General features: G+C 37.4%; 3 protein-coding genes across 5 annotated transcripts; 1 reads left to right on the forward strand and 2 right to left on the reverse strand.

Moving 5' to 3' along the window:
* Window positions 1–12,028: 12,028 nt before the first annotated feature.
* On the forward strand, window positions 12,029–16,399 carry LIMD2 (LIM domain containing 2). Of its 2 annotated transcripts, none has more exons than XM_031965895.1 (5): window positions 12,029–12,047; window positions 14,252–14,337; window positions 14,611–14,655; window positions 14,791–14,930; window positions 15,060–16,399. In XM_031965895.1, exons 2-5 carry the CDS (start codon window positions 14,296–14,298, stop codon window positions 15,217–15,219), a joined length of 387 nt encoding a protein of 128 aa, XP_031821755.1. In that variant the 5' UTR covers window positions 12,029–12,047; window positions 14,252–14,295; the 3' UTR covers window positions 15,220–16,399. The 2 variants fall into 2 exon arrangements, with proteins under 2 accessions (XP_031821755.1, XP_031821754.1); XM_031965894.1 differs by lacking the exon at window positions 12,029–12,047 and adding an exon at window positions 12,914–12,999.
* A 2,135-nt stretch (window positions 16,400–18,534) lies between these two features.
* MAP3K3 (mitogen-activated protein kinase kinase kinase 3) lies at window positions 18,535–107,555 on the reverse strand. Of its 2 annotated transcripts, XM_031965892.1 has the most exons (17): window positions 107,220–107,555; window positions 86,477–86,598; window positions 84,634–84,726; window positions 74,609–74,649; window positions 70,792–70,891; window positions 67,135–67,248; window positions 55,871–55,991; window positions 44,152–44,285; window positions 39,181–39,254; window positions 29,376–29,443; window positions 28,739–28,831; window positions 27,830–28,021; window positions 26,573–26,721; window positions 25,131–25,262; window positions 22,632–22,761; window positions 22,292–22,469; window positions 18,535–21,428 (listed from the first exon to the last, which is right to left on the reverse strand). In XM_031965892.1, exons 1-17 carry the CDS (start codon window positions 107,221–107,223, stop codon window positions 21,200–21,202), a joined length of 1,974 nt encoding a protein of 657 aa, XP_031821752.1. In that variant the 5' UTR covers window positions 107,224–107,555; the 3' UTR covers window positions 18,535–21,199. The 2 variants fall into 2 exon arrangements, with proteins under 2 accessions (XP_031821752.1, XP_031821753.1); XM_031965893.1 differs by lacking the exon at window positions 84,634–84,726.
* A 6,851-nt stretch (window positions 107,556–114,406) lies between these two features.
* On the reverse strand, window positions 114,407–125,825 carry LOC100933582 (translational activator of cytochrome c oxidase 1). The gene is made up of 5 exons (XM_003768490.4): window positions 125,513–125,825; window positions 122,822–122,928; window positions 121,429–121,556; window positions 120,641–120,818; window positions 114,407–117,633 (listed from the first exon to the last, which is right to left on the reverse strand). The coding sequence occupies exons 1-5, from the start codon at window positions 125,823–125,825 to the stop codon at window positions 117,433–117,435; spliced, it is 927 nt and encodes a 308-aa protein (XP_003768538.3). The 3' UTR covers window positions 114,407–117,432.
* Window positions 125,826–130,429: the final 4,604 nt, after the last annotated feature.

Here is a 130,429-nt window from a genome sequence, read left to right on the forward strand (position 1 = left end):
TTAGAAGACTGTGGTGATTGCAAGTGGGGGACTGGAGGAGGAAAAATGAGCAATGAGGCAAGCTCCCAGAGGGAATAAAATTAAGAGCCCTTCTTGTGATCAGGGCCAGTCCACTCCTGTTACATTAACCTTGGGTAATGAGAGCATCTATTGCATCCTCTTGGCAAAGAGAACATCTACTTCATTCTCTGGAGACTGCAAAAAAGGAGAGAACTGAAGGCTTTGATGTTGGAAGAGAATTGAAGGAGCTCGCAGAAGTCTAATTCTCTTAGTAAGGGACCATTTGCTGAAAGAGATTAGAGGTGGTTTGTAGGACTTGTGGAGGAGGTTTGAAAGAATTGCTGCAGGACATATTGTAGTCACTTGGAGAATTAAAAGCTTGTCATACAATAAACATGGATTTGTAATGGACCCAAACTGCACCATTTCATGTTTGCCTCTAAATATTCCTTTTAGAGGAATCAGAGGAGGATTATAGTGGCCCAAAGGTCAATACAGGTACAATACAAAACAGAATAGCTGCAGACCCATTTTGGAATGATATTCGTCTACTCTCCATGGGAATGGCTGAGAAGGGTGGGTAGAAAGACAAATTGAGCGTTTGTAGACTGGTATTTTCTAAGAGACATAATTGTAAATACTGAAATTCCCAAGGTTATTAGGGGCAGGACTTGGGATGAAGAAATCTGAGCCAGCTATTGGACTCGAGTGGAGCAAAAGGATGTTAACTAGGGAAGATGGATGAGTGATGCAAACTTCACAGAGGAGATAAGTGAATGATGATAGCAGATGAAGGCTTCTGGGGGACAGCAGAGAACAAGGGTGGCTGTAGAAGCATGGGAGAAGCAACCACCATTGTAGTGGAGCGACAAGAGGGAAAATGTCTTCCCAAGAAATCCATGAGCACTAAAAGAACGTGGGAGAGGAAGAATCCATTACCAGCAGCAGTTTTAAAGAGAATAGTGGAAATAGGACTTGGGGAGAGATTGGCTGGAGCTGAGTATGAATGACATCTTGGGAAGAAGTAGCAAAGAAAGCAGGTTTTAATCTGGGGGAGTTAGAAATCGATATGACAGATCCTCTGGGAAAGGAACTTGAAATACCCAGCTCTGAACACTTAGTATGTGAAATCATTCCCCCTCCCTAGGCTTGTTTCCTCATGATAAAATGCAGTAAATGTATTTGATGATTACTAAGGTCCCCGCAGATTAAAAATTAGGATGCTGTAAAATAGAGGTAAAGAGATGCTGTAATATAGAGAGATCAAGATATGAAAACAATTAGGATACAAGAAATATTGAAGTGAAAATAAAGGAGCTGCCCTCATTAATCTCTAGGAGAAATATGAGTAGGAAAGATCATATTGCAGGATAAGGTTGGCATAGTGAAGAAGGTGGTACCTGAGTAAGGTCTTAAAAGAAGTGAAAAGCCTTTAAGAGATGGAGATTGGGGAGAGTCAGTTCAACATACGGAGTAGAGCAAAGCAGGAAGAGGAGGAAGTGGGGAGGGATCCAGTTTCACTGGAGTGTAAAATTAGAATGGAAGTAGCTCAGGGAGCCTAGAAAAGTTAGCCCCAGGATTTTGTAGGTCCCAAATGGCAGAATGAGGAATGTATACTTGATTAGGTGACCACTGGAGAGCCACTGAAGATTTTTTTTAATATAAAAGTAATGTGATAGCAAAATGATTAGGGAGTATGTTGAGGATAAATAAGTTAAAAATGTAGAGGAGAATAAAGAAAAGACAAGAAACCAATTACAAAGCTATTCATAGTCTAGGCAAGAAGAAATGAAAATTTGAACTTAGGTGATTGATGGGGAAGTTGAGAGAAACAAACGAATTCAAGAGAGATGGTAGACAAAGATTTTGATGAAAGGTGAGGAATGGAACATTATCAAAGTTATGGTTATAAGTCTGAATATCTGGCAAGAATAAGGTGGCAGAATGTATTTGCAGCCAGGAAGACCAGAGTTCAAATCCTACCTCAGTCGCTTAACACCTTTTCTCAATTTCTTCATCTGTAAAATGATACTAACAACAGTAACTAATGGAGCTCTTATGAGGAATCATATAGGAAAATATACGTAGAATGCTTTGAAAACTTTCATTATCAAAAAAGAAGATGATGAATTTAGTTTTCAACAACATAAGTTTGGGAACATGATATCTAGATATGTGCAGTAAGCAATTGGAAATACAAGACTGAAGCTCTGGGGACATATTAGGAGTATAGAAATAGAGTGGGGATTCAAAGCAATCCCAATAGACTTTGGATAGAAAATGCCATCTGCATCCAGAAAATGAAATAAAAGAGACTGAATGTAAATCAATACTTGCTATGTTGACTTCTTTTTTCTTTTTTTTTTTATTTCTCCCATGGTTTTTCTTGCTCTAATTTTTCTCTCCCAACATGATTCATAAAGCAATGTGTGTTAAAAATAAATTAAAATAAAATATTTTATTGAGATAACTAAAAAAATAGAGTGAAGAGTCATCTGACTATAGGCTATATTTAGACTCCAATGGAGTGGGAGCAGAAACACAAGAGAAGGGAAAAGAGTGCAGACCAAATCTTGTTGAAAATGAATTTTTAAAAGGTGAAAGCAGGAGTCAGAAGTCAGAGAAGAACAATGCTGTAGGAGTCCAGATAGGAAGATTCCAAGAAAGATGAAGTGGACCAGTTATATGCCATAGAACAGTGTAGAAGGAGAAGGGCTGAAAAAACTGGATTTATCCAATGAGGCCCTGTCCCATTTTTATAACTGTATTCACAGAGCCTAGCACAGAATCTGGTAGACTCTAGGTGCTTAATAAATTATTTGTTTTGGGTTTTTTTTTTCATAGCTTTGTTGTCTGAAGAGATGTTGTGTCATACATTTCAACTTCCTGGCTTTACAGATGAAGAGGTTGAGGCAAACAGAAGTTGTGATTTGGCCAAGGTCTTAATAAATTCTTTATAATTAATTGAGTGGAATTATGGGAACAAGAGGCAGAAAGCTTAAAAGATTCATTTCTGTAGTTTGGCATTGAAGAAGAAAATTTCCAAAGGAGTTGGCAAGATTAAATAAAAGTTTGCCTCTGTGTATGTGTGTTTTAAGATAGAGGAAACCTAAGCATATTTCTAGTAAAGCAGTGGTTCTTAACCTTTTTTTTATCTCAAGAACGGCTTTGAAAATCTGATGAAGTCTTCTTAGAATAATGTTTTCATGTAATGGAAAGAAAAACTAAATTTTTAATCTTTTATATGATTGCATGTATATGAAGGAAAGGAAAGGAAAGTAGTAGAGAATTTGGAAATCAAAATTTTTTTTAAAAATGAATGTTAAAAATTGTCTTTACATGTGATTGGGGGAAAATAAAATATTTTTTAAAAAACTAAACTTTATAGCTTAGTGAAAATAAAAATATTTTTCTAATCATCTGAGTTCTTGGACCCTCTGAAATGTGTCTATGGACCTCAAATGAAGAACCCCTTTACTCAAAAAACTAATAAAGAAGGAGAGATTGAAGATGCAGAGAAGAAAAGATAATTCAGGAAGCAAGGCATAGAAAAGACAGGAAAGAATTAACATCAATCATACAAGTGGAACCTTCATTCAGGAGGAGGATGATCAGTTCCTTCCTAGGAGGAAAGAATACAAGTAACTATTTATAGTTTTAAAAGAGTCAAGGCAAGTTGAGGCAGAAGGCACCTCAGATTTTCTCAGAAAATCTGCCAAAAATAAGGAATGGAATTGAGGCTTTTAAGAAGGAAAAATAAAATGTGAAGCAACTGCTATAGAGAAAAGTATAGAGGAGTCATAAAAGGTAAACAATTACCATGCATTGGTAAGGGCCCAGTTGAATGTAAGCAATTTGTTGTCATTTCCATTAATAGCATCAGCTAATTACTCAGCAGCCAGAAAAGATGAGAGGAACTTGAACCCAAGTAAACAAGGGATTCAAGGATGCGGAAAAAAAACAAACAATATTGGAATAACTAATCATAAGGTTTAATGCTTACACAAAGAACTAAGGCCAAGATGGAGTTGGATGAATGGGAAAAGATGAGGGACCCAAATTAAAGAATCAGAATGGGAGAGAAGTAGAAGAACTTGTGGTCCAAGAAGAGAATTTGAGTTTTCAGAATTTTGGAATTAGAACAATGTATAAAATGATTATGATAACCAACATTTACATAGTGCTAATATTATATGTTATTGTTTTTAGTCATTATTTAACTTTCTATGACCCCATCTGGGATTTTCTTAGTAAAAATATTGGAGGAATTTGCCATTTCCTTCTCTAGTTTATCTTACAGATTAGAAAACTGAGGCAGAGTGAAGTGACTATCCAGGCTCACATATAGTAAGTGACTAAGGTTGGATTTGAATTCAAGTCTCCCTGATTCCAAGCCCAGCACTCTATCCACTGTGCCTTATATTTTGTACTATAAATCATATAGGAAATATCTAAGGTAGGACTCAAATTCAGATCTTGACTAAAGAATGCTTACAACACTTAGCTGCTTTTTAAAAGAAGGTCATAAGCGTTCTAGTGCGAGAAATTGCAGAGATGGGGATTTTCACAGAATTTCAAAGACAAGGGAAGTCTCATGTCTGAACAGGAATCTCTCCTACAAACATCCCCAACAACTGCTCATTCAGCTTCCACGTGAAGACTTTCAATGATAAGGAACCTGCTTCTTCCACTGGCACCATATTTCACTCTAAAATTGCTCTAACTTGCTATATTTTCTTTATGCTGAAGCTGAAATTTGTCTCTGGAACTTCTCATTGCTTTTAATTTATACGTTCTGAGTTTAAGAAAAAAATAAATCTAATCTTTTTTTCTTTAAGACAGCCTTTCAAATACTTGGGCTGTTATTATGCTGTCTTCCCATGCACTACTCTACCACTGAATTTCCTTTTCTCCAGTCTAAATATTCTCAGTTTCTTTTTTTCTGTCATTTTAAGATTTACAAAAATGCTTTTTGACATGATTTCTAGTCCCCCCCAGTTGTTTTGCTCTGGATGTGCTACATCTTGTTAATGTCCATATAAAATTTGATGACAAGAACTGCACACATCCCTCCAGCCACAGGGCACACTGTACAATGGGATTATCACCTGCTTGGTTTGTCTATTAATGTAATTTAAGATTGCCTTCCAAGTCACACTTGTAACTCATTGATTTTTCAGACCATTAAAACCTCCAAGTCTTTTTCACATGTATTTTTGCTTAGGCATATCTCCTATCTTCAGTATCTGTGCCATCTACATTTTGAAGTTCAGTACATTTACCACTCTTAAATTTCCTCATTTTTAGAATATTTGAGTCTTTTGGATTGCAATTCTATTGTTAAACATGTTAGCCATCCTGCACAGACACAGTGTCATCTATCAGAAAGTTCAAAATAAACATTAAAAGGGTCATGAAGATGGATTCTGCCAAAACCAACTAGGAAAACTATAATTAGATCATGGCTGGGACAATATCAGCAAAAGCAAGAGAGGTTGTTGAGCAATATTAACAGATCTTAAGGTTCCAGAATTGAGTGTCCCTTTGGAGTAAGGAATGTACTTTTTATTGTTGACAGATAATTTCATTCTAAGTGACCCTATTAAGGGTTTTCTTGACAGATACTGGAGTAGTTTTCCATTTCTTTCTCCAGCTCCTTTTTTAGATGAGAGAACTGAAGTAAAGTGACTTGTCCAGGATCACACAGCTAGTAAGTGTCTGAGGCTGGGTTTGCACTTACAAAGAAGAATCTTCCTAACTCCAAATTGGCACTCTATCCACTGCATATATATACACACCCAATGAATATCAAACCTGAAACCTCTACTGAGAATGGGGAAGCAGGTATGGGTTCTAAAATCAATTATATCATTTCAAAAGGTGCACCTGTAGAAATTTAATTCCATACTCCTACTGGACTCAGTGCTATCATACATGCTTTCAAGACCTGCTTCTATTTATTTGCCCTGTAACTTGAGCAAAAAGGCCAGCCTAGCTAGACCACAGAATGCGATGCTCTCTCTCATTATTGCCACTCCTCTTCCTTATGGCCTTAGAAAGAAGTAAACTCACTACTATCACGGTATGAAGAGCAATTTGACTCTTCCGGTCAGAATACACTCCCATCAGATATTCTTTTTCTAACTTCTGAACTGCTATGGAAACTAGTGTTTGGGCTAGTTGGTAGAAAGGGCCCTCCCAGGGTTTCCTTTAAAGACCATATCAAATAAGTAGGTAAGTAGGTATTTGGTATAATCTGATGGAATTAAGTTTCTAGACAATTGCGTCTTATAACAAGGCTAGGAAGTTAGTTTGGTCATCAAAACCATTTGGTACTGGCTAAGAAATAGAATAGTCAATCAGTGGAATAGGTTAGATTCACAGAACAAAACAGTTAATGACTATATAGCAATAAACCTAATGGCCCCAGCTTTTGGTTTAAGAATTCACTATTTGACAAAAACTGCTGGGAAAATTGTAAACTAGTATGGTAGAAACTATACATTGACCCATACCTAACATTGTATGCTAAGATAAGATCAAAATAGGTTCATCATTTAGATATAAAGAATGATATTATATCATTAGAAGAACATAGGAAAGTTTACCTCTGACCTGTGGAGGAAGAAGGAATTTGTGAACAAAGAAGAACTAGAGATCATTATTGATCACAAAATAGATAATTTTTGATTATTTTAAAATTATTTGATTATATTATTAATCTTATTATATTAAATTGATTATATTAAAATGTTAAAAAGTTTTTGTACAAACAAAACTAATTCAATCAAGATTAGAAGGGAAGCAAACCAGGAAAACATCTTTACATTTAAGGGTTCTGATAAAGGCCTTATTTTTAAAATATAAAGTATTGACTCACATTTATAAGAATTCAAGCCATTCTCCAATTGATAAATGGTCAAAAGATATGAACAATTTTCAGATGAAGAAATTGAAACTTCCTAATCATATGAAAATATGTTCTAAATCATTATTGATCAGAGAAATGCAAATTAAGACAACTCTGCACTACAAACCTCTCAGATTGGCTAGGATGACAGGAGAAGATAATGACGAATGTTGGAGAGGTTGTAGGAAAACTGGGACATTTCTGATGGAATTGTGAATGGATCCAGCCATTCTGGAGAGCAATTTGGAACTATGCTCATAAAGTTATCAAACTGTGCATACCCTTTGATCCAGCAGTGTTTCTACTGGGATTATATTCCAAAGAGATCTTTTTTTTTTTTTTTTTTTTTAATTTAATAGCCTTTAATTTACAGGATATATATACATGGGTAACTTTACAGCATTAACAATTGCCAAACCTCTTGTTCCAATTTTTCACCTCTTACCCCCCCCCGCCTCCCCTAAATGGCAGGATGACCAGTAGATGTTAAATATATTAAAATATAACTTAGATACACACTAAGTATACATGACCACAACATTATTTTGCTGTACAAAAAGAATCAGACTCTGAATTATTGTACAATTAGCTTGTGAAGGAAATCAAAGATGCAGGTGTGCATAAATATAAGGATTGGGAATTCAATGTAATGGTTTTTAGTCATCTCCCAGAGTTCTTTTTCTGGGCATAGCTAGTTCAGTTCATTACTGCTCCATTAGAAATGATTTGGTTGATCTCGTTGCTGAGGATGGCCTGATCCATCAGAACTGGTCATCATCTAGTATTGTTGTTGAAGTATATAATGATCTCCTGGTCCTGCTCATTTCACTTAGCATCAGTTCGTGTAAGTCTCTCCAGGCCTTTCTGAAATCATCCTGTTGGTCATTTCTTACAGAACAGTAATATTCCATAATTTTCATATACCACAATTTATTCAGCCATTCTCCAACTGATGGACATCCAAAGAGATCTTAAAGAAGGGAAAGGGACCCACATGTGCAACAATGTTTGTGGCAGCCCTGTTTGTAGTGGCCAGAAACTGGAAACTGAGTGGATGCCCATCAGTTGGAGAATGGCTGAATAAATTATGGTTTATGAATGTTATGGAATACTATTGTTCTGTAAGAAACAATCAGCAGAATGATTTCAGAAAGGCTTGGAGCGACTTACATGAACTGATGCTAAGTGAAATGAGCAGAATCAGATCATTGTACACAGCAACAAGAAGACTATAGAATGATCAATTCTGATGGACGTGCCTCTCTTCAACAATGAGATGATTCAAACCAGTTCCACTTATTTGATCATGAAAAGAGTCATCTACATCCAGAGAAAGGACTGTGGGGACTGAATGTGGACCACAACATAGCATTTTCACTCTCTATGTTGTTACTTGCTTGCATTTTGTTTTCTTTCTCAGATTTTTTTTCTTTCTTTCTAGATCCGATTCTTGTGCAGCAAGATAACCGCATAAATATGTATACATATATTAGATTTAACATATATTTTAACATATTTAACATGTATTGGACTACCTGCCATCTAGAGGATGGGATGGAGGGAAGGAGAGGAAAAGTTGGAATAGAAGGTTTTGCAAGGGTCAATGTTGAAAAATTACCTATGCATATGCTTTGTAAATAAAAAACTTTAAATAAATTTTTAAAAAGAAAGGTTGGGAAGCACTTAAAAAAAAAAAAGCCAAATAGAAATAGAAGCCCACAGATAATAATGAGTGATTGGAGTTTATTAATTAAGGGAATGATATGGTCATACTTGTAATTCAAAAATATCATTTAGACTAATTGCATGGAGGATGAATTGGAGAGGGAAGACAACGCAGGCTCTTGTAATCATCCAATAATTAGGGCTTGGTGACATGGTGACTATGTGAATAGAGAAGAGGCAGTTTAAAGACAGAGTTATAGAAATGGCAAGACTAGGCAACTGAAGGATACCGGAACAGAAGGAGTGGAGAGAAATGGGTAATGTCAAGATTGTAAGGCTGAAAGAATGATATTGCCCTTAAGAGAAAAAGGGAAGTCCCAAAATGACATGGGTTTTAGAGCAAAAATAATGAGTTCTGTTTTGGCTAGTCAACCCTTAAGATGCCTATGGGACATTCAATTTAAAGCTTTTTTTTCCCCCCGAGGCCATGGGAGTTGAGTTGCCCAGAGTCCCACAGCCAAGTATTAGGTATCTGAAGCCATATTTGAACTCGGGTCCTCCTGATTCCAGGGCCATGTGTTCTATCTGCTGTGCTGTGTCTAGCTGCCCCAAATTTAAAACTTTTGACAAACTGTTGGAAATGGGCAATAGATTCTCAGGAGAGAGACCTGAGCTGAATATATAGGTATGAGAATCATTTGCATATAGAATTTAATTAAATCTTTAAGTGCTGATGAAACCGCCAAGTGAAAGAGGGTAGAGAGAGGCCTATGACAGAGTCTTGGAATAGGCAGGAAAAAGAACAATCAAGAGCATTAAAACATGTTAAGAAAAGACCAGGTCATGTATATTTATTGTGTATCTAATTTATATTTTAATATATTTAACATCTACTGGTCATCCTGCCATCTGGGGGAGACAGTTGGGCGGAAAGAGGGGAAAAATTGGAACAAGAGGTTTGGCAATTGTTAGTGCTGTAAAGTTACCCGTACATATAACCTGTAAATAAAAGGCTATTAAAAAAAAAAAAAAAAGAATTAACTGGAAAAAAAAAAAAGAAAAGACCAGGTTTGCAAATCATTAATAACTTTTAAAAAATGCAACAAAACAAACATTTCTGTAACACGATAGAATAAAAATCTACACACAAATAAAATAAATATAGATACAAATAATACAAATAGATTAATATAATAAAATACAAATACATATATACCATGTATAATTTGCTGTCCCCTCTAAATATACAACAAAGGTATCTTGTAAATTTCTTTTTTCCTCTTTCTTCTTCCTCCTCCCCCACCCTAAAGATGGTTACCATTAGACCAAACAAATATATATGTAAAATTATTCTATACATACATCTAGTTATCAGTTTTTTCTCCAGGTGAAGATAGCATCTTTTAACATATATTCTTGGTTTTCAATTTGTGAATTTATAATAATCAATATTTTGATTTTTTAACTTAAAATCATTCTTAAATAACATTGCTATTACTGTATACAATGTTCTTTTGGTTCTGCTCACTTCACTCTTCATCATTTTGTGCAAGTCTTTTCAGCCTTTTTAAGATTATTGATTGAAGTCATTTCTTATAGCACAATAGTATTCCATTACAATTTAATCTCAGTTGAATACTGAAGTTTGGAATCTAGAATGCAGAATTGAAAAAAAGAATGAAAGGAAGGAAGTAGAGGCAACAAATATAGATTCCACCCACCCCCCCACCTCCGGAATTTTATATGAAAGAGAGCATGGTAAGGTCTAGTGAAGGTTTTTTAAGGATGTAGGGAAACTTGGGCATGTTTGTGGACAACAGAAAATGAATCAATAGACTAAATAATGGGGAATGATTAAGGAGACTAGCTGCTAGAAAAGACTGGAGGGTTTTGGATCAAGCCACATGTTAGAAGGGTTAGCCTTGGTAAGAAGTGCCACTTCATTATCAGAGACTGGAGGGAAGAAGAAGAGAGTTGAGCATTTTGTCAAGGTGTTTCCAGATGTAGAGAAGGAAGTGGAAGTTCACTTCTGTGGCTTCCATTTTCTCAGGTAAAACAGAGAAAGGGAGAGGGTTAAAACATCATTATGGTGAGTGGGATAGATAATGAAATAGAAAGGAGTAATAGAGTTTTCTTGATGCAGTAAGGGCCCAGTTAAGGTTAGAGAAAATAAACTTTTGCTATATACAGTTGATTCTGTTGACTGATTTTTTCCAGCTTTGTTGAGCAGCAGTGGTGTGGGAGGATGAAGAAAAGGATTGGAATAGCAACTGCTGCTAGAAATGGAATAAGATTAATTGACTTCCACCAAGGATGTAAATATTTCCAGAAACAACAGGAGAGGCTTTGCTGGTATATGAAATGAACATCAATACAGGTAAGGGTGGGGAGCACCTCAGCTTGCCATATTCTGAGGAATTCACTGAATGTCAAAGACTTTCACAGCACTGACACTGATTATGCTGATAGTGAGAAACTATAGAACCAACATGAAAGCTAGCAGAGCTCAGAGGCATGAATCTTTTTTTTTTTTTTTTGATGAATATCTCCTCCCCCCCAACTTATTATTTATTTTTAACGAAATTTTTAAATTTTGAATTCCAAATTCTCTAGCCCTTCTCCCGCCCATTTAGAAGGCAAGCAATATATCAATTATAAATATGAAATGATACAAATACATATTTCTGTATTAACTATGCAAAAAAAAAAACAAGAAAAGGAATGTGAAAAAATTATACTTTGATTTTCATCAGTTCTCTCTCTGGAGGTGGATAGCATTTTCTGAATTGCCTTGGATCATCATATTGAGCTAAGTCTCTCATAGTTAAACATCATCACAATATTGCTGTACAATGATGTCCTGGTTCTGCTCATTTCACTCTGCCACAATTCATATGTCTTCCCTTTTTTTCTGAAGCTCAACAGTATTCCATCCCCATCGCATGCCCCAGTTGATGGGCATTTTCTCCATATCCAGTTCTTTGCCATCACAAAAGGATCTGCCGTAAATATTTTTGGACATATTGGTCATTTTCCTTTCTTTTTAGGGGGTGGGATTACTGGGCCAAAGAGTATGCCCAGTTTTATAATTCCAAATTATTCTCCAGAATGGTTGACAATGCATTGATTTCCCTTCTTTCCGGTGAATGTCTTGCTGTGAGCACTGCATCTAACGTCATGTCACTTGCATTGGTATTTTGCTTCGTTTTCTTGATTTTTTGCTTGTTTTATGTGTTAAAATAAGGGATGGTTTTTTGAGAGGGGGAAGGGATTAGTTGGGGTGATGTAGAAAGTTATCGATAATTAAAAACAGACAAACGTGTCCTTGCTACCTTACCTAACACTGCATCGGCCCTCCCTCCGCCTCCAAGAATGTAGAATAAGAGCAGAAACCCGAGGCTAGCGGAGGGAATTGATTGGCCGGGGCAGTTTCGGGCAGCCCACGGAGGGGTCGCGGTCGCCCCAGATCTTGGTAAGGAAATAAGGCACTTTGAGAAGGACAGCGGTTCGCCCCCAGCCGCCTGCTCGGGCGCAGCGAAGGCGAGGACGTGGGCTGAGCAGCCTGGGAGCCCCGAGGTCCCAGCGTCCCCGCCCAGCCCGGACAGCGGAGCAGGGGGTCCTGGGGAACCTCGCCCTCAGGGGCCACGGGCAGTCAGAGACAACTGAGGCCGAGAATGAACCCGGGAAGTCTGATTGGGGGGTGGGGGGAGACAAGCGTGCTGGCTCCTACACTCACGGGCGGCCCTCTCCGGGGGAGTCGGGGGGGGGGGCAGGACCCTTTCCCCCCGTGCCCCTGATTCCTGTCCTGGCGCCCCCTGCTCCCTCTCTTCCTCCCCCTCCTCTCCCGCGCGCCCAGAACCGGACTGAGGATGGAGACGGGGCCCGAGCAGGCCCGGGGGAGGGCGAGGGGACATCGGGCCGGAGCCGAAGCGCCCGAGGCCGGACTGAGGTGGGGGGAGCCGGCGCTGAAGCCGAGCGCGAGGTTAGGGGGCCTCGCTGGGCCGTTAGAGGCTGGGGCGCGGAGCGGAACGAGGTTGAGACGGGGAGCCAGGCGTGGTCGGAAAGGAGGCAGCCCGGAGGGCAGGCGCGGGGCGCGGGGGGCGCCCGACAGGGTCCGAGGCTTTGGCGCCAACCTCCGGGTTTGGGGGCAGACAAAGGCGGGGGTCTGAGGGAGGGAGAGCGGGCGAGCAGACAAAGCGGGGCGGGGAGCCGGGTTGGGGGGACCCGGAGGCGGCTCCGGGGCCGCGCGGAGCCAATGGGCGGGCGGGGGGCGGGGGCCCGGCTGGGGGCAGCGCCAGGATAAGGCAGCGACGGCCCAGGCGGAGGCGGCTCGGGCTCCAGAGGCGTCGGCGGCTGAGGCCACCTCCCGCCCCCAGAAGCAGACTCGCTGCACCTGGCCCCGGTGGCGGCCCGGCCCGGCCTGGGTGAGACCCGCGGGGCGGCAGGACGGGGTGGGAGGGGTCTGACTCCGGGACCCCGAGGGGCCACGGGGGAGGGGTGGGGGAGGCGGAGTTCTGGATGCGGGGCAAGAGGAGGGGCCCATCTTGGGACCCCCGGGAGCCGCGAGACCGGGCTGGGAGAGTGTAGGTCTGCCGTCCTTCGGGGGCCGCGGAGTGGGGAGGGGGCTCATCTTCGGAGGCTGGGGGCGGGGATGGCAGCTGGACGGCTGAAGCGAAGGCTGAGTCCCGGACCTCTTGGGGTCCCGCGGGGTTTTGAGTCGGGACTCAGCTCGGATGCCCCTAGGAGGGTCTCAGGGATGGGTTAGGGGACTCAGTCTGGGACTCCCGGGGGGGGGGTCGGGATCCTCTCCATGGGCTGGGGTCTGACTTCAGGGACAGCAGGAGGGCGCCCTGGGGGGTCGCGATTCCCGCTGGGCTGGGCTGAGGCGCGTGGTAGGTTCGGCGGCCCCGGGCCCAGGGGCGAGGTGGGGGAGCCCCCGGGTGGGCCAGTTTGCTGAACACTTCCCGGGGCTGGAAGGCAGCCGGCCGGCCGCAAGGCTAAGATCGTGGCCGGGCGTGGAGGCATGAGAACGTCCTCTGTGGGGTGCGCGTGGGGAGGGGGGTACGGGACGAGGGGGACTGAGCTGTCCAGGAGCTGGGCCCTGAGGAAGGAAGCCGGGGAGCCCGGGGAGGGGAAGGACCGTAGTCTTGGTGCCTGCCTCTTATCCCTGTTAGATTGACAGCGCCGCGGGGTCATCCCTGGGACACTGGCTTCTCCCTGTGTTCGAAGCATCCCTTCTGCACTCCCGGCCCCGCGTCCACCTCAGCTCTGGGTCCCTCTCGTAGGGTCCCTCTTTACTGTGGCACTTCCGAGCCAGGCCGGCACCCCCAGCCCTGATCTGCCTCAGGCTCCTTACTCCGTCCCACCACCTCTCCCAACGAGCTTTTCATTTTCACCCCCCCCCATCCCCCCCATGTTTCACTGATGGGTGGCCTGAGCGAAGAGGGTGGTGAGGGTGGGAGGCGGAAGTGGTAGGACCTAAAGCAACAGGAAATGACTTAGGGAAAGTCCCAACCACAGCCCCCCACCTCTCTGATTATGCCTCTGTTGTAAACAACCCTCTCTCCCTTACCGAACCACCCTTCCACCCCCTAAGTGCAAGATGGGGTAGGAGGGGAGCCGGAGCTGGAGCAGGGTGCGGGCCTGGATCCCCTCCTGACTAACTTCCCCTTGCAGAGTGCTCCGGGCTGCACTCCCCCATCCCCATCCTTGCCTTCATCATGTTCCAGGATGCTGGAGCAACCCAGGCCACCACCTCTCATGTAGGTAACAGCATCATCATCCCCACTGCTACCAAGCTTTCCCCCTCAGGGTGGAGGGAAGGGGATTGGGGCTGTTGGTAGAGGCCCCTGTGTCCAGACCCAGGGATGGTGGGATTGACAAGTTGGGTTTGCCCCTTGAAATGTAAAGTAAAAATCGGGAACCGGCTGGATGGGGAAAGCAGAGGGAACGGTGCTGAAGACCTTAGACTGGATGAGGGCTTGGATGCCAAGAGCAGCGGGACCAGCCCCAGTTAATTTCCCTTGTATCCCCAGGAAGCCAAGAGCAGCCCTAGCGGCAGCACGGTGCAGCGCTCCAAGGTGAGGACTGAGGTGGCGGGTTCTAGCTGGGGATGGAGGTGTGGGGTGAGGATGGGCCCGTGTGCGATGCTGTGGGGAGGGGGAAGTGGGCCTTTTTCAGGGGCTGATACTGTGCCCACTCCCCCCACCTCCCAGTCGTTCAGCCTTCGGGCACAGGTGAAGGAAACTTGTGCAGCCTGCCAAAAAACGGTGTACCCCATGGAGCGTCTGGTGGCTGACAAGCTGATCTTCCACAACTCGTGCTTCTGCTGCAAGCACTGCCATGCCAAGCTTAGGTGAGGGCCCCTGCCAGAGTCCCCCCTCCACTGGCTGCTTCTCCCTTTTCCGGGGTGACGGGTGGCTGAAGGTAAGAGTGGGCGCCTTGTGCCTCCCCACTCACTCCCTGGCTCACTCCTGTTTTGCAGTTTGGGCAGCTACGCAGCTCTTCATGGAGAGTTTTACTGCAAACCCCACTTTCAGCAGCTGTTTAAGAGTAAAGGCAACTACGACGAGGGCTTTGGCCGCAAGCAGCACAAGGAGCTCTGGGCCCACAAGGAAGTGGCCAATGGTACCAAGACAGCCTGAGGCCCTCCGGATGCCTTCTGCCTACCCCTGTTCCCAGGGGCTTTTGGGGTGGGGTGGGGAGGAGCTTGGGAAAGATTGAATTGGGGGGGAGGGGGGACATACTTGGGGCTGCTCTGACTGGTCCAGTGATGACAGGGGCTGACTTGCTGTCTTTTGCCTGCGTAGGGGGATGGGGGTGCAGTGCTATCCCTCTTTATCTCAGGGGGCACTTCATTCCCACTGGGGCCCTCCAGTTTGATTTCCTACCCTCTTCCCTCAGTAGGCCTCAGAAAAGCAGGCCCCAGGGAAGGACTTCCTCCCTATCTTGGTGCCTTCTCTCCAGCTGGGAGTCAGCTTACCCCACCAACTCCTCCTGGGTCCCAGGCTTCCCACTGCCAAGGAGGGCCCCGGGCCCCCTCTCCCTTCCCATCTACCTCTGTCCACATCCTGGTTCTGATTTACACCTAAAAACACCTGGGAGAAAGGAGAGGCTGGGGCGCCATCTATTGACTAATAAAGCACAGTGATGCTGCCTGGGAGGGGTAAGGTGAGGGTCCAGGCACGTTCCTAAAGGTACAGACCTTGGCCGTAAACCAGGGAGAGCCTGGAAACATTACTTGCCACCCTAGAATCAGGGAAGAGGAACTAAAAACAACCCTTGCTAGGTTGTGAACTACAGAGACTGGTTGTGGGACCAAAATAGCCAGTTCCCTTTGCCCCTTCTGCTCCCCTCCCCCCATTGTGCCCATCTTGACTGTTGTGATCCTATTTTAAACATGTACCCAAGAGTCTATCATTGTGTCTGTGTGATTGGCCCTGAAGTATGGGAGCTGAGAGTGACCAAAGGGCTGGGACCGGACTGAGGAAAACTAGGAGAGGTCTCTGGGTGCAGACTTAGCACACCCCCAGCTCCTTTTAAAGGATGACCAGGAAGGGTTAAAACCTGGACCAAATGGGGACATTTCCCCCATCCCTTTACCCCACTCCCACACCAGGCCGTGCCCTTTCCTCCCAAGGACCATCAAACCCAAAATGATCTTTTAAATGAGGCTCTTAATCTTTTTGTGTGTCATGGACCTCTTTGCCAGTCTGGTAAAACCTGTGGATCCCTTTCTCAGAATAATGTTTTTTAAATATTTGAAGGAAAAGCTAAATCTCAGAGATTAGTGAAAATAAAGGTGCAACTTTTTTCCCATCTCAAGTTCACATTCCACCTGAAATTTTATGTTTGGGAACCCTTTGGGGTTTGTACAGACCCTCCTGGGAAAAAGATCCCTGTTTTGAATGGTGTCATTTATTGAAGTTACTCTAGAATTACGCAAGGAATTCTTCTGTCTTCCCATGTCTACTTCTGTGCCACACACTAGCTGTGTAGAGGGATGTGTGAGTGCCTGTGGCTACACTGGATAGAAGGGCCTGAGACCAGCGTGAAGACTCTCATTCCCGTTCCCACCTCCACTTGCGGTCAAGCACATGACCACAGACCCAAACAAGTATATGTTATGGTCAAAGTTTGCATTGTCTGTGCGCCCCCCTCAGAAGAGAAAGATGAGAAGACAAATTAAGCATGTGCTATTGCCCTCTGAGGGCCGCTAGTCCGACTGAAAACTAAACGGGAATCTTTCAGCCCAGCACCGCTGACGTGGTCGTCCACCTTTAGCTTTAAGGAGGGAGAGTGCGCCCGCACTCCCCTTCAAGGGCACCAAATCTACTTGTGTGACGTCATACTGGGAACCAGAGATACAAAGACAAAAGACAAAAATATCCTCGGCCTCGTCACCACAGGCTTCTCCTTATACAGAAAGACTTCCATATGTTGACCCTTTAAAAGAATGATCCCATTCCTCATGCCTTTTCTGGTCGGTCACTGGCTCCAGGGCTTGGAGCATTCTGGCTGGGTTCCAGTTTGTCATTGTCCTCCCAAAAGTGTGCCCAGAATAGAACATACTCCTGCTCCAGATGTGACCAAAGGCCAGAATCGGGTGGGACCAGACTCATCTCCACAGACACAATGCCTCAATATCAGCACCTACTGCTTCCTTTTGCTCCTATCTCTCTCCCTTTTACTCTCATCTTCAAAGTTAGTTGTAGATACTGAAAGAAAAAAAATAAGGCTATAAGGTTCTTCACGCTTTTACTTTCTGTCCTTGGGGCTCTTAGCTTCAGCCTAAAAAGGAAAAGCCACGGGCTACTTTTCTTGCCAGAGTAGTGATCCTAGTCTGATGTGAAGTCACTTACTCCCATCCCCTCCCCCAGTAACTGCAGGGGGTAAAGATGAAAGCCCATCTCTGTCCACCAGAGCAATGGCTCTAGGAGCTGCCCCAGCAGATCAAGGCCACATGGTTCCTCTAACAAGGGGTCCAAGGCAGGAAGTACGGAGGGGCAGCTTGGGTAACAGCAAAAGTAAATAAGGAAGGGGGTGGGAGAGAAGGGCAGCTGGATTCCCCGGGGGCGGGATATGGGCAGGAAGTCTGGGGTTTTTCCTGTCTTGGACCCTGTTGCCCAAACTCCTGATTGTAGAACTAAAATTGAGGGACTCTTGGTCACTACAGGGTGGGGATTCAAAGGAGGGGTGGGGGTGGAGAAGGCCTGGGGGAGGAAGATGTCATCACTTTATACAAGTTTCCTAGACATGGAACAGACATGGCTCCAAGCTTGCCCTGAATGCAAGGGATCATCAGGCAGTGAGTGGGAGATGCCTAAGTGTGAGGGAAACCCAGAAGGAACAAACATTGAAGTGCATTCAATGCCTCTGAAGTGGACCATAATTTGAGGTCCCTTGGAAATGGAAGAAGTCATCTTTGGACTGAAGTAACCAAGGATCTCTGGCTACATTTTGCATTTTCAGCAGGGAGCCAGGACAGACACGCTGGTCAGAGCTGCCCATTCTGGGCTTAGAGACTGCTGAGAATTAGCTAGAAGGAGCCTTCGAAAGAAATGGCCCCTGAAGATCAGGTTGGTACTCTCCCCCTGATAACTAAGCCCTTGCTCCCCTGAAAAAGGACACCATTATACTATATATACTTACTATATAACTTCATAAAAATGACCAAATGTGATTAGGAGGGTAGTCCAAGGTCCCCATTCCCAGCCCTCATGCTCCAGCTCATATTCTGTGTGACCTTGGTACTTTTTCCATAGTTCTGGTGGGGGTGGGAGGGAAGGATGTGCAGAAGCATGGAAACCTGGGACGATGGCTAATTGTGAAGAAACCCGCACGTCACTGTACACAACTACCATACCCCATCCCAAATAGTGTCCCTGTTGCCCCTGGCCGAGACTCTGAGCTTGCCATATCTGCTAGCCTTCCCACAAAGCAGAGGAGTAGGAGCCGGCTTGTATAAATGATCCTTTTATTGTAAGTAACGCGCTACACTGGCCTGGCTTTGCACTGCAAGCCCTCAGTCGGGATATAGTCAAAATAAACTATGGCTGCAAGTTCTTCTGCACAATCCACATTCAGACACTTGGCTCCTCCTCTAATGTGTGCACAAGAAGGTGACCAAGAACCAGCCTCAGTCCTGGGCCTCTACTGGCAGCCCAGAGCAGGAAGGCTCTATTAAATGATGAGAAAACGGTGGCACCCGGCAATGAAGCCACCCAGCCCTTTGGCAGAGCCCATAGTGGCCAGGGCTAAGGGGCAGAGGGCACCTGATACTCCTAGGGCTCAGGACAGTCCTATGTCCCCACAGTTTTTCTTCTGGATAATTTAATAAAAAATAATAAATTAAGCAATAGCTCAATCCTGAGGCTGTTGGGCTAGCATATCCACAGTTTTTGGCACAAAAATCAAGTGTTGTGTTGTTTTTTGGGGGGGAGGGGGAGGAGGAGAGTTTCAGGGTTTTGTTTAAATTTTTTTTTTTAAGTTTTCTGTCAGGTAGTTACTGTGGGGTTGGTATGTAACCCCAGAGAGAGTCTGAACCTGGAATATGCAGAATCGTCTCACCAATGCCAGTGCCTGAGTTCTGTTTCCTCCCAAGGAGTGTTTGGATAAAGGGCTAGAGCTATGTTGGGAAGGCTTCTTTTTTGAGGGAGGAGAGGAGAGGAAGGATTCATTGCAGGAATGCCCCTCAAGTGAGAGGCTCTTTATGGAACAGAGGCTGAGAGGGAAAAGCCAAGCTACCACAAAGTAGCTCTGGTCAGGATGAAGGTCCCCAGTCCAAGCCTGGGGTGGGGACAGAGCCGAGGGGTAGAAACGGTGATGATGTTGGTAAGAGGGAGGCATCATCTATCTTACCAGCCCCAGAGGTTGGGACAGGAGTCCCAGCGGGCAGAAAGGGAAGGAAACAGAGAGAGAGGCCCAAGCCCCATAGGCACCATTTGGCACAAACCACCAGCAAATTTCTCTGCAAAACCAGCTGCTTTCGTTTTCTCTTCTCTCCCTTGAGGCAACAGTCACCTGTAACAGTCTAGAATTGCTATATATAAAAACCATCAAATATGATCTGAGATATAAATTAACAAGTACAAGGCCTCACATTACATGATGTGAAAAGGCTAAAAAGAGCGATAGAAACTACATTCATAAAAGTGCATCTTCAACATACAACGAAGGCTTTGGATTGTTATGGTGCCTGTGGGGAGACAGGCATGGCTGGGCACTGAGCCGCCGACCGCTAACACCCTGTCTGTCTCCGGAGATGAGCCCCTGTAACCTGGCATTTTTCCCTTTCCATTCAATGACAAATTCTAAGGAACATGAGTGTTGGAGAGGGGCTTTAGCATTAGGCACATTTTGGGGGGAAGAAGGGACAAAGCCCAGGCTGAGGTATTTACAGCTGACAAGCTGCTCAGAGATATCATTCCTCCCAACCCATTCCTGCTCTTGTCCCTCAAGGCCAGGGAAGAAAGCAAAGGGCCAAGGATCACTTCATAGAAATGCTGGGGCCCTCCGCTGGCGCCGTGGCTCTGAGCACAGATGGCAGCAGCACCTGGGCCCTGCTGTGCCCCAGGCCAGTGTGGCGCTTTCCCAGCAGAGCCACTAACCCATTTTGTCCTGCAATTTCGTTTTTCCTTGATTTGCGGAAGAGCTCTTCTCTCAGGAGCCTCAGAAAGCAAGTTATCATGGCTCTACTGAGCTACCCCTGGCTCCCGAGTGGAAAAAGAAGCATATGGGGCGGCCGCTGCTCTCTGAGAAGGGCTGGAGCCCAGCGGCCTGGCACTTCTGGCTCCTGCCTGGGCCCAACTTACCCAACTAGCCCTGGGGGAGGGGAGAAGAGGCACCAACCCAGAAAGAGGGAGCAACCTAGAGAGAGGACCCCAGCCGGCCTTGTGAAACAGGGACAATTGCATTGACAAAGACTGTGCCATCTCTCCAACACTCCCTCCCCTCCAGCAGCAACTTCTCTCAGATCCTGCAGGGAGGGGGTGGGAAGGTGCGCGTCTCGGGGCAGGGCAAGCAGCCCCTCTCCCTGAATAAGGCAGCAGAGCATTTTGTCCATCTTTGGTAACGAGGTGGGATTGGCAAACCTGGCCCGGAATCTTCCCCGGGGACAGGGGCAGCACCAGCCTCCACCCCCGCTCTGGAGGAACAGCGGACTCTGCCCCAAGCGAGCCCTGGCAGGCTCAGGTGTCTCCAGACACTGGGAGAGGAAACAAAGTAACACTTTGAATAAAAATAACACTATTCACATCCTTCCAAGCCAGTGTGTCCTCAGCACCAACGTGAGCCCCGGTGCCCAACACAGAGCGAGGGAATGCAGCTCAAAGGGAGGGTGCGGGGGAAGGGAAGAGACCCGAGGAGCTCTGAAGGCCAGAGCAATCCAGATATCCGTGGCCCTCTCTAAGCCCAGGCTCCCTCCAATCTGATGGGCATGGGGCTGCCCACCCTTCTCTGGCTCTGCAGCTACCCAGGAAGAAGGGAGTGACAGACGGACAGAGGGAAGGACGGCCTGAGCTCTGGGGCAGGCAGACCTGGGAGGGAGAAGCAGCAGCCTCCCTAAGTGCCTCCCGGGAGCCTCCCCTGGGGAGCCGAGGTCCAACATCAGTGTGGTGCAAGAGCTCAGTACACGAGCTGTGCAAAGTGGTGTGTGAGCAGTTCCTCGGCCGAAGGCCTCTGGCGGGCCTCCACAAAGATGCGCCGCAGGAAGTCCCGGCCGTGCTCAGAGATGTGGGAGGGCAGCTGGGGGTTGGTGGGCTGTGTGGCAATTTTGAAGATGGCAGCCATGGCCTCGTATTCTGCCCATGGAGGCTTCTCCGTCAGCATCTCTACCACAGTGCAGCCCAAGCTCCTGGGAAAAAGAAGGCGTTGTGTCAGTGGCAAGGAGAGGCGCCGCTGTGCCTTTCTCAGGACACGCGGCAGTGACTCTGGGGCCGCCTCCAACAGGCCCAGGAGGGGTGAGCTAACGGGAGGGGTCTGAGAGCGGGAAGTGGTGCTGATGCTGGAAAAGACAAACTGTCAGACCTCAACTCCACATATACTCTCTATGGCTGATCTTGGAGGAAAGAGGAGAAAAGATGTCAAATCAGGGAATTTCTAAGAAGTTTGAGAAAATTTCCCAGTCAAAGAATAACTTCATGCATCTTGCTAGTCTCTTCAGAGAATAAACATTAATTCCAAGTAGAGCAAATGGAAACCACCTGGGAAAATCTCAGAGAAAGAAGCTAGAGGTCTATAATTGTTTAGACTGTTAGCTCATCTGCGTTGACCTTATCTCTTTAAGAAATTCAGGTATGTTTTCCACAGCCTAGGTTCTTCACGATTAACAAAGGGGTCACTTTTTTGAGGGAAACAGACAGACATCCCATTGGGCTGGAGTCCTGCTGACTTGGGTCCAGCCTCCTCCTCTCTACCAGAGATGGGAATCTCTCCCTTGCTACAGTCCTATAGGATCAGGAAGATGCACAAAAGCTGCCTGATCCAAGAGAACTAAATGAATCCAGGGCAGTGAGGTCCTTAACCGCTGTGACCTTTCCTAGGGCTGAAGGTTGTGGGAGTGAAGTGGCTTAGTGCCCTCCTGTTTTCGTTTCAAACAAAAAGTTTGCCTTTGTGTGGGCCTCATCTGAGATTAGAAGGGGAAGCAGGTGTCTACCTCCCCTCAGTCCAACCTAGTGGTTCTTCATAGAACTGAAAGAACCCATTCTCACTACTTACCACACGTCTGCTTTCCTTCCATAGCCTTCTCCACTTATCACCTCTGGGCTCATCCAGTATGGGGTGCCTGTGACGGAACGAATCCCTGTCCCTGACATACAGATGGTCTGCAATCGTTTGCTGGCCCCAAAATCCCCAAGCTTCACATTCCCAGCAGAATCACGGAGGATGTTGGCTCCTGGTATACAAGAAGGCAGTTACTGCAGTCCTAGAGTTGGAGATGCCCTTCTCCTTTATCCAACCCTAGCACAAGCCGAGGATTTCTTCTTATGGGAAGGGAGGGCCCAGGCCTGGGATACCCCAAAAAGGCAGCCAACCTCTGCCCCTCCCACTTTCTCACCTTTGATGTCTCGATGCACAATCATATTGCTGTGCAGGTAGGAGACGCCTTCGAGGATCTGCCGTGTGTATTTACGGGTCACACTCTCAGTTAGAGCACCATATGCCTTCAGCTGGTCTTTCACTGAGCCCTGCCAGCCACCAAGGAGAAGATCAGAGAAAGTGGACCCAGGGCATCACTGCCTCCAGTTATGAAGAAGGGAGTCAGGGATGAAGGCAAACCTGCCAGGGTCCAGCCAATAGGCAAAGACACCCATCCTTGTGGAAAAAGACCCCTGGGATGGGAGGAGAGGGAAGGGAAATTTGCACCTAGTAATTCTTCCTTTCCTCCACACACTAGGGCTATGGAAATTTAGTCTTTGGGAGCTTAAAGAAGCTAGCTGAAGTCAGCCCAAAACTGTACCTATCACTACTTCTGAGAGACAAACCAAAACTAACCAAACATTCTGGTTTCCAAATATAGAACCCGCAAGACCATAATGACTTAATTGACATACCCTAACAATGCTGCCGGAGATGGTATCCAATACAATCATCCACCAGGATGTTAGGCCACCTCTCAAGACCAGAAGCAGAGATCTTCCCACCTCAAAAGGCCCTTTCCTGCTCCCCTTCTCTTACCTGGTCACCACATTCCTGACCCAAATGTGTCCAGCTGTTCTTCCTAGATGCCTATCCCACTTTATTCTCCCTCTCCATTGTACCATCTGGAATCATTTTCCTATTGTTAACAAATGATCTCTTGTATTAGACCAGTTGCTCTCATGACCCTTCCTTCTCCTTGACAAACATAAACCTTTTTATTTCAAAAGCAGTAATATACCTGCCTAGCTAATCTCTTCAGTATGGAATGTTCCATCTCTCACATCCCTCAATAGATCAAGCCCAGGAAAGGAACAGTTATATTCTGTGTACCTCACTGCCACTTCCAGACCTTCTTCCTCAGAACTATTTTTTACATAGTCACCTTTGAGATTTACTCCAAATGGAGTAACATCCTATAGGAGTATCGATCCTATGTTGATTCTGGTGACTGCTGGTCACTTCTCCTCCCTTTCTTAAGTAATTCAGCACATAGTTCACAATCTCACTTTCCACAACATCTTCTTCATTTGTCCTTGGAGACTTCAATTTACATGATGTCTGTCCTCTCTCTACAAAGCTTTTCAATTCTGGTGTTCCTGAAGAAACCTTTACTTGATACATCTTTCTAAATTCAATTTTCTTAGATCTCCTTTGTGAATCTCGCAGCTTTTGACACCTTTGAACTAAACTCAAGGGATAACAAAGTTCAGATTCCTACTCATCTGGTGAATTCTTTTCTTTCTTTTTTGTAGGATCATCTTCCATGTCTTGATCCTTAATTGTGGATGTATCACACAGCTCTTTCCTGGGTATTTTCTTGAATTTCTATACTCTTTCTTGGTAAGCAGGTTAGTTCCCACTGATTTAAACTATCATCGTTATGCAGGTTAACATAGTTAACCTTCATCTTTCTCTTGAACTTTAGCCTCATCTCCAATCACTAGCTAGACACCTCAATTTAGATGTCTCACATTTCAAACTCAATAAAACTAAAATAGACTTCATTATGTATATTTCCTCCTAAAATCATCTATTCTTATAATTTCTAAATATCTACCAGATACCACTATTTTATCAGTCACATAGCTTCATAAGCTACAAGTTGCTTGTGACTCTTCAATCTCACTTACTGTTAACTCAATTGTCAAATTTTAAAAGAATCTCAGAATGTGAAAAGTTGTAAGGGACCTCAGCAACCCTTCCAGGCCATACAGAAAAGAATGTTTACCACTCATGCCTGACAGTGGTTATTCAGCTAATTCTTGAAGAACTCCAAACTGAGAGAACCCACCAACTACTGAGATAGTCCACTTAATTTCTGCATAGTTTTTCCTGGTCTTAAGTCTAAGTTTACATCTTTGCAACTTCTACCCATTATTTCCAATTCTATCTTCTGGAGCCAAATAGAAAAAAGTCTAATCTGTCTTCTGATTCAAATATTCCTTTAATGACATCTTTTTAATTTCAACTCAACATTTTTGTTTCCATACCCCACTCTACTCCCATCACTACTGCCTCTGCTCAAGTCCTCGTCCTGTCTTGACTTTCCTATTGCAATGGCCTACTGAATGTGCTCCCTGTATCTAGTCCTTTCCTTGTCTGATTCATTGACCACAAAGTTGCCATAAGAAGTCACTGGATTTATTTTGTATATATCTCATATTTACTTATCTGTAAACATGCAGTTTCTTCCAGCATGATGTATGCACTGAGAGGGCCGAAAGAGTCTCATTTCTGTCTCTCAGTGCCCAGCATAGCACCTGGCCCACTGGAGGCACTAAATAAATGCATGCTGTTTAATCTGCTTCTTTGCCCCTACCAACCCCATGGTCCCGTCTTCATTCCCACTTCAAATTATGGCCCATCTTTTCTTCCCCTTTAAGCTAAGTGCCCAGCTGTGCCCCACCTAGCATACCCCTGGCATGTACTCCATAAAGATGGTCAGGGTCTTCTCAGAGCGATCACGGAGACAGCCGTAGTACTGCACGATGCGATCATGCTGCAAATTCTTCAACAACTGGATTTCACACTCAAGGGCACTTACCTCCTAGGGGATGAGAGAAGGAAGTCCTGTTTTCCCTACATATCCTGACTGTCTAGTCTTCCAGTTATCACCATGGGCCTATCAGAACGTGGGAAGCTTTACTTGTAAGACCTCTCTATCTCTTGCCCTGCCAATTGGACTTTAGATCCATCCAGGGTTCTAATTAGCTATTTAACCCTATTTTTAGAAAAGTGAAAAAATCTTTTCTCTGGTCTGGACTAAACTTAGTATGGCTTTCTATAGGGTAGAATATGAAATAATTTCAATGTGGATTGGCCACTGTCTAAAACCAAGCGGTTTCTTTGGATTTTCTTCCCCTGTCTCTTCTTCATTTAATTAATGCACCTTCCATTAGGAGTCAAACTATATCTCTTCTCTTCTTAGATCTCAATTTCTTCAAAATGTGTGAATTAATTTAATTAATTAAATTAATCAAAATCGAGGGTAGAAAAGGGTAATGGGAATTTTAGGGGGAGAAAAATTTCTGTTTTTTTTTTTTAAGGAAATTTTCTCCCCCTAAAGTTCCCATTACCCTTTTCTACTCTCGATTTTTATTAATGACAAATGAGTTTCTTAAGAGAGAAAAAGATGGGAGATTCCTGGATTTCTTGATAATATGGAAACAGCTTATGGAGGGCAATCTGTAAGGTGAGCCTCTAGGTTAGCTTGAGTATCTTTTGCCTGGGAATAAGAAGACTTTAGAAGGCACAGGGAGCTACTACATCTAGCTAGAGACAGCAATCTTAAGCCTCCTTTCAAGAATAGATTTGTTTTCTTTTTCTTTTTTGTACACTTTGAATTTTAAACCTAAAAAGGAGAGCATTTCCAGATACATAGAATTACTAACAGAGGACTGTATAAGAAATCATGAATCTCAACTTTATACTACTTGTTTTTTTTCAAAGTAAACTCCATACATTATTTTCAAAACTGTTCTGCTTCTCTGTGCTTTCATTTGAATTCCCTTCTGTTCTCTTCTGTATTAATACCAAATTTCAAACTAGATTTCCCTTTGGAATTGGAGTGTATGATCCCTAGAATTCAAGCCTGAATTCTCTGCTTAGGGTTCTGTGGGAATTTTCTGTCTGGCACTATTTGCCACTTTCCCTTTTGGGTTTCCTGTGTCCATCATCAATGGACAGATTTCTTCTAGTATGTGTACTGGTGACATTCTTCAAGCTTTTCCACCCTCATTCTCATCCCAGAGCAGCTACTATAGCAGGGAGAGATTTGATTATTTTATCTTGAGAAAAGCAAAGGTGACAAATAAGACCAGCATGATCTGTGAGGAAAGCATGGGGAATCCTAATTACCTTGCTTGTTTCAGGACTGTCTGGATCAAATTGAACCTGCTTAGAAGCAAGCTCTCGACCAGTATCCACATCATAGCACAGGTAGACTCGGCCAAAGGCACCCTGACCCAGGAGTTTCCCCCGACGCCAATTTATGGGAGCACTTGGAGCTATTGGAAAGAAAAAATAAAGAGGCTGTTATTAAATGCCACATCTTGAACAGCTGAAAAATCTAAGTTCTGGGGGATTTCTTGAACTTTGGCTTCTTACCAGTTCAACAATGCAACATCTAGCTATTCAACAGAAGCTCATATCCTATTTTTGCTTTACTTTGTTGAGTAAAGGGTTGACTAAGGTCAAGGTAAAAGTGCTGTGTTGTAAAAATCAACTATTTTTATTTAGAAAGTTCTTCCATATTTTAACAGTGTTCATTTTCACCTCGATACACATATGGCAGCAGTAAAAAAGAGTTTCATAGATGAAAAATCTAAGGTCCAATGAGGTCAGGTAACTTATCAGAGGATTCCGCATTGCAACAAACATCCCCTTCTTTAACATCTTATTCTCCATCTCCAGCCTCTGTGCAATGACACAAATCATCTTCCATGTTGGGAATGCACATCTTCCTCATCCTTACTTCTCAGAATCACCGGTCTGTCAAACTTCTCTATAACCTTCTTTGTAGCATTTCCTAAACCCAGACAATTGGGAGTAACCTCTTCTACTTTCATTTTCTTGTATTGTTTTTTCATGGACATACTATATATCCTTCCCAATGGAATGTAAAATTCTTGAAGGTAAAGTTTCACTTTTCTTTTTGTATTCTTTAGCAACTAGCACAAGGCTGAATAGCACAAGTGCTTAGTATGTGCTTAGTAATGTTTACTACCTTGAAATGAATGATGGAGGAAGGTCTAAACTTGGATTCACTGAGGCCTTACAACCCAAAGTTTTCCACTAGAGTATGCTGGGTCAGATATACCAGTTCAATGCTGAGTCTAAGAGCATCTCAAAACAGTCCTATGTTGATGTTTATATAGATTTTGGAAATCATCTGAGAAAGGGCATTAATTTATATTCTATAGAATAAATTATATTCTATAATAAAAAATTATAATATTTATATTATATAGCCCTATATGGGCTTTCTCTAAAAAATATGGACATTAGCCTTTGAGGGGTGACTCATGGGCTCTGAGTGCTTGCTGATAGCTCTCCTCAATATCTTTTTTTTTTTCTTCCCCAGGAAAGTCCTTTCTGTCAAATGCAGAGCCTTACACTTAGTAGGCACGTTCCTCTCCTGCACAGTGAGAGCATTTTCGCTGTCTGCATTCCACAGACGCCCTCGAGGGTCCAGGTATTGCACTGCCAGTCCCAAGTTCTCTCCATTTGTGCTCAGGGAACGACTGGAGGGGACCAATGTGAACAGATTCCCTTGATGACGCCTTATTCGGGGAAATGTTCTCCGGCCTACAATGATTTGGGAAAAGAGGACAGAGAAAATAGGATTACTCATCAATAAAGTTTGCTGTTCAAACACTGGCAAGCATCCAAGACTTTGGGTGGGATGAAATGGAATGATAAAACCACCTATATTTAGTTGCTTTCACCACCTGCCTAGCTCATCCTAGAGTAGCTACTGTCTAATTTATTTGGAAATATATAGACTAAAAGCAGAAAAAAAAAAAATGAAGCAGGGAATTATTTATGGGACATGAGAGCCACAACCTGACCTGCAGAAGAGCTAGGAGACAACATAAAAGGACCAGCATACAGTTCTCCAAGTCTCCTAGGCAGTAGTCCTGCTCCCAAAGAACTTAAGTTAAACATTAAAGACTTAAGAGTTTCTGAACAGTTTATGGTGATAGATAAGGTCAACATGGAGTTCAGGAGCAGGTACTTTGAAGATAGTTTCTACTGTCTCTAAAAAAATAGGATTGAAAAGCAATTCTTTTTTTTCTCTGTTCCCAGTTTATGGCATCTAGGACACACCTCTTTAGTGAAAAGGGAACACATGGGACTCTGGGTGAAGCTATATAGGGACAGGACAATTTAATCCTTTTAGACAAAACCATGGCAATAGATGATAACTCTATAAGAAACTGAATCACAGACTTCTCTTGCTCTTCTTAGTTACTCATACAGGAAGAAGCACATGATAACCAGCAGAAGGAGGGTCATGCTTACCATCATTATAGTCCTTGTGATGAACAGAGACATGGTAACGACGGGGATATGTACCACCTTTTACCCCTTTGTCATAGAGCTGAGTGTCACGATCTGAAAGAGATATAGAGCGTAATGGGTAGGTGGCCAACAGCCTTACTTTTACAATCTGGCTTTAACCTATCTCTTGAAAATGATTTCATCTTATTCCCCTATTATGATTTAGTCTAATGGAGCACTTGCTATAACTTATATAACATTATGTCTTCTGTTTCCTGTCTTTGTATAGGCTGCCCTCTATTTCTGAAATGTTCTCTTCACTTTCTGCTTCTTAGACACCCTAGCTCCTTTCAAAGCTTGGCTCAAGTGCTATTTTCCTATATTGGACCTTCTCTCATTCCCCTAGTTGTTATCTCCACTTATTTTATATTTATACATATTGTTTCTTCTAATGGAATGTAGTCAGCTTCTTGAAGTAAGAATAATTTCATTTTTGTCTGGCTCACAGTAGGTTATTTAATAAATGCATGTTGAATTGAATTGCTCTGGATTACCTCAGAGATGCTCAGTTTTGCAAAGGGCAAAGCTGCTACCATCTCTTCCCGATAGGCACCAAATCTCTGACAAGACTGGTCACCTTTGATCTGAAGCAACTCACCTGAATATTCTTGTCTGTTATCTGGGAAACTCTGGGCTCTAGACATCCGAGATTTCCGAAAGGAGGGACTAGTGAAAAAAAGCAAATGCATGAACAAATAAAGAAATGTACAAATACACCTTTCAAGAAATATCTTAAGGAGTCCAAAAAAGGCAGAGAATGACCACTTGGCAGTAAAGCTCTCTTCTGCCTTGGCAGATGAAGATGATCTTCTATTTTTCAGCAGTTTGAAGCAGTAAAGGCTTGGTGTTCGCTTACATCCAATCCTTTCTTTCCCTTAGAGTGATGCCTAAATGCAACAATACATTTTTAAGAAACCACCTGATTCCAAAATGGTAGCTGAGATGAGAACTGTACAACCCAGCCCTCCAACCTTCAAACAAGGAGAAAATCTCAGGGAATCCCAGACAATATTTCGCTAGGATCTCTCTTTTAAACTTCTGCTTATTAGATAATAAGGGGAGAATCCAAGAGATGTAGACAAATTCCTTGCTTCAAATAATCGTGGTCTCAAGTGTCTATGCAAAAAATGCACACAGTATATGTACAACAAGATAATGAGATCCATAATAACTATAATGGAAATAAAGTCAACTGTGAGAAACAACAAACTATCTCTGAGTAAAAAAGACATTCTTTCTGCTACAATAATAGGACATAGGGCTGTATGCATTTATCAGTACATGATCACAATCTTGTAGGAGGGATTACCAGATAGGTTTGTTTAGAGACCTATCAATATCAATGTATTTAATAAAATTGTTTATTAACAAAATATATCAATACATTCAAAAAATTAATGCAAGGTAAACTAGAGATCTTAATGTAAGGAAGGAAATTTGACATAATGAGTATTGCTGAGACTTGGTGGGACAAAATTCACAAATGCAATGTAGCTGTGGAAAGATTTACTTTATTCAAGAGGAAAAGGATAAGTAAAAGGATGTGCTGGAATTTGAGGGAAGAGAGGTATTCTATATAAAAAAGATCATGGGCTTCTTTAGGTCTTAGTGTTTACCTGGATTTTCTTCAAGTGAAGGAAAGTGAAACAAGTGAAGAAGTGAACAACAGCTAACAAAGAGGAAAGAATGGTGGAAAACATTTGGCTGAAAGTCAAGAAAGCCAAAAACATTAGTGATATTTTCTCAATGGAGGATATTAGAAGACATGTAGTCAAGTCAAAAAGGTGAAATGGCTGAGGAGTTTAAGAAACAGATCACAAGCCTCAAATAGGGAAGCACGAACTATGGCAATGATAGGATACTTTAATTATTCAAAGATTTTTGGAATTCATTCTCTAACAAAAGCAGAAGAGATTATAATTTTTTTTACTTGTCATAATAATAGTTTCACTCTTCAAAAAGTAGAGGAACCACAAAAAGGAAATTCTGTTCCAAACCTGATTCTTACCAAAATTGATCCCTAGGGAGAAATGATGAGCCCTCGGAGAGGAAGTGACCACTTTGAATTAGATTTGTGATAAAGGAGAGGAAACTAGAGCATAGTATGGCTTGTACTCTACTTCTGAAGAGTAAGTTTCAAAGAATTTAGAGAAAGGATAGGTAAAATTTCATGACCTAAAAATTTTAAAAGGGAAGTTAAGCCAGGTGGGATGTAAAGCTGCTATGAATTAAATTCTGAAAACAAAAGTAAAGTACTTTTAATAAAAAACAAGGGAAATTTGGAGCATTTTTTTTTCAAATAATTATTGATAGCTTAAACTTTTTTTTTCTGAACTGTTCATATCTTGCTCACCTTTTACCTATTGGGAAATAACTAAAAAAAAAAACATTTTTACTAATATAGTTTGTTTGCATATCCTACTCCCACCATTCCTTATAATAAAAATTTTACAAAGAAAAAAAAATTCTGCAAAATGATCAAAACATTGGAAATCTGACTTAAAATAAGTCTTACAATTACAGATCTTGCACCTCTTCCACAACTCTGCAAAGGAATTGAAGGAAGTATTTTTTCAAAAAAAATTTTTTTAAAGGGAGGAGGGCTAAGCTTATTCTTTACAGTTTTGCAACATTTATTTTTGATTGTTTCATGGTTGCTGTTCTTTCTATTTCTACAACTATGGTCATTGCATATATCTTGTGCATATATTTTGCACACAGTTAGATAAACTGTCTTTCCATGCTTTTCTGCAATCAAATTTGTCATTTACACAGTAACATTACATTATATTCATGTGCCAGAATTTGTTCCGACATTTACCCCTAAATAGGCATCTACTACTTAGTGCCTAACTTGGAGTATATATCTAACAGTGGAATCTTTGGGTCAAAGGATATGAATATTTTAGCCAATTTATTTACATAATTCCAATCTGCTTTCCAAAATGTTTGCACTAACTTATAACTTCATCAACAACACATTAATGGGGCCAGTCCTTCCATAATTTCTTCAATGTTGACTAAGCCCTTCTTTTTATCACCTTTGCCAATTTGCTGAGAACAAGGTTGGAAACCTCAGGGTAGTTTTGATGTGCACTTCTCTTATTAATGATTTGAAGCATTCTTTAATTCAGTATATAACAGAAGGCAATTCTTTTGAGAACTATCTTTTTAAAAAATATTTTTTAACCATTTATCTATTAAGGGAATGATTTTGGGTCTTCCAATTTTCTCTTAGTTGATAATGTATCTTAGATATCAAGTCCTTATATGAAAAATATGATGGAAAGATAATTTTGACTGTTTCCCTTATTTATTCTGATTATGCATAAGTTTTTAATTTCATGCAACAAGTATTATCTATTTTATTTTTGTAATTAACTTCTTTCTTTCATTAAGAACTAATCTCCTCTTCCCTCTGTTAATTATTTCCTGTATATAACAACTTCCTTTATATATATTGGTTTGCATGTTGTTTTCCCCATTAAATTATAAGCTCCTTTAAGGTAAGAAAAAAAAAAAAACCCTAATCTCCTACTTACAGCTGAAAAAAGCTATATGATCTGCTTCTCTTCTAATTTTTTAATGACATGATCCTTAGGGTTCTCTAATGATTCAGGCCAGTTCCAATGGTCTTGTGATGAAGAGAGCCATCTGTATCCAGAGAAAGGACTGTGGGAACTGAGTGTGGATCTCACATAGCACTTTCACTCTTTTTGTTGTTGTTTGCTTGCATTTTGTTTTCCTTCTCATCTTTTACCTTTTTGATCTGATTTTTCTTGTGCAGCATGATATTTGTGGAAATATGTACAGAAGAATTACACATGTTTAACATATACTGGATTACTTACCATCTAGGGGAGGAAGTGAAAGGAAGGGAGGTAAAAATTTTGGAACACAAGATTTTGTAAGGGTGAATGCTGAAAATTATCCATGTATATATTTTGAAAATAAAAAGCTTATTTTTTTTTTTTTAAAAGAAGCTTATCTAAGCTTAATTTCTGCCAGATTGATTTCCAGTTTTCCCATCAAAGAGAGAGTTCTGCCTGCGTTCTGAATCCAGAGATAACTATGGAGACTGAATGTGGATCAATTATGTGCATGGGTAATTTTACAGCATTGACAATTGCCAAACCTTTTGTTCCAATTTTTCCCCTCCTTCTCCCCCCCCCCCCCCCCCCCCGCCCCGGTCTGATTTTTCTTGCACAACATGACAAATATGGATATATGTTTAAAAGAATCATACATATTTAACCTATATCAGATTGCTTGTTATCTTGGGAAGGGAGAAAATAAGGAAAAAAATTCGGAACACAAAATCTTAAAAAAATAAATGTTGAAAACAAAATCAATGTTAGACAACTATCTTTACATGTATTTAGAAAAATCAAATATTATTGAAAATTAAAAATAAACAGAAAGAAGTGTTTAAGTTTTATCCTGTTTCAGCCTAATAAATACCATTTCTATTTTAAAAAAAGGGAGTTCTTTATTATGAAATTTATGTTTTCAAGTTTATCAAACAATAGGTTATAGAATCATTTCTGATTCTCCCTTATGTAGTCTATCTTATTGATCTACTTTTATTTTTAAACCAAGACTAAACGGTTTTGATGATGGCTGCTTAATAATTATATAGTTTGAGATATGGAAGTGCTTCAGTCTTGTTTTCATCATTTTCCTTGATTTCTAGACCTTTTGTTCCTCCAAATGAATTACAGTCAATCCTCAATTTTGATGGGGGTAATGTTCTTAGAAAACAGAACAAAAGTAAAAAACGTGAATGTTGATACATTTAACCTACAAGAAATAACGAAGTTAGATTCTCAGGACTACGAAAACTTTCATTTTTCACTAAAGATTGCTGAAAATACACTTCTGCAAATAATTTTATTTAAAAAAAGATATTAATTCTGATAATGTGCATTTTTTCAATCCATAAAATGCAGTGCACAAAATAAAATTGGCAATATGCAAAATATTTTTTCTCCTTAGTAATTTCCTATAATCCTGTGACCCTTTTGTACTAACATCTCAATTAAAAAAACACCAATTTTGCCAACTAGGGGAGGAGATGGGGGAAGGGAGGAGAACTGGCACACAAGGTTTTGCAAGGGTTAATGGTGAAAAATTATCCATGCATATGTTTTGAAAATAAAAAAGCTTTAATTAAAAAAAAACAAAAACATATATTGGATTACTTGCCATCTAGGGGAGGGAGTGAGGAGAAGCAGGGGAAAATTTGCAACACAAGGTTTTGCAGGGGCCAATGTTGAAAAATTATCCACATATGTTTTGAAAATAAAAAGCTTTTAAAAAAACACCTCCACCAATTGTAGACAATATTTGCTTTTTCTAACATATGAAATCTGTAGCATATAAATACTATACAAAAAATACAATTCTTACAACTAAAATATTTTTTATTTGAATCTTACCTTCCACTATATCAGATGGCAGTGTGAGGATGTAGTATTTTATATAACAAATCATCATCAATTACCATCAAACTTACAGCCAATAGTGATTACAAACATTCTGACAGGAAGTTTATTTAACACTTTTATTTTCTCACTAAGATTCCTTACTGACTTTGCACTCTTGGGCTTACAATCCAAAGGACCTGAATTTTGCTTGGGAGGCAAAATTCCAACACATCTCCTCAGTTTTAAAGATAAAAAAATTAAAATATGCAACGAATGCATGGGAACCTCTTCACTTTACAAAAGGAGGGTAAACATCTAACAATAGCAGTGAAACATCTAATAGGATACCAGTTATTGCATAAACTTGGCATACATAATACCTCTCATTTTTTTCTCCACTGTGCACACCTGCAAACAACACAAGTGAAAATAAGGGTACTAATAAAATCATATGAATGTTTGTTGTTGCTAAAGTGAAACGTATGAATGTTGAGAATTGACTGAATTATTAATTCATCTTGCTCATTAAAGTAACCATTTGGTAGTTTGGTATAGCATTAAAACTACAAATTAACTTTGATAGTATTGTCATTTTTATTACACTGACACGACCCAGCTTCAAGAGCTGAATATTATTTCAGCTATTTAAATTGTTTATTATTTCTTTAACAAGCATTTTATAATTAAATGTATGGATATTAGCTTCATTTTGGTACACTGACTCCCAAATATTTTATGCATTTTGTAGTTATCTGAATGGGATTTGCTTTTCCATTATTGCCTCTTAGATTATGTAACAACTAAGAAATTCTGTATATTTTGATGAGTTTATTTTATAGCTTGCAATTTTGCTGAAGCTACTATCTCAATTAGTTTCTTTGCATCAAGTCAACAGTAAATAGGATAGTTTTGTTTCTTCTTTCATTAACTTGAAGCCTTTCTTTCTCTGTTACTATTGTTATTTCAACCATTTATAAAACTATATATACTTGGGAAAGGTAGTATTTTTCCTGTAATTTCTAGGAAATTTTCTAGTGTATCCCAGTGCACGTGCTACTTTCTTTGGGTTGTAGATAAGATACTTTTTATTATATTAGAAAAGGATCCCTCTATAGGTCTTTGATTTGTGGGCGTTTTTTTAAAAAAGCACAAATCACTGTTTTATGAAGTTTTTTTGTTCCTATGGAGATAATTATATTTAGGGATATTTTTGTTTTTAATGGCACTTGTTCTTAAAAATTTGTTCTAATTGTATTTATATCTTAGATATTGTGCTTTTTGCAGATAAATCTGCTAAGATTTTTTCCCTCAGTTAACATTTTCTTTTATAATTCTAACTACATTGCTTTTATACACACAAAAACATTTCAATTTTATAACATAAATAATTTTATTTCCTGTGATCTTCTTTCTTCCTAGTTTGAGCAAGTACATTTTCTCAATCCATAGCTATAAGTATCTTTCTGTTTCTTTAAAATGGCACAATCTTCTATATCTACATTATATTTGAAGCTTATTGTAGCATATTTTATAAAATGTTAATATAATCATTTTCTCAGACTGCTTTTCAGTGTTCCTAAATTATGAGCCTTTATCCCAATAATTACTATCAATGGGTTTATCAATCACTCTGGTACTATATACAACTAGTTTCAGATCTAATGTACATAAATCAATTCCAATGATCACTTTTTCTATTTTTCTTTTAGTACCAAATAATTTTGATGAGTACTTTTTTATACTATTGTTAGCTCTTGTGTTCTTTCCACTTTTTTTCATGATTTCTTCCTTTAAATTCTTGCCTTTTGTTCTTTCTGATAAATATTGTTATACTTTTGCCTAGTTTGAGAAAATAATCCTTTGGTAGTTTAAAACATTAGCCTGAAACTATATGTGTAAATTAGTTAACATTACAATTTTTATTAGCATAGCCCAACCTGAAATAATGAACTTTTCTTTAATTACTTAAGTCTTTATTTCTGTAAAGACTGTATTCGTAAAATTCCTTTGTGGTAAAGGTATTCTTTTTTTGATAAAGCTTATTCCTTCTCAAGTTGTTCTTTGTTTAAAAAAAATTATGGTGAGTTTTGTTGATAATATACAAAAAATTGATTTTTTTTGGTGGTTTTACTGTAAATTGTGAATTAATTTTAGATGAATGTTCAAGGTTCTTTAAGTAAAGTTTTCTAAGTAAGGCATTCTCTAAGTAAAGACACTGAAATCTTCTGTATCTATAAAATCCAATAATTTTGTTTTTTCTTTATCTATCTAATATCTTTTTTCCCTCAATTTCTCTGGCTATGGATTATTGACTCAAAACTAACCTAATAAAGTACAAGGAAGTTCATCACCAGAAATTTGGTTACCAAGGAATAGTTTTGTTTTGTTTTGGCCATAGCTAAGATAATATTTTAAAAGCAAATTCTCTTGAAATACTATAGTAAACCTTTTACTACAAAATCCCAGAAAAATTCACTCCCCTGAAGGTAGGGGAAAAGGAAAGAATAGAATAGACAAGTAAGTGAAGAAAAAATGTACAGGGATGGTACCTGGAGGATTTAACCATCAAAAAAAAAAAAAAAAAAAAAAAAAAAAAAAAAGAACCAGAAGTTGAGTAGCTTGTGCCAAGAAAAGTAAGAAAATGAGCTTACAGTCTTCTAGAGTTAGATTACAAGTCTGACTAAAATAGTTAACTTTAAAAAGGCCCATATTTTGCTGATGAGTAAGTCAGTAATATTATTTCTTTAACTTAATACAAGAATCTTTTCTCTCTCTCATCAAGTCTTTCCTCACCTAAAGTATAAGAACCCACATATTATTCATAGACAGAAAGGAAAGCTAGAAATTTTTTTCCCTCATCAGAAAGCCTTGGATTAAAATGTAACTTTTTACTTTGAAGACCATCACTATGGTCTAGAGCTAGATCTGGCTCCTTTATTGTTCAGAGAGCAGACTCTGCTCGGGCTCTCCATCAACAGGACAAGGGGTGGTAACAGAGGTTATTGTTGTCAGAGGCTAATTAGGAAAAAACACTATTTTTAGTGACAAGTTTCTTTCTTTCTTTTTTTATTAAAGCTTTTTATTTTTCAAAACATATGCATGAACAATTCTTTAACATTAGCCCTTGTAAAACGTTGCGTTCCAATTACCCCCCCTTGCCCCATGCCTTCCCCTAGATGGCAGGTAGTCCAATACATGTTAAACATGGTAAAATATATGTTAAATCCAATATATGTATACATATTTACACAATTATCATGCTGCACAAGAGAAAAAGAGAAGCAAAATAAAATGCAAGCAAACAACAACAAAAAGAGTGAAAATGCTATGTCATAAACCACACTTAGTTCCCACAGTCTTCTCTCTGGGTGTAGATGGCTCTCTTGATCATAGGATCATTAGAACTGGCCTCAATCATCTCATTGTTGAAGAGGGCCACATCCATCAGACTTGATCATTGTATAGTCCTGTTGCTATGTACAATGATCTTATGGTTCTGCTCATTTCACTTAGCATCAGTTCATGTAAGTCTCCCCAGGCCTTTCTGAAATCATCCTGCTGGTCATTTCTTACAGAACAATAATATTCCATAACATTCATATCCCATAATTTCTTCAGCCATTCATCCACTCAGTTTCCAGTTTCCTGTCCCTATAAAAAGGGCTGTCACAAACATTTTTGTACATGTGAGTCCCTTTCTCTCCTTTAAGATCTCTATGGAATATAATCCCAGTAAAAACACTGCTGGATCAAAGGGTATACACAGTTTGATAACTTTATGAGCATAGTTCCAAATTGCTCTCCAGAATGATTGGATGCATTCACAATTCCATCAATAATGCATCAGTGTCCCAGCTTTCCCACATCCCCTCCAATATTTGCCATTATCTTCTCCTGTTATCTTGGCCAATTTGACAGGTGTGTAGTGGTATCTCAGAGTTGTCTTAATTTTCACTTCTCTGATCAATAGTGATTTAGAGCACCTTTTCATATGATTAGAAATTTCTTCATCTGAAAATTGTCTGTTCATATCCTTTGACCATTTATCAATTGGAGAATGGCTTGAATTCTTATAAATTTGAGTCAATTCTCTATATATTGTAGAAATGAGGCCTTTATCAGAACCTTTAAATGTAAAAATGTTTTCACAATTTATTGCTTCCTTTCTAATCTTGTCTGCATTAGTTTTGTTGGTACAAAACCTTTTTAACTTAATATAATCAAAATTATCTATTTTGTGATCAATGATGATCTCCAGTTCTTCTTTGGTCACAAATTCCTTCCTCCTCCACAGGGCTGAGGTAAACTATCCTATGTTCTTCTAAGTTATTTATAATCTTGTTCTTTATATCTAGATCATGAAACATTTGAACCTTAATTTAGTATATGATGTTAGGTGTGGGTCAATGACCACTTTCTGCCATACTAGTTTCCAATTTTCCCAGCAATTTTTGTCAAATAGTGAGTTCTTATCCCAAAAGCTGGGGCCTTTGGGTTTGTCAAACACTAGATTGCTATAGTTATTGACTATTTTGTCCTGTGAACCTAATCTATTCCACTGATCGACTACTCTATTGCTTAGCCAGTAGCAAATGGTTTTGATGACCACTGCTTTATAATAGTTTTAGATCTGGTACAGCTAGGCCACCTTCATTTGTATTTTTTTTTTTCATTAATTTCCTTGAAATTCTTGACTTTTTGTTCTTCCAGATGAATTTTTTGTTATTTTTTCTAGGTCAGTAAAATAGTTTCTTGGGAGTTTCATTGGTATAGCATTAAATAAATGGATTAGTTTAGATAGTATTGTAGTAATAAGTTTCTTCTCCAGAAAAGTGAAGTTTGTCCCCACATAGGCAGTTCCTTTTGAGAGAACCTTGGCTAAAGCAAACAGAACTGAGGAGGACTAGTTAACTAATCTTCACTCTACTGGTATAAAAACAAAACCAAAACCCTACTGTGGCTGGTCATACTACTTACCTATCTGCTGATCTGTCCAAGGATTGACAACTTCCTGACACGGAGTTCTCAGCACTGCTTAGGGGATCCAGCATCTGTAAAGAAACACCATGTAGTAGCCTGGCAGATGGAAGGCCTTCATAATCTGCCCCTTTCTATCTTTCTCATCTATTTTACTCAGCTCTATTCACTTTGATGTAGTGATACTTCCATCGTCCTCACTCCAAGCATTTTCACTGGCTGTGCACCCCTTGCTTGGAATGCTCCTCCCCTCTCCCTCTGCTTCTTAGCTTCCCTGGCTTCTTTCATGTCCCAGCAAAAATCCTACCATGTTCAAGTAGGCTTTCCCAATCTCCTTAATGCTAGTGCCTTCTGCTTCTGACAGATGGTTTTTTGGTTGTTTCCCCCATCAGACTGGAGGCTTCTTGAAAATCCCCCCCTTTTTTTTTCTGTATTTCCAGTGCTTAACATAATACTTGGCACATTGTAGGCATTTAATAAAGGTTTGTTGACTATATTTACACAATATTAGCTGTCTCTACTTTTCTTATGGTGAAGGAAGAGATATTTTTAATCATTTCTTGGACAAAAAAGTTTGTATGCAAAATGCTGTGATGGTAGAAATGGCAAGATTTGGGAAATGTGGAATGAGGGAGAGTAAGTAGTTCAAGAAAATACTGAGACCTATATGCCAAGAGTATAAGAATCCAAAACATTAAACAGATGGTGATGCCTACAATATAAATAGGGAAGTCTTGAAGAGACGAAAGTTTAGGAAGGTAATAAGTTATTTTAGATACACTGAATTTAAGATGTCTTCAGGATGCAGTGTCTCCATTGGATCTGTATCACAAAAAAGGGAAAGGACCCATGTGTGCAAAAATGTTTGTGACAGCCTTTTTTATAGTGGCAAGGAACTGGAAACTGAGTGGATGGAGAATGGTTGAATAAGTTAGATATATGAATGCTATGGAATATTATTGTTCAATAAGAAATGATTAGCAGGATGATTTTAGAGATCAGGAGAGACTTATATGAACTGATGATAAATGAAATGAGTAGGCAACAAGATTATGTGATGATCAATTCTGATGGATGTGGCTCTTTTCAACAATGAGGTAATTCAAGGCAATTCTAATAGACTTGGGATAGAAAGAGCCATCCACATCCACAAAGAGAACTATGTGGACTAAATATGAATCAAAGCATAGTATGTTCACATTTTGTTGCTGCTGTTTGTTATTTTTTTCTTATTTTTTTTCCTTTTTGATCTGATTTTTTTGTGTGTGCAGAAGGATGAATATAGAAATATGTTTAGAAGAATTGCATGTTTAACCTATATCAGATTGCTTGCTGTTTTGAGAGAGGAAAAAAAAAATTGGAACTCAAGATTTTATAAAGGTGAATGCTGAAAATCATCTTTGTATGTATTTGGAAAAATAAAACACTTTCTGGAAAAAAAATGTCTTCAGGATATCCAATTTGAAATCTCCAAAAGGCAACTGGTAATTTAGAACTAAAGCTCAGTGGAGCTATGTAGTAGTTCAGGCACCAAAATGTAATGTTCTCTGTTTGGGTTTCCTGGAGGTCTCTGGGAGCAGCCTTTCTTTCAGTTCATTAATCACCACACAAGTAGCCAGGGGTTAAAGTCCAAATCCTTTACTATCTCTTTCCAAGTTTTGTCTCCTTTCCTGGGGCCCTGTTAGCTTTCTTAGGGGCCCATCTCTCTCCTTGCTTCTAAGAGCTTGAGTTCCCGCCTGTCTTCTCTGCCCTCTGAATTTCTCCAAATTAATCCTGGCTGAGGCTCCTAGTTTATATGCTTTACACTGAGTATAAACCAATCATTATATCACTAGGAAACCATTATTTGTGGTAGGATTAAATCAATGCTAAACTAGATTTAACCATTGTCTCCTCAGTTCCATTTAGTACCTTGTTTCAAGTTCTGGCCCATAACACTGCTAGAACTAGCTAAATCTGGGGTCATTTGTATAGAAATGATAGTTAAACCATGGGAATTGATGAGGCTACAAGAGAGGAAGTGTGTGTGTGTGTGTATAAAAATATCTTGGAGAAAAGTGTCAGTAGTGTCTAATGTAGCAGATAAAGATTGAAAAAGATTAAGACTGAGAAAAGACCATCAGATATGGCACTTAAGAAATCACTGATAACTTTAGGGAGAGCATTTCATTTGAATGATGAGGTTAGAAGCCAGAATGCAGAATTAAACGAGTAAGAGGAGAGAAAGAAGAGATAGCAAGTACTGACAACTTTTTAAAATAATTTGGCTAAGAAAGGGTAAAAAATCGATTGAGAGGGTGGTAGGGTCTAGTGAAGGTTTTTAAAGATAAAGGAGACTTAGACATATTTGATAGTGAGGGGGAAGGAGTCATGTGATAGAGAGAAGTTGAGGATTCAAGAAATGGAGGGTGGGATGACTTGGGCATTCAATCTCTTGAAGATAGGAAGGGATGAAATTAAGCACACATGGGCTAGGTTTGGCAAAGAGAAGTGCTACTATTTTGTCAGAGACTGAGAGGGAAAGGAAAAGTGAGTAGGAATTAATCTCAAGAAATTTTGAGGGAAACTTAGGTTAAATGGCCTTCATTTTTTTTTTTTTTTAAGTAAAAAATCAAGATTCTCAACCGAGAGAATGGAAATTGGGGGGATAAAAAAACGTGGTCTTAAGTGGAAAAGAGGCAAACTGAAGTATATCTATAGTTTGATAAATTTTTCTTTTAACTATTCAGATGCTATAAATCTATATTAAATACTGATTGAATTTCATTATCCATGGTGACTGTAAGCATAATGCAATTTGTCTGCTATGTCTATTTTTAGTGTTTCTTTGCATGAAATCATGACTGCTATGTCTGGCTTTTAAAATTAATCTAAAAGATAAAATTATGCTCCAACTCTTCATTTTTATTATGTGAATCTTTTTGTTTGAAGTGTTTAAGATGCTTTCAAAAAATATCATTTAATTCTGCTTCCTAATCCACTCTACTATTCTCTTCTGTTTTTTCTAAGTTCATTCATTTAAGTTCACTATTACGTATCTTTCCTTCCATCACATACTCTTCCATTTTTCCTCTTTTCCCCCACCTAAACTTTTCTTTACCAAGAAGTGTGGAGAAAGAGAAGGAATGTGATCAATGCTAGTTATCTATAACTGAAGCTCCTTTTCCTTAAGTCCCTACTCTATAAATGCATGACTAAATTCTTTGACTAATGTTTTTCCTTAAAAGTTACTGAACTCGTCCTAGAGACTAAAGTGAAAACACACGAGTAATCAAAAGATCCTCTCTTAACATCAACATGTCTCCAAGATAAAGGTGGAAAAACTATGTCAAATTGCATCAATGATGCATTTTTGCTAAATACTTCTTATTCATTACTTTCTTACTTGGTGATTGAATCAACTCCTATTTGTAAATTTATTATCTCTAAAGTACTTCTCAGATATCTATATATTCAACCTGAGGTTCTCTCTTCAGTTCCACTGGACTGTCTAGACATTTTAAAGTGGATATTCAATAAACATCTTAACCTTAAAAATTGAACTCATTATCTGTTTCCCAAAATGCACCTCTCTTCCAAACAATTTTTAATGATGAGGGGGCCACCATCCTTCGGGTCAACTAGATCCACAACCTCATTGCTATCTTCCAAACCCTCACTCTTATTCATCTCACATATCTAATCAGTTGATAAAGCTTAATAGTAACTTCTTCATATTTGTTGCTTTTGATCTGCTCATGGTCACTAACCCCGTTCTGAGCTTCATTGCCGCTTGCCTAGATTTGCTATAGCAGTCTCTTCACTGATTTTCCTACAGCAAAATTCTTTCCATTCCAATCTATCTTCTAAAGAGTTGTCAAGGTGATTTTCTTAAAGTGCAAATCTGACCATGCCACTCGCCTCCTTAGCAAACTTCAGTGACTCCTCATTGTTTTTAGGATCCAATACAAGCTCCTCTGTTTATCTTTTAAAGCCCTTTACAATCTAGCCCCAATTTGTCAAAATTTTCAACCTCAAAGGAAATAATTATATGTTATATAGTTATATAAAATAATAATAATATGTATTAATCTCTTTCCTACCCAGGTTGAGCCAAACTAAACTTTTTATTTTTCTTAATACAGAACACTTCATCTTTCAGCTACACTTTTGCACTGGACATCCCTATGCCTGGAAATAAAATTTTGCTTGGCAACTAACTCTTAGAGTCTTTTGTTTCCCTCAAAACTCTGCTTAAGGGACATTTACATGAAGTCCCCAGCTATTTGTGCCTCACTCCAAAAATGTATCTTGTATTTCTTTTGCATATCTTTTATATATATCTCTGTGTGTGTGTGTGTGTGTGTGTGTGTATGCTTGTTATTTGCCCACTAGACTATAAGTCTCCTCTGATAGAATATAAGCTTCCTAAGAACAGAAACTTTCCTTTTTTATATTTGTACTCCAAGTAGGCTTTTATTAAATGCTTGATTAAAATTCTCTCATTCTGATTCCCCTTCAGTAAACAACTGATTATTATTATTTTTAAAACTTTATTTCTATGGCTAGAAATTAAGAATAGTATTTTGGAAAACCTTCCCAGGAAGAGCACATCATTCTTTAAATTAAGAAGTTGATTTTCTGATTTACAAATCAGTATATTGTGAACTTATTGTGGCTCAATCCCTTGGAGCCTTATTAGGCTTAATAGAGTGAAGAAAAAAAAAAAGATTATGAACCAGAAAAGTTGAGATTCAGAAAATGGATGAGGTAATATTATCAATATTGAGTAATCCCAAAAGGGCAATCTGAAACAATCTGCAAGCCCTACCTACCTTTATTAGAATCTTAAATCATTACTGTTTTATATCAGGCAACTTGATTTCAGATGATAATCTCCCCAAGTATTATTCAAATTCTAATCAGGCTCTACCCTTGGGTCAACATATAAGATTTTACATACTTATGTGGTTCCTACACCTTCATACTCACACATTGTTCACTAGTCTCTGGAATAAATTCTCCTTCACTGTTAATACTGGTGTAAGATCCCTGTCGTGCGATGCGCTGTTGACGTTCTGGCACATAACCTGGGGGAGGTGAGCTTCGGCCAGGGTTCTGGGAGCCTGTAGCACAAAAAGACAATTAAGTATCTTTGATAACAGTTTTTAATAAAAGTTCAGAGAAATGAGTAGCAGGAAAAGAACAAGTGTGTAGTGGGGCAAGTCCAGCGTTTCCAACCCCTGAACAAAGTTCATATATACTATAAGTTGCAAGAATTACAATGGCTCCATTAATTTAAAAAACTCCAGCACAAATCTCTAAAGTAGTCCCAGATTTCCTTATATTTCCATGGCTTCTCCCAATTATAACCTTTGGAATCTTAGCTCCAGAAGCAAATCAAGTCCTATCCTGAGAAAAACATGACTCAGTCAAAAAAGAGGCATAAAGAAGAGCTTAGATTAAGTCATATGTCAAAATAAACTCTAGTGAACAAATTCTAATTGATAAGCACATATAGATAGTATTTTCTAAAATTCCCAATCCAGAATAAAAACATTATAATTCACAATGAAGTAAGAAAATAAATAGCTTGAGGAAGGCTTTGAAATCACCAAATCCAACCACAGGTAAGGAAATCAAAACCCAAGAGGGGAACATTATTTGACCAAGGTCACTCAGATAGAAGCTGGGGTTGGAACAAAGGTCCAGAATTCTCTACCTACTCCTTATCACTTGAATTATTCAAATCCTTTGAGCACGACATGATTCTTCTTTTTAATAAATGGCTTTTTGGTTTCAAAATACATGCAAAGATATTTTCAACATTCACTCTTGCAAAACCTTGTGTTCCAATTTTTCTCCCTCCCTTCCCCCACCTCCTTGCCTAGATAGCAAGTAATCCAATATGTTAAACATGTGCAATTCTTCTAAACATATTTCCACATTTATTATGCTGCACAAGAGAAATCAGATCAAAAAGGAAAAAAAATTGATAAAGAAAACAAAAGGCAAGCAAACAATAACAAAAAAGGTGAAAAAATTATATTGTGATCCACACTTAATCCCTACAGTCCTCTCCTCTCTCTTCATCACCAGACCATTGGAACCAGCCTAAATCATCTCATTGCTGAAAAGAGCCATGTCCATCAGAATTGGTCATCATATAATCTTGTTGGTGTTTACAATGATCTCCTGGTTCTTCTCCTTTCACTTAGCATCAGTTCATGTAAGTTTCTTCAGGCTTCTCTGAAATCATCCTGCTGATCATTTCTTATAGAACAATAGTATTCCATTATAGTCATATACTTGTTCATGCTATTCTTCACTTTATTCAGCTTATTCAGCTATTCTCCAGTTTCCAGTTTTTGGCCACTATGAAAAGGGCTGCCACAAACATTCTTGCACATACAGGTCCCTTTCCCTCCTTTATGATCTCTTTGGGATACAAGCCCAGTAGTAACACCGCTGTGTCAAAGGGCATGCGCAGTTTGATGGCCCTATGGGCATAGTTCCAAATTGCTCTCCAGAATGGCATAACACCATTCTTAACCAGAATCATTTGGGAAGCTGACAATATTCTCTTCTCTTTTAGAAAGAGTCTAGAAAAAATGACCAGTTCAGGATTTTGAAAGTAATAGTGGAAATTCTGTTACAGTTTTCACTTATCAAGAAGAAGGTTTGGCTGTTTAACATGAAGGGGAATTCCTCTTCCCCTGATCCTATTGCTACTTATTTATTCCTTATCAAACCTCAGCTCTGGATTACTCCTCCCATCAGCCTCCTTTTGTCCTAAGCGGCTGCGGCTGAGTGGGGCCTGAAGAAGAATCACAGCCTTGCCTGCTGGTCTGACAAGTTTCATTAAAAAGTCATGTTAATCCAGTTTCAACCAGGCATGGGCTTCAGCAAAGGAGTATTATTATTCTGTGCTAATCAGTCCCCTATCTCACTCTCTTCTATTCCAAAGCTTCTTCCAGTGATCTAATAACTGCTAAGAATAATAGTCTTTTCTTAGTCCTCATCCTTCTTAATCAATCTGCTGCATGTGACTACCCTCACGTTTCTTCCCCAGGATACTTTTTCCTTTTTGGATTTTTATGACATTGATCTGTTCTGTATCTCCTGTCGCTAACTGTTTCTTCTCAAGTTTGGTTCAGCTTTGGGTCATCATTCATATCATGTCCATAATAAATGCCTGCTGATGTGATTTGACTTCTTTCTACCTTCTTATCTCTTACCTCTGTGATATGCCACATATCTTGCTTCTAGTCACACAGCCACCACTTGATCTAGTTTCTCATCACAAATTGCTTGGATTATTGGAACACTTCTAACTGATCTCCTGGACTCAAATTTCCCTTCTCTCCAGTAGTGATTTTCCATAAGCTCAGATCTGACCACAACTCCCTACTACTCAATCAACTCCAGTAGCTTTCTATCATCCCTAAGATAAAACATAAATTCCTTTGTTTAGCTTTTAAAGCCTATATAATCTGGCCCCAATCTGTTTTACAATCTCACTATACATTACTCCTCCATTAAAACTCCAAGGCCAACCTGGCCTTCTCTGTTCTTCACCAGACATTCCATCTCTCACCTCCATGTCTCTTCACCAGCCATGCTCTATGCCTAGAATGCACTTCCTCTGCCTCACAGAATCCCTCTTTTCTTTTATAATATAGCTCAAGAACTATCAGTCTACATAAAGCCTTTCTTGATACCCTCCGACTACTTTGAGAGCTCCCCTGCCTCCAAACTATCTTGTTTGCAAATATTATCTTTATATAAATTTTGTATCTACTTGTAGACGGATTTGTCTCCCCAGTTAGAATGCAAGCTCCCTAAGTGTAGCAATAGTTTCTTTCACTATGTTGTTAGCCCTTATACATAGCACAATACTCAGCATGTAATATTAAAAGCTCTTTATGAATACTTGTCGCTAACTGCTATAAGTTTGGTTTTGCTTTGGGTCATCATTCATATCATGTCCATAATAAAGGCTTGCTGATCTGAGTTCTTTCTACCATCATATCTCTTACCTCTGTGATACACCACATAATCTTGCTTCTATTTACACAGCCACCACTTGACTTCGATAAGGATAACAGATAAAGAACTGGAAGGCACTTAAGGAGTCCATCTAGTCTAATCCCTTCTTTTTACAGCAGAGGAAAGTAAAGTTCCACAAGTAAAGCTTGTGGTTATCCAGGCAGTGAGTGGCCAAGTAGGGACCTGAGCTCGGTTCTCCTGACACTAAGAAGAGCATTCCTTCTATGGTACTATCTTCTCTGGGTGCAAATTCAGGGCCATCATCCTTTCCTCTCCTGATTCACTTTGTGCTTGTTACTGGCAGAAGTACACTACTGACTCAGTTGCCAAATGAAGTGTTATTGACCAGGGCTTCTTAAACTTTCCTCACTTGTGACCTCTTTTCTTCTGAGAAATTTTTATGTGACACTGGGTATATAAAACATAGGATACAAATCAAACATTTACTGATAATAAATCACAATCTTGCGACCTCCATATTTAGTTATTTAGCTCCTATATGGGGTCATGACCCACAGTTCAAGAAGTTGGGCCATAAAAATCTTAGATTCTCAGGGAAGATTCTTCTGAGAGGCTTAACAACAAGGTGATTTGGAGCAGGATCTGTGCTGTGATGGACTGAAACAGACCACAGATACCTGACAAGACCCTTTAGATTATGGATAGATGGCAACTTGACAATTGGGCTTCTTCCCTGTGAGCTGGACAGTCTAGGTCCAATGAGAAATTTTGAGGCATATCCTCCCTTTGGAGAAAGCCAAGTCTCTTAATTTTTGATAGTAACAAGAGAGGTCCTCTGACACTAATACTAACACCTATGGAAAATATGAGACTGAAAGAGTCTGGAGAGCCTACAATTCCCTAGCTGGTTTTGCTTTCTAGGAGCTACAGAGGAGACTTCTGTTGAGATTTCTTGTTTGTTTTATTGTATCCAGCAGAGGCTTACCATTATGATTGATAAATATTAGCTGATCATTAGAATGTCCCTTTAACCTACACTATTCACTCTGCCCTATTTTCACCCTCTTCCTCACTAAGTTTCTGACAGCTTACACATTTTTAACTAATTCCTACTGTTTCTGAAGTGAAGATAAACATAAAACTGAAAAAACTTTGGAGTAATCTTGCCAGCTCTTAGTTTTTCCATTAACTTCCTCTGATAGACATTGGTTTAGGGAGACTTCCTTTTCCTGTCCACAGATGTTGGCCTGTGTACAATAACCCCTGGCCCGATGCCTATCAGATAGTAGCTGGCTCTTTGCAAGCCACAGCATGTATTGGAAAAAGTGAAAGTCCCTGACTGGAAATTAAAGCTCAAAAAGCCTTTTGACATTTTCTCCCAGGCTCTCCTGAGGTTGGTGTATGAACTCACATGAGCCAATCTCACTACCTGTGGATAACCTATTCCTTTCTCAAGGTCTAACTCTACTGCTACTTCTTATACGTTCCAAAATGATCTCGGGCATAATGACTCCTATTATCTGAATGCCTATGGCATTTTACAATCAATTAAATGATTTTATCCCCTATTGCCTTATATCGTAAATATTTATATACTTGGCCTTCCCTTCTCTACCAGACCATCTACTAAACCCTGCTTTGATGTCAAGGATAATGTCTTATACAAGTTTGTATTTTGCAGTGATTAGTAGAATGCTTTTACTGCTTCAACGGATCTGTTATTTCACTTCCTCTCATTGACACAGTCTGCAAATCACTTCCAAGTTCTTATTTTATGTATTCCTGATCCATATTTTCTCATGGATTCTCTAATGAGGACTTGACAGTATGCTGGGAATCTTCTGCTTGGTCATTTTACATTTAGTACATTTATATTTACATTTAAGTGCAATGTGTGAGCTGTCCATAAGTTACATTAAAGTGTTTTTTAAGAAATAAATTATTACATTGATTCTTTTCTTTCTTATATTACTAATCATTTTCCAATGATTTTTCTTTTCCTCATTCTAATAGAACTTTCCTTTACAACAAAGACGTATATCTAAGTAAAACAAGTAAATACTTAAGTGTAGAACACTGCTAGAAATATGTGTATCCCATTTATGTTCAGGATGTGTAATTTCATTGCCTTTTGGGTCATCCATAGTTTTTATTCTTCATTAAAAGCACTTCACAATTTCCTAAATGTAATCTAACCTGCTTTCCTCAATTCTGGGCCCTCCTTGTCCATCTGCAATGGCTGCCCTATATAGATATACTAACTCGAAAGACTGTTAATCCAACTTCTTATCAGTATGAACAATATGAATTCTTTGTCCATTTGTTTTTTCTGGAGTAGCTTTTAAGCCAAACTTTTGAACAGTTATAATCTTATCCAGGACATTCTATAATCTCCTGGGGTTTGATGCAACAAGCACAACATTATCTAAAAATAGGAACATCTAAAAGCCTTACATATCTCTATAAAATCTCCGAGTCTATATCAGACATTTGTTAAATGAAAATACTTTTGGCAAATGCACATCTCCTTGTCATATATCTTGCTTGGTATTAATAACTGAAAATTCATTGAACAGAGTTTCTTCTGTGGTTGCTTTATCAAAGAATCCTTAATGATTGTAATATATGCAGACATGTATTGTTGGAAAAAAGCCTTTAAGGAGGTCTTCTGCTCTCACAAGCATTTTTTTGAAATTAATAAGCAATAGTCTGAGCCTGTATTTTTTACACTTTTCAGTCAATTTTGTGAATGTGAACATATAGAACATTTCCTGCAAATGCTTCCATTTCTTTCTCATATTTTCAGCAAGGCTACCCATAAATCATCTACAATTCATTATCTTATAAAGATGAAAGAAGTAAATTTCCTCTTTTTGGAGTCCCTCTTTCCTATTCTTTTTATATCTTTTTCCTCACTAGCTTGCAAAATCATCCTTCAATGCTTCAGGAATGTATGTATTCAGCCAGATTTCTTGCTTGTATGTACTTGGTTTGATCTCAAAAACTCTTTCTGAGTTAGCCTTACATGTCATTTCCACTTCTTCAAGTGATATACTGAGCAAACATTGAGGTAAATGTTAAAATTGTAAATGTGTTGGTTCTACTACCATTAAAAATAAAAATCATTATAAAAAAGTTCTGCATTATTCAGTTATTTAATATTTCTTCCAATTTCCAAAGTGCTCCTTAAATGACTTGACAGCAGTTTTATGTTAAGTTTTTGAACCTTACATTTGACCTCTATTTTAGGATTATGTTTATGTCTTTCACTCTCCTCCTCCACAGTGTTTTGCAAATGAATTTACACCTTAGATTGGTATGCCCTTAATGACTACTTCTTTATATTTGACATGAAAATCAACTATTTGCTGGCTGAGTTAGTCTTTGGGATTTTTTTGGTTTCCTCTGAGATGTAACTGCTTTATCTATTACCTCCTTCAAGGGCCTTATCTCAAGACTACCTTTTCTCATCTCTGGATGGAAGTGGGATATTGTGATAAGTTAAGTAAGATTTCCTGGTCTTATATGGATTGAATTAAAAGATTTCTGAGGTCCCTTTAACTCTAAGATTATGAAAATCATTAAATTTCTGTAGAAAATAGTGAGAAAGTCAATATTAAAATGGAGAGATGTATGCTAAAAGGTAGTGGATTTGGCATTTGAATGATTAGATTTAATGAAGTTCAAGGTCAAGCCCTAGGATTCTATCATTGGCCTGGTTCTGTTTAACATGTTCATCAATGACTTAGATAAAAGCATACATGGGATTTTTATCAAATTTGCAGATAATGAACTCTGTAATTAGAACTAACATGTGAGATAGTAGAGTCAGGATCCTCAAAGAGCAATCCAGAACACTGAATTGAATTAATAAAGTTACATTTAATAAGGATATATGCAGATCTTATACTGGAGTTCAAAAATTTATTTCAACACAATAAACATTTATTAAATGCCTATTATGTGCAGATACTGTACTACTTGCAGGAATATAAATAGGGTAAAAAAAACCAGTCTCTACCTTCTAAAGAGTTTATAATCTAATGGGGAAAAACAATACAAGCAAGGCAGCTGAAAAGAAGGAAAGGCATGATATTCTATGGAGTCAATACCAAGTTAAGAATTCAACTTCAGAGGTATAAGATGAGGGAGAAAAGGCTAGACTACAGATTGTCTGAAAAAATAACTGGGGATTTTAGTAGACTGTAAACTCAATATGAGACTAGAGTATAAAAGTGGCAGTCAAAAAAAAATCTAATGTACTCTTAGGCTACTTAAGAAATGAATAGTGTCCAGGTCTAAAGAAGTGATATTCCCCATGTAAGATCATATGAACATGTTCAGTTCTAAGGAGCAATTTAGAAAGGTTATTGGACACTCTTCCAGTTTATCAGAAAAGGGTGAATAGGATGGTGAGATGTTTCAAAATTATGCATTCCCAGTTGAAATAATGGGATACTTAACCTGGAGAAGAGAACACTTCATAATTATTTTTCAAATATTTGAAGAACTGTCAGCTGGGGAAAAATATTAGACTTATACTACATAGTCCCAGAGACCAAAAGAAGGAGCAGAAAGTGGAAGTTGAAGATAGAAAGATGTAGGCTTGATATAAGGAGAAATTTCCTAACAATTAGAGTTCTCTAAAAGGAATGAACTGCCTCAGGAAATGATTGCCTTCTCCTCCCCCCTGCCTCACTTCAGTGAAGGTCTTCAAGGAAAGGCTGGATTTCATTTGTTGTAGATATTTATAGAAGAATCTTGTTCAGGTATAATGAGGTCAGGAAACCTCTGAGGTTTCTTCTATCTCTGAGACTGTGGACATGAAGCTAAAGTGAAGGATAAGAGCCTTAGGCCTGTAATTATATCCATGAAATGTGAACAAGATCTAGGAGGATATGGAGCTAGAGATTTATGGTAGAACACATATAAAAGTCACACAGGCTAAGAAGATATTTATAGAATGCAATATGTACTAACTGAGAGAGGACCCTCATTAAAGAGATCATGGATCTCTGTAAAAAACAAAACAAAACAGATAAAATTTCTTATTTCTTACAGTCAATAGTATATATATATATACACACACACACATTTATATATGTATATATAGAGATAGCTATATTCAATGTTTCTTATAAGTTTCAGGCTTCACCAAGTTTCCCTCTAATAATGGTATAGCAATGGTTTTAAGTTCTTGAAGACTGTGTCCGAGGAACATACGCTATGGCAAATTCTGCAAAGTTAGAAAGTCTTTGAACATATTCCTGGCATCATGATATGAAGGAATTCATCATCAAAATGATGGTCATTCCAACAGGATGATTTCAGAAAGGCCTGGAGAGACTTACACGAACTGATGCTGAGTGAAATGAGCAGGACCAGGAGATCATTATATACTTCAACAACAATACTATATGATGACCAGTTCTGATGGACCTAGCCATCCTCAGCAATGAGATCAATCAAATCATTTCCAATGGAGCAGTAATGAACTGAACCAGCTATGCCCAGAGAAAGAACTCTGGGAGATGACTAAAAACCATTACATTGAATTCCCAATCCCCATATTTATGCACACCTGCATTTTTTATTTCCTTCACAAGCTAATTGTACAATATTTCAGAGTCTGATTCTTTTTGTACAGCAAAATAACGGTTTGGTCATGTAAAAAAAAACCAAAAAAAAACCAAAATGATGGTCATTTAGTAATTGGTTTTTAACCATGTTAACTCATAAAACAAAGGAAAATTTTTAAATGGATCTTAATTCTGTATGGCTCCTTCTGCTTCCAGAGATAGATGAGTGGTAAAAACAGGGCAAAGAGTCCTCCCAAAAACAAGTTTTTTAGTTTTTATATATACTTACACACACATATTAATTTAACTATTGATGCTCAATACAAGAGCTCTAAGTACCAACAAACTGAATTGTCACTGGAAAAAGTGAACTATATCAATGCTGACATTCCCATGATAAATGAAACTAGAACTTAAAGAAATTGCACTTAAATTATTTTTTTTAAATTTTTTTCTTTTAAATTGCACTTAAATTAAAGGATGATTCATGGGTTCTCCTTGGAAATGCAAATAAAAGAATAAGAAGATTTGGTTTCATTGCATCTTCCAGAGGGAGTAAGAAATATTTCATGGCACACTTTGGTTCCTATCTCTGACATAATCTACCTGTGTGACTGGACAAATCACTGAACCTCTCAGTATTCTAGGCAATTCTCTAACACTATATGTTGCAGAAAAAGTGCCAACCTGAAACGTCAGAACAAATTTTCTCACCCAGAAATTTCTCATAACAATGAAAACACAGGATCAGTCTTAATCCCAATCATACTTTGGTTAGTAAACTTTACGGTGTTCATAATAAACATACGCAAAAAATATGAAGATAACTACATCTCATAAGTTAACATTTGATGCAGAAAATAAAAAGGTAGAGAATATTTTAAGAACTTGATAAGTGCTTCCAAACTAAGTCAATATATGCTCTAATACTCAGTGATTTCAATGCAAAGGTGGACACTGTAAGAATGATTAAATGCTTACATACATGCTTTCAGTCCAGCAACACTATCAGTGGTTGCCTAAAGTCAAAAAACTGCTAAATAAGTCAAAATTTAGTGATGTGTTTATTCTGCATGTCCCTCAAAGTAAGCCATTTTTAGACAAGTTCAAGCAGCTGACCCAGTGAGATATCCTCAAAACTTATCTCAATACTGCTTTACAGAAAGCAGTCAGGTTCCCCTGATGCTTTGGAAGAGTTGGAGGTTTCTTCTTCAGCCTAAACTATAGATTAAACTAATATCTGAGTCTAACTGAGTAATACTGACTAAAAGATTTGTTTTGTATAAATAACACCAGACACATTTAAAATTTTATTTTAAATAATTTTTTTTGTTATGGACTTGGCAAACATCAGCAAATAAATATTTCCATATACAAAAAAAGGAAGACTGCATATGAAACCATAAATCTACTATGCACAATTTTTTAAAAATTACATCTAGTTTAACATGGTAGTACTCCACCAATCTTTCTTGTCTCTCTCTCTGAAGCTTCTTTCTGCATATTTTTACATATTCTATTGACATTCTTTTCTTTCATATCATTTCCCCTAATTCTCATATTCACCTCTTTTGTAATAAACAAGTAGAATTAAATAAAACAAATTAGTATTATATTGATCACAGGTACTACTTTATTACTTCATAACATACTATAAGAAAAACTGTCATAAAGACAACTGAAACACATTATAGTTATAGGTTGGCCAGTAAACTCAACAGAAAGAAGGGTGAGGTTTCTTATACATATTACATCATCCCCAAATTAGATCTTGTTACTCAGACTCCAGGAATCTAGTCCAAAAGATAGTGAATTCTACAGAGTGATAAGTTTCAGTCTATTATTTTTTTCCACAGAGATGTTAGAAGCTTCTTTCCCTGTTGAGACCCAAATCTCTTAAGCTAACCAGTAATTGAACAATAGAAGAAAAAACAAAACAAAACAAAACCACACTATCAATATCTACATATCTCCTTCCCAAAGCACCCTGGTATCAAGATCTCTAAGAACTTCATCTATAAATATTTTTCTTGGGGGAGGAAAGACACTCAAAATTCCTAAGTAATATTTGGAACTGGAACTCATGTGTTCAAATTCCATTTCTTTCATGACAACTACCTACATCCTTTAAGATAAGGACTGTTGTGAAGAAGTGTAGCTGGTGAGACTGTTGAAGAAAGGAAGGGCAGGTTAGAGGCAAGCTAGCTGAATTCCCTCAACATTCTCTTCTAAACCAGGGCTTCTTAAACTTTTTTCACTCGCTACTCCTTTTTTGCCCAAGAAACTTTTATATGACCTTAAGTATACCGGCATAGAAAATAGGTACACAAATCAAATATTTACTGATGATAAATCATAATTTTGTGATCTTTGCATTCAGTTATGAAACCCTATATGGGGTTGCAAACCACAGTTTAAGAAGCTGGGCTCTACACAACTTTAAAATATCATTTCAAATCAAATTTTGGAGTGGCAGAGACAACAAGCGGTCAGGACGAGCCTAAGGAAACTTAGGAAGTGGTTATGATGTTTGTATCACAAGTGTGGAAGCCAGTTTGGTACCCTCCCTAAAGAGAGGCAACAGCTGCTACACTACCAACTTCAGGAGCTCACAGCCCAGAGACAAGATCTGACACCTGGTCAAAAAGAGATTACATGAGACCTTTTGTTGGCACCGATCGGCTTGTTGGCTGCAGGGAAAACGGGCCCTTACTGGGTAAAGACTAGAATGGAGACCAGGAGAGGAGTGACTACACCTCTCCCAGGATAATAACACCTGGGAAGAATTGCAGACCCCCCACAACTAGTTCTGACAACAAACATGAAAAAGCCTGAGCTTTGGGATGGTGCACCACCCTCAATCCCAACCCAAGGTGGACAGAGCCCAATTTTCACATAATGTTCAAAATCAAGAAATAGGATGGAAAAAGGGGCAAGAATGAAATTGTTGAAGAAAGGAAAAAAAATTGAGGGATAAACGGGGAGAAGAGAAAGCAAAAGAAATCAAGAGAGATGAAGCAAGGGGGAGGGGTAAGAAAAGCAGAGAAGGGGAATGCTGGGAACAAGTATCAATAAAGAGAGGAAAAACAGTATAATGAAGATGAACTGAAGGAGTTACTTACTGACAGAGAGATGCCTGCTTCTGGGCTCTGGCGGCTGATAGATGGAATTTACATCTCCCATAGACTGAGAAGCTTTGATCCGGACCTGCTTGGGTACTCCAAGATGCGGAGAGGAACTCGTCTGAAAGGATAAATGGAAAAGATTGAAATAGGATATTAAGGAATAGAAAATGCAAAGAGTCCTCTATCTAGAAATCATCTTCACCCAGACTATGGAAACCTATATTCTATAAAAACTAATCTTACATTTTCCCAAAAACCTTTTTTCCTCAGTCTTGGCAACTAATCTGCTGCTCAGTATAATCTAATGACCTCAATGGCATATAGTACATGATGTCCCATTTTAAAAGATGGAAATGTAGCCATAGAAACATAAGTCATATAATAGATTTGTAGAAAGAAAGAGATCTATAAATCCCTCTTTAATAAATACTGCATAGGGCCTGAAGAAAGGGGCAAAACTACTTCAAAACCTAAGTTATCTGCCAGGCACTGCAGAAAATAGGAACTAAATTTCTGAAGATCTATTGAAAATCATCTCCTCAGTCACTGTCATTCCTTAATAAACAGTGTTATGGGCCAGAACTCTGAACTTGAAATAAAGGATTCTTACAAGGTACTAAGTCAGTGGAATTGGTAGAGACAAGTTATCTAATTTAGCATGGTTCAGTATGATTGATTTAATCCTGCAAGGAGATGTTATAGGCCAGAACCTGAAACAAGGTACTAAGTGCAACTAAGGAGACAATGGTTTAATCCTAGCACTGATTTAATCCTAAACAAATAATGGTTTCCTAGTGATATAATGATTGGTTTGTACTCAATGTGTAGCATATAAGCTAGAAGCCTCAGCCAGGGAGATTCAGAGATTCAGAGACAAGTGGACACAAGGCTGGAGGACAAACCCTTGGACTTAGATAGATTCATCCCATCTCACACCACCTTGGTGGCAGGTTCTTCTCCTTCGCTTATCCACTGAAACCAAGACTCCGGAAGGCCTCCAGAAAAACTAGCCGAGCCCCAAGTGAAGGAGACAAGACTTTGAAAGAGATAATAAAAGATTTGGACTTTAACACTTGGCTGTACTTGTGGTGATTACTGAACTGAAAGGAAGGCTGCCTCCAGAGACCCCAAGAAAACCTCAACCAGAGAACATTACATTTTAAAGAGAACATTACAAACAGAAATGAAGGATCTTAGTTTTTCCATACTACCAGGATCCTACAAATACCTAATACATAATTAATTACTACCTTTGCACAACTGAACTTTTTTTAAATTTTTTTTTATTATAGTAACTTTTTATTGACAGAATCCATGCCAGGGTAATTTTTTTTACAACATTATCCCTTGCACTCACTTCTGTTCCGATATTTCCCTCCCACCCTCCACCCCCACCCCTAGATGGCAAGCAGTCCTATATATGTTGAATATGTCCTAGTATATCCTAGATACAATGTATGTGTGCAGATCCAAACAGTTTTCTTGTTGCACAGGGAGAATTGGATTCAGAAGGTAAAAATAACCTGGGAAGAAAAACAAAAATGCAAACAGTTTACATTCATTTCCCAGTGTTTTTTCTTTGGGTGTAGCTACTTCTGCCCATCATTGATCAATTGAAACTGAGTTAGATCTTCTCTTTTTCAAAGAAATCCACTTCCATCAGATTACATCTTCATATAGTATCGTTGTTGATGTATATAATGATCTCTTGGTTCTGCTCATTTCACTTAGCATCAGTTCATGTAATTCTCTCCAAGCTTCTCTGTATTCATTCTGCTGGTCATTTCTTACAGAACAATGATATTCCATAACATTCATATACCACAATTTACCCAACCATTCTCCAATTGATGGGCATCCATTCATTTTCCAGCTTCTAGCCACTACAAACAGGGCTGCCACAAACATTTTGGCACATATTGGTCCCTTTCCCTTCTTTAGTATCTCCTTGGGGTATAAGCCCAGTAGAAACACTGCTGGATCAAAGGGTATGCACAACAACTGAACATTTTCAAGAGAAAAAAAAACCCTGAAGATTAAGGATCCCTCAATTCTAGCTTCTTTGATTATTAAGATTACTAATTTAAATAGTTGAAAAAGTCTTCCAGAAAGATAGGCAGCTATAAGAATCTCAGGTGAGATTCTTATCTAAAAGATAGAGATAGCAAAATTCCTGAAATGAAGTGATTCAATCCTGAAACATTTACCTAACTCTGCCCCACTTTCTCTTTGTCAAAGTCCTTAACCCACTGAGCTCCTACCCAAACCCTGAACTCCAAAGAAGAAAACACTGGTCATGAGTTTAAAAAGATTCTGTTTGCATTCTGTGCTGTGCTCAATCTCCTTCTATGAATTCTGGTTAACTGTGTTTCCTTTAGCCTAGGCCTATAGTCCCCATATTCTAATCTAGCTTCCTGTATACGCTACATACAGCCCCAGCAAAGAAACTCCAGCTCTATCCTACACCTTAAGAGTCTGTTTTTATAAGACCCTTTTGGCTCAAGTCCACCTTGGATCTAGGACAGAGCTGTGGCAAAAGCAGAAGCAGAGACAGCCCTGTGTCTGAAGGCTGAGCAGTCACTGGGAGGAGAGTTCACTTTTATTTGAGCAAACTTGAGCTGCTCCTCTTGGGATACCTGCAGGCACACTCTTTGATGATGTCTGAGGACAAGAAGACTCCTATGCAGCCATCTTTGGACTATGACTTCTGAGGATTCTACCTTTCCTCAGATCTTCAAAGAAAAGGAAAGGATCACTGCATGTATGACAGTCAAGTCTTATAAACAATCAATGACCACTCACACTACTTCAATTAATTGAAACATTTTCAATTATAATCCTGGAAAGACTACCAAGTATCATTTGTGTCACATCTTGGACCTTACCATCTTTCCTGACTTTGGGACACTGTCTTCTGCTCTGCTACTGAACAATAAATGCTTCATTCATTCCTTGGCTTTGTCATCTGTGATGCCAATATACCCTAAGGACCATTAAGCCTTTTTTATATGTCCTTCAGTTAAAATTCCCTTAATGTATGTCTGCCCAAATTAGAATGCAAATTCTTTGACAGAGGCTTTTACTTTTTCTATTTGCAGCTCTTCTATACCTGGAACACAGTAAGTGCATAATAAATGCTTTTCCATTTCATTCTAAGAAGACTAGGGCAAAGATAATAGAACAAGCTATTTTAAATTGGAAATAAGAAACAACCTCAAGACTGACAAAAATTAAGGATTAATAAATTATCTGGGTCAAAGCTTTTAATTATTTCTCTTTCTTTTACATAAATAAATGGAAAAAATCATTACCTGACCAAAACAAATTCTGTATCCTGTACTTCTGGAAAAAGACTCAACTCACAGTTGAGCTTAGCTGCCAAGCAACCAGCTTGAGCCTCCCCAAGATGGATTTTATCACGTGCAAGGCTGTCTTGACAAACTGTACTGCTTTAACAGGAAGTCAATGCCAAGAGGAAGTAAGTACTCTTGCTAAAGCCTTCATGGTACAACAACTCAGCTCTGCCAAGAGCCAGAGAGGAAAAAACAGTCAGTGTGCTATACTGAGGAAGCAAGCAAGTATTGGGGGAGGGAAGGCATGCAGTCTCTAGTCAGAAATAGAACAGCATTGTAGTAAGCACTCAGAGAGGACTCAATTTATTAAGTATGTAGGAAAAGTAGTGGAGATTAATTTAAATACATTCTCTATGCTCAAGAACTTACAATCTAATAGGAAAGGATGGAAAACAAAATGTTTATAGTTAACATAAATAAAAGAATAGAAAAAAAGATTAATAATCAGTTAGATCAGGGATTGTGTTATCAATGTAGAGTATGTGACTGAATCAGTCAAAGCTTCCTGGAGGGAAGGTTTAAGATATGATTTAAAAAGAAAAAAAGATGATATGTGACAAATAGAAGGAATGAAGTTATTTTGTGCATTCAGGGAATAATGATCAAAAGCCTTGAAGCAAGAGTTCTAAGTCATTATTATGTAATGGATTCTTCTAGCAGTCTGGTGAAGTCTATGAATCTCTTCTCAGAATATTTGCTACCTACATCAATAAATTAAGGAAATGCTAAATTTTGATTAGAATCTAGTGAAAATAAAAATGTATTTTTTCCCCATCCAAGTTCAATCTATTCAATCTTAACCTGAGTGTCAGAATCCATTGCTCTGGGACAAAAGGAATGGTCAGATTGGGGAAACCAGGGAGCAAGAACTGGTGCTGAGTGTTGTTCCCCACTACCCAGTTTCTGGTCAGAGACCCAGGACAAACTGCAGAAGGGAACCTGTACTCAGGAAGCAATCTATCTCAGAAAATAAGAGAACCAGTAAGTTCAGAGGCAAACAATAGCAGTATGACTTCAACTCCAGAAACAGAACAATCTCACTTCCAGAAGCTAGCCCAATTCAAAGGCTGCAAGGGAATAACTTGGATTCTCAGACCAAAGTTCTATGCCTCAGATCCAGCAGAACTTCCCAGATGGCTGATATTAGTTCAGTACAGTAAGAATTTAACAGTTTACTACTAGTGAGACCCAAATCCAGGTCAGGAATTTGCAAAGCTCAAACCAGGGAGACAATGTAAGACTTCTCACTGGATCACATTACTCTGAGAGCACTAAAATCTTGTAGGTTCCCAGCCTGAGCTGTTCCTGATATGCTGAGATAATATAACATTCAATACCTTCAGAAAGTAGCAAAAGAACCAGTTCATACCTTTCCTCCAGAATGAAGCAGAGTCCAGCCCTAATATCTATTTCAAAATCAGGAAAAAGGCTGGAATAATGAACAAATAAAACAAAAATTTCACCATAAAAAAAGCTATTATGGTAACAGATGCTAAAGTGCAAAATCCGAAGAAGAAAATGATTATAAAACATTAACAATAAAGCTTCTAAAAAAAAATTACAATATGGACACAAATTTAACTAGAATTTCTAGAAGAGATCAAGATTTTTTAAAAAAGAATTCAAAATGTTCTTATCAATGAAATAAGAGTGCTACAGAGAAAAAATGGAAAACAACTATGGAAGAAGAAACTGGGAAAGAAATGAATAGTTTGGCACCAGAAATACATAACCTTACCTAAGCACCAATGATTAGAAAATATCTAAATATCTTTTGGGCTGTCTAAACACCATGACTAGAAAAAGGTCTACACATCATATTTCAAGAAATCTTAAAAGAAAACTACCCAGATCTCTTAGAACCAGAAGGCAAAGTGAAAACTGAAAGAATTCACTAGTCAACTTCTGAAAGAAAGCCTGAAAGAAAATTTCTAGCAATATTATAGCCAACATACAATTTTCAGGGGGAAAAAATGCTGCAAGCACCCACAGAGAAAGAATTCAAGTACTGAGAACCAGTCAGGAGCATAAACAACTTAGCATCCACCGCTTCAAAAAAAAAAAAAAAAAAAAAAGAATGAAGAGCTTACACTATGCTATTCTAAAAAGCTTATAGGCAAGAATAATGTATACGACCTATACCCAAGAATAATTTACCCAGAGGAAAAAATATAATTCTACAAGGGAAAAAAGGATTTTAATGGAACAGAAAACTTGCAAACATTCTTGTATAAAAATACTAAAACTTATGTAGAAATTCTGAAATTCAAACAGGAATTTAGAGAAACAAAAAGGTAAACATGAAACATCAATGATAAACTAAAGAAGGATAAACTACTTAATCCAAATATGAGAAAGAGAATAATATAATTCCTCTGGATCTTATCATTATCAGAAAATCATACAAAGAATCTAATTTGATAGGGAGTAGGAAGGTTTCTCTTATATCTTAATGATCTTAAGAGAAGAATGGAGAGAGAGGGGAAGGGGAATACATTGGGAAAAGAGAAAGCTAGGGAAAATTATCTCATATAAACTGGAGGCAAAAGTAGACGTTTATTCAAATAAGGAGGAAATTAGGAAGGAATGGTTAATATTTGACCGTCACTTTCATTTGAACTGTTCAAAAGATTGAAAACACATACACACATATGTGTGCGTGCAGTGGAGTCCAGAAAAACCTTTCAGTTTACAGGGAAATAGGAGGGAAAATGGAGGAAGTCACAGAGAAAGTAGGTTAAGGAGAAGGATTAGCTGTATTGGCTAAACAAATTTTAAAAATGTACAAAAATACGTACAATCCTTGTTGAGGTGAGAAAGAATGGAAAGCTGATGAAATGCCCTTAATTGGAGAATGGCTGAACAAGTTATGTTATGTAAATATTCTAGAATGTGTTCTAAGAAAGGATGGATTCAGAAAAAATTGGGAAATTTGTATGAACCGATGAAGAATAAAGCAAACAGAATTCAGAACAGAATTTCTTATTGCTTGTACTTCTACCTTTTGACAGATGAAATGATCACTAAGACAAGCCAAGAAAGAAATTATTAGTTCCTTCATTTTTGGCAGAATGAGAAAGCTGCAGCAAATGACTAGATAATGAAGATCCCATAATGACTATATCATGTGCCAGATTTCCCAAACTCTTCCTCTGTTTCCTCTTTTGGTCTAGGTAGTCTGTAGTATATTCCAAAGGGAGGGGAGGATCACTTCTCAGCCAAAATATTCTGCCATGTTTTCCTTTCACACTTCCCATCCCTTCCATTTTGTAAATTTCTCATTTGTGTATGCCTTCTTCATTTATAGTAGCAGTACTTCTTCCCACCCCCACTCACTGAAACACACAGATACACACTCACACCTATTCTATTTCTTTTATATCAGGCACATCCATCCAAAGCCATGGTTGAGGCATGAGTTCTATCCCACTATGTCTCATGGATAACCTCTGAGGTCAAATTTGTCTCTTTGTATTTAAACCTTTGGTTCTTGTTTATTTCTTAAACATTGGGCATTTGTGTAAAACAATGGACCCCATGGTTAGCACTACCAAAAAAAGAATTTTGGGGGGTAAGGGGAGAGATACTGTCTTCTGTGAATTTCTGTAAATTATCTTCTTTCTTCTCATCTCTAAAGTATTAAATTTGGGGAATATATATAGGCAGTTTTCTTATTCTCCCATCCTTTTTAGTTTAAATCCCTTTTGATTAGATTTTCAAGATACCTGGCAAAAGTATTCTTACTAGCTTATGCCAGGTACATTCCATATTTGGTGGGAAACCAGTCATCCCTACATTGCAAGCTATGATACAGAAATCCAAATCCTATTCTCAAGTACCACTTTCTCTGCCAGCACTTCACTTCCCAAATTAATTTTTCTTTCCTGCATCCCTTTCCTTTGATGAGGAACAGTGAGGAAACACAAGCTGTGCCCATATGGCCTTTAGTTTCTTGCCTAAGTTCTGATAATTGTTAGCAATAATTTTTAGGTTCCTTCTGTGTCATTTGTACCTATAGGAACAATCACAGGGGGTAGCTGTCATCTGTTTTTCTAAGTCTTAAGAGGTTCTTTGTTAGATTTTTTGGACACTCCTCCCAAGAAAACAATAGAGCTTTCTATTATTATTATCATCAAGTCAACAAATAGCTGCCTTCAGTACACTGAGCAAGGAAATCACCTGCTCCTGTTACTCTTCTATTCCTCTGAACCTTGCTAAATAATTTCTTGCCTACAAGTTTTTGTGGTTCTATCATGTCATTCTTTAGAGGAAAAGCAAATTTAATATATACAGCAAAGAAGGACTTAAGATTAATTATAAGTGGAGACTTAATATAAAGAAATGCCACAATGGGTTGGCCCAAGATCTCAGACTTGAGAAACAGGTATTGGCATCTGCAATAATGGGGAAATAGTAAAAGCTTAGTTTTAAAGTTTTAAAGGCTAGGAGATTAGCTTTGATCAAATTAATTTTAAGGCAGCACCAAGCTATCAGGCAATGAAAATCTTGAAGATAGTTAAGAGATCTGGGGAAAAGGAAAAAAACAGACACACAAAGATATATTTGAGTTTTGTGGATCCAGCTAACAGAAGCAGCCATTTGAATGGAGCCACTTTGTGAAGAAGCTAGTAGAAGTGAAAAATACCCCAAAAAGAGGCCACAACTAAGTTGAGAGGGGAGGAAAAGGGAACAAGTGATAGAAATTCCTAAAATTTAATCGGTAAGATAACATAATAACCAAGATTTGGCAAGGCAAAAGATGCCAGAGACAGAGAGGGACTCCAATACAGAAAGGATAATCAATCCCAGAAAATCTAAGAGAGAAACAGAGGTCTTGGGATCTGTCTATAAGTGAGTTACTTATAAGTGAGGAGGTAATTTGAATACCATGGTAAGGCCAGAAGCTAGACTGAAAAAAACTAAAGAGATAATTAGAAAAAAATTTGGAGCAAGGAAAGACAAAGCCCATCTAAAAAACCTGAATATGAATAGGGGAGGAATGATAGAGTAATAACTGACAGATCTATTTATATGTTTTTAAAGTAGGAAGCATACCATAGGAAGTGAAGAGATGAGGTAAAGATTATCAGTGAGTAGAAGAACAAGCCAAGCAGGTAAATAACAGGTGTCTTGAAGGAGGAAGCATCTATAATATTCCAAACTTTGGATAGAGTCACTACTGTATAATACCAGACTTATTTGTAATGGTGATGAAATTCCAAAAGCAAAATCTCATTACTAAGATTGATCTTAAAAGGCAAATTTGCAAGATAAAGAAACAGATTGTGTCCATTTTGTATATCTTACAAGGGCTGTGTTTTATATAGAAATCCTCTTTTAAATTTGTTACAATATTAAGATTCAATAATAATTAAGTAGAAAATACTGTCCACAATTGATGACTGAGAAAAATGACATGGAATGGTAAAATGACATGTCCATTTCCATCAGTGGTAGAATTGTTAATAATAACTAAATGGATTTGTTCATAGTTTAGTCCTCTGATCATTAGACTATCCTTACACTTCATCTTCTTTTACAAGGAAAAGGTATTTTGGATGAGGTATCTAGACGTTGCTCATAATTCATCAAATATTTCTTTAATATGTCTGTGTGACAAAGGAGAAGCAAAAAGAGGAGAATAAGGAAATACAAAGACATGATATCTGCCTTCAAAGAACTTGCAGTTCAATGTCAAAACATATATTTGGTAAAACAATCTGAGAACAACTAGTAAGCAACTTCTAAATATAAGGGCTGAGAAGGCATAGAATAAAGGAATAATCAGACAACAGTTAAGAGTTTGTCAGAATCACAGAAATTCTAAGTTGGAAGGAATCTCAGAAAGTATTTAATACTTGATTCAAAATTCCATCTACAATATCAATGATAAGTGACTATTTTTAACCCAGAAATAGCATCTCAAGAGAGTGGAATTCTGAGTGCTAGCACTTGAAGAAAGTAGACAGGAGAAGAGAGGACATTTCAGAAGTGGAAAGGCATAAGCAGCAGTGCAGAGCCAAGAACAAGCAGGAATTTGTAAAGAAACAAGTCTGGTTATATCAACAGCTTCATACTAAAAGATGAGGTTTAAGAGAGCCAGGAATGACAATAGCTGGAAGGCCTTGGAAGTTGGTCTGAGTTTAGATTTAGAGTGACAAGTAAAAAAGAAACCACTATTTGTTATTTCAGCAGGTAAATCACTTGGAAAAAGTAGTTTTCCAGAATTGTTTCCAGAAACAGAAAAGTTCATTTTCTATACTGAACACTTCCCAAGAATTTTCAGAAAATGATAAATGGATAATGCTAGTATACATTGTATACTTCAGCAATGTTAGAAAACACCCTCTTGAATTCAGACCACCTGTAGTCCTCTCTACCTTAATGCAAAATGACTTTGTACTAAATTCTTAGAGTAAGTTCTCCACTACTAAATGTTGCCCCAAATTTAGGGTGGAAGGGAAAGCATACAAATGAAGCTGCCCAACATCAGCTATCCACTACTTTCTGTCCCTTAAAAGCAAAAGAAAGAAATAAAGCCAAAAAGCCCTCCATAACAGGGCTTTAAAAAAAAAAAAAAGTCTGATAGAGCTACCAGTGATTAAAGAACATGTCTTAGATGGGATGCAGTTCAACAAAATGTGTGCTGCAACACAGACATTTAAGAAAAGGCATATTCCCTGGCTTCTGATTGCTAATACAAACTGTCTGCCATTAAGGAAGGCAGCAGCTGGATGAATTACAAGAGGTCATGCAGGTCTGTGGGCTTTTTTCCACTGAACAGAAGGGAGAGTTTCCTTCCTGCACATGCCCCAAGGGAAGGGTAGAGCTGCTGAAGAGCTGTGGGAGTTGGAGTTAAAGAACCTTCCAAATTCAAATTATAAACAACTTATGATGGATGCAAATAGCGTTACATCTTTCATATTGTTCAGAATCTTTCAAGTTGTCTTCAAACCTTACCAACAAGAGAGAGAACATTTTTTTCTCTTACTGTAAAGTTTATTCCTTCCTCTTACATGCTATCTAATCCCTTCTATCTCACTTGCCACTGCAACAAAAGAAAAACAACCAAAAATTTCCTGGAAAAAAAGTGCCCTTTGATTCTTTCACTCTGAACTCCATTTGTCATTTCATGCTGTCATGAATAGAAAGGGGACAAGAGAAACATGTAGGACAGCCAGGGGAGGAGGTATGTGTCTGTGGGGGGGAATGGTGTTAACAGTAAAGTCACTAAGCGCCTCCTTTCTCTTCTTTTCCTGTGCTGATTAAGAAATTCACCCAGATGCAAATAGTCTATATTTTCATTTTAGAACAAGTTGCAAAGTACACTGAAGGCTACCATTATCAGAAAAGGAAATTACAGCACTTACTAAAGTGTTACAAAAATAGATGTTTAACACACAATTCACCAATAAGTGAAAAACTATAAGAGCTCCCTGGAGCCAAGGAGGTTTCCTTAATCTACCAGTCAAAAGTTAGGTAATTAACATTCTGGCTTCTCATAGAAATCCAAAAGATTCCTAAGCAAATCCTGCAAACTAGATGAGTTCCCCCATTTAGAAATAAGAATTCATAATCCTACCCAGATAGATGGGCTGGGTTTTTTTTCATGTTCTTTCATTAGAAAAGTATCTAAGATTTGCACAATTCTTTCCCCCTTTCCTCCCCTCCCCCCCACCCTGTGAGACAATTGGGGTAAAGTGACTTGCCCAGGGTCACACAGCCAGGAAGTATTAAGTGTCTGAGATCAGATTTGAACTCAGGTCCTCCTGACTTCAGGGCTGGTGTTCTATCCACTATGCCACTTAGCTGCTCAGCACAGTTCTTTTAAGGAAATAGAGCAAGCCTTAGACTGGAATCAGTTTCTTCTCTTACTTGCTGGAACAGGACAGATTACCAGTTACTTACATGGTTTCTATCCTGGGACAGCAGCAATATTCTAAGGCTTTTCATACTCGAGCTTCTATCCAAAAGATCAATTGCTTTATCAAGATCATCTTGATTTTTCAGGAGGATGGAGAGCTGTAACATAAGATATACAAAAAGAAAATAATATAATTATATAAGTCCAAAAAGATGCTTCATATTTTGGTCTTGCAAAAATAAGTATAAATGCAATTCAATTTTAGAGATTGATTAGTCTTTAGACATCCCCAGGTTCTTAAATATCTAAAAGGGAGTCCCAAAAGCATTTGTCAAAGACTGTTTTCCTTTCAAATGCACCATTTAATCCAATACAAGCAGGATTATTTGTCCCAAAACTAGGACAGAATTTGGAAAATACTTAAATGTTTCAACAATTTTGCTAACAATATTAAAAGTATTAGAAAGGCAATGTGGTACCATGGGAAAAGCACTAGATTTAGAGTCAGAAGACTTAATTTCAAAACGTAGCTCCAATATATTGCTATGAACAGGAGCAGGAGCAAGACACTCGACCTCTGTGACTCTCAATTCCTCAGATATAAAACACGATTAATCTTACTTGTACTACCTACTTAAGGGGCTGTGAGGAAAGAGTTTTGTAAACATAAGGTGTCACACAAGTAACAGTTAAAAAGCAGGAAGGGATTGAGGAAAATAGAAATTACTATTCAAACTTGTATGTAAAGTCATACATTACAGCAAGATTAACTTCCTAAATTTAGGGAAAGAATTTTATGGAATATGAGTAATGGACTTTAAGGTTTTCAATCCCTTCTTTTGAGTTCCTTGAAAAAAATATACAACAGAAAAAAAATCATAACCCAAGTATTAAATTATATATACACACACACATATATAAATTAAATTATAAAAGCTTTGGTAGCATCTATAGAGGTAAGATCTTGCATATCCATTGCAAATTCTTCAGTTCCCAATCTATCAAGAAGAGACAAGAGAGGGATACACTCAGAAATAAGACAATTTGTACAGCAAAAACAAAACAAAACAAAACAAAAACTTGGTGCAGGGACACCAAATCAGGAGATTTTTACACTTCGGATTAGGGGGTTTAAAAACAGCACTGAAAGAAAAGAAGATGGTGAAAGGTGAAAGTGAAAACCATGGTCATTCTTATTCATTCATATAAATGGAGTGACAGGAGTCTCATCCGAATGACAATCTAAACACAGTTTATGTTTGGCTTCAGAATGTCTTCTTATACATAAATCTTAAGTACAAAAATAGCTGTTAATCTAAGAATTCACTTTGGCATCTGAAAAATATTACTAAGAAATGTAATTTTTTTTTTTTTTTTTTAGCATCCTCCAGAAATGTAATTCTTAATAGAAATTTTGTAAACAAAGGCTTTTAATCAGACATGTTTGGGCTGGGGGAAAAAAAATTTTCACCTTTTGGAATGCCTTTAAAACTAGCCCTCATTAATGGCATTAGTTGACTTTAGGTAAGAAAGATCAGGAGTCATGTAGCATTCTCTATTCCCTGGAGTCAGTGATGAATGATTGGGAAAGTTTTCTTTTCTTAGAGATCTTATGTGGAACATTCACTTTTTATGGTTCTCTGTATTTTTTCTCCTGATATATGCTTATCACTATATTACTACTCCCTTCCTTGACTGTTTCCCTCTAGTTTCATCTTTTTAACATGTAAAGATACAATCAGTTGCCTTATACCAAGAGTTACTCCAAAACTTTATACGTGATATATTTAACCAGGAAAAAAAAAGACCTAGTACTTATCTTAATGTTTTTGATGTTTTAAATATTCAACTGAAGTCTGCATTTCTCCCATATTGACTCAAATTCTGTTTGTTCAAATTAAATATTACTTCTCTTACTAATTTCACTATCAAGAAGGAGTCTATTCCAAAACAAATTTCATTATGTTTTTCAGATTTTCTATATTTCTTAATTTCAACCAGAAAACATAAAATTGACTAATCCTAATTTTCATGAATTACAAGACAATATATCCAATTTTTGATGATATAATATGAACAAGAAATATTTAGGCTTCAAATTTAAAACATTATCCCTTACTCCAGGTTTACAGCCCAAACTACACGAAAAGTGTCTAATATATTTCAAACAAAATAATGAATGAAGCTGTTATAACTTAAAACACCATATGTTCCTTGGGAACAAGCACAATTTCACTTTTTCTCTTTATATGCTAGATGGGATATAGTAATTGTTTAATAAATGCTTGATGGATAATGTGAAAAGATGTTTTATGATAGTGATAGGGAATAAATAGATTTTTCTGCCACAGGTCATTTGGCTATTTATAGCATCATTCACAGGCTATACAAAATTATTAGCTTAAAAGAACTTAAACAGTAGGAGGCTGCTGTTGCTTGTAGTTGCCTTGGCAGGATCAGAACAAATGATTTTGCTGATCTTATACAGCCCATGGCCAGACAGTCCCCATCCTTACTTTAAGAGGAACTATAAAGATTATCCTGACTCCCTGTTCAACTTTTGTAAGCTCTCTGCTCTATACTTCAGTACCTGATGAGATTTGTGATTTTCCTGGAGTGGGTTTTTCCTCCACCGATGCATAAAGCTTTATGACATAAAGAAGTGAGAACCGCTGATGGACAAATTATAAAAATACTATTTCCTAGAGTCAACTTGGTGAGGAGTGTCTCCATTCAGGGACTAGCTAGGTGAGTCCTCAGACAAGAGAAAGAATCTGCTACCAAACCCACATGTAAGTCTTTTCCATCTTGGGAGAATCATCCAAAGCTTGTACTCCACAAATATAGTATTTATATAGTGCCATATATAGTATATATAGTGCCACAGAGAAGAAGACTTTAGTGAAGTTTCCACTCTGTATTTGAAATAAATACTCCCCCCCCTCAATTTTGTCTTTTTTGGCATGCAGGCATCCAGAGATTCTGTACCACAGTAACCCCAAAACTATATGAATCACTTATTTAGTTAGGCAACCAACCAAAACAGAGCTGCCATTTTTCAAACTTAAAAGTTATAAGTAGCATAAGTCTCAAGAGAGACCTCCTTCCCCTTCTCCCCCTCCCTTGCCCCAAACCCTTAAAATTGAAAAGTAAACAAGGGAGAGTTTAAGAGGCTCAGGTCACAAAGCCAAGTAGGTTCTGATTTTTGGTAAAATCTTGAAATCAAAATTTGACATGAACTACAGTATAGAAAATTTACTTGTGGATAATCAAGAGCTCAAGTTCCACTGGGCACAGAAACTTGCATTACTGATTCTCTGATGAGGATTCTACCCAGCCAGCTGCCTTGACCCCAACACTGAGCCCACCTTTCCTCTTGGAAGCAGTGCACAAAGCTGGAAAGAATGGAGAATCCCCTCACACAGCTTAAAGGAGACTCAGAGGACCTTGATCACACCATGAGAGTCAGAACTACCCACTGTGAACAGGAAGGAGAGAAATGGAGATGCTTGTATTTTCTCCCCTAGAGGAAAGAGCAGAAATCAAGTTGCTGTGAGAGCTGTGAAGACGGATTCCAAAGAAGGAAAAATATAGATGTGAAAGGGAAAAACTAGAAAAAAGTCCTCATCTGAACAAAGAGGAAGAAGGAGATGGGTAGCTGTCCACATTTTAGACCCAAGTCTATCATTCTAGTCTCTTACCTCATTATTCATATAATGGAGAACTAGAGGTTGCCCAAATGCTGTCTTCACCTTCTGTTCCACATCTTCATATCTCACAGGGCGGCTAAATGGTATAATTCTGAAAAGCAGAAAAAGACCCAGTAAACTATGTTTTCGAGATACAAAGGAATAAATAATTATTTTTTTTCCTTTTTTCAACTTTCCCCCCTACTTTTCACAGATGTGTTCACCCATGCTTTAGGCTGATCAGTGATATACATGAGCATTATCACAGCTGAAAAGCTTATTGAATTATAATAAGAATCCAGTTTCTGGATTATCTACACCAATCACAAAGGGATTGGCCCAAATATGCCAATACCAAGTCTAAATACATCACTCACACATGTGAAGCTTAAAAAAGCTATGGCAGAAATACAATAGAAAATCTAGAAAGAGAACATATGGTAAAAAGCGGGAAAGACTGAGTATATGAATCAGCTCTATGACTCAAAGGGCCCTTTCTACTGTCCTTTTTTGTAGATGCCTGTGACTGTCACTTGAGTAATCTAGTGTTTAGACAAGAATACTGGGCTAGACTTCTAAGCAATACACATATCTTTAAAAACTTCCCTTTCAAGAGTAACTTTCTTTAATTTTTGCAGCTGACACTGCTAATGTGGGTCATTTGCAGCAAGTAATGTTATTCTTTGAAAAAATTTTTTATATCATTCTTATATCACTTTCATTTCAAAATTTATTCCTCTCCTATTGCCTATCTAGTGAGCCATCCCTTGTAACAAAGATTAAAAAAGAGGAAAAAAGCAGTTTAGCAATCATCATTTAATCAATACATCTGTGGTGCTTGAAAGTATGTAAAATATTCTACACATCTATAGTTTCCAGGAGGTATATTTTCTCAACTCTTCTTTAAGTCTGATTATTACAATTAAATCTGTTATTCTTAAGCTTCCTGTTAACCTCTACAAACACTCCTTCTGCCTCAGGAACAGCAACAGAAATATTCTTAAGCAGCAGTACTTCCTTCAATTTTTCTGGCAGACTGATATCACTATCAGACCTTTGGGAATTGTCCTTTAAGTTTATCATGTGGCTTAAAGTATTATTATTAATATTAGAGACTAAGTTTCCAATAAAGTTTACTTGAAGGTATATTTTCACATTCCGAGTTCATCTAACATCAAAGAAAAAGCCCTTAAGCAAATTGGGGATAGAGGAAGAAAATCACCACTTTTTTTCAGCCAATCTCAGATACAGATTGAGGCATATCAAAAAGAGCTCTAGAATGTATAATTAAAATAAGTGAAAGCTAGAAGATGATTACAACAATATAAACAGAAAGATTAACAATAAACAAATCAAATTGAATAGTGTGAAATTGTAATGTCCAAGACTGGTCCCAAAGAAGCAACATGAAAAGAATATGCCTCTCTCTTCTCTATAGAGATGTGGGATTGTAGGTGTGGAACATGACAGAAAATTTCATTTTTATGGATGGATTGGTTAGTTTTGCCCTATATCACTCTCTTATTTTAAAAAAAATTTGTATCATTACATTGAATTCCCAATCCCTATATTTATGCCCACCTGTATTTTTGATTTCCTTCACAAGCTAATTGTACAATATTTCAGAGTCTGATTCTTTTTGTTCAGAAAAATAACGGTTTGGTCATGTATACTTATTGTGTATCTAATTTATATTTTAATATATTTAACATCTACTGGTTATCCTGCCATCTGGGGGAGGGGGTAGGGGGTAAGAGGTGAAAAATTGGAACAAGAGGTTTGGCAATTGTCAATGCTGTAAAGTTACCCATACATATAACCTGTAAATAAAAGGCTATTAAATTAAAAAAAAAAAGGGGGGGGGAAATTTGTTATAATGAGGGGGAAGCAAAATAATATAGGAGATATAAAAAAGATATAATATCAAAAAATGTATTTTTAAAGTAAATCAATATATGAGATGAGTCATAAAGTAGTTTGAACTTGGTACTGGGTTACTTAAGCATTATATAAAGGCTTCAAATATATATACACTATTCACAAATACAGAAATGCCATTGCTCCTACAAACATCTCCATAAAAAGAGTATGTAGTTTTTAAAACTATGAACTAAATCTTTGCCATTCAGGACTTCCGAAATCCATTCCTGCCTGACCATCTTAAATATCTGTGGTTAGACCAGGCAGTTTCTTTGATACCAAAACATACATTCACTTTTTCAGTTCAAGTCTGCTCACTGTAACTGCATACCACTTTGGGAATGAGGAATTCAGGCAAACGTAACTGCATAATTAGACTCACATACAACTGAGCTTTTTATTCAATCTTTCTTCTGAAAAATCTCTTCTGTTCCAAGTTCTCTCAAACACTATTTTGGGACAGACATGTAAAAAGCAATAATGTTAGGGTGAGTTACTAACAAACAGCATTGAGACCAAATACTAGGGCTGAGTTCAGAACATAGTTAAGGGGGTTTGTTCTCTTTACAAATCTGAGAATAGCACTAAAACCCTAACATGGCATCAGGAAATGGTAGACTAGCAAAAAACAATGATGGTGCTTTTCTCAGGCATAGCCTAAATGGCTGCCATGTTTTCACTCTGTAATAGATGCTACAACACTAAGATCAGAGAGCAACCAAGTTTAAGTTAGTGATTGAGTTGCTTTTAAAATAAGTAAACAGAGCTTACAGTTCCATGTGTTTTTCACAAGAACTAACTGGTTCACCATCCTTATGGAGTCCCAGTCACTCAAAGCTGTTTCTCTTGATGGAAGGAAAAGAACTAAAAATGTTCCAGGAAGGTACAAGTCAGTCTTCAAAGTGGGCTGGAGATAGCTAGTAGGCAAAGAATCACCAATGACTATATTACACAGCTCAAGAATACACTAGCTCTGACAAGAGGAACTGATCTTTTATATCAAGAGAAATATTGTTCCAAGAGATTCCTTTAGCTGCTTCAAAGGTACAAAAAGCAAAGAGAAGGGGGAAAGGGAAAGAGTAAGATGAGTAGGAGGGAGACAGAAAAAAAGGGAGAAGGACAGTCAGAATGAGAGGGAAAAGAAAGATTAAAAAAATTGGGAGAGGGAGAGAGATGTGAAAAAAGAAAAACAGCAAACAGTACTAGGATCTGAGCTTTCTGGGACCTGTAAAACAACATTAGAAATATTTAGTTTCAGAAAATATCTTTCTGTTTCTTACCACTACAACCATTTCCTTATCTCATGATGCAGGATAACTGAAACAGAAGTGGTGGAGAAAAAGCATTTCCTAGTGCAGGTAAAAAAAAAGTTCACTTTATCCCATCTGCTCAAAAAATTGACAACTTTCACTAAAAAAGTCCTCATATATAGAAAAAAGGGAAAATCTTTCTGTCTTCTTGTCACATCTATGACGCCTCCCCTGACTGACAATTTTGGTGTATCAGAAAACTTTGGGAGTTTACAAGTTCATGCCTTGGAGTGAGCTAACTCTGAAGTAAATATTGTAAACAAAGCAAAAGCTTCCAAATCAGTAGTGGGAACAGCCCTGTCACATGGCAAAATCTTGCTGTCTCTTATCATCTCAGGCTCTCTCTATAACCATTACTTTCAACAAAAGAACAGTTCAGTCTTGGGTCCAGATTTCACCACAGCATAATGTAAGTAAAAATATAGCAATAAAAACCAGGTCAGGAATGGATGGTCTCCTGGGAAGACTGTTGTGTAGCCACTAGTATTCTGGGCCAGAGATCACTCATTGCAGGAAGACTCACTTCCCTGGGTATCGCCCAGGTAAAGCTAAGAGCTTTACCAACCCCTGTCTCATTACCAGTAAGGAGGGAGACTTACCGCCTTTCCCCACTGTGCTCAAACTTGATCCTTACGTCACTCTGCCAAGGAAAGGAGAAAGACAGGTTAGGGATGATCACTTTGGCTGGTGATTTTTCAAGTGCGAATTTGCTGGAATACACATACAGGCACATTCATTAGAAAAATCCCAGTCATTCCTTTAACACTGTTGGACAGGCCTACTTCAGACAAGTATTTTGGTTTTTCTGTCCATTCAGAGACATTTCATTCTCTTTTTTTATACTCTAAACTATCAGCTCTGAAGCTAACCTGAAGGGCTGTGACCCTGAAAGGTAAGACCCCTTGGAATGATGTGTCCTATCCACTGCTGTGTCCATGATGCTCCCAATCTACATTCATGGCAGGAATGTAGTAATGTACCCTGTGTTTTTCCAAATGATGATAGATAATTCCCTGCCATGTTATTTCCCAGTAAGAATAACTTCTTTGGTAGCACTTTCCATGCCCTTTCCTATGGAACCATAGCACTAGTTGCCAGTCTTCACCTGGGGTGAATAGCTAACATGGCTTCAAGAGGACACAACATGAGATCAGATCATGCTGCACACTTCTTCTCCTATTAACATTTTACCGTTGGTGAGATCTGGTTAAAATTAATATTAAAGATAGCCTTTATACTAAAATGATAAGCTATCATAGTTAGAAAGGACATTAGGAATTACCTAATATAAAGAACCCATTTTGCAGGTAAAAAAATCAGAGAGGTAAAACATACTTATATCATATGTCAAAATCCTAACTTCCAAGTCCTCAGTGTGGGACCACTCACATACTCTCTGTTTGGGTTAGGAATCAAAGGGCTTGAAAACCCTGCAGTTCAAATCCAGTCTCAAATACCCACAGTAGGAGTCGGGTCAAGTCATGGGGGTTACTGTGAGGAACATATAAGATAATATTTGTACAATACTTAGCTCAGTGCTTAATAAATATTTAATTCCTCCTTTCCAATTAAACAATTTCCAGAATTCAAGAGGTCATCTGTCACCTGCTTACATTTATAGCATTTGTCCCCTATGCCTAGGATATAATTTCATGCTCATCTTAAACTTTCAGAATCATCATCCTCCTTCAAAGATCAGCTCAGGGACCACCTCCATGACCCCTAACCCCCTCCATGAAAGTGTCCTCTCCCTTCTTAAATGTTTTTAGAACACCGTCTGTATCATTCCTTTTCTAATACTTATCTGCACACCTATGACTTTCATTTTTATCTCTAACTCCACTAAAAACAGTGCCTTATACATAATAGACATTAATTAAAATGATTTTAATTATTTTTATAAGAACAGAAAACACCACCAACAGTAACAGCATTATATATAATAAAAAATATCACAAATGGGAAACAAGCATCATAAGGGAATTTTAAGGTGATAAAAAGAAGATGAGATATATGGGAAAACAAAAGGAAAAGGAAAATTTAGATTAGGTTAGATTAAGTAGACCAGATAAAATAAGCAAGCAAGTATTTATTAGGCTCCTACTATATTCAATGTAAACACCAGAATGGAAAATATGTGGGAAAAAAAGAAGAGTAATAAGGTAAGCTTAGAGAGATGGTCTAGAAATCTAAGGAAATGGGAAGCAAGTAAAGTGTATGGCTGAATGTTAAAAAAAAAAAAAAAAAAAAAAAAAAAAAAAGAAAGAGTAGAGAGACAGTGTTGTTATAAGTAAGGGTTCCTTCCCCAGGAACTAGGAGGTGAGAATTCCCCTTCAAGGTACAGGAGAAGCCTGGAATTAGCTGACTGGAAAGCAATATCAGGAGAGATTAATACTTCCAAAAGAGCTAAGAGAAGACAGTAACTCTCTTAAATAAAGAAGTTTTCTTCTTTATGTTCCCTAGTATCATTCCTGCAGTATCACTCCTTATAGTAATGATAATACTTAATGTGAATGTCAACTTTAAAAGAGCTCTCTTTTCCCCTTCATGCACAAATATAAGTACTGTATCTCCTAGCAGCAGCAATTCAAGTGTGCAATAAGCAACTAAAACAATCAACAAACATTTATGAAGCAATTACCATCTTTCAAGGACTGTGCTAAGCACTGGGGACACAAAGCATAAAGAATAAAATAACCCCTACTCACAAGAAGCTTATTGTCTAAAAAAGGAAACAAGTACATACATATATCTATGATACATGCATACAGCACAAATATAAAGTAAATAAATACAAATATATGTAAGACAGTTAAATACAAGGTCCTCCTTGGGAAGAAGGGCACTAGCAGGTAGAGGACTAGACAAGGCTTCAAGTAGAAGACTGTGCTTAAGCTCAATCTTACATGAGGAAAAGGACTCAATGAGGCAGGGTTAAGAAAGAAGTGTCTTTCAGCTGGGAATGCAGACTAGCCAGCTGAAGCTTAGCTCATCTATTAATGTATAGAGAGCTTAAATGGGAGAAACTGAGAAAAAGGGGAAAATTTTAGAACTACCACTCTCGCTGGATGAGTTTATGGAAAAGTTGATGGAAGACTGTTCTTAAGTGAGATTGTGATAGAAACAGAGGCAGACTGATGAGGCCACAAACAGTCAGCTGGAGAACTTTGGGAACTCTGGAAGGGAAGGAAGCCAGCAGTAAGAGACTACATGTGAAATGGGAAAACAAGGTGTTATTATTAGGCTAACTATTCCATGTTGCCTCAGTAAGACAGAATGGGTGCCGTGAACATTCCTACTGTACACAAATACCAACTTCTGCTGCTGCTTCCTCCCTCTCCTGATGCATGGAGTCTGAGACAAATACTCAAATTTGTCATATTCTAGGTATTCTGAATGCCACTGATATGACTGTGTATCCTTTGAGCTCTACATCATGTTTTTCATTCTGTTACAACCTATAACCTAGGGAGCCTAGAATTTCATTTGGCTCCCATTTCTAGAATGGGATCAGTACATTTCAAATCTTTTCCAACAATTAAGGAAAATGAATGTGTTTCTGGGTGACTTCACAAGCTAAGCATTATTCTATATTACATTTGTAGAGAAAAGTTAAAATTCTTTATTGCTTAATGAGTCTAGCATTTCAAAGCTCATCCTACCTGATATTTATTAAGCCTACTTCTAGCAGCTCATATAGAGAAACTCCAGAACGCTAATCTCCTCCTTTCACTTTTTTGTTTTTCCCTATGCTTTTGTTTTCGTTATTCTCCCATCCAAAATTATCCACTGCCTCTTTTTTCTATTTATATAAATCCCATCAATCCTTCAAGGGCTGTTCCAGTCCTTAATGTCAGTCCTTCCTATGACTCCAGTCCAAGGAATTTCCTTCTTCCTAATCTGATTTCCCATAACATTCTTTATCTGTACCATACTACTTTGGCACAATCACATACAAACTTATGTTGTTGTTTAAATGCTACATATGTGTCTCATTTTGCCAGAAGAGTTCACAGATATTGAGACTACTTTTTACATTTATTTTCTATTCCTCATGGCACGTAGCATAGGTCTTAAGTATTATAAACAGAAAAACAAAAGTACCTGGCTAAATTGAACTGTCAGCCAATCAATAAACCTATGATCTTCCAGGCACTATGCCAATTGTTATGGATATGAAGAAAGTCAAAAGATAATTTCCACCATTAAGAAGCTTACAATATAATGGGGAGGAGACAACATGCAATTGGAAGGTGCTCAAGCCTACTAGGAGAGGAGAGATGTAGTATAACACTTTAGGTTCCTTACCCATTCAACCCCACTACTAATTTGATGAGAAAGAATATATAAATGAAACAATAGAACTGATATAATTTAAAAAAAATTTTTTTAAAGTGCTGGATTTAGAATAAGAGGACTTGGGTTCAAATATTAAAGTTTTTTATTTTCAAACCACATATATATATATAATTTTCAACATTTACCCTTGTAAAACTTTGTGTTCCAAATTTTTTCCCTCTCTTCCTTCCACCCCCTTAGATGACAAGTAATCCAATATATGTTAAACATGTACAATTCTTCTACACATATTTCTACATTTATCATGCTACACAGAAAAAATCAGATCAAAAAGAAAAAAAGGAGAAAGAAAAAATGCAAGCAAACAACAACAAAAAGAGTAAAATACTGGGTTGTGATCCACACTTAGTCTCCACAGTTTTCTCTCTGGGTGCAGATGGCTCCCTTCATCACCAGATCACTGGAACTGACCTGAATTATCTTATGGTTGAAAAGAGCCACGTCCATCAGAATTCATTATCATATAACTTTCTTGTTGCCTTGTACAATGATCTCCTGGTTCTATTCACTTTACTTAGCATCAATTCATGTAAGTCTCTCCAGGTCTCCCTGAAACCCTCCTGCTAATCGTTTCTTATAGAACAATAATATTTTATAACATTCATATACCACACTTATTCAGCTATTCTCCATGCACTCAGTGTCCAGTTTCTTGCCAATACAAAAAAGGTTGCTAGAAACATTTTTGCACATGTGGATCCCTCTCCCTCCTTTAAGATCTCTTTGGGATATAAGCCCAAGAGAAACACTGCTGGATCAAAGGGTATGCACAGTTTGATAGCCCTTTGGGCACAGTTCCAAATTGTCTTCCAGAATGGCTGGATCAGTTCATAACTACATCAACAATGCATTAGTGTCACAGTTTTCCCCTATCCCCTCCAATATTCATCACTGTCTTTTTCTGTCATTTTAGCCAATCTGAAAATTGTGTTATGGTACCTCAGAGTTGTCTTAATTTGCATTTCTTTGATCAATAGTGATTTAGAGCACCTTTTCATATGACTAAAAATGGTTTCAATTTCTTCATCTGAAAATTGTCTGTTCATATCATTTTGACCATTTATCAATCAGAGAATGGCTTGAATTCTTACAAATTTGAGTCTATATATTTTAGAAATATTTATCAGAACTGGATTCAAATTTTGACCCAATCACAATTATATATAACTTTAACCCAAATCTCAATTTCCTCAAAATTGAAGATTAGACTGGATTATCTGTAAAGTTTTTCTGATAATTAAATCATATAAAAAGTAACCAAGAATAATGCCAGGATAAAAGGACAATATGACTGTCTCAATTGAGAAAATAATTTGTACTAAGTCTAACTTCCACTAATGCCATGAAGCGCTATGGCATTTTTACCATACTTTCCAAATCTCAGTTGGGAAAATAGTTGGGGGGGGGGGGGGGGAACAACAGAAAGGACATGAGAAATACTGAATGGATCACTATTTACCATTCACAGGTTTTATGGGAGTCCTTTTATCAGTGATTTTCTTGGGACATATGCCATGAGGTAGACTCTCTGGGCCAAAAGATATAGATATTTTAGTAACTTTATTTGCAAAATTCCAAATCAAAAATATAGACTTTATAGCTATTTGTGATCTGAAAAACCTTAAATCCTCTTTCTTCTTCCTGGGAGCCACCACCTACTCTCACCCTCTTTCTGGTTCTATATCTTCCTATTATCTTTGGTCTCCCACAAAATTCTGGAGCCTTAGGTTAAAGGATAGTAAATTTTTGAGAAGGAAAATATATTTTTTAAAAAGAGCATTGAAAACTAAAATTTAATTTTAATATGTGCTCATTAGTGTCAATTAAATGCATAAATTACTGTCTCCTTCAATCAATCAATTTGTATGAGTTGGAGCGCATTTACTCTAATTAATACCTGAAAAAGTATGTTTCATACATTATCCCTCATGATCATCATTCACTGCTTCACTATCTCATGAAGCAGTCCATTCCACTTCTAGATTGCTCTAATTGTTCCAAAGTTTTTTCTCACATCAAAACCCAATCTGCTTTTATGACTTCTACCTATCCCTCTTAGCTCTTCCCTCTGGAGCCAAGCAGAACATGTTTACTTTCAAACCCTTGAAAGAGAGCTAGCTAGTCCCCCTGTTGGCAAATAGCTTAAGATGTGGTTTCTTCTGCTTTTGTCCTTATCCATACAAAAAGATAAAGGGCAAAGAGGATATAATAAACTGACAGTTGAGGAAAGATTTCTATCCTACTGGTATTTCTAGCAGTTAGGTTATTATCTTCAGAAGCTTCAAAGGTCAGATTCCTATTAGTCCTATAGGACATCACTCTACTATAGGCAAAGGATGTTTAACCCTTTCATCACTTTTTGTTTTTTAAAACTCTGCATATGCTTTTATTAGGAACTAAACTCAGGACTAGATTATCCCCTGGTTAATTGGCCGCCTTTGTAAATTTACCACATCTTAAAAATAAACCTGGAACTTGAATTTCTCTTAGTGAGAACGGGTATTGGTTTGGATTACTCCTCCCTATGTGCCTGCGAGAGGGCTCCCTCTAGTTAAAGAAAAGCAGAAAAGCCCTCTTTTTACCTTACCTAGTATTACTACTGGGTTTGCTAGGAATGCTTCTAAAATGTTGGATCAGCTCTCAGACATAATGGTCCTATTCAACAATACAATAAATATCAATGAGTAAATGCCCATATGTACTAAGGTAGAGGGTAGTGGATTTAACAACTAGATGGGGGAAAAATATATATATATATATATATATATATATCAGAACATGTCTAATCACGCAGTAAGAAAGAGACAAGATCTGTATAACAGAAATTGAATATTCCTCCTTTCCCCATTCAACAAATTTTTGAACAATTACCACATGCAAGGTACTACTAATGATGTCTTAATTGCCAAACCTAATATCCTTTTCTCAATCTTTGTCCTTGACCTCTCTGCAGCCTCTGACACTGGAGATCATCATCTTCTTGATATTTTTTTCTCCAGGTTTTAGGAAAATACTCTCTCCTACTTTTCTTCCTACCTGTTTCTTCTCGGTCTTCTTTGCTGGATCTTCATGTATGTTACACCCACTAAAAGTGGGGTTTCTACAGGACTCTGTTCTAGGCCCTCTTCTCTTTTCCTCCTACACTATTTCATTTCATGATCTCATCCCATGGATTCAATTATCATCTCTATGCTTTTGATTCTCAAATTAGCCCTAACCTTTTTGCTGTCAGTCTGACACCTGCAATTGCCTACTAGACATCACAAAACTCAATATGTAGAAAACAGAACTCATCTCCCCACCCCAAACCTTTCCCTTCTCCTTCCCCTATTACTGTTAAGGATACTACCATCTTTCTGGCCCCCTAAACTCACAACCTGGTACTCATATCACCTTCTATTTTCAGTCTCTATTACTTCCCATATCCAATCTGTTGTCAAAATTTGTCCATTTTACCTTCGTAAAGTCTTTTGCACATGCCTCTTTCTGTCCTCTGACACTGTTATCAGCTTGATACATACCCTTATCATGGACTTTTCCTTCTCATCGATGCCCACTGGTTGACACTGACAAGTTTCTCCCCACTCTAGTCTATCCTCCATTCAGCTATCAGAGTAGTCTTCCCAAAGTACAGGTCTGACCATGTCACTTTCTCCTACTTAACAAGTTCCAATTGTTCCCTAAAACCTCTAGATCAAATATAAAATCCTCTTGCAAAAAAAACTAATAGAGAGGAAAATAGCTACATAATTTAGTAATTCATGGTATATTGTTGGTTGCTTATTCTCCAATTATTATAAAACCTCATATTTCCCCCCCCACATCGTCAGTATTTTTCCATCCTTCAGGGCCCTCACAATTTTATCACCTACAACAAAGACTTATCAATCAACTAGTATTTTTTAAGGAGCAGGGGGCTTCAAATACAAAGAGTAAAACAATCTCTATCCATGAGCTAACATTCTAATGTGGGAGACAACAAGTACACATTTAAATATATGCTTCATAAATATCAAGTAAATAAATATATGCATATACTTATAAAAAGTAGTGAAATACATGGTAAGTTGGGAAAGAAAGCACTATAGCAGTTTGGGTGAAATCAGGAAGATTCTTGTAGAAAATGGTACTTTAAATTTGTTTGGCCTAGTCTAGCTGCTTTTACCCATTTTTGTTTTATTCAGTGCATTTCAATCTTCTCTATAAGCATACCGAGTATAATGATGTTCAAGTCAAATGTGATGATTCTTCTCTTTGATGGTGAAAAGTTTATCTTTGAAGATCTTTTTTATTTTTCAGTTTGTCTTCCCCCACCCCCACTTTTAAAATCTTAAATGCCCTTGGGATAGCTTTGCTTAATTGTCTCTTTCACTAAGCTTTCTTTAACTTTTTTAAAAATCTTCTACTGTTTCTTTGTTTTATGCCATTATCCTCCTCTATAAAACTGTACAAACAAGATAATACACCAAACAAATGTGTTTGACTACCATCATTCTCTACATGGCATTTTCTCAACTATGTCAAGACTTGGCTGACTAAGATGAGTTGATAGGCTCTTTTGATTCCTTGGTATGGCAGTTGGTTTACATAAGATAAATTTTTATATGAAAGGAGATTGAAGTATTTTACTTGCCATTAAAGAATTAATTGAAGTGTTTTAATTGCCAAATTTTTCTTTTCATTTTTTTTTTCTTTCTAATCACTTTCTACACACTTTGATTTGTGTACTAACAAGTCAGTGATCCACACACAGATGCTAATTGAGGAATGAAGCCCACATTATTAACAAGTCATTTCTTGTCTGTTAAAATATAACCAGTTTCATTTTTTGTGATGTTATTCAGTGTTCCCTATCTTCAATACCTACCGATTTTTTTTTACTGAATAAAGTAGCTATGGAATAGTACAGATTTTTGGCTTCTCCTTATGCTTTCCTAATCTATATTTTTCAATGTATTTCTTGACATTCTTAACTATTTTCCACCTTTATACTGAAGTCACCAAGAATCAAAGTATGTGATAATTTAATATGGAAGATCTTATTGAGATCTTAGAATTTTTCCACTACTTCATCATATGTAATAGATGTTGGTACATAAAGAGGAATTCTTTAGTGTCTTTTTGTAAACACCTATGAGCAATCCAATATGAGATGATCAATTCCATGAAATGATATTTCTTATTGCCCATGGGACCACAATTAAAGTCACTTTACCAATTCTTTTATTTTCCTTTCCAAGGAAAATCTGTTATTCATCAATTCATTTTGCTGTCATCATTTAGCTGGTTTCATTTATAGAAAGAATATTGAAATTCATGTCAGTCATAGGACTATTCATTGGTTTTTGGATCTTATACTAATAGTTAGGGTGAAGTTTATAAATTGTCTAAAACTGTGTAACACTTACTATCTTCTACTCACTTTTCTGATACTTTGCTATTGTCAATTTGGAAAGTAGAAGGACCAATCTGTATTACTATTGCTACTTTTCTTTTTTAAACCAAAGGTTACTCTGTAATTTTTTTGTTTGTTTGTTTGATAGATTACTGTGGCCAAAGATGCCACAGTACAAGCTAAGCCTACTGATGACAAGTAAACTAGGTTGGTTCTAAGAAAGCAGATTTCATTTGTTGCAGGAACTGCACTTTCTAGAAAACCTTTTTTTAATCTTCCAGTGCTTGTATTCTACTGGCATAATTTGGAGAACTCAAATCTACTCCACACCACAAAGAAGCATCAGAATATGAAGGAGAAAATACATTAAAAATGTACAAATACACTTCTCTTTTTAAATTTCTAGTCTTCTCTACTAGCTAAATAATTTCCTTAAATTCAGGAACAATATAAGAGACTGTATAGCTGAACAGCTATAACAGAGCAGCTAAACAGCACAACAGATGGAGTACCACACTTGGAGTCAAACATCTGGCCTCAGACACTTATTAGTTGTGTGACCCTATGAAAGTCTTACTCTGTCAGCCTCAATTCCTTACTTGAAAATGAACTGGAGAAGGAAATAGTAAACCAATCCAATTATATCACCAAGAAAACCTTAAATGGGGTCAAAGAGTTGGACATGACTGAAACTCAACAACATAATTGAATAACATCAAAAGAGAGATGCATTATCTATGAAACAAGATGTAGGTAATCTAACTTCATCACTCTTAAAAAGTACTTGAGGAAATCAATTCATCATTTGTGCAACCTTAATATCATATCATAGACACTTTTTGAAAAATACAATATAATATGGTTTATTACCGAAATTTTCTTTTCTTCACTGGCCCCTGCACATGGGCTCGTTGTTATTGTGGGACTGTTCAAGAGGGCTGAGCTGCTGCTGTTATGTTTTTTCTTTAAAAAAAAAAAAAAACAAAAAAAAATTATCTATGCATATATCTTGTAAATAAAAAGCTATTTAAAAAACCACCAAAAAACCAAAAACCTATTGTCAATGCAATTGTATCTTCCATAAAATGAAGAAAACTAAATTAAAGACAAAGTGTAATACAGATAAACTGTGGTGCCTCTCAGCTAAGACTCTGCAGTGGGGTTATTTCCCAATTATGTCTTTTCATCAGGAATCATCAGGATCAGCCAGTCTTTTTACTGACCTTTTGCCTTCAGAAGCAGCTGAAAAAACAACCAATGACTTCACCCAGCTTGAAAAAGAAGGGAAAAAAAAAAAACCTTAGCAGGTCTCTCTGACCTAGTAAAGCTAGATGAGGGCTTGTCTCATAATGATTTCTTAGTTCTAATCACATGCATTTCTTAAAATGTGTCCTTTTTCCTCCCTGGGGCAACCAGACCCTCTTACACTCAAATTCTAAAATAATTCTGGCCCTTTGAACTCAAGAAAGCTTTTATTTCATTAACTGCTTCCCATTTGATTTCATTTATTTAGAAGTATTTGCATAGCATTGCACCAAACTAAAAAAAAAAAAAAGAGTGAAGTTACCAAGCCCAAGGTGGGAGTAGGGCATTATTCTGGAAAAATGTTCTTTCCAAATGGTACTTTGAATACCTGCTAGTCATAAAAAAGGAGATTCCCAAACAATTAAGATGGTAGAGAGGATTAGGACTATGATAACTTGGAAAAGAATACAAAAGTGCTTGTCCCAAAGCAGTTCAAAAGTAATAAAGAAGCTAGAAAATACTATGGAGACATTATATTCAACAATCCTGAAAGAGAAGATGATCCACAGGCCTGTGCTTACTCAAACCAGGCTCCAAAAGCATTCCTGAAAGGTTCTGAGGGTATAATCTAAAGTGATTGAAATTTTTATGCAACATTCAATGAACTCATATATTTGTTGAATGAACAGGTGATTATTTGGCATACACCTGAACTGCCTGGTAGGGAAGAAACCCTGCTCAATACTCCTTTTCTATGGTAGAAATTATCTGGGTAATAGACAGAAGACAATGGTACTATCTCCTGAATCAGAAAAGATGAACATGGGGCTTTAATAATTACCTAGGTATAAATATTTCTGAAAAAAAAAATAGAAGCTTTTTCTAAAGAAAATGTCAAACCTCAATTATTTTAATAGAGAAGAAAATGGTAAGGATAATGAAAACAGTTATGTTAAATTTATTTCAGAAACATATAGTTAGGCAGGAAATTTACCTTACATGTGTCACTATTAAATTTTAAATAAACTAATTTTACTAGATACATTCTGATTTGGAAAGAAAACCAATCTAGAATAAACAATTTGTCAGTTAACCCACAAAGCAAAATGAAAAGATAAATATGGTCATTCTTGGTTCATCCACTCGTTCCAATATCTTGACAGATGAACATGAGTGATGTGGGAGTCAGAGACATAATGCTTAGGGTTCATAATGCTTAGTGTTTAGGAAGCCTCACCTAAAGGTTGAAAGTTCAAAGGTCTTAGATACTTTACTTTTCGAATAGATATTAACACAGCATTTAAAAGCCTGGGGAGTAAGGAGTTGGGAGGGAAGAGAAATGGTCATTACCACTCTAGTCAAGAATATCAGAGGGAAGAGAAGCTTTTGTCTTCATTACACCTTTTTCCCACCTCAAAGGCAAACTTGTTCCAGAGGGGTCATCACATCTGGCAGGGGCCACACCTACCTGTCTATTTGGGTGGCCAGTATCTTTGTTCTTCATGGTCTCAAAGCCAGGCAGCCTGTGACGTCGGCCCATCTGGAGAGCCACCAAATCTTTCATGATTGAATTCAATGCCTCCTGTTCATCTGTAATAAAAAGAAAAATATAAGATAGGGCACTGAATTTCAGGTCTCCAAGATATTTGCAGAAAATATCCACCTTGCCATTGTGTGGCTCAAATAAAATCCACGAATGTTTCTATGTGGTTCACCCAAGTCAAGCTACGTTAACTGAGAAAGCCACTCATTCTTTTTATATTCTGATGGCTCTCAAATTCAATTTCTGATTTTTCTCCTTCCATATTTTATTCTGCAAGGAAAAAAAAAAAACTTACAAGCAGTGGGTTAGGGCCAGAGCCCTTGGAAGCTCACAAAGGGAAACTCCAGTCAAAATCTGGAACAGAGGATATCACAGCAACATACTCAGAGAAAATCGGCATTCTGGCTCTGAGACACATCCAGCAACAAAATATACTCTTTAAAGCTCCAAGTGTAATGAGTTCATTTCAAAATTATCAGGTAGTTACTAAGGATAGAAATTGTTTTTACAATAAAGCCAGTCAATTCTATCCTCTCCTCTTACAATAAGAAGATGGTAATTCTATTGGTTTTTTTTTCTTTTCTTCTTACTAACCAAGAAATGCATTGTCACTGTCTTCCTGACTTTACTTTTGGCCTCTTTTCTTTAAAACAGCAACAACACTCTGAGTCAACACTATCCACCATACCATGCTCTCTCAACTTTATAACCAAATTTGGGATTGATAATAAGACTTCTGAACTATGGCAGTTCAGCCAGATTAAACACTAGAAAGAAATGTTACTCCACTTTGCTATAGTGACAGGTGAATCACATAAAGCATACAACCAAACTAAGAAAAAAGACAAGGTTCCATATCAAAGAAAGTTCCTACTATAAAATGCAGATTATCACCTTCTCTGCAATTTACATTCTTAGAAAATTACCTAGAACACTGCAAGATTAAGTGAGTTGACTGAGAGTCATACAATCAATAAATGTTAGAGGAGATACTTAACCTAGTAGGTCTTCCTAGCTCTGGGGCCAGTTCTCTATCAGCTTTGCTATGCTCCATCATTCAAACTAAAGTAGAAGAGTTCATATTTGCTCCTAGAGGATAAAGGTGCCACTGGAGTTTGCTAAGTAAAAAGTAAGATCAGACCTGAGCTTAAGAAGAATTATCCTGACAACTCTGTGGAAGAAAGACTAGAAGAGAGACTTGAGGCAGAGAAATCAATTAGAAGGCTACTGCAATAACTGAGGCAAGCAGCTATAAGGGCCTATCATGTCTCTGTGAGTGTTAAGGAGTTGAATGAAAGAGATGCTGGGAACATAGAAACACTAAGATGTGGCAATTCAATGGATAATGTGAATTGAGGGAGAGTGAGTCAAAAATGATGCCAAAGTTAAAAATCTTGAGAAACTAAATGAAGTCAGTGTTAGTGGTTGGGGTGGATATTAAATCCTATTTTGGATATGTTGTGTTTGAGATGTCTCCAGGATATACAGTTTGAAACATTCAATAGGAAACTGATGATGTGAGAATGAAATTTAAGGAGCAAACTAGAGTTGCATAGTTAGATCTGAAACATCTGCATAGAACTGAAATTAACTATGGAGCTGATGAAGTAATTAAGGGAATGTAGAAAGAGAAGAGGAGCCTAGGACAGAGCCTTGAGGAACACAGACAGGGATGAAGATATGGAAGATAAGCCAACAAAGGTGATTTAGAAGGAATAGTCAGAGAATAGTCAAACTGGTAAGAGTACAAAATCACAAAATCCCAGAGGAAAGAGTGATTATCAGTATCAAATGCAAGGGAGAGGTCAAGTAGGTGAGGAACTGGAAAAAATCTACCAGATTTGGCAATTAAAAGATACATGGTAATTTTGGAAAGTAGTTTCAGTTCAAAGATTTTCAATGGCTGACTAGATTGCTTTCAGAGACTAGATCTAATATACATATACATGTGTGTGCATACATATATAGATAGATTCCACAAATTCACAAACAAAAGGAAAAAAATGTAAATGAAATCATCTTTTATTTTGTAGAAAACAATTATAGGAGCTGGTTCCAATTTTATTTCCAGGAAGTTAACTGACTCTTATTATCAGTTAAAGATGGGATTTTTAAAAGTTCTACTATAAAGCATATTCTTTATGTGTTTAGTATAATCTCCTGAATCAGAAACAATTAATGCCACTAATGTAGAGTCATAGGTATTGGCTTCAAGCCAAAGCCATATTGCAGAGTCTGGATCCTATGCTAAATAAGAAAATAGGTAATTAGAGAAATGATGGAGCTGTCTATTTTCGATATTTGAAAAAGAAATAAGGGAGTAAGGAATACCCTCTAACAGTGGTAAGTACCATTTATATAGCATTTTAGATTTGAAAAGTACATATATACACATCTCAATCATATGATCTTCATAATAATTCTATGAGGAAATGAAATAGCTATCATCTATTTTAGATAAGGAAACAGGCTCACAAAGAAGCCATAATCTCAAGATAAGAACACAAGAAAAAAAATTACAATCCATGTGTTTAAACTGAACAGAATGACACACAGAATAGGAAGCATAACAAATTCACTGAAGTCTAGGTGATACTATAACATATAAGGTGGTAAGTGGGTCCAGGATTAACTACCTTGTGATAGACCTATTAGAGGTGGGTTTTAAGTAGGTAAGTTGTTTTGCTATCGATGAAAAATCTGAAAAAAAGAAGGTAAAATTAAATAAGGATGCAAAGCAGTCATGTCCTTAGCAAGTGTTGGCTATAGGCAGGGATGTACTGGATATAGGCAAGGATATACTCATACATGACAGCCATTGCGAAAGGGGATTTGAAATACTATGAAGTTAATATATTTAGAATTTTTACTTAATTCAGTGGCCACTAATTACAATTAGGGAGATCTCAGGAATGTAATATTATTACTTGTTATGTTTGGTAAGCAACTCTGACCAGAGATACTTCATGTATAATACAGAAGTAGCAGATATAAGGAAAAGATTACAAAGAAAAACAAAAAGTTGAGAAAGAATACTTCAGGTCTTAGGACAGATACAAGGGATGGAAAGTGGCACTATCAGTGGTGATCTGGAAATTTAATAGGGAAATTCACAGAACCATAGAATTTCATTGTGTTGAAAGGAATCTCAATGGCCACACAGTCCAATCCATAAATCAAAAGAATCCCTACTATAATAGGTTTGAGAAGTCCTCTCTGCTTGAATAATTACCAACAAGGAAGAACCTGCTGCTTTCTAAGAGCCATTCCACTTTTGTACAATTTTAATAAGTGGGAAGTTTTTCCTGTCATCAAGCCCAAATTTGCCTCTCTGTAATCTTCCATTCATTACTCTTTTTTTTTTTTTTTTTTTTTTTGGTCTTTTGGAGCCAAATAGTTATTGTTGTTGTTTGTCCTTTGTGTTTGAAGAGTACCATGACATCAGGAAAGTGATACTATGACTTGCAAATGAACTGGATTTAAGTGAGGGAGTACTGTGCAGTTACCTGTCTCACTTTCTCCTCTGGAGCCATGTGGGTCTGTCTAAGAGCAAGATAAAGATCAGGACATCTGCAAATGACCCTGCATACAGCACCAAATAGTATGATTCTAATCCCTCTTCAACATGACCTTCAAATACTTGAAAATAATCACGTATCTCTAATTCTCATCTGCAGTATAAAAATCCAAATTTCTTCAGTTTTTCTCAAATGACATCTTTATAGACTCCTAATTCCCTAGTCCTCTCCTTAACTCTTCTCAAAAAGAAAAAAAAATCCCTCTATTATAATAAAAAAGCACAGTTACATGAGCATACATGCACATTTCAGCTGTGTATATCTTAGACCATCATCTTGCAAACCAAAGGAAAAAGCATTCATTTGTTTTCTGTAGTCTCAACTAGTCATTACATCAGAGAGAGAGCTCATCATTTCTTATATCACAACAGTATTCTATTACTTTCACATATAATAATTTGGGGCAGCTAAGTAGTACAGCAGATAAGATTGCCAGACCTGGAGTCAAGAAGACTCATCTTCCTGATTTCAAATCTGACTCAGACACCAACTAGCTGTGTGACCATAGGCAGTCATTTAGCCCTATTTCCTCAGATTCCTTCAGGTTTCCCTCCTTTATAGAGAAGGAAATGACCAACCAATCACTCTAGTATCTTTGTCAAGAAAACCCAAATAGGGTCATAAAGAGTCAGACACATATTGGATTTAACATATATTTTAACATGTTTAACATATATTGGATTACTTGCAATCTGGGGAGGGGGTGGAGGGAAGGAGGGAAAAATTTGGAACACAAGATTTTTCAAGGGTCAATGTTTAAAAATTGCCCATGCATATATTTTGAAAATAAAAGGCTTTAATTTAAAAAAAAAAAAAAAAAAAAAAAAGAAGAGTCAGACTCAACTGAAAAACACCACCATTTCTTGCTCACTTAGACATTCTCTAAATAATGATCATTCCCTCAGTTTCCAATTCTTAAGCCTCTCGGGATTATTTTCCTTACAATGCTGTAATCACTATAAATTGTTCTCCTAGTTTTGCTCACTTTATATTAATTCATATAAGTCCTTGCAGGTTTCTCTGAATTTGTTCCTTTTGCCATTTCTTATAGTGCAATAAAATCATTACATTCATATACATTAATTTGTTCAACCATTTTTGAATTAATGTAAATCCATTTTGTTTGCAGAGAAATCAATTAGTCCTTTGCCACAACAAAAACTGCTGCTATTAATATTTTCATATATATGGATCTCTGTTCTCTTTTATCTCTGTGGGATATAAGCCTACTTTTTTTTTTAAGGCAGAAACATTTTTATTCTTTTTTCCCCACTCCATTCAAAGTCCTCTCCCTCCATCCAGTCTTTTTCCACCCATTGAGAAGATAAAAAATATAATATTCATTACACATGTGAAGTCATGTATAACATTCCCATATCAGCCATGTTTTGAAAAAGAAAATAAAATATTTTTCAATCTGTACTTTGAGTCCATCAATAGACATTCTTCGGAAATACAGTGAACATTATATTAATCAGTTACTAAGTCTTTGACAATTTTGCTGTTACTTATAATTTCTTCTCCTGGTTCACTTAATTCACTTTATATCAGATCATCATGTAAGTCTTGCTGGATTTTTCTAAAATGAATTCCTTCATCATTTCTTATATAACAATAGAATTCTATTACTTTCACTTGCAATAATTTGGGACAGCTAGGTGATACAATGGATAGAGTATCAGGACTGAAGTCAAGAAGACTCATCTTTCTGATTTCAAATCTGACCTCAGACATTTACTAGCTATGTGACTCTAGGCAAGTCACCTAGCCCCATTTCCTTCAGTTCTCTTATCTGTAAAATGAATTAGAGAAGAAAATAGCAAACCATTGCAGTATGTTTAACAAGAAAACCCTATATTCGGTCAAAAAGTGTTAGACAACTAAAAAACTAAACAACAAACAATACTGATATTACTTATCTATGTACCTTTTAGCAAAATGAAGTTTTCCCTGTTTACTTTTTTAAACTAGGTCTATTTTTGTTTTTTCTTTGTCTAAGATCATGACTGCCATTTCTGCCTTTTTTTAAAAAAAAACTTCTGCTAAAGCATGATATATTCTGCTCTAGTCCCTTATTTTAACTATGTGTATCTTCTGTTTCAAGTATGTTTTTTTATAATAACATTATTGCATTCCAGTTTCTAATGTATTCTGCTTTACTATTCCATTTTACAGATATATCAACCCATTCATTTTTATTTTTATTTTTATTTATTTTTTTATTTAATAGCCTTTTATTTACAGGATATATGCATGGGTAACTTTACAGCATTAACAATTGCCAAACCTCTTGTTCCAATTTTTTACCTCTTACCCCCCACCCCCTCCCCCAGATGACAGGATGACCAGTAGATGTTAAATACATTAAAATATAAATTAGATACACAATAAGTATACATGACCAAAACGTTATTTTGCTGTACAAAAACAATCAGACTCTGAAATATTGTACAATTAGCTTGTGAAGGAAATAAAAAAATGCATGTGTGCATAAATATAGGGATTGGGAATTCAATGTAATGGTTTTTAGTCATCTCCCAGAGTTCTTTTTCTGGGTATAGCTGGTTCAGTTCATTACTGTTCCACTGGAAATGATTTGGTTGATCTCGTTGCTGAGGATGGCCTGGTCCATCAGAACTGGTCATCATATAGTATTGTTATCAACCCATTCATAATCATGAAATTGATCCACTTTCCCAGCAATTTTTTAAAAATAGGGAATCAATCTTTACCCCAGTAGTTGAGTTCCTAAGAACATAAACATTATATTACAAGGTTTGATTACTTTTGGGTCTTGTATACCTGAATTATTCAACTCATCAACTTTTCTATTTTGCAACCGCTATTAAATAGTTTTAATCACTGATGCTTTGTAGTATAGTTTGAGACCTGATTTTGTGAAGCACTTTTCCTTAGTCCTTTTTTTCATGATTTTACTTGAGAATCCTGACCTTTGGCTTCTCCAGAAGAATTCTGTTATTTTTAAAAGTTCTACAGAGTAGTCTTGTGGTAGTTCGACTGGTATGTCATTGATAAAAATATTAAAGTTTGTAGTGGCTAGAAACTGGAAACTGAATGGATGCCCATCAGTTGGAGAATGGCTGAATAAATTGTGGTATATGAATATTATGGAATATTATTGTTCTGTAAGAAATGACCAACAGGATGATTTCAGAAAGGCCTGGAGAGACTTACACGAACTGATGCTGAGTGAAATGAGCAGGACCAGGAGATCATTATATACTTCAACAACAATACTATATGATGACCAGTTCTGATGGACCTGACCATCCTCAGCAATGAGATCAACCAAATCATTTCTAATGGAGCAGTAATGAACTGAACTAGCTATACCCAGAAAAAGAACTCTGGGAGATGACTAAAAACCATTACATTGAATTCCCAATCCCTATATTTATGCCCACCTGCATTTCTGATTTCCTTCACAAGCTAATTGTACAATATTTCAGAGTCTGATTCTTTTTGTACAGCAAAATAACGGTTTGGTCATATATACTTATTGTGTATCTAATTTATATTTTAATATATTTAACAAATACTGGTCATCCTGCCATCTGGGGGAGGGGGTGGGGGGTAAGAGGTGAAAAATTGGAACAAGAGGTTTGGCAATTGTTAATGCTGTAGAGTTACCCATGCATATAACCTGTAAATAAAAGGTTATTAAATTAAAAAAAAAGATAAAAATATTAAAGATCCCAGGACCAATCTCAGATTTCTAAGTTACTCCATTGGAGATTTCTTGCCCAACAGACACTGACTAGTCTTTAAGTTCTGCTATTTAATCAGTTCTAAATCTAGTTTGCCTTTCCTCTATATTTCCCAAAAAGACTGTATTAGATATTTTAATCAAATGCTTTGCATTTTAAAATCTGGGCAATTTTATCTATAGGTATTCTCTTGATCTACTTGTTTGATAGCCATCAAAAAAAGATATGGCTTTACTCGCAAAAACCTGTTTTTGATGAAGCTACACTGGCCCTGTATAAGCATTACATCTTTTCCTAGATATTCACTTATTTTTAGTTTAATAATGCATTCTAGGACTTTCCTCAGAAATCAACGTTAACTAACCATGTTTTCAGATTTTGTTCTTTTTTCTTTTTTGAAAATCCAGGCATTTGTCCTGTTCCAAATCTAAAGATTCGTTTTATCGATCCCAGGCAGAAATTGGATTTGGCAGTAACTTGTACAATGTGGGTGTTCAATACTTTTTTAATTGAATATGGAAATATGAGAATATGTTTTTCTTCTTTTAACTATGGGATACCTTAAGTAGAGGTAGGATAAACCCACTTTATGTCCTATAGCAGGGGTCCTCAAACTATGGGCTGCGGGCCAGATGCAGCTGAGGACAATTATCCCCCTCACCCAGGGCTATGAAGTTTCTTTATTTAAAGGCCCACAAAACAAAGTTTTTGTTTTTACTATAGTCTGGCCCTCCAACAGTCTGAAAGACAGTGAACTGGCCCCCTATTTAAAAAGTTTGAGGACCTCTGTATAGTGTGAAATGGTGCTTCAGTGAAAAAACACTGTGTCTGGAGTTTAACTCACCTCTACTGATTACAATATAGAATATAGAATATAGACTACAATATAGACCTTAGGAAATAACCTCCCTGAAGATAATTTTTTTAGACTATAATATAAAAAAGATTCTTAATCTTTTTTTTTTCCCCCACATCGGGGATTCCTTTGATTGTATAGGCAAGTCTATGAACCCTCTCTCAGAATGTTTTAAATACAAAAATAAAATAAATACAATTACAAAGAAAGCCAATTATACTGCTACCAAAATAATTTTTAAAGCCAAGTTCAAAGACCCTAGGCTAAGAATACCTAGACTAGATGGTCTCCGTTCCTAACCAATAAGTCAGGAGGTTGGTCTCTAAGAAGGAGAAAGAGATAAATTTAAGCAGTTGTTTATAAACAGATGTTAGTGAAAGAGATGACCTCTCTAGTCAGATATACAAATAGAAAAAATGAGGCATAAGGCTAAATTCCATAGAACAACCTAACAGAAGAAGAGGGCAAAATCTGACAAAGAAGCAGTTGAGAGAATTGGAGAAGCCAGGAGAGAGTAGTAACATAGAAATTATAACTAAAAAAGAGCCAATAGTGCTAATTATGATTGAGAGCTGTGAAAATCTTCAGGAAGTTGTCAAATATTTTATTAAAGGTAGTTTTGGTAGAGTGGCAGATGCAAAAGCTAGAGTGAAAAGGATTTAGAAGTGAGCACCAAAAGCTGAATTTTAAACAGCGAATTCAAGAACCCAAGAGTGTAACAGGGAAGTAATTAACAAATGAACTGTTAACTTTTTTTAAAAGTCCAAAACTAGAGTATGCTTGAAGTTGCCAAGAACAAGTAGAAACAAGGAAAAAGTTCATCAGTTATTTGAGATAAGGATGCTAATTCTAACAGAAAGATGAAAAGTAGAGGTTAGTAAAACGAACGAGAAAGATTAGAGTCCAGACTTAGTAAATTAATTTAGGTAATTAGATGCAAAAATATCTACAATCATCTAAAAAATGGGTGTTTCATACCACATCTTCTACCACTTAAAGAAGGTCCAGAAGAGCAACAAGAACTTTTATAAGGAATTCATTATGTGCTTCACCATTCATTAATTCAACAGTTATGAAGCCCCTATTCATGCAGTAACATTGCGTTAGTGCTAGAGAAAATACAAATAACAATAATAATAATATAATAATAATCTTTGCTGTCAAGTGAGTCACATCTACTTATAATCTGATAGAGACTTTTACAATCCCTTGACATCTGATAAATTTCTAAGCACTAAGGATGTTTTCCTTATTTTTTTGCATGGTGAGGAAAATCCCATAAGTCTGGGATTGTTCACAGGAGAACTTCTTTTCTTTCCTTATTTTCTGTTTGCTATCTAGTTGGGGATTATTACATAACCTACTTACTTTTGGGTAGAAGGGATAATTCAATCAAAAGGACCCATCCCTTCTCCTCAAAAGACACCAACGGGGCAACTAGATGGCACAGTCGGTAGAGTCCTCTCCTGGAGTCAGGAGGACTTGGCTTCAAATCTGGCCTCAGACACTTAACACTAGCTGTGTGACCCTGGCCAAGTCACTTAATCCCAATTGCCTTATCCTCTCCCCCCAAAAAAGACATTAAAGGCACATACCATTTACTAAATTTTTTGGCTGAAAACACAGAAAAATTTTCAGAAATTCCAACAAAAACTGCTCCTCTGACAAATTTGCTTATGACTTTGAAGGTATCCCTTTTATCTATCAAATATCAATTTAATTTTTATCACTTAATTCTTTTTGACTCAGTCCTGTCAAAGCAAACCTGGATTCATCAAGAATAAGTTATGCCAGATTAATTTCATTTCTATTTTTTGAAAGGATTCCTAAACTAGTAAATGAGGGAAATTCTGTGGATATAATTTACATATATTTAAGCAAGGCTTCTGATAATTTATCTTGTACTAATCTTGAAGAAGCATTGGAAAATTTGGACTAGACAACAGTACAATCAGAAGTCAGAATTATTTTGGATAGGTGGACTCAAAAAGAAGTTGTTAATTGTTCAATGTAAATGTTACAAAAATTCTCCATTGGAGAAGTCCAGAGATCTGAGCTGGATTCTATGTTATTTGTCATTTTTATCAATAACTTGATTAAAGATATAGATGGCACTATGACACTAAGGGAGAGAAGGCTAACATACCGGAACATAGGATCTGAAAGGATCATGAAAGGATAGAACACATGACTGAATCTAATAAAATGACATTTAAGAAATAAATGCAAGTTTTAAACATTTAGATATAAAAGAAAATCAACTTCACCAGTACAAGCTGGGGGAGGCATGGTTAAAAAACAAAACAAAACAAACAAACAAAAACCCCAGCTGTTCTAGGGGATGTTAAGTGGATCAAAAAGATCCTGAGTCAGTGCTGTTATGGGATCTTAAAAATCAAATATGATCTTGGGCGGCATTGAGAAGCACAGCTTCCTGGAATAGGGAATTGAAAGTTCCATTATACATTATTCTTATCAGATTTCATTTAAAGTTCTGGGCAACAGAGTTAAAAAATATTGCTAACCAGAGATTTCTTTCGTATATAGCTTGGACTAGTTGATCTTAAGGTTCCTTCTAATTCTCAAATTCTTTAATTCTATGATATATGCATAACAAGGTCAAATTTAAGTTAGCCCATATATAATCTCAAAGCAGGAGAGTGGTCAGTTTCATAACAGAAGTTGTGTGCATTACTGTACTTTTATGTGAAGTGTACAAACCTAAATTCAAATAATCTGTGTTGAAGTTTCAGTGATACTGATTTTATTAAGGGTAATAAGTTGGTTCTTCCATCTATAGAATTTTTTAAAAATTAAAGAAACAACAGTTAAAGATAACTTTCTGAAATTATTAACAATTAAATTTAAATTTAATTGTCTTGAATTTGTTATTGTCTATATAATACAAAGCATTTACACAATTTTTTTATGAAAAGTAAGTACAAATTTTTTGTTGTTGTTGTTAAAAAGGAGGGAGAATATCCACACATAACATTTGGAATTCATGATCTAACCAAACCACTTTGTTTTCCAGATAAAAATACAATTCCCTAATAGTAAAGCACTTTGGTCAAGGTAACCAGGCTTTGCACGCTTTTCTCTTCATGTTTCATGCAACTCTATTACCTTTCCCTTTTCCATTCTCGACAAATATTCTCTTTAGAGTACGTGCAATGGGTATAATAATTCCATAGCCCTAAGTGGCATAGTAAATGTGAAGTCAAAGATCTGATTTCTAAGTTCAGACATTTTTCAGCTTTGTGATCCTGGACAAGTTACTTAAACCTGTCTGCCTCAATTTTTTAATTTATCAAATGAGGATAATAACAATACCTATTTATTAAGGGCCTAAGCACTGGGAATACAAAAAAAAAAAAAAAAAAAAAAAAAAGACAACTGTCCTTGATCTCAATTAGCTCAGTCTCACAGGGAAAAAAAAAAAAGTAAATATGTATAAGTAATCTTTGTGAGGAAAAAAACAGAAAATAAATAGAAGAAGGAATTGAGAGAGGTTGGGAATATATAAAAGATCTGTGATTTCATCACTTTGGGGAATTCCCAGAGTGATATCTGGTAACAGCTATCCAAGGCTTAATTACTTAGTAACTTCTAAGTTCTAGGGAGCTTCCTGAAGCACATAAAGGTTAAGGGCATTTTTAACCAAATTAGAATGGTCAGAATCTAAGATTTCTGAACATTCAATGATAATAATTTAAAATAAAATATATATATACACCTTAGTCATCACTTCTGGAGACAGACTAACAGATACTACTATATAAAAATTTAACCTAAATGCAATGGATTCTACAATGAGTCACATAATGGATTCTAATTGCTGTTCAAAGGATTAACATTAGACTTTACAATTTTCTATCCCAGGACTATGCCTCAGATAGCCACCTGTTGTTGTTGTTGTTTTTAAATAAGAAATCTAAAAATGAAAATGTCAGAGATTTCATGACAAATAACATAAGATTGGTAGTTCTCATGACTACCATTGATAGAGACTGCTCAAATCTCAGCCAAATTTCCAGGGATCAAGTTGAGACTAGTCCAAATGGGAAATTCTTAAGTTTACAGGTCCCTTAGAATTTAGACAGTTCCCAGATACCCATAGTTCATATCAATTCTAAACTTAACATAAATTATATGACCAGAAACAGATTGTCCTTGGGAATAGGGAAGTTAAATGTTACCTTAATTCACAGTACAATTCTAGATTGTCATTATTTTCAGTAGTACTGAGATTCAGTTTCCCTGGGCAATTATTTCTAGCTTTAAACATGCATTCCTGAATTCATCTCAAATGTTAGCAGCCCTTGTCACTTTGAAGACTAAAATTAAAAGAAGCTTTTAGTGTACTTAAGGGAAAAAATGATACAATTCCAGACTTTAGAATCACAGTATATCAAAGTCTGAAGGAAGTACTGTTCAATATCCAACTTAATGTTGGAGTTTTCAACTATCAACTATCAACAAACATTTAAAAATGCCTATTACGTGCATGGTGTTAGATGCTGGAGACACAAAAACAAAAACCAATCCTGCTCTTTAAGGAGCTTATATGTTGTCAGGAAAGATAATATATATACAAATAAATATCTACAGAAAAATACAAAATAAATTCAAGATAACCAAATTTAGAGGAAAAAAGCAATGGCAGTTGAGAAGGGGGAAAGTAGAAATAGGAAAAAGCTACATGTAGCTTGAATTGAATATTAAATATTAAAGTAAAAGATTCTAGCCACTTCAGAGGCATGGAAACAAAAGTTGGAAGCATGAGAAACTGAGAAAGCCAATTTGGCTAGACAGATGATACTGTAAGGGGAATGATGTATAATGCAACTAAAAAGGTAGGTTGGGGAAGGATTATATTTTTTAGGAATATCACTTTGGCAGTTATGTGATGAATACATTCTAGAAGGAAGAGAATTGAGGTGTGTAGACCAAGTGGAACAATATTTCAGTAAAGGAGAGGTGATAAAAGTCTGAATTAAAATGGTGGCCAAGAAGATAGAAAGTGTGAGGTAGATTTGGGAAATGTAGAGGTAGAAATGGCAAGATCTGGCAACTGATTGAATATGAGACAGGTAAGGTGGCATAGTATATAGAGGTTGATGCCTGTAATCTGGAAAACTTGAGTTCAAATATAGCCTCAGACACATACAAATAACTCTGTAACCATGAGCAAATAACTTAACCTCTGTTTCCCTCATTTGTTCAACTATAAAATGAATATAATAAATAAGTATATACATTCCAAGCTTGTTGTGAGGAACAAATGAAATAATATTTTTAAAGTACTTAATACAGTACCTGGAACACAGTAGATAAATTATAATAACAATAATAATAATTAGTATTTATATGGAGCCTACTATGTGCTAGACATTGTACTACATAAATGTTTGCTATTTTAATATATGTAGAATGAAAGTGATTGAAATCTATGATACCACCAAGATTGCAAACCTGGGATAGTAGACGTATAGTGTTGTGCTTAACAGAAATAGAAAAATTCTAAAGAAGAATAAGTTTTAGGGGAAGGAAGACAGAAAAAGTGGTGAATTCTGTTTTGAACATTTTGAATTTGAGATGTCTATGGGACATCCAATTTGAAATGTCTAGTAGGCAATTGGTAACATAGGTCTGAAACAGAATGAAGAGGCTGGGGCTGGATATATGGATCTGTGACTCATCTGCAAAGAAATGAAAACTAAATTAGAAACTTGCTAGAGCTGACAGCAATAAATCAAATCTAACTTAATTTTCATTACTAATTCAAGTCCTTAAACTGGCTCAGATCTAGGGCTTAGAGAAGTTCTGGGAAACAAAGGACACCCTCAAAACACAAATATAGGCCAGGAACAAACCATCAAGTTCTCAAGTAAGAATAGATTTTACTTTTTTCCCATTGGGCTAGAGTTAAGCAGCAACAGTAGTTGGAACAGCTGCTCTCTGATCATACAGTGGTGTTTACTAGAACTCAAATATATGAAAAACAAAACTATCAAGTAAAGCTGACCTTAGTCTGGAAAATGGAATTTCTATTATTCATATCATTAAAATGGAAATGCTTCATTTTCACCAGTAAGCATCCACATCTATTTATGGAACTTTACTAGGAAAAGTATAAAGCAAATTAAATAATCACTGCCCTCTGTAAGTTACCTTTAGCTTAGATGTGTGTGTGTGTATGTACATACATATATATGTATATATTGATGTATGATATTAATTGCCTTATTAATATCATCTCTACTTATTACTTTATAATAAATCAGATAATAATTTCAATAAATAACACATTTATTATAAAATAATAAATCAGTGGCAAAAACCATCAGGTCGGCTCTAAAGGACAAAATACTGAAATTGTCAGAATTCTGAATGTTAGTTATTATTTAATTCTGCTATTGTACTGATATCAATGGACAAATTATTACCCATTCCTCTGAGCAGTAATGTACAAGATACAATATCAAGAAGATACAATGTAACTTTAAAGGTTTCCCCCTTAGAGGCACTTACCCAATCATTAGGTAGGAAGGGGATAGGGAAAGACTTCCTGCAAAACAATTTGAGCTGAATGTCAAAGGACAAAAGGGACTCCAAGAGATGGAGGTGAAGTGGGAAAGTGTTCTAGGCATGGGAAACAGCCAATGCAAAGGCAAGGAGACCAAAAACAAAATTTAGAATGTAATATATGAAGAATAGTCAAGAGATTAGCATGGTTGGACCACAAAGTATATGGAAGGAAGTACTGTATAAGAAAACTAGAAAGCTCTTAAGGGGATAGGATCTAAAGAGCTATTTGATCCCTAAAGGAAAGAGGAGTTTATTGACTATTGAGATAGTGAGACCTGCAGTTTAATAAAAATCATCACTGAAGACATGTGTGGTTTTCAGAGAATGGATTGCATTGGGGAAAGATATAAGTCAGGGATATCACCAAACAGAAGTCTATTCCAATAGTTCAGGTGAGTGGTAATGAAAACCTCAACCAGAATAGTAGTTGTGTGAGTGGAAAAAAAGGAAAATAGAATATGAAATCTTAAAAAGGGAGAAAAGAAAAAATTTGGAAACTAATTAGATAAATGACTTGATAAAATGCTGGGTTTAGAGTGAGAAAGGCCTAAGTTCGAATCTGGCCTCAAACACTTACTAGTTATGTGATCCCAAGCAAAACGCTTATCTGTTTGCTTTGTTTCCACATCTGAAAATGGGAATAGCACTTACCTCCTAGGGTTGTTGTGAAGACCAAAGAAAATAACTGTGAAGAATTTAACATAGTACCTGACACATTATATGCATTACATAATATTAGCTATTATTATTATATGTGGGATGACAGAAGGAAATGTATAGGATAAAATAAGGCTGCGAACTTAAGAAAACTGTGAAAGATTCCACTTCTAATAGAAATCAGGAACCTCAAAAAAGGTAAGTTCTATTTTGGACATGTTGTACTTCAGATGAAGAAACACTCAGTTTAAAATGTCCAGTACCTAGTTTATGACATAACTAGAGCTCAGACTAAGAATAGATAAATATATATTATAACTATCCTTATAGCAATGACAAATAAACCTATGAATACTGAAGTCACCAAGTGAGACAACATAGAAAGGAGAAGAACATCCAGGACAACGTTGGGATACACTTACAGAGAGACATGTTATAGAAGAAAATCCATCAAAGAGAATTCAGCAATGATGATTAAGAACAGACCATTAAAATGTGGCAATTAAGAGATTGGTTAGTAATTTTGAAAAAAAAAAAAAAGCTGTTTCAGTTGATTCTGGAAGTCAAAATTCATAAGGTTTAAAAAAGATGAGAAATGGGGGCAACTAGCTGGCGCAGTGGATAGAACACCAGCCCTGAAGTCAGAAGGACCTGAGTTCAAATCTAGCCTCAGACCCGTAAACACTTCCTAGCTGTGTGACCCTGGCCAAGATACTTAACCCCAAATTGCCTCAGAAAAAAAAAAAAAAAAAAAAAAAATGTTGAGAACTGAGGAAGAGTGGGGGGGGGGGGGCGGGAGGATGTTGCTGTTGAATGTATACAGATTTTTCCAAGGAATTTGGCTAAGAAGAGGATAGACACAAAATGATAACTGAGAGCAGGGATAGCAGCATTACACACATTTAAAATGTTAATTTCTTGAAAACAAGACATCTCTATTTTAGTAGATATTTTTAAAAATGACATGGTCCAATACAGCCAAAACATAGTTAGTTTCAATAGCATGCCTCTGATCTAGCTGTTAAGAAGCTACAAGCTTCATCAAGTATTTTATATTATTGGCTTATTACATTATTCACAGGAAAAAAGCTTTTCTAGAATGTTTAAATATTGGTTCATTAAGTATATCAAACAATTAAGAACTTTCCCTTGTTTTCACTACAGCTCAGTTAATGAATTCTATGAAATATGAGACTTTTTGAAACCACTGACAGTAAGAGCAGGTGTTTATTTAAATATAATAAATATAAATAATAATTAATAATATAAATGTAAATAACTGAGGTCATCTTACTGATAGGTTCACAGTAGACCTTTCTCTAGAATGCTACAATCACCTCAAAGATTTTTAAAACCTAGGAAAGACAAGATCTTTCCTTAGTATGCCATCAACTTGAGGATAGTAAGCAGGAACAAATAAAGCTATATAGTTTCAAGTTATATTGGCCTCCCTCTTCTCCAAATAGGATGTTCCAAAGTCTTAGTACAGTTGTCAATTTTAATAGCCTAAACAGTCGATGGCAGTTTCAGACAAGGAAGAATTTTTCCCCCACTTTTGAAACAGATCAATTCTGCCTTCCCTTTTTATTGTGTTATCATGTGCAACAATATTAAGTAGTATATCTATACAATAGGGAAGACTGAAAAAACAAAAGCATTTTTCAATATTTTGATGACCTGTGATCATACTGGCATGGGCATTCCCTTGAGATCATGAGCCATTCAGGTCTCCTCATTTTCTGTCTGTGATGCACGTGTCCCATAAATTATTCTACAGAAGATCAACTCAACATATTAGGAATCATCTTCTATGTTTTTTGACACTATATGGGTAGCACTGGAATATTACATGGATTGTTTATCTATTATGTCTCACTCTCACTATAGGACCAGCCCATCTCCTTTAACTTGTCATATATCTCTTCAATATTTTTTATGTTATTTTTTGAGCATAATTCTTGATTGGTGGTATACTGAAGCCTGCTTATTCCTGTGATAAATTTGTCCATTGCCCTTTGAATGCACTGTAATTTTAAAGCAGTGAGGTGGTGCTGTAGATATATAATGATGGACATGGAGTCAAGATCAAAACCTGTCTCAGACACTTTCAAGTTATATAGTACTAAGCAAATCACTTAACTCTCTGTAAATTAAAGAAATTGCACTTGATGGCTGTTTTCAATTCTGAAATCTATAATCTTTTGATTTTTCAAAGATCATAATATTCTATGATTACCAACCATATAACATCACTGGAAGAACATTAATGTTAAAAAGATGAGATTCTATGTCACAGAAAAGCTTGTCACATTACAAGCACTACAATTTCCTAAACGAAATCCAGCCTATTCTCTTCTATTCAAGTCATGATACAATGTTCATCTGCAATCTGTCCAAGATACATATAATGATGGGTAATAATAAAAATGACTTTTATTAAGAATTATTCCTGAGTATCTAATTTAATCTTGTGCCCTAACAACAAGATAACAAAAATCAGGAACAGGAGATAAAAAGAAAACAAGGGATGCAATCTATCTCTGGTAGGAATATGATTTTGTTCTACAGCTTCCTCATTAATAAACTTCTGAAGGCAGTATGGTGCAGTCTGGGTTCTTGGCTGGTTCTGCAACTAACCTCCAGGACAAGTCACTTAATCTCTTTGCTTCTCAGTTTACTCATTTGTAAAATGTCATCTCTGGATTAGGTAAATATTAATATCCTTGACACTTCTAAACATTTTCCTATGTTTGGAAAACTCTACTGCCTTTGACTCTTTTTATGTAGATTTTCTTCCTTTATTAAACTCAATATCAAGATAACTAATATAAAAGTGAAGTATATTTGGCAAAGTCATTAGTGATGCAATGGATTTCAAGTAATTTGTTAAGAGTCAGTATAATTCAAATTAACGTTTATCAAATGCCTATTACATACAAAACTGTATATTATATTAATACTTCTCATTTATATAGATAGCCTATATATAGTTATGTATAAATTTATTATTACATAGTGACAGATTTGCATATAGCTATATAGAGCATCTCTATAGATGCTATATGTAAGTCTATCATATATTTATATGTATATTGTATATACAGATATATAAAGCACTATGTATAATTTTTATTCTATTTGCCTATTATTTATTTATTTAATTTCAATAGCCTTTTATTTACAGGTTATATGTATGGGTAACTTTACAGCATTGACAATTGCCAAACCTCTTGTTCCAATTTTTTCCCTCCTTCCCCCCAACCCCCCTCCCCAGATGGCAGGATGACCAGTAGTTGTTAAATATATTAAAATATAAATTAGATACACAATAAGTATACATGACCAAACCGTTATTTTTCTATACAAAAAGAATTGGACTCTGAAATATTGTACAATTAGCCTGTAAAGGAAATCAAAAATGCAGGTGGGCAAAAATATAGGGATTGGGAATTCTATGTAATGGTTCTTAGTCATCTCCCAGAGTTCTTTCTCTGGGCGTAGCTGATTCAGTTCATTACTGCTCCATTGGAAATGATTTGGTTGATCTCATTGCTGAGGATGGCCAGGTCCATCAGAACTGGTCATCATATAGTATTGTTGTTGAAGTATATAATGATCTCCTGGTCCTGCTCATTTCACTCAGCATCAGTTCGTGTAAGTCTCTCCAGGCCTTTCTGAAATCATCCTGTTGGTCATTTCTTACAGAACAATAATATTCCATAATATTCATATACCACAATTTATTCAGCCATTCTCCAATTGATGGGCATCCAGTGAGTTTCCAATTTCTGGCCACTACAAACAGGGCTGCCACAAACATTCTTGAACATACAGGTCCCTTTCCCTTCTTTATGATATCTTTGGGATATAAGCCCAGTAGTAACACTGCTGGATCAAAGGGTATGCACAGTTTCATAACTTTTTGAGCATAATTCCAGATTGCTCTCCAGAATGGCTGGATATATTCACAATTCCACCAACAATGTATTAGTGTCCCTGTTTTCCCACATCCCCTCCAACATTCCGCATTATCTTTCCCTGTCATTCTAGCCAGTCTGACAGGTGTGTAGTGGTACCTCAGAGTTGTCATAATTTGCATTTCTCTGATTAATAATGACTTGGAGCATCTTTTCATATGGCTAGAAATAGTTTCAATTTGTTCATCTGAGAATTGTCTGTTCATATCCTTTGACTATTTATCATTTGGAGAATTTGCCTATTATTTAGATAACGTCATATGTGTATAATAAAAATACATTATTATATATATATATATATATATATATATATATATATATATACACACATATAAAACACATTCCTTTAAGTTTTGCAAAGCACTGCACACGTTATCATCATTCAATTAAGGGACTGAATATAAAAGCAAAACAAAAGTGATTAATATAAAAAGCTGCACTAGAAGTGATATGCAATTTATAAATGAAATCCCCTAAACATTAAGGATTTTCTAACCTTAAGCACTGTTTGGAAAAGTAAAACAAAACATGTTTTCAATGCTTCCTTAAACTGAACTTCTGTAACACTAATTGGTTTGAAAACATTGCTTCCCCAAGCATCTCTGGAATGTAACTTTCCTTAAATCATTTATCTTACATTTGCGGGTTTGTTTTTTGCTTTTTAAAGTCAGAATCTATTAGAAGGGCTTTTGCAATAAAAAACTTGAGACTGAATCCATTTCACATATATGGTAACGAACGAGAGAAGGCTCAACTTGTCCCTCTCCCTTCCTCCTCCCTCCCAGGCTGCCCTCTGTATTAGGGACCACATAGAAAGATCGAGCCCCGGGAACAAGGCAGCCTGAGCGAGCCAAGGGAAGGAAATGACACAGGCGGGGCGGGCGGGGAGAGGCACAAACCAAGGAAAAGACACCGCAGCAGCTGGGCCTGCAATGGGGCCAGGCCGAACCCGCCCCCCCTCCCGAGCTTCTAGGTTCCCCCCCTCCGCCCAGCACGCTCCGGAGGTGTCTGGAGCCCCGGCTCCTCTCCTCTACCCCCAATTACGGGCGCCCCTTTCCTGAGATCTTCCCGCCGAACGGCCCCGGAAGGAGCTGCCGCGGGGGGCGCCAAGGAGGCTTCTCCACGGGGCCGGGGCCGGGGCCTCCTCTCCCGGGACTGGCGGGCGGAGCAGGGGGCCCCCGCCCCGGGAGGCTGTAGCGGGCGGGGCGCGGGTCCCCGAACCCGGCCCCCCCGGGATCCAGCCCCGGGCGCGCGGCGGGGCGGGGCACAGCCGACACTCACCCATAGTGGCGGAGGCGGCGGCCGCCGCCGCGGGGTCAATTCCTCGACTCCGGGATGTCACCTCCGCAGCCGGGGCTGCATGCCGAAGGCTGCGGGCCTGGTTCCGGGCAGGGGGTGCGGGCGGCGCTCAAGGCCCCCGCCACATCCCCCGGCTCCGGCTCCGGCTCCGGCTCCGGCTCCGGCCGGGCACTGGGGCATGGGCGGGTCAACCTGCTACATCCCAGACCAGATCCAGTCCAGCCCGGCCCGTCCCCTCAGCCAGTCAGTTCTCGGATCTCTCCTCCGTCTGTCCGTCCGGTTGCAGTTCTCCACCTCAGGAACGCTCCGAAAAAACAAACCGCTGGTCGCGCAGCTCGCCCCTTGTCTGTCAATCACAAACTGGGCAGCCAACCCTAGACTTTCGCTTGGCCATCGGACCCACCCCCATCCCTCCAAACCCAATCGAGAAGCGCAAGTCCTCCCCCGCCCTTCTCTTCCCTTCCCTACCCAGTGCCCATATTCTCTACAGCGAGCTAATCTTCAACCCTGCACTACGAGCTCAATCCCGCCTACTCTCATTTACCAATCATAGAAGAGGAAACTACTGGATGAGCCCACCTCCCGCCTGCCAGTCTTCCCCGGCACAGCGCCAGTATGCCTCCGCGAGGAGCCAATCTCGGCGAAGGGTTTGACGTCCGCCCCATCTCTCTACCTATCCGTGGAATGGGAGCCTGTTCCAATCACTGACCCGGTCCCTGAGGCTCCGCCCACATTCCCGCAGTCCCTGACTTCGGAGAGGTCTGACTGGCATTGGCCGGTGCCAGTGTTCCCTGACTTTTCTGTTTGGGGTTTAGTCTCGGCGCGTCTTAGGGAGCAGAAGTTGCCAGGGGCCGCCTTTTCACTCCAGTTTCCCGGGTCTTCTAACGCTTTCGTCGGAGGTTCCAGTGTTTTCCGCGGGCGGCACCCTGCCCCTCCTTTCCCTTCCCCAGCTCCCGAAGCTCACTCGGGCTGCGTAGCGGACGGGGGCGGGTCCTGCTTCCCCAGTCGCTCTCTCCTTCGATGCCACCTCTGCAAGCGAACCTGCTCGCTCTCCTCACCCCGACTGGAGCCTGGCCGGCTACTCTGTTCCCTGACCTCCAAAGTCGGATCTGTTGGGGTTCACTCGGTTTTCTGGAGCGTATACTCCTCCCGACGCCCAGTCCCCTACTTCCTACCTTTCGTCATCAAACCTCTGTAGTGCCAGGACCCGAGGGCACAGCTGGTTAAAAAGACCCTTGAAATCTGAGGGCTCTAACTGACACGGTCCGTCCGCTACCCGTTCCTATCCCAACATCTGGAGGTAGAATAATCGCTGGTGAACATAATTTCCTATTTTTAAAAGAAGTTATTAATTTCCCCCGTCACCATAGTTTTGCCCTGTATTTCTCCTCCTCCCCTTCTCAGAGAGTCTTCATGCAGCAAATATTTTTAAAGACAAAAAAGGAAAAATCAGCATAACCAAGAATTGCATCAAAAAAGTGTCACTATACACAACCCTTGTGAGCGTCTTCATTATCTCTTCTTTCCGAGCCCTACTTTAACAACACAATTTTCATTATTGCACTCTCAGCTGAAGAACCTGCAGCTCTTATGTTGTTCTCATTCCAAGTCTCAAACAGTAGCAAGAGATCTGAAAGCCTTTGTGACTCAATTCCCTCTTCTTCACATTGAAAAAAAAAAAGGCAAAAATAACTTGTCTAAAGTCACAAAAACAGTACTTTTGTTATTACTAGTTATTATTACAGCTGGGATCTGAATGTAAGTCCTGACTCCCAATATATCATTATTCCTTGTTAACTTTGTTAACTCTGAATGTTAACTCTGAAAGAAACTTTTAATTAAAAAAAAGAATTTTTGACTTTTTATAACCGTCTCTCACCTGTTGATTCTCCCTTCAAAACAGTAACAGATCATGTTATTTCCTCCTTCATATATATACATTTTCATTGTTTATCTTCCCAGCTTAAAACACACACACACAGGTGCCCATCCATCTTTTCGATGGCCATTTTCTGAGGAGAAATACTGGGGAAAACTATGATGTTAAAAAAAAAAAAAAAAGATTAAAAATTTTTTTGGGGGGGAAAGGGGGAAGAGTTCTCAATAATTATTTTGCCTCCAGGTGTTGGGCAAGATCTGGCCCTTCACTGAACTGCATATATAATGAGATGGTTTATTTATATGGATGGTACCAAAAATAAATTGAAAAATTTCTATATATTGTATATCATGAAAGTCTCTATATTCATTTATGGCAGTCTTATATCATTGTTTCTATTTGACTTCTGTTCTTGCCTTCCACCCACATTTCCATTTCCTAGCCCCTATTCCCTTAACCTAATCATAATACAGAATTTAAGTATTCACTTTGCATTTGAGTTTTATGCTCCTTGATCTCAATATAAAGATATTATTTCTTATTATGTTTCTATTTCTTATTTTTCTATTTTTATTATATTATTTTTCTTTTATTATATTTCTATTTTTATATATCTATATAAAATCTATATAAAATAGATTATATTTCTATTTTTTAAAAATACCTTGAATTGTAACATGGTGATCCAAGACAATTCCAATAGACTTGGGAAGGAAAATGCCAACTTCATCCAGAAAACTATGGCAACTAATGTGGATCAAAGCATAGTATTTTCTTCACTTTTTTTTTTTTTTGGTTGTTTGCTTTTTCCTTCTTGTGTTTTTCCTTTTTAGTCTGATTTTTCTTACACAATATGACAAATATGGAAATATATTTAAAAATATTGTAGTTTTTGTACAAACAAAACTAATGCAGACAAAATTAGAAGGGAAGCAATAAACTGGGAAAATATTTTTACAGTCAAAGGTTCTGATAAAGACCTCATTTCCAAAATATATAGAGAATTAACTCTAATTTATAAAAAATCAAGCCATTCTCCAATTGAAAAAATGGTCAAAGGATATGAACAGACAATTCTCAGATGAAGAAATTGAAACTATTTCTAGTCATATGAAAAGATGCTCCAAGTCATTATTAATCAGAGAAAATGCAAATTAAGACAACTCTAAGATACCACTACACACCTGTCAGATTGGCTAAGATGACAGGAAAAAATAATGATGATTGTTGGAGGGGATGTGGGAAAACTGGGACATTGATTCATTGTTGGTGGAGTTGTGAACGAATCCAACCATTTTGGAGAGTAGTTTGGAACTATGCTCAAAAAGTTATCAAACTGTGCATACCCTTTGATCCAGCAGTGTTACTACTGGGATTATATCCCAAAGAGATTATAAAGAAGGGAAAGGGACCTGTATGTGCACGAATGTTTGTGGCAGCCCTTTTTGTAGTGGCTAGAAACTGGAAACTGAATGGATGTCCATCAGTTGGAGAATGGCTGAATAAATTGTGGTATATGAAAATTATGGAATATTACTGTTCTGTAAGAAATGACCAACAGGATGATTTCAGAAAGGCCTGGAGAGACTTACACGAACTGATGCTGAGTGAAATGAGCAGGACCAGGAGATCATTATATACTTCAACAACAATACTATATGATGACCAGTTCTGATGGACCAGGCCATCCTCAACAACGAGATCAACCAAATCATTTCTAATGGAACAGTAATGAACTGAACTAGCTATGCCCAGAAAAAGAACTCTGGGAGATGACTAAAAACCATTACATTGAATTCCCAATCCCTATATTTATGCACACCTGCATTTTTGATTTCCTTCACAAACTAATTGTACAATATTTCAGAGTCTGATTCTTTTTGTACAGCAAAATAACGTTTTGGTCATGTATACTTATTGTGTATCTAATTTATATTTTAATATATTTAACAACTACTGGTCATCCTGCCATCTAGGGGAGGGGGTGGGGGTGGGGGTAAGAGGTGAAAAATTGGAACAAGAGGTTTGGCAATTGTTAATGCTGTAAAGTTACCCATGCATATATCCTGTAAATAAAAGGCTATTAAATAAAAATAAATGAATAAATAAAATAAAAGTATTGTACATGTATGACCTATGTCAGATTGCTTGCTGTTTTAGGGAAGGGAGAGATAAATGAAGATAAATGGGGAAAAAAAATTAGAACACAAAATCTTGCAAAAATCAATATTGAAAACTTTACACATGTATTTTGAAAAATAAAATGCTATTGAGAAAAAAATACCTTGAATTAAGTTTTTTATTTATGTGGCCCTTCTTATTTATTTAGCTGGTGAATTTTCTTACAATAATGAACTTGGAGCTTTGTTCAAATTATTCACTTTCTTTGAAGAGATTTCCCCTTCTTTCTCTACTTTTTGTTGTAGTCATTTTTTTCAATCTTCACTTGCTTTCCATGACCCAATTTAGGATATTCTTGGCAAAGACACTTGACTGGTTTACTATTTCATTCTCTCCCCTCATTTTACAGATGAGGAACTGAGGCAAACTGGGTCAAGCCCTGTCATAAAACTAGCAATTGTCTTTGGCCAGATTTGAACTCATGAACATAAATCTTCCTGATTCCTTGCCCAGTGTTCTATCCATTTTAACATCTAGTTTTCTACATAGTCCAAATCATTTACTTCTTTTCAGGTCCAGGAAAAAACTTTGCCTCAAAGTGACAGAGCATAATAATTTCTAGCATAAAGCTAGAAAGGAATTTAAGAGATCTTTTAATCCAACCTTCTCCACAAAGCTTTCCATGATTTTCTCAGACCACAGAGAGCCCCACCTTCAAGAATTCTGATTAAACTTTTAATCTGTACCTCACAATCTAGCACTTTGTGACACCTTACATATTTGTGTTTAATACCTGTTTTAACATTAAAATGTGCCCAATAACTGGTTCTTCCACATACTTCTCCAACTTCATCATCTCTTTACTCCTCAATATGTCTTCAATAGTCTTCCTTAAGTGTTTCCCACATAAATCCAACTCTAATATGAAGTGAAATCTTATATAAAATCTTATTGCTCCCATCACCAGCTATGGAATTCTCCCAACTTCATTTCAAAACTTCAGCCATGGCTTACTTACAGAAAGCTTGACTCATTACCTATTATTGGGAATATTGCTTTACTCTATGTATGCTCAGCAATTATCTAATGTAAATGCCATTTTATATTGCTCATAGAATCCATATAAATGAGAGCTATTGCATCAAATGATGCTTTGTAATTCTCAGAAAAACTGTTCAAATGTATATATTGTCTTATAGGTTACAAAGTACTTTCTTTGCAACAACCAAATAAGTTAGGTTAATTTAAATACTAATCTTCATTTTAGTAGAACCATACATAGAATTCAAATAGAAAGAGCCTTTCCTGACCATTTAATTCAACTTTCCAGTTCCCACCTACTCCCAAGGCCTCATTACAACACTAAAAAGTGGTTAACAAATCTTTGTTTGAAAATCTGCAATAGAGAGGAACTTTCCACTTTGGGACAGCTTTAATTGCTGGGATCAGACATCTTTGAAATTTCCACCCATTCTGTGGACAAAAGAACAAATCAAATCCCTATTCCACATACTTATTCTTTCCGTTCTTAAGAAACAGTTATCCAATCCCCTATCTCAATCTTCTCTAGACTAAAGTGAATACCTCCTAATGCAGATCATTTCATTTGTTATATATCTAAGTCTAGAAGTTTTCCCTTTCATCAAGACTAGATTTTCTTCAATTGATGATATTGGTATGGTATGGACCAATGCCCTTCACCAGCTTGGTCGGCTGTCTGGTTGCTTTCCAGCTATTCAATATCCTTTTCAAATTATGGTACCCAAAATGAATGCATTACTCCAGATGTGTTCTGACCAAGGAAAAGCACAGAGGGACTATTACTTCCTCCTTCTTGGAAGACTATCCATCTCAATGAAACCCAGGATTGATGTTTTTGACTACCATATCAAATTGTTAACTTATGTTGGTCTTATAGTTTTAGGACTCCTAGATCTTTTTCAAATTAACTACACTTCCATCTTTTTTGAACCCAAGTGGAATTCCCTATGGAATCTAATCTTATTAGACTTAGTGTAATGTGCTAGGCTATCAAGTTATTTTTTGGATCCTTCTATCCAATGTTAGCTATGCCCCAAAGTTTTGAGTCATTTGTAAATTTAATAAGAATTTCAGCTAGGCCTTTATACAAGTCCTTGATAAAAATCTTCAGTAGCACATATTCAGGCAGACTGTGCCCCAAAGTCACACAGTTTGCAGGGATTTTAGAATCAGCATTGGAAATCAGGTCTTCCCGACTCAAAATCCAGGGCTCCAATGTAAATTGACCTGAGCTGCCTCCAAAAATAATAGATGACATAAAAACTAATGTTTTCAGATGAGTTTATATACATTCTCTTATTTCCTCTTCATAACAATCTTGTGATGTTCCTAGTATAATTATCTCCCCTCTTCCCTAATTCTACAGTTAAGTACACTTATGATCAGTTTTCACTTTTCACTTTTCATTTAATTGCCTGGACTTGTTTCATGTCTAAGTTTTTCTTCAAACTGAATGTAACTTCCTTGAGAACTGAGATTATATTTCTGTATCTCATTAAAAAAAAAAAGCACCTGAAATTGAGGCTTAAAATCTAATTAAGCTAAAATACAGTAAAAATTCAAGTGATTGAGCCCTCATGTATGAATATAATCACTTTAAAATGAATTTTTTTTTTTCTGTACCTGGAAAGAAGTGTATGATTTGGACTAGTGGAAAAAGAAGGGGAAATCACTTCAAGAAAGGTAAATAACTTGAACAAAGGCACATGTTCAGTAAAGTAAGGAAATTCACCAGCTAAAGATATAAGAAGGGCCTAGCCAGTGGAAGATTTTGAATAGGACTTTGAAAGCCAGATTAAATAGTTTGGATTTGACTTTAAAAATAGCTATTTTTTTTAATGGTATCACTCCCCATCCAGGAAAAGTAAAAAACTTAACTGAAGTTTAATTCAAAGCATTAAAATATATATATTTCACATATCATTAAGATCCAGGAACAAATGTATATTTGTAAGTATAAATATGCGAATATAAAAAATGAATAAACTTAAATTCTGTATTTTGATTAGTTAAGGGAACAGAGGCTAGCAAAGGGAAAATGGAAAGGTGGATGAAAGGCAAGAATAAAAAAGACAATTGAAAACACTGATTTAGACTGGCATAAAGAAAAGCAGAGACTTTCATGATATACAGCTGACACTTTCAATTTATTTTTGGCACTATCACCATATAATCCTGGGTGAGTTATTTAATCACTATCTGTCTCAGTTTCCTCATCTGTAAAATGTGGATAATAGCACCTACCTCCCAGAATCACTGTGAGGGTAAAAAATGAGATATGTTTGCAAAACAATTTGTAAAGCTCTATATATATGCTAGCAGGTGTGACAAATATATACAAGGTACTAGACCAAGAATGTTAGCACTAGGAAGAACCTTAGGAGTCATTCAATCTAAACTCCTTCATTTCACGAATGAGAAATCTTTGATCTAGGAAGGTTAACATCTTTGACCAAATTTAACCCAGTGGCAGAGCTGAAATTAGAATCCAGTTGTTCTGCACTGAGATCCAGCTTTATTCTAAAATTCCAGTTATATAGCCTTATTAGTTAGGAAGTAATGAGGTCATTTTTAGATCATGGAGATAAGGAACAGAGCTTTGACCTTGCCCAGAGGAAGAAGAGTTGATTCTTATCTTTTCCAGTTCCTAATTTCAGTGAAAGACAGGAGTCACAGCAATCATATATTTTAGGATTCACAATGGTATAGTCCTATGAACATGAATGTCTTTTCTCAAAATATATGAAAGACAAATTTATGGTAATTAGACAATAATCAATAGTCAATAAATGCCAAGCACTGTGCTAAATGCTGATGATACAAATAAGAAAAACAGGTCATGATTTTAATCTAATGTAGGAAAACAATAAATTGAAAGAAACTGAAAAACTGATGGTGGGAAGGCATGGGGCAAAGAGTACTTGGATGGAAAGACAGGCCTTGTCAGGATTTTATTGTTCTTTCTTCTGACAAAAGGAAGAGACAAATGAAGACATTGAGGAGATATAAAGCATTAAAGAGGAATCAATCACTATAATGATGAGATTTCGGATCTTGAGCTTATTCAGGGGGAGACATGATTCATTATTTATGATTCATTTATGATTATTCATTTTATAAAAATTCACTATAAAATTTCTTTACATATTAAGATTCCTTCATACCTTTTAAATGATCACATTTCTCCAAATTCAATTTTGCTCCAACTTTTCAGGAACAAATTTATTGTATTATAAGTTTAACTATATAATAATTACTAGTACAGATTTAGAACTGAAAGGGGCCCTAAAAATGTTCTAATGTAACTTCCTCATTTTACAGATCAAGAAACTGAGTTGTAGAGAGATGAAATGTCTTTTTTAAGGTCACATAGGTAGAGATGAAAAATTAGACCCAAGCCTTTTTGGTCTAAATCTAGAACCCTTTCCAATACACTACATTGATCTATTTTAAACTATCCTATGGATATTTTCCTTAATAAGTTGTCAGTATTATGTAGTAGCTGGAACAGTACTGATTTTTGAGTTGTACAATCCAAATCCAAGCTTGGAGGATGGTCTGTGCAAAAGAGAAAGGACAGGAATGGTCATATCTAAGAAACAATAAAGTGACAAGTTTGGTTAGAAGATAAGAGTATGTCAAGGGCAATAATGTATAATTCTTAAAAAGTAGGCTCAAAACAAATTGTGAAGAGCTTTAAAAGCCAGTTTGCATTTTAACCTAAAAGAAATAAGTGAGTCAGTAATTTTATTACATAAGGGAATAAATGTGGTTTGCTCTACAATTTAGGAATATGATTTTGGCAGCTCTGTGGAAGATAGATTGAAGAAGTCAGAGACAAGATAGAAAAAAAACATTAGAAGGATATTACAATAATCCAAACAATAAGTGATTAGAGATTGAATTAGGATGGTAGATATATGAGTGGAGGGAAGGGAAGTGATATTGTGGAGGAAGAATTGAAATGAAGAGTAAAAAGTGAAAAAAATTTAGATTTCAAAATGGGGTAAGGACAATATCACCTTCTATAATATGGTCTAAAAGCAAGAGAAAGAAAGTTGAACAGTCTACAGCCTTGATCTACTGAGAACAGGACACTTCTTTCTCACCATGTTGCAATCCTAGAACCCTAGATCAGATCCAATTTAACAAGTCCCTTCTGAGGGCCAAGAAATCTGTTATCAGGGTCCATCTGCATAAACGTAATATTCAGGCCCCTAACCAAAGTAGGTACCCAAGGGAGAGTTACCTTGAACCTGGAAGTTAATTTTCCAAAGCCTTTTCCAAGGTGGACTGGGCAGTGGATTACTGCCCTCTTGTGGCACGAGAGGTATGTAGACAGCACCATTTGAGGGAAGAAACAAGATGTGACCACAGCCTTTTTTTTTTTTTTTATTTTGATGGGCACTTGAGGTAAATACTCCACCCTCAAGAACTCTACAGATGGGCTCTTTTCTCCCATTTGCTCTATCTACTTCCTCAAACAGAATCTGAGAAGGATGATTAAGCTATGGCTCATTTAATGTGTTTAGGCCATTTGTTGATATGATAGATCAAGGCATTAAAGGAGATATTTACAAGGCAAAAGAAAGATCTGAACAGAGGCGGTGAGTATTCAAAGGATTTTAGTCCTTCTGGGGAGATTTAATGTGCTTAGGTGGATAAAGTCACATTTCATGAAGAAAAAAAAAAACCCACTGAAAACAGTTAATCATCACACACCAGACAATTTACCAATATAAATCATTTTTGTTACTATTAAAAAAAAGTAGTTTCTGTTCCAGGCATTCAGAGTGATTCACTAAGAAGTCACGTAAAGGGTGATCTTCTTTGGTCACAAACTAAGCCAACAGCAGCATGTTCAGTTTAATTCATTTAGGTTCAGTTAGTTAGCAGGGACCAGGCATCATCTTTGTTGTTCTCATTATGCCACATGAAGATTCCGAGGTCCTTCTTTCTTCATGGAACACAAAGCAAGTAACGACCACCCAGCATGCTGGCTTTGCTGTGACGCTCTACTGTCACTGACCTTGGCTTAATACAGTGATGATATGTCAAGGCATCCTGTTCTCAGGTTCCAAAAGTAGTTTATGGAAATTCATACTACTGAGACACATTGCTACCTGAAGAATGAGGCAATCCTAGCAAACCCCATTATTCAATGTTGTCATAGACTCGAATCACATCCTCGTAGTTATTAAGTGCTTCAATTAAATGGGCGGCTGCCTCCATGTCCCCATCTGACAGCTTCACTTTCATGTTAGGGATGAATTCTAGGACACAGGACACAGAACACAAACCCAGCGAGTCCAGTTTTGTCCTCACTTCATGCAGCGAAGTGACATCACATATAAACTGGAAAAAGCAATAGGCCAGAAATTAGATTTAGATTGATCAGCAACTTATAACATAAATCAAAAGAAGCTCAGAATGGATACATGACCAGAATACCAATGGTCATACCTTTAAAAAACAACTCTCACTATGCCCAAAGGGCTATAAAATCAAGCATACTCTTTGATCAGAAATATCACTAGTCTATATCCCAAAGAGATAAAAGACAGAAAAGAAAAGGACCTATGTGTACAAAAATAATTATAGCAATTCTTTTTGTGGTGACAAACAATTGACAATTGATGGGATGTTCATCAGTCCATCAATGGCTGAAAAAGATGTAGAATATGATAGTGATGGAATTCTACTGTACAATAAGAAATGATGGGTAGGATGTTCTCAGAAAAACCTGGAAAAACTTATATTATGCAAAGTAAAATGAACAGAACCAGGAAAGCATTGTATATAATAGTAGTAATACTACAAGATAAACAACTATGAATAAAAGCTGTTCTCAGACAATGATCTAAGAGAATTCTGAAGGGTTTATGATCAAAGATGCTATGCATCTCCAGAGAAAGAATTTATGCAATCTTAATGTGGATCAAAGAATACTTTTTAAAACTTTCTTTCCTTTTTTATATATGTTTTCTTTTACAGCATAATAACATGGAAATGTTTTGCATGCCTGCACATGAATAACTTACATCACATGGCTTATCTTCTCAATGATGGGGGAGGAGGAAAGGAAGGAGAGAAGTTGAAGCTCAAAACTTTTAAAAATGAATGTTAAAAACTGCTTTTAAATGTTATTGGGGGAAAATAAAATGTTAGATAAATATTGGAACAACCCCCTACAACACTAGAAAAGAATGGGATCAGGTATCTTTCATAGCTACAGCTAAGAGCAAGGGGTTTTTATTTATATCTTCTGTTTTTACACTGACTAGATTTTCTCCTTCATACCTAAATTCTATCACTTCCAGAGAATCTTCCTTAGAATAAGGAATTGTTTTAAAAGGAAGAAAAAGAAGAGAGGGAAATATAGAAAAACTGATTAACCCTTCAAAAAAAAAAATGATTTTATATACAATATTCCATACCTGTAGCCTAACCTCTGCAAAAGGGAGTGGAGGGAAGAAGGCGTTGTCTTCTCAAATCTCTTTTTCATAGTCAAGATTGTTTATAATTTTGCAATACTCTATTTCTATGATTTTATAGTTGTTTTATTTCCATTTCTGTTGTTGTAGTGTTTATATAGAAATAGATATGTTTTTTTCCTAAAGATTCATTTATTTTTTTAAGTTTTTTATTTACAAGTTATATGCATAGCTAATTTTACAGCATTGATAATTGCCAAACCTTTTTGTTCCATTTTTTCCCCTTCTTCCCCCCATTCTCTCCCCCGGATGGCAGGTTGACCAATACATGTTAAATATGTTAAAGTATAAATTAAATACAAGTATATATGAATAGATATGTTTTTAATACAGCACTTAAAAAAATGTAAAATACAATCTATATAACAGTAGTGAATAAAAAACTATCAAGAAGTGGCACATAGATCCTTACCAATTCCTATGTTCTGATTTTATTTTAGGATAAAATTGTAGAAATGTACATTTTCATTCAATATGAGGACAAATTCCTTAACAATTAAAATTAGACTGTTTAAAAGTTAAACAAGCTGCCACATCAGCTTATGGCTTCCTATAACTGAAGATCTTCAAGTAGAAAGTGATCATTTACCAAGGACTTTGTAGACAGGATTCCTACCGTGAGACAATAACCACAAAGGTCCCTTCTAACTTAAAGTATATAATTCTACAGTCCTCATATAATGTGGGAAGAGAAATACCTCTAGAACATGAATATTTTAAATCAAAGCCTATACAAGCAGCATAGCAAAGATCTAACAATAATAACATATAATAATAATGTTTTTTAAATGATGTACTAATGATTTTTTTAAAAGGAATATGTTAATATTTAAAAATGCTCTAAATAACTATTGATTGCATAAATGTAAATTAAAACAACTCTGAGGTACTACTTCATACCTCTCAGACTGGCTAAGATGACAGGAAAAGATGATAAATATTGGAGAGGATGTGAGAAAACTGGGACACTAATACATTGTTGGTGGAGTTGTGAACTGATCCAACCATTCTGGAGAGCAATTTGGAGCTATGCCAAAAGGGCTATCAAACTGTATACCCTTTCATCCAGTAGTTTCACTATTGGCCTGCATCCCAAAGAGAGCATAAAAAAGGGAAAAGGATCTACATATGCAAAAATGTTTGTGGCAGCTCTTTTTGTAGTGGCAAGGAACTGGAAACCGAGTAGATGCCCATCAATTGGAGAATGGCTAGATAAGTTATGGTATATTATTGTTACTATAAAAATCATTCAGCAGGATGATTTCAGAAAGGCCTGAAAAGACTTGAACTGATGAAGTGAAGTGACAGAACCAAGAAAAAACACTGTACACAGAAATAGCAAGATTATGAAATGATCAACTCTGATGGATTTAATTCTTTTCAACAGCGAGGTGATACAAGCCTATTCCAAAAAACTTGTAATGGAGAAAGCCAGTGAAAGGACTATGGGGACTGCATCCAAAGAGAGGATTATGGGAACTGAATGTGGATCACAACATAAAAATAATGTTAATTTTAAATTAAAATAATAAAAATAATACCTTTTTTGTTGTTGTTTGTCTTTTTCTTTCTTATTTTTTTTCTTTTTGATCTGATTTTTCTTGTGCAGCATGATAAATGTGGAAATATGGTTAGAAGAACTGCACATGTTTAACCTATATTGAATTGCTTGCTGTCTAGGGGAGGGAGAGAAAAATTTGGAACACAAGGTTTTGCAAGGGTGAATGTTGAAAACTATTTTTACATGTATTTTGAAAAATAAAAGCTATTATTAAAGAAAAAAAAGGAATATGTTGAATTAATTTTTCCAAATCTTTTCTGGAAGCCTTTTCAAAAGAAGCAACTTAACATCTCTCTTTCAAACTTACTTTAAGCATATTTTTCTCATCATCATTCTGAGATTCCTGTACATCTTCAGCTCCAGCCTCAAATGCCAACTCTAGGGCTCGCTCTAAGTTCACAGTCCTCTTTTCTTTGTCTTCTGTGCCAATAATAACGATTCCTTTTTTGTCAAAAGAATACCTGGCCCCATCAGTCATCACCCCCCTGTATGAGAACAAAGAGGGGTTCATGGTTACTACTTTAGGTCACTGTGTCACTCAGTATCCACAAAATGCTCTATTATTGATTTCCTCACTTTATTTTGCCTTCTATCCTATGTTCTCCCTCCCCCCATTAAGCAGGACAATAATTCAAACATTTCTTTTCAAAATCACTTCAATAATTTTTCTCCTCATCATAATTTTATTTATCTCTAATTAGGATGAAAAGTGCTATCTTTCTACTTATCTTCCCACTTTCTACTATCTCTCCAGAAATTCTGTATAATTATTCCCCAAGTAGCTTGTTTCAAGATCAGGATACTTTATTATTATTGGGGATTGAAAAAGAATTCAGAGACAAAATAAAAGAAAAAGACCTCCAGAAGCCATCTAGTTAAGAAATCAAAAGCAGAAAGCTGTTGGACCCCAGGCTACGAAAAGGCCTAGGAGGATCCAAATTGAAACTGAGATGTAAGTTTCCTTAGATTGAACTAGTATCACTAGAAAAAGTAAACGACTTTTCCAGAAGAGAATCAGAAATTAGGCTCCTGGCCCTTCTACCCATGACCACTCTCCCTTCTCATTCCTCCCCCAAGCCAACACCTACCACATACCCATGTTTGTTCAGAATGTGCTTGATGTCTGAATGACACTTGGTACTACTGTCTGAAAGTACCTCAATGAGTAGAGAAGAGCCGCCCGGGCCTCGTCCTTCATAGAGAAGATAAATGTCCTTGTTTTTCTGCAACAAAGAATACCGAACAACCAGGGTTTATCCATCTCTATTTCTACCAATCCACCATACCATATCTAATTTGGGCTGGATTCTGAGTCTTCAAAACTTGAAAGGCCTGGTGACCCTTCATCTTGACTGTGATCAAATATGGTTGGGATGAGTGATTATAGGTCCTTTTCCCAAGGTGGAGTATAATTATTTCTGGGTTCTTTATAGTGCCTCAGAGGTTAACAAGCACTAAAAACCTATAACCTTTCCAGCTTGAAGACTATCAGTGTTGATAGTGTCTGAATACAGATTGCCGCATACTGTTTTTACTTTCTTTTTCTTGAGGTGGGGGAAGGAGTATCTCTCTTTTCTTTCATAACATGACCAATATACAAATGTTTTGTGTGATTCTACATGTATAACCTATAAGAAATTGCTTGCTTTCTCAATGGGGGAGGGGGATGAAGAGAAAGGGTGAGAATTTGGAACCGAAAATTTTAAAAACAAAGGTTAAAATTGTTTTTACATGTAACTGGGAAAAAGTAAAATACTAAATAAATTCTAAAGACTATCAGTGGCTAAGAGCTGCAGGGGCAATGGGGGAAAGGTCTCGTAACAAAAGTTCTTCTTACCACCAAATACATTTTAAAATGTGACATATAAGAATCTTGCTGTTGTTTGAGAAAGAAAGTACAGAAGACCTCTGCATTCCCCAGAGCAGACATATGTAGCATACAAGATGCCTGATAACTGTCTCTCAATTCTGCCCAAAGAAACCTGTTTACTGAGGACTCCCTGCCTTTGTTGTCTTCCCTGTATTGCTTTTTGGTAGTTCTTTAACCTGTTTGAAATTTTCCTGAAATCCTAATCCCTCAGCTTCCTCACTGTTTAATGACTTCCCAGAGTCCTACAGAATAGATATTTCCTCTCCTAACTTCCTCTCCCGGTCTTGGGCCTTGCTGTCATACCAAATGATGAGATAACCGCTTTTCTCATAACTGGCATGCTGGCATCTCTCTACTTCATCCTGAATCCACCATACTTTAGCTCCCCTGCTATCTATGCTGGATCTTCTGTTCCCTCTGGGAAATAACAGGGTTAAGGACTTTCAGGAATGGTTAGAGGTTGGAACAATGAAGATTTGGGTGGAATATAAACAAGTACAATAAGTATTACAATTCAAAGCTGTTAGTGTAAGAGACAGCCTTTTTCCAAGACAATACAAGCAGCTTCCTTTAGGTATCCAAACCTAAGTGGTGCTAGAAATAGCAGAAGGTGAGCACCTCACTTTTCAGTGCTGCCTCAATGGTTGACTTTGGCATGTTCTTGCTTCGACACAACTTCAGGAGATTGGCCAGATTGCTGTTTAACTCAGGATTGGGGCCTCCTTCTGTGGAAGAAGACAAGACATAAATGAGATTATTGCTTCTCATTCCTGGTCTCCTTCACATATAAAAAACTATATATAGTTAACATGAGTTGAAAAGATTTCCTCTTTTTTTTTTTCTAATAATTTCTGTTTTTCGTGTCCATATGAACTAAAATGATACCATAGTAGCTGGTTTCCTACCTAGAACCCTTTATACATCCTTTTTGTTAACCGTGGATAAATCAGAAAACATGACAGTTTAATATTCTTTATCCCTTCAACCAATTATTGCACTTAAAGATCCCAAAGCATAGACCTGAAAGTGGAGGTAACAGAAAACACTTTTTTCTACTGATCACCATTTTGGAACCCTCAAGGGGAAAGAGGGGGAAGGCTCTAACGCGTGTCAGAGAAGAAATTTTTTCTTATACAAAAAGGGAATGCAAAGGAGCTAAATTTGGAGCTGCCTCTCAGGGGTCCCAGTTCCAGAGGTTTGGGAGGACTACAGTATCCTATTCCCTTCTTCAGCCCTTCTGAGATCTTAGTTGGCTATCCAGAACATATTGAAACATATCTTTTTAGAGGAAACACTTAAGTCTTGTATTCCTCTTCTCATACCCAGTATAGACAGAAGATTGCTTAATAATCATTTATTTTAGAGTCATCTGCCATAAAATGAAGGAAATTAAATGGATACAAGAAGCTACTGATTAAGATTCTTCATTTTCAAATTCTTTGAATTCAAGAGACTCTCATTCTAATTGTTGCAGGAGAAGGCCCTAATTTAACAGAACCATTTTCCATGCAAAACAATGGTAAAAAATTCAGGCAAAGCCAAAGTTAGCTCATAGAATTCAAAGAAACTCACCTCTAGAAAGCATAGAGTACATGGATATCCTTATGATTGGAAGGAGAGGAAGGCTAGAAGGAAGGAACAATACTAAATAACTAAACTAAAAAGACTTTACTGTTTTTAAGAGGAAAAAATGAAGAGGAATTTCAAACTGGAGAAATATGTTATTCCCAACTAAGTTTTTCAGGAAGGTGAGTATATATGCTTATTAGTTTAAAAGACAGAGAAGGGATGAAATGAGAAGTTATGATAAAATAAACACCATAAAAATTAGAATAGCTTTTGTGACTATGGCAAGATCTTAAATAACCCCTTTCTCCCCAAATTTAGCCAATCATGAAAGATAAAATAGACATTAAATTTTTAAAGCAACAAAGATAAGAAAAGAAGTGGTCAAATAGGAAAAATATTTCTGCATCAGGTATCTTTGATTATAGTCTCACATTCAAAATTAACAAGGTTAATAATACAAATTATACAAATATATAAGATCAAAAAGAGCTATTCCTTAATGGGTATATGGCCAAAAAAATATGAATAAACAGTTCTCAAAAGGAGAAGAGCAAGTTATTAACTATATGAAAAATTACTCCAAATCACTAATAGTGAGAGAAATGTACATTCTGAGATTTCACCTCACATACAGCAAATTAGCAAAGATTATTTTTAAAAAATGAGTAAATACAATGTTGATGGAGCTATGATTTACTTTAACTGTTTTGGAAAGTTCTGGAATCACGGTAAGAAAATGACCATATTACTTTTTGACCCTAATCCTCAACTGTTGGCATGTATCTCCAGAGAATGAGGTCCTATATAGACCATAGCAACACTTTTCATAATAGTAAGGGACTGGATACAAAGTAAATATCCTTCACTTGGGAAATGGCTTAAAAAATTGTGCTACATGAATATAATTAAATGACTACAGAGTAAGAAATGAGAAACATAAAAGCCAGAAAATCATAGGAAAACATAGTTGAAGTCACACAGAATGAAAGAGGGAAACAATAGGTACAACGACCATAATGTAATAGAAAAAAAAAAAGATTGAGAAAATGCACTAAGGTGCATTTTGTCTTAGCAGAGGAAGGGCTTGCGGGTATAAAATACTGAATTTTACTGTCTGATGTGTTTTGTTAATAGAACTGTTTTTCCCCTTCTTTTAAAATTCTCTGTTCCAAGAGAGCTGATTAAGGGTACGGAATAGGAGTATACAAACATTCAATAAAGCAAAATAAATAAAAAATAAAATTGCGCTTTCTCCATCCCCCTTAAATTTAGCACCTTCCTTCTGTGGATTATCTTTGATTTACCGTGTATAGCTTATTTATTTGTCGTTTGTATTTTGTCTTCCACATCAAGGACTGAGCAGGGATTGTCTTATCCGAATCGCCAGCATTTGGGACACTGACTGGCATATATCAAGTCATTAATAAATGTTTATCAACTGGCTAAAGATATCAATTTAAAAAGAAAAGAAAATTAAAATCCTCAACCGAGATAAACAACCAAAAGGATATATTGGGGGTTGGGCAGTTTGGATGGTGTGGAAAAGCATAGAGGAGAAAGGAAACATTCTTCCCCATGCTTGAGTGTTATTTCCCAAGTGAGGGAACGCTTGGTAAGGGATAGGTCCCCGTCACTCACGCAATGTCGCCTTGTCCCGCTGGGCTAAGCAGGCGGCCAAGCCCGGGGCTGGATTCGGCCCCCCTTCTCCCCTCCCCGCTCCCAAACCGATCGCGCTCTCACCTTTGACAGCAAAACGGATGAGTCTCGAGAGCTTGGTGAAGACCTGGCTCCTGGCCGTGTCCTTGGGGCCCTTTACGTGCCTGACTTTGGACCACTTGTTGTGGCCGGCTGGAGTCGCCGCAGACAAGCGGAGGGCCCGGCCCGGCCTAGGCCAGAGAGGCGGGGCCGAGGGCCTTCCCTGCAGCGTTTGCCCACGAGGCCCAAAGGCTGCCAGCCTTAGACCGCGCGCTGCGGTTCCCCAAAGCCCCGCCGCCGCCGCCATCAGCCCCGTTGCTGCAGCTTCCCCAAATCTGGGCTTCCACAGCCCAGCCATCCCTCCAATCGTCAAGGATCAGCGCCACCGGTGACTTTGATCCGAGTTTCAGAAACTCGTCCGTCCGCCTCAGAAACCCCTCCGTCCGCTTCCTCTGTGCTGAAAACTTTGGTTCCTAGGTCAGAGAGCTCCTCTATGAATTTTAGGTGGCGTTCTTGCTTAAAAGGTAAGCTTATGTGTCTAACATTAAGCACGTAGAGCTTTACACATAGTAATATGTGTATTACTATGATACTTTTTTCATCCATTTATTCAACCATCCATTTGTCTATCATTAATTCTTCCTTCCAAGCTATACTCTTCTATATTTTAATGGAAAAAGTCCAGGGTCCTAGAATAAGAGACCCTCATAAATGAGAGGAGCCTTCAAGATCATCCTAGTTGAGGTCAACTTTTTTTTAAAAATCATATACCCCTTTGAGGGGACCGATTTAACTCAGAATAATTCTTTCAAAAGCATAAACAAATTGTTGCAAAGGAAACAAATTATATTGACATATATTATAAAAATGCATGAACCTTAAAACCTCCTGACCAAAATTAGTCTCTATATGCTTAGCATCTAGCACCAGAGGCTGAATATATAAGCAGGCCCTTTTAAATGCTTGTTAATTGATCAATTTGTTTTACATCAATTATTTCAACCTAAAATATATTTTTCCCCTAAAAATATTTTTCAAAGAAAAATAGTAAAAATATATATCATATTCTGTTACACTACTACTTCCTCTTTGCCATAGGAGAGAGATTTTATTATCTTTTCTCCAGGATACTTGATTAGTTAATTTACTTTTAATGATGCTTTAAAAAAAAAAAGTTTTATTTTTAATTAAAAAGCTTTGGCTTTTCTCTTCTTCTCACAGCCCTAAAACCTACCAAATGAAAAAACTTTAACAAATTTGCATAGTGAAGGAAAACAAATTCCTGAATTAACCACGTTAAAAATGCTTCTTTCATTCAGCATCTTGAGCCAAATTACCACCCTGACAGGGGGTGGGCAGATAGGTACAATCGAAAGTGTTCTGAAATCATAATTGGTTGGTTGCATTGATTGGAGTGGCCTTTCAGTTAAGTCTTTAGAAAACTATTATATAAATTGTTGATTCTGCTCATTTCACTTTTGTCATTTCATAGAAATATTCCAATTGTGAAGAGAAATTATCCCTTTAGTAATTTTCTACAGCCCAATGATGTTTTAAATTCTTTTGTTTGCAGTTTATTGCTACAAAAAGAGCTGCCATGTTTTTGTTACATATGGGTTGTTTTCCTCTTATCTTTGATTTTAAAATTTAGGTCTAGGAAATATATAGCTGGATGCAAAAAGAATGCAGTTTGGTGAAGCCCATGCTTTCCAGAATCTCTGGACCAATCCATCAATGATGCATTAATATGCCTGTTCCAAAATTCACAGTTCCAACAAAAGTGTAATAGTATACCTATTTTCTTGAAGTCCCTCCATGCTGTTTGCCTTTGTGCCAATCTGTTAGCTATGAGGTAGAACCTCAGCTGTTTTAGTTTGAATTTCTCTAGTTACTAGTGATTGAAACTTTTTTTTTAAACCCATGTGGCTGTTGATTTCTTCCTTTGCAAATTACCAATAGCTTTTTTTTTTCATAGCTTTTGACCAGTTACCAATGGGAAAGATATTTTCGTTGCAACTGCAGCATCAGTTCACATAAATCTTATAAAATTCTTTGAATTCTTTAGTCATTTCTTACTGCATAATAGTACTTGATTACATCTATATACCATGGTTTGGTTTTGTTTCAGACACTCCCAAATAATAGGCACTCATTTGGCGCTAGCTCTTTGCACAGTGATTCTATATTTTGGTATACTGCACATTTCTGACTTCCTTGGGGTATGCCCCATAGTGGGATCAAATGATATCTTAAATCACTTGTGTGAGGCACTGATCATTGAGGGTTAACCCTTTGAGCCCAGACATATTTGCTCTTCCTGGTCAGTTAGTTGTACACTATCTCCTTCCTGGTTTCCAGCCTTTGGTAAAACTACTTCAGGCCTTAAGCGACTCTGGGGATTGGTTGCTGTATGGGGACAAGTGACTGAGCCAAAACTGAGTTCACATACCAAAGAAGTAATATATCCTTTCTTTGGCCCCCTTTTGCTTTTCCTTTCTTCCAGGGAGAAAAAAGTTGAACAGAGGGTCAATCCTATTGGCTGCCTTGTCTCCCCTTTCCTGGTCACCATGTGCCTCTCATCCCAAAGGATATTTTTGGTGTTTTTATTCTTTCCTGATCTTATGGGAAAGTATTCTGAGGCAGTACCCAGTAAGAGGGTGAAGATCCATCAAAGCCAAGGTTGCATAAATAACTGAAGCCTGAACAGCAGCCAAACCCAGTGTAATCTCAAACTCAGCCAATAGGTAACTTGCTTGACCCAGTTTAGCAGCGGATTGACCCAAGTCCTATAAGAAGCTGGAGCAGCTGAGAAAGGAGTAACTCACCCATCTTGGGCTATTCCACTCCCAGAAATGAAGTAGGTGAAGACTCTATTAAGGAAGAAAAGGACTCCAAGGGCTTAGATACCTTAATTTCTTTGTGCTTCCAAGTTAGGGGCCCATTCTCCCTAAGGGTCTAGCATAGATGGAGAGAATGGGCCCTAGTTTGGAGCCGATTTTGTACTTAGCCTTGTCTTATGTCCTCAATGTATAAGCTAAATGATACCAACTGGTTAATCAATATTGGGGAGAACATACTAGATATATTAGAAACCTCAATCCCTGAGGGTTATCCCTGTATCTTGAGATGGAGTAATAAATTGCCCAATGGGAGAATCCAAAGGAGAATATGAATGACCTTTTAGAATTTGGCCCACAAGGGGTGCTAGATTTGCATAATTGCAAACTGCTCTCCAGGATAGATCACTTCAATCTTATCAACAGCGTGCACCAGTATGTCTTCCTCCAGCACTAAGTTTCTATCTTTGGTTACGCATGATATAAAGGCAAATGTCAAATTTGTTTTAATTCATTACTAATGACATTGTGCAAAATTAAACATTTAAAGTTTGTAATTCCTTTGAAAGATGTTTCTTTAGTTCAGTTATTTTTGGCAAATGGCTCTTGATGCCATATATTTGTGCTAATTTCTTATAATGATAACAGCTAATGTTTCTCCAGTTCTATGTGCCAGGCACTATGCCAAATGTTTACAATTATCTCAGTTGATCCTCACAACTACCCTTGGAGTTGCTTTATCCGCATTTTACAGATGAGGAAACTGAGGTAGAGAGGAAATGATTTGTCCAAGGTCACACAGGAAGCATGTGAAGATTGAAACTTCTCTTTAATCCTGGCCCATTTCTCTATCCACTGAACCACCTAGTTGTACCCATCCACCCTGCCCCATGATTACATTTTTAATATCTTGTATATGTATGTATACAATGACTCCATTAGAATGTAGGTTTTTTAGGGGAGAATTTTATTTTTGTCATTGTCATCTTCATTGTCTAATACAATGCTAGTAGGTACTTAATAAAAGGTTGATTTGACTCATTTCCTTTATTGTGAAGCATTCACCCATTGAAGGTCATTTCTTCAAGTTACTTTTTTCTCCTCAACTTTTGTCTGTTAATAACTGATATTTCTATAGTGTCCTTGCTTTCTGAAGGATGGTTCTGTCCTCTCAAACCAGCAGAGTTGGATGAGGGATCTTTCCTTCAGAGGTAAGGCTGACCAATTGGGCCACTGTGTAAAGGAAATGTACAAAGACCTATTCTTCAGTAGACCCACTCTTCTGGTTCTACTTTCCTTTCTGCAACTGACTTCAGTTCCTGGTTAGCCCTGGGGGATTGGTTTGGTAGAAGTTGGAGAAAATTCTCAAATTACTATGAGAGGTGCCTTTCAGCCTTTGCAATTGAGTACCTTTCTCTTAATCTTCCTGCTTGTTTCCTGCTATACAGTATTAATAGTTGTAATCAGCACTAAATTTCTGGGCTGGTCTCTCTTCTCTACTTTCTTATGCCCCAGTTTCTCTATTGCCCCACAGCTAACACTCTCCCCACTTCTTACTCCTTCTTCCAGATAGTAAAGTTCCCCTGGTAGCACTGCCACTTGTTTAATTCTTTAGTAACTTAAAACTTACTCCAGTCCTGTTGGTCAAAGAACTAATCTAGGCCACTTTGGGCTATGGGAAAGGGGGAAAACAGCAGGAGTCATACCCTATCCTGCAAGTGAGAACTTCTTCAATACATGCTAACATCTTAATCTCAAAAGTTGTTAAAATTGTTGGGGGAGAGGGGCAGAAATAACAGCCTCGTTTTTTGATCTGCAGAACGACTCTTGTGGCAGATTTTCACGTTTTCACTTCCCATCATTGCCAAGTTTTTGCTATTTGAGGAGCTCCTTTTAGTATTATATCATTTGTATTATTTGGTGGATTGGTGGATTAAGATAGCGTTACCTAGGGATATCATCCTCCAGTATTTTCTGAGCATTCTTCCAAAACCCTTCATTGTACAGAAGAATAGAGAGAGGCATAAAGTAGATAAATAGTGAGGTTATCTTCTAATTTCCTTAGTTAGATATAACTAGAAAAGGAGCCTTCAGAAACAATATCAAAGAGATAGTTGATAATTTT

Source organism: Sarcophilus harrisii, chromosome 4 (genome assembly GCF_902635505.1).
Source record: "Sarcophilus harrisii chromosome 4, mSarHar1.11, whole genome shotgun sequence".
NCBI lineage: Eukaryota > Metazoa > Chordata > Mammalia > Dasyuromorphia > Dasyuridae > Sarcophilus > Sarcophilus harrisii.

Bases quoted from the DNA above. Each gene is read 5' to 3' on its own strand.
- LOC100933582 (XM_003768490.4), bottom strand. From the start codon at position 125,825: ATGGCTGGGCTGTGGAAGCCCAGATTTGGGGAAGCTGCAGCAACGGGG. The intron at 120,819-121,428 runs GTATGTGGTAGG...GTTCTCATACAG, and splicing joins CACATTCTGAACAAACATGG to GGGGGTGATGACTGATGGGG. The intron at 117,634-120,640 runs GTAAGTTTGAAA...TGCTTTTTCCAG, and splicing joins ATGAGAAAAATATGCTTAAA to TTTATATGTGATGTCACTTC.
- LIMD2 (XM_031965895.1), top strand. From the start codon at position 14,296: ATGTTCCAGGATGCTGGAGCAACCCAGGCCACCACCTCTCAT. The intron at 14,338-14,610 runs GTAGGTAACAGC...TTGTATCCCCAG, and splicing joins CCCAGGCCACCACCTCTCAT to GAAGCCAAGAGCAGCCCTAG. The intron at 14,931-15,059 runs GTGAGGGCCCCT...CCTGTTTTGCAG, and splicing joins CACTGCCATGCCAAGCTTAG to TTTGGGCAGCTACGCAGCTC.
- MAP3K3 (XM_031965892.1), bottom strand. The intron at 25,263-26,572 runs GTAATTAGGATT...CTCATCCCCTAG, and splicing joins ACAGTCCTGAAACAAGCAAG to GAGGTAAGTGCCCTTGAGTG. The intron at 22,762-25,130 runs GTATGCTAGGTG...GGTGGCTGGCAG, and splicing joins TTATGGAGTACATGCCAGGG to GGCTCAGTGAAAGACCAGCT.